This window comes from Thermobia domestica, chromosome 7 (genome assembly GCF_964235325.1).
Source record: "Thermobia domestica chromosome 7, izTheDome1.hap1.1, whole genome shotgun sequence".
Taxonomy (NCBI): Eukaryota; Metazoa; Arthropoda; class Insecta; order Zygentoma; family Lepismatidae; genus Thermobia; species Thermobia domestica.
In genome coordinates, this window is record NC_137460.1 from 17,104,575 (window position 1) to 17,248,753 (window position 144,179).

Sequence of the window (144,179 nt, forward strand, 5' to 3'; positions counted from 1 at the left end):
TTCTTTTTTTTTCCTGTTGTTCTTCGAGAGGAAATGAAACATGATAATTATCGCGCAATGAAACATCAGCTATCTTAGCGATGAATTCCGGTGTACTAAACTGCAAGACTTATTCTTTCGAATTGGCTTTAATCAGCGTCTTATAATTCACTATTAGCTCAGCTGACTGTTCTTGTAATAAAAACTCACATAGCGCATCAACGGATGGAAAAGATTTGTTGCATGTAAGCTTAAAATACTGAGGCAATAACCCTTCAATAAGGAAATTAATTTGTTTTTGAACAGGCATGGCTTTATCACAACTAAGTATGAGATCCAGCTTCTCATAAATATAAGTCATAATAGGTTCCCCTTCTCTTTGATCTCTAGAACGAATGGTGTGTTCCGTAACCTTCTTAACTACAAAACCACCAAATAATGTAATCATTAGTCTCTTTATGTCTACATACACAAGCTCACAAATTTGTCTGTCCTAGTTAAAGCTAGAAACCACGCTAAGGCTCCGTCCCGTAATAAATATGGAAGCAAATGACGCTTCTTTACTGCATTGAACTCATAAATGACACAGTAAGATTCGAAATACTCAAAAAAACGAATAACGTCTTCCCCATACTTACCGTGAAAAAATGTGGGGCGCACAATAGAATCTAAAAACGTAAGTCGAGCTTGTGCCATAATATTAGAATTCACCACGTTCTCTAAATATCTCTAAATAGAATAACTAAAAATGCACATAAAACAAAATAACACAACAAATTGAGAGGGTGGAGGGAGGGTGGTAAAACAAATAGAATTTCATCAAATTCTAACGGAATTTCATCAAATTCTAACGGTGGGCGGCAAACATACTAATGCAAAATAAATCTTAATTATGTTCAGCTAAATGGGAAAAATCGAGGGTCACAAATGTGTGTGCATAAACACAAGTTAAAACCACATCTCTGCCATGTGCAGTCGCCCCTTGTCGGTCTGAGAGCTCATATAATATAGTCATAAATGACATGATAGGGGATGACAGAACCGACAAGTTGCGCCCAGGATTTGCAAATATACAACTTAACAAAACGTGAGGTACGGGATCCAACCTGGGTTGCATTTAAATAAAATCCAATACGTACAAAAGAAACAGACTGTGATGTTAAAGGGGGTGAAAAGGGGCAAGAAGGGAGTAACTTTCAGGATAGGTTAATCTACTTGCACTTACTTGCAGGTCTGATCGTTGTCCTCTCGACGATTCCTCCAACGGGCCGAAGTCCGTTCATCCCTCTGTTTGGCTGGCTGGTCGTTCAAGTAACCAAGGTTAAGAGTCAGCGAAACCCGGACTGAGAAACTAACTTTACGAAAACCGCAACTTAAGTTAAACTTAAAAATTCTTCTCAAAAAGCAATACATCGTCGTAGATGGCTATCTGGCGTTAGCCGAAACAAAGGTGCTTTATAAGACAGAGCAAGGCTTTCAATCGTAAATTACAAAATGAAGCTCGCGATTTACATTCTAACTCGTCCCTCGCTTCATGTCGACTGTCCCTTCCGAAAGTCTCTCAATTGATTTTGTATGGCCTTCTTTCCGGGTTCATGTCCTGGGTTATTCACTCTGATTTGCGTCTCGATGAATAAAGTGCATGCTTGTAAATTAAACGAGGTAAGGTGATGATAGGAGTGCAGACGGGTAAGCAATCTGTTATTTTATTAATTGAGAAACTACAAACGTAAGAAGTAACTGACAGACAGCAAAGACAAATGAACTTAGAGAAAAAAGTCGAAAGGTGATATAACTTAAAATGAAATGTTATTCTTTTCACTGTAGTGCTCTTTTAAAATAAAATGTCGCATTGTTAAAAATGAGATACTTTGCAATGTGTCCAAATACCCAGATCTTCACAATACGACTACAACAGCGTTAGAGCACACACTCGCGAAGAAACATCTCAAAACAACGCTTTCACAAACTAACTCTATGGTCAGTTTCTCTGTAGCATAGGCATGACAATTGGAATTGGAGGACTACTTGGCGACGTTCCCGCTGCGGTTACTACTAAACCAGGCTTTAGTCTGGCGAATCCCAACCCATTCCGCACATCGGGAGTCAAAGTCTACAATGTCCACTAGGTTTGGTCCCAAAAGGGGCGGGACAAATGTGTCGCGAATCTTGTTAGAACATATGGGATCTTTTACCTTCATTTATTAACATTTGTGATGTCAAACGTGTCTTTCCACATATCTTTTTCCACACTTTTGACATCCATAAACCTTTTCAAATGTGTCCATTAACAAGTGCGTCGCCGTTTGTGGTATTCGATTAAATCCCTTCCCACACTGTTGGCAGGTCGGAAGTATTTCACTTGCATGCGTTAAGATGTGTTTTGCCAAATTTGATTTTCGGTTAAATCCCTTTCCACACTCTTGACACGTGTATGGCTTTTCACCTGTATGTATTGACAAATGTTTAACCAAAACTGACCTATAATTGAATCCCTTTCCACACTCTTGGCAAATATGTAACCTTTCATCTCTATGAATTGACAAATGTCTGAATAAATCTGATCTCTGGTAAAAACCCTTTCCGCACTCTTGGCATATGTGAGTTCTTTCACCTGTATGTATTAAAACGTGTCTTGACAAAAGTGACTTTTGACTAAATTCCTTGTTACAAAAATGGCATATGTGACGTTTTTCACCTCTGTGTATTAATATATGTCTTGCTAAACTGTACCTTTGCCTAAATACCTTGTTACATAAATCACACTTATGAGGTTTTGCCCTAATATGTACCAACATGTGTGATGTCAATTTTAACCTATTATTGAATACCTTTCCACAGTCTTTACACGTGTGAATTTTCTCAGCTTTATGTATTAATATATGTTTTGCCAAAACTGATCTTTGACAAAATCCCTTGTTACATAAATGGCACACGTGAGGTTTTTCACCTGTATGTACTAACATGTGTCTTACCAAATTCGACCTTTTATTAAATCCTTTTCCACACTTTTCGCACATGTGAGAACTTTCACCTTTATGTAGTAACATATGTGTTTTCAAATGTCCCTTTTGTTTAAATCGCTGTCCACACTCTTGGCATGAGTGAAGTTTCTCATTTCTTTCTTTTAGCATATCTCTTTCCAAATTTGTGGGAGTAAGTTTTTTGTAAATCTCATTGGAAATATGAGATTTCTCCTCTGAATGAGAAGTTATTTCCTTTCGTGTATTAAAAACATTTGCTTTTATGGCAACAGTATTCTTATGAATCCTGTAAAAATTAAATAAATAAATAAATAAATAATAAATAAAAAGCTTACCAAAATTGAGATAAATAATATCAAACACAAACCAAAACTATACATTTCTATGTAATCTGCAGCAAAAATAGGAAGATAATTGTCTTCCACTGTATTTCATACTGTATATTACTTCTCATGAGTTTCCAGGGCTTCATATATCATATTTCGCCACAAATGGAACAGACAACTATAGAGGAATATCCACCGTCATCTCTATTCTCAAAAGAAGAGGCTGTTCCTTTTTTTTATTACCTCAGATTACATCTACATTTCTGTATATGGTATGAGTCTTAAGTACGTACAAAGGTTCCTATGCTACAATATGAAGCGAACATCACTCTTTTAAATGAAAATGGAAATAAAAAGTCACTGAAGTCTTTCACGTATAATACCGTTAATTTTAGTGCCAGGAAATTTACTACTTGCGAGATGTTGCAATTACCACTACCAGAAACAGCTAATATAATGGCGAAGGAAAAAGGAAGGTTATAAGAATTCTAAGATTTTACACAAAATGCATAATTTCAAGCAGTATATTGATCTCCACGAACCTTAAAATCCTTGGGATGTTTTAAGATATTAAATTTTTATCAAAGTAAACATCTTTAAGTTTATTGTAATATAACTACGTGCTTAGATAAGATACGTATCTAAGCACTATTCCGAAAGAAAACCATTTGAGAAACAACGAATTTTATATTACTTGCAACATTTAACCTATTCATCAAAAATACCTGATATTACCATTCTACGATTCGATGCTAACGTAATGAGAATATGCATTGTCACGTTCCTTTCCTTTCGCTAAATACCGTCAGAGGCTTGTAGACTATTCAATGTTATCATGGTGTAATATCCTTAGTTCCCAAGAAGCAAAAATAAGTGTGATATTCTACATTCCCCTTGACCTGATGTAATACCATTCCAAAAAAAAAGAATAAATAAATAAATAAATAAATAAATAAAAAAAATTAAAAAACGAAATTCTCTACTGTGTTTGCAAAACTTGTGTTCCTGCATATGTCAAACAACTTTCTTCGAGTGCCATTTGCATCGTGGAAAACTTCAGTTTTCTGTTTATTATTTTGAGTTAAAACCGCATTTCAAGAGAAATATTATACTCTGTATTAAAAAAAACACAAAACGAAACAAACATGTTATAAATTATAAGACAGCAGAATTATTTGAATAAATTTTCGAATCAGCTGAGTGCATACCGTCAGCTGGGTTTTTCATATTGTTACTTTTATTGAAATCGGCATCATGAGGAGAGGAGGAGTATTCAAAGTGTACGTCAAAAATTAGCATCTCACGACTCTCTTCATAGAGAGAAAAATTAGCATAAATTTAGCAGTTAAAATAGTATCTTGTGCACCAATAATGGCCGTGTGTTTCGCAGGCTAGAAACAGATAAAGAAATTATTGTGCAAACATTTAGGAAAGTATGAATGAAGACCAAGAGGATTATATATTTGCAACCGCCCAACTGACCTCCAGCTGAGGTTTGGTTGTAGTTTACACTGTGAAATTTAGCAGCAAATATTGAACACTGATGCAAATAGAATATATATTTAACCATTAAAACTTAGTACACATACGGTAATGTTTGAAACTCATTCATCTTTTAATTAACTAAAGCCGAAGGTTCATAGTTTCAGATATAATACTATTCTAGTACATATCACCCTGGATTCCTGTTACCCACTTTCATACGCTCATAATGTGTATCTTCTTTTGACGAATATATAGTTTTTTTAAAACCAATTTTACGGTCCCATGCGTATTACCGATGCAACCCACCTACCTTAGGCACCCTGACTTTATTATTTGTGTAATACATAATCTCTCTCTCTTGTAAAAATCAAGAATACATATAGCGACGAAAGTTTTATGTTCGTTTAGCTCAGACTAAATTCCTTACTCAAAATTTTGTTTTCAAAAATTAATAGTCCTTCATTCCTTCGTGTTAGTAACAAACTACATAATACGAAAGCCAGTCAGCTCATTTGAAGGTTACATAGTGGGGGAGTGAATTCATCATTTTGTCAATGTGGTTTGCTAGTTAATAGTTTCTTTGATTAGATATTATATGAAGTTGTTAACAGACAAATTCTCCTTCCTACTCGATTGCAATGTAAAGAGTTATAGAGTACAATTGTTTCTGCGTTTTAGGTCTATTTCAATATTTACAGTTATTTTCATGATTACAACAACAAGTATTACTTTCATAAGTTGTTATACATAAAAAGTAACTTTCTTCTATAAAACATTATTCGTACAAACGCCTTAGAATTTTACAAACTTGTAAACTTTCGTGCCATACACAGGAATAAAAGTTTATTTAATTGGAAACAAGGATCAGACGCATGTGGACTTGCTTTCTGATTCCAACATGATATTCTCTGAAACACGTAAAATGCTCTAAACCTCAGCTATGAAGTAGAGAGTTCTATTTCAGAAAGATATTTCCAAACTTGATGTTTATTTTTCATAAGATCTTATTTATTTATAATGTCTTTTTGCAATTCAGGACCATTGACGTTGCGACAATCAACAGAAAGTTAACGAAGAATTACGGGAACCAGTTTCTTCATTAGCAATGACAATGTTCACACAAAAGCCCGCAACACGAAGTGCCCTTTGGGAACAATATTCCGAAGGAAAAGGCTGCAACTGTAAAGAGTATATTGAATAGTACTCCGTAGCATTAATTTCCCTTACGCTAACTTCAACAAATCAAAATTAATAAATGCCACGAAAATATTTCAGTAAAAGTTCAACTTTTCAATTAAAAAAGGTGGGAACTTCACTTCTGAAACGAGCTTTTTATATACCTTAGAATTGTGTTGACAATATTGAAGCTGTTTCGCCTTAAAGGAGAAAATGTTATCTCCTGTCTCTGTCCAGGCTGTTCTTCACTCCAAAATACGGTGGCGGCAAACATAAGGGTGTTTTTAAAACATTAAGGTATTATACCAGAATATGACATAAGCATACCTTTCATGTCACACTGGCTTTTCCGTTCAGTTGTCTCGTTTTGCAAACCAAAATAAAAGAAAAATCAGAAGAGCATAATGTGCGACGGACTATAGTACTATGTGAAAAGACAAGGGCCCTACATTATTATGCACTTTTCAAGACACACTGTACCACACACACACACACACAAGTTTCTTAGTTAGGGAGTTTTCAAAAAGGATTTTTCGAATTTTCAATGCATCGTAACTCTCAAAGGAGGCATTTTTCGGCTCATGTTTATTAGAACTTTTTTCTCTCATTTTGTATAAAGAATCTTCTCCCAAAGTTTGTCGGTGGAGTTACCTACCACTCTGTATATGTATATATAGTGTCTCAAAAGTCCTCTCACATACGGTAGCATTCTCATCATCAGAGTTACAACAAAGTATAAGAGGAAAAGCCATCTAAAAATATGGTATTTTCGATCTAAACTAAGAGATTTCTTTATGCGGATGAGCCGTTTTGGATATACACTCTTCATGGGCCCAATCTTAAATGAAAATGCAACGTTGCAATTTATCTGGATAAAAACCTAAAGTGAATGGGGGCATGTTCGAAATGGGGCTGATTAGAGACACGTTACTGTAAAAAACAGTCATTTCGTTCACTTATGTTGTTGGTCCTGGTAAATGGCAACGTTGCATTTTCATTTAACATTGGAAGCATAAAGAGTGTATAACCCAAACCGCTCGGCAGATTTAAAAATATCCTTCACTTAGATTGAAAACATCATATTTGGAGACGGTTTCCTCTCTTACATTTTGCTGTAATTCTGAAAGTAACACGTATCCAATGTCCAATGTATGTTACACCCTATACATACTCAACCGAAATATTATAGTATGTTAAAATATAAAATAGACTGAAACTTGGTGCAACTCCTTTTACAAGAATTAACACGTGCTCCCAATACTCGTAATCCCTAATTCAATGCCTGGTGAAGTACAGACTTAAAAAGAAGTTAGCAATACCGCAAGTTACATTACGATATTATGTTTGCTGTTTTATATTTACGGAGTTGTTTACCCTCGCGACGATTAAAAGGGGAGGTCTGGATAGGATATTCTATACTATCCAAAAAGCTATGAAATTTTCCTCGGTGCAGGTGTCGGAATTCTACGTCTATTATCAGTATTTTCTCAGTACTGTTTCAGTCCCACCGTATATAAATGGTAGTATAATCTATGGGTTCGTACTACTGTTGACGAGTGTGTCTGTAAATACGTGCGCGCGTGGTGCGCAAGTCATGTGTTCAGTAGGAATAGCAGTTTCTCAAGAAACCTTCACAATTGTATAGGCCAGTAGCGGAAGTTCCAATATGTAGTTCGGAGCGCACGAAAAGAGTAGGGCATATTGTTCAAAACCTTGTTGTGGCATAAAAAGAAATAAATTAAATCAGAAGACAACGGCTATATTGCTTTGATAGACAATATATAAAGCGGAAGTTACCATGAAAGTTCTCGCATAATAACTATATAAAACTGAAGTATCCAGCAATAAGTACATAATCGAGATAAACAATAAAAGCTTTGCTTTATCGATCAAAAACAAAGTTTCAACTAATTACTTGCTGGCATGAAATTCCCAACCTGCACAGTCAATGTGATTAGCTTTATGTACTTAGAGGCCGAAATTGTTGTTGATCATTACAGGAACGAACAACGAAAAATAATTCGAGGCATATCTGAAAAAGATGCACCCCTTTACCTTAAATTTTACCAAAATTTAAGTCACAGCATGTATGGACTAACAAAAGTACGAGAAGTGGCATTGTCTACAGTCAAAAAGAGCCACAAAGACAGAGAAATTAGAGTGTGAAATTAGAAAAGGAGTCAAACATTGTTTAGTACAATTCGTCCGCACATAAAATATAAGAAAATGTATATTTTGTTTTTAGAAAAAGTAGATCGAACAGTGCCAATTAAGACATAAGGTAAAAATTACAGAAAAAAAAATCCGTGGGCATATTTCAAGTGTTTTGCTCCGAAAATTTGGAACTGCATAAAAAAATATATGAGGAATCTACTCCGTTCAAATCTACGAATATATATCATTTGCAATTCGGTGTACAGGCAACACATAATAAATAACAGTATATTTGATGCGCACGTATAATTAAAAAGTTTTTTTTTTTTTTTTTGGTGTAGCCAGAAATGGTGAACTAACATGTGAATTGTAAGTTCACCCACAACCAATTACAGCAAGGAAAATTATTAATTAGGAAACTATTAGACAATTATAGGTACAGGAACTTAAGTTCATAAACTAGCATCAGTAATTTATAAGGGAATTCTTAAAACGAAAGGAAAATTAATATATATAAATCTATCCAAAATACATATGCTAGTTATTGTATACAGCTACGACGAACACTTTTACAACGTAAATAGCAATTGTCCTCTCTAACAAAGTTATGTTTGTGGTATCTGAACACAAGAAACAAAATATTACCTTACAACTTGTAGCAGTCATTTTTCAACCTTTGTTTTTTTTTTTCAACATCACTTATTTAACCGAATCAAAGAGGTCGCAAAGCACTATAAATTGATTTTCTTTATTTCTCTGTGGATAGTATAAGGCTTGAATTTGTGACTAATGACGGGAAAGAAATGTGAGAATGTCACTAAAAAATATCGAAAACCAGATCACCTGAAAGCAGTGTTAGAACTGAATAGACTGATTCGAAATATATTTCCACATAACTAACATTATCATCATGCACAAAAACACAGCTTGGCATGATACTTGAAGGCTGAAAGTAAAATTGGGAAGAAGACCGGGATCGATTCCCGGTGGGAGGATATCCGATTCGGATACCAAGTTAGGCTGCAGTTCTAGGTCCCTCATAGCCTCGCTGCTTCACCGGACGCTAAACTCTAACCCGAATTTAATTCTTGTTAGGCCCACTGATACAAACTTAACAATCAGAACAGCTTGTTACAGCTAAGCACATATATTGGTATATTATATGATTAAGCTTTAATTCATTGCTCTGATAGAGAAAAGGGTGCACTAGATGCGGCATCGTCGCATTTTTCCACATATGTATACATACTTAAATCAGAAAATAATTGTTCAAGGATCTGATCAACATGAAAGAAATAACATGTGGATGCTATTATGTTACCGAATTCCAATAGATTTTCAAAAGTGTTTGAGCAACATTATCACATTTGTTTTGTCCATATATCTGAAATATGAACATCTGGAAAGCATTTTTGATCTTCTAGGAAAAGAATGAAGATTAAAATGCTTCTGAAATATAGTGTTCGTTAGTAAAAGTTTAAAATGAGGAACTTTCTCCTTTCGTCTGAAGGGGAATTATTCACAGCAAAAGCGTGGAATTCAGGCGGATAGGAAAAAAGGAAACTGCAATAGGAGATAAACTTACAAGGCCCACTTATTAGCCTGTATTCCAAGATACACTCACACTTTAGATTTATTGCTGGCAGTATGCAAATTACTGTTAAACTACTATGCACTTCAGCGTTTATTTGGTTCGTATATCTGTGAGCTAAATTCTGAATAACATAAGAAGAAAGTCCGTGTCTTATACAGAGACGCTTCCAATTATTTTGTCTCACGTGTTACTGAAGAGATAAATAACAAATTTCCGCATCCAATGCCACAAACTCAGTCATATATAATATATTATAATCTTCCGAAGAATTTGGGAGTCCCACATGGTTATCTTAAAATAAGACGAAGAGTTTTTCCTTCGTTTGTTAGCTTACTGCTGAATAATTAAAAAATTTTATACTTATTACGGGAGAAATTTCGGGCTACCTCCAGGTCTAAAACTATCGCCGAAAGAAAAGTATTTTTTCTAGTGACATGTAAAGAAATTACTCTCATTATAAGTGTGTACAATATGTACGTGGTAACGAGCCAAGACAAGTACCATCACAAATACTAATGTAAATAATGCTTCTCCTCCTTCTACTACTACTTTAATACTTTTATTATTACTATTACTAATAATAATATAGAGAAGTTGAGTAAGAAAAATATGTAGCACAGGGCTGAAATCAATGAAAAGAGAGCTAATTTACTGGAGGAAGATGCATATAGTGCTAATTAAAAATTCTTTTTTGTTAGAATTAATATCCACATATTTAAACACTTCAAAACACGTAATATTTAATAATAAATGTATTACATAAACTGAGATGCAGTGAGAAAAGATTAGACCTCGAGTACAGAAATATTTATTGGGTTTCTGCGTAATATGCCAGTGTAGTATACAAAATAGCAAAAGAAAAGAAACTTTTCAATTCTAAACAGCTCCTGCCACGAATATTATAAAAAGTAATCAACCATATACCACACATTCTAAAGGTTGCAATATTAGCCAGTATCCTTCGTACGAAGGCCAAATAAATTAGACAAATCTTGCAAATATCTTTTCTTCATTAACTATAGATGAAAAATGAAGACAAGCAAGTAGTAAGAAGAATACAACTGATTAATGATAAATATAAAATATTGGGAGATACAAGAAAAGCTGAAGATCGAGAAACAGGAATAATAACACTTCCAGGTAAATTCTAAGTAAAAAGTATTTTAAAGAGCAATAGCACCAAGACCTGTCAAAAGACAGAATACTTAAAAGCTATAAGCATAACTAACCGTATGCGTTCCAGAAGTGAAGTTTACTATGAATTCTTAGCAATAATTACACATCAATGCTGGAACGAACTATGATAATATTGAGTTAAATTTACATGTTTTACACGTTCCATTCACTACCAATAAACCCATCGAGTTGAAGTCTATAAAATGTAAATAACCAACTTCTTTTCACATTAACTTAATCCACATTTGAATCCGAAATATCGGCTGAAAATTAACAATAGATATTAATCATCACGCCTGGAAAGTGTAAGACTAACAATGTATTACTCTTGAACACTTCAATATTTTAACAGCAGGCAGACACAAAAGAAATACTACAAAATTTTCAAACATATTTCATATTTAAGATTAAAGAACAAACAAAAAATTGTAGGTCTGTTTGCAATAGAAATTAGGTAACGAATATTTAAACGAACCCCTATACGAATACAAAAATTTAATTAACAAAATTATTTATTTGAATCCGTGCGCAATATACCTAAAAATCCGTGTAACACTGGATTTGAGTCTTTCATATAGATAAGTTTCATTATAAATAGGTATGCTTATATGCCATGAAGGCCTCTGGATTATGTAGGGTATGCGTGTATCAGACTTAGTGGGTCAATAAAAAATTTAGCCATGTCACGCTTACCACTTCCTACCACAAATAATAAACCCAATATCAACTTCAACTTCAACCCTCTATGAATTACTTTGAACTAACAGTCTTCATAACCACTGTGGTTCAACGTTCTCTTCTCTCCTGTACGCCTAAGCAATGCTTGCTGAAAAACAACACACACACACACACACACACACACACACACACACATATATATATATATATATATATATATATCTTAACATTTCTTACGTGTGTTTCATTTAGTTAAATGTAATATTAGATTGGCTTCGATTTTACGTGGTGAACGGAAGAATACACAAAGAACGCTATTGTTTTGTTTTTGATTACAGTGCGAGTCCCAATGGTTAATAACTAAAACGTTCCCTTCCTCCACAATAACATTAGACCAAACTCTTATGATATAAGAGGAGTTCAATATTGGTTATAGCTAGTAATGGGTAAATCCCGGGAAGATATTTTTCGGGAATATTCCCTGAGAAAATTGCCAAAAATGGGAATACTCCGGGAATGTATGTACAAACACAAAGAAAAGTGAATTCTATTATCGTATTACGATTTCAAAGGTAAATTCGTTTCTTACCACAGTATATTGTTACAGCTATGTCCAGAGGATTCTTCAAAACTTATGTTCTGAACGGTGTTATGTTGTTTTATTAATATTTTATTATATTTGGAGAGTACGCATAAATGAAAATTTACTTACAATAAGTTGTATACAAGTAAATATGTGAAAAAAATGGTATAGTAAGTCCATGTACTTTTACACCGCTAAACAGTTTAAATTAAATGTAAGTGGATTTTCTAAAGTTGATTCTGCTATTGGTATTATAAACATTAAACTTTTAAACGTTATAAACAAATTATTTTGTGTAACTGTCAGAAGATACATGTCTCACCATGTCTTAGAGAACACATTTGCGTATACATATTTTTGTTCACAATATTTGCAATATACTGACCTAGTTTTATAATTTGGCACGCAACAATGCCACACACGACCTTTTTTCCTACCTGTTTCTCAAAATTTCACGCGTTAATTCACATGTAAGAGAAGTCCGAGGACCTTTTCAGAAATTCGAGTCAGAGACACGAGACAGACCAACATCTGTTACTAACGGTGGTTTTGGATGCACTAATAGTACTTCATCTCTATATCTACATAATTTCTACAAACTGGCTCCTTCTCATCGTTTGTAAAGTGTTTTCCTACTTTCTAGTGCAAATAGAAATGGAACTTAAAATATCGTATTATTAGTTATATGAAGTACTTTCAAAGAATTTTATCTTTTCAATCTCCAAATTATTCAAAACCCAAAAGTAAATAATAATAAATAAAAATAAACTTAGACACATGGTTCCTATAATTTGAAGATAAAGTAAAGAAATGGAAATAAATTCCTTCCCGGAATTTATATGCCAGGGAAAAAGCCCGGGAATATTCCCATGTTTTATTTTCTTTCCCACCGGGAATATTCCCTCTGCCCATCACTAGTTGTAGCTAGCCTAAAAGGAAAGAGATGAAACTGCCTGCACCAAAGTTTTAGTAATCCCAAAAGGAGGAAGTCTTTTCCTACTCATGTCAGGCATCGTAGTTGGAAGATTTAGATAATTTCGCTCTTCTTGGTTCTCTTTTTTATCTTCTAGCTTCTATCGACACTAAATTGTTTTGTTTCTCAAGCTATGCATAAATTTCTGGTACTCTTGCCAGTTGTACCTTTTGTCACGAGAAATATCTGCACATTATCCCCATATACCTCCTATGATTTTGGTTGCACAGAACTGACACTCTTCCCATGCAATAGAATACAAACATACATTACTTATCGAATTGCCCAATCAACTTCTAGTAAATAAATGTAAGAGACTCTGAGGAAAATATATTCAACAAATATTCCTTAAAATAAAACTCATTTCCCTACTTTATTGAAGATCTTAAATTATAGTTATTTAATTGTTTCCTGGCAATAACTCAAAGAATATAATAAACGATTATTTAATAAAGGGACTACAGTACTCATTATATTAATAGAGTGTTTGTCTTTGCACTGAACAAATATAAAGCACTGTTAGTAACCTTTTTCAGTAAACGATAATGTAACAAATAATCATTAAACAAGAAGCACAGAACCCTAAAGTTATAATTTTATGATACTTCGTTACAGACCAAGCGTTGCTGTCTTGACTTAAGTAAAACGAAGCATCGTACAAATGTACGAATTCGTTTGGAGAAATTAAGCAGCAGAATAGTTGAATAAATGGTTCAGTAATTTCTTCTCATTTTAATGGTATCGGATCCTACCGATTCTAATAGAATTTTAAACCTCTTAGATTTTACTTTCTTGAGCACACTGCTTGTCAACGCATATTTGTAACATGGGACCACAATAATGCAGTCAGCATATAAGACATGATGAGGATTAGATTCATGGCAATGGAGGAATTAGGAAAGATGAAGGCACAGTAGAAACCCAAGAAACCCAGGCAAACGGAGTTCCTACACCATAAAGCCAATTTGTCAAAATCTGTGAGAGAACCTAGCCCCCTGTACCAAAGATAATACTCTACCAGTAAGCAATTGTAACCTCCTAACATGGTCAGTGTTAAAAACACAGAGCAGAGGAAGGCGTTATGTAAGAGGAAATATTATTTTGGTGGCTAATTTCATATAAAAATGCAACAAATTCCCTTTTATCTGAAGGCATTGTACGCCATACAAGGATATATCATTGTTCAAGATGTGATCCCTGATATGTACAATTTTCGCGATTTTGAGTTTTGGCACAAACCTTACGAGGAAACAATAACCCTGATTGTAGCAACCATCGTACGTCAAGAAACCGATTGCTGAGGAACAATCGATTATATTGTTGGCTCGCATGTTGATTGTGTCAATTTCTGGTAATACCTCGTATAGCTGCGATTTCCAAGTATCATTTGAGTCGTGAGGAGAGCGGCAGTATCAGAGTTTTGGAAGGATAATACAGTTTTTAGAAGCTCTGAAATATTAATTGTAAATAAATATAATGAAGAGATCTTCGTCTCTCGAAAATTTAAAAAACTTGGACACACGAGGTATCACAAACCAATATATGATGAAAACCCATCATCATAAGGTATTAACTTCTGAGACACGAATCTTTATAAGTGAAGTAAATTAATTATACATTGAAATGAACTGTATACAAAAGTTCAACATCTGGTTGGTCTAGTAGGAGCCATACATCAAAATAAGAACCCACACACGAAGTGAAATGGTTCCTTTCAAGAAAAAACAATGAAATGAAATCTGTAAGTTTAACGTCCCACGGATATGACGGTTAGGATAAAGGAGACGGTGATGATGAGATATGAGTGAAATGGTGGAATGAAGAAAGTGGGAGGGAACGGAAGAACTCCGAGAAAACCCGAGTCCGGTGTTTGTCCATCACAAAGTTCACACGCCGCGAGTTAGGATCGAACCAGGGACTCCATGCACCGGAGATGAACTCCCTACCACTGAGCAACCGCGCCACTGTACACAGAATAGTGTCAGTATTCAATCTTAACGTTTAAAGCTTGATGCAAATAAGAGATTTATATCAAATAAAAGCTATGTTTGGATAATTATTTCACTGCCGAATTTTCTAATTTCGTACAAAGCAAAGCATTAAGTTACGTTTCTTTATGGATTAAAATATTTATAATTTCACTAACTCAGATTAAGTTGAACGAAAGAATTATACATTTAACTAAGTAGTGCAAGTGTTGAGAAGACATTTATATATACATAACTCTGATAAACTAAACTCACTAAAAGTACCTGAGCGCCTGAGGATGGTGATCTGCTTCTTGACCATCGTTCCTTTTAACGTCCTCTTCCTCATCGTTCTGATCTCCAACAGTGATAAATAGATGACTATTTGACTGCTCCGTGTTGAACCTAAAATCTGAGTACTTTGGCTTGATGTGATTCTCTTCAGCTGTTGTTAAGCACTTGACGAAACATATTCCTTTCGAAGTAAGTTTCCAATCTAATATTGTTTCATCTTCATTACTTTCTGAAGCGAGATTTTCTGCTTCCATTGCACTTTCACGTTTCTTACATTCCAAAGGTATTGCAAGAGGATCTTTATCATCATTAGTGTTATTAGCACATAGTATGTAATTACATTCCTCAAATGGCTCATTCTCTGTTTTTACTTCAACTTTAATAGGAACGTTTTCTGTTTTCGTTTCAATTTTATTACTAGCGAAATTCAAATAATGAAAAGACATTTCGCAAGCAGAAAATGTCTTCGTTGGAGATTTGAAACACTCAAAATCTGAAACAATCGGAAACAAATCTGAGAACAATAAGAAAAGTGTAATTCGTTTTATCAAAATTTATATACATGGCGGGAAAAACAAAGGTAAAGTTCATTTCAGGTGAAATTAAGTTAGTAGATAGAATTGTTTGGGATCATACTAGATTTAAAACACTGAAACTAGTATTTCAGAATACCAGACATTTTCCTACAACTCGATTCAAGATATCTATATACATAACTACCGAAAATACAAAACTATACCAAAATATCGAAATTCTGCCCCAGATCTGTTTTATCTTCTTTTCTCTTTTGTTAAAAAACCTAGTATATTTTATCTTTTATTTTACATGCAAGTATATTATAGGGCAATATTATGATTCATGCACATTATTTTGTTTTTGCTATTCATAGGTAAATTTTATCGCACGTTGGTTCGTGTCTTTTTTTCCCATTTTCTTTATAAAAAAGGTACGAATTCTCAATGCACGATCAGTATTGCATAAGGACAGAAATCGCCAACACTAGCATTTTCTCTTTTACATTACTTGCTTATATTTCTTTAAAAAAAATGTTATACAAATTTTCTACTTAAAATGGATAACATTTTCAAAAACTACTGTAATATCTCAAAGTCAGATTTACTTGTTCTCTCCAGCCTTCCGAAATTGCTCAAATATATTACTGCTAGGAAGTACTAATTAAACCTCTTTTGTTTTCTTTGTTGTATATTTTAATATATAGCCCTTGCTCTCGCTCGGTATTTTTCCTTTTTTAGTACTTGTCACTGGATATTGTTTTCTAGTAATTTATGGTATTTGTTGGTTGTATTGTTGTATAGCATCCATTTAAGTACCAATTTTACATGAAACATGGATATACTGGTTAATGTTGGATCCTATAAATTTAAGATTTTACAAGAAGTGAATGGATCTTTTGCACACAAGGCGCTCAAGCGAACCACAAAGCATCTAAAGAGCTTTCATGTAGGAAGTAAAGGGGCTTATACTCAATTAATCTTTTTACAGTAGTGGACATACCTAGGTTAAATCAACGACAAAACAAACATATTACGAGCGTAGGTATAGACCTATTTTACTGAACTGAAGCATTTCATGCAACGATATCCGCTCTCAAAGTATTGTTGTTGCGCGATGTAATGATGTTTGTCGATATTTAAAACACCGAGATCACTAAACCTATCGGCATATATGCCAATAAAATATCCATTTATTTTTAAAATTATCAAATCTTGCAAGCATTACTTCATACTATTACACACGTATATACTGTTCAGTCAAAGTATGAGGCACCGAACGAGATGAAACCTTTCTGAGCCGAAGATGATCATGAAGATTTTAGTTACTGCTGGCGATCCAATGCTCACTGTAGATTCAATGTCCTTGAAAGTTCTTCGAGGATTTTCTCGAATCATTTGTTCCACAGCGGCAATGTTTTCATCTGACACAGCTGTTGCCGGACGTCCAGCTCTCTCTTCATCTTTAAGCAATGTCCGACCTCTTCTGAATTCACCAAACAACCGAAAAGTTGTAGCACGGGAAGGAGCAAGGTCCGCAAATGCCCCCTGCAAACGGCCAAGTCTTTGTGTCTCGTTCAAATTACTTTTGAAATCGTAAAGGATCATTGCCCGAAAATGTTCCCTTTCGTTCTAGGTATGTCCACTACTGTAAAAAGATTAATTGAGTATAAGCCCCTTTACTTCCTATATAAAAGTTCTTTAGATGCTTTGTGGTTCGCTTGAGCGCCTTCTGCGCAAAAGATCCGTTCATTTCTTGTAAAATCTTAAGTTTATAGGATCCAACATTAAGCAGTATATCCACCTTTCATGTAACATTCCAGACAGCCGAATACTGCTCACATCAACAAACAAGTAAAGGCGATACGGCCACACTGATAAGCGAGACGAGTTGAAACTTGCTTCGCTTCTTCGCCCTGGTTACCACTACCGAACACAATTGTTGGAATTCAAATACTGTGCCACAACAATGCGTATCTCAAAACTCTCGTAGTGACCCTCGTATTATTTTACTTACGTTGTAGAAGTATTGGTTAGTTAAACGTAATTTCTGGTACTCTATATAGTACTTGCTAGATAAATTCTTCTCAAAACCGTCAAAGAAGTTTATTTCCCTATCACATTGAATGCAAACTCCCGGGGCTACGAAATCCGGAAAGACGATCCCTTCCGAAAGGACGTAGTCACGGTTACCAGTGTTTCCCCAATATTTCTTTCAATCTCAGGGAGAAACATTCTGAATTCATCATTGCTACAGGTAATTACTCGAATGACATATTAACGCAGTGAGTACTATTTACGTATACACACCAAGCGGCCGAAATTAAGAAGACATTGCTCACGTATAAAAACATTTTTCAAATAAAAATGTATTATGATTTCTTTCACACTTGTACAGAGTTATCAATCTTGGATTATACTTAGATTTCACAGACTGTAATTTAGTTACTAGCTGATGCGGAAATTCGCGTTACTATTCTGTGGGTATATCAGATAGAAATTGATTGTTTTCTTACGGGAAAAATGTCACGCAAATATGTCTCCTGATGTCTTACCCATATATTTGGAATAGGAATTAGGCGAGAGTGCCAGAAGTCTCATTCACACGTATTTCACACATTTTAATGAATTCGATCAGCATTAGTATACTGTAAAACCGAAGTACACGCAGCAAACTATTCCTTTTGAATGTATGAAAATTATTTGCGAGCGAGTAATTGTACAAAGGAGGGAACCCACGTGAAAAACTTTCAAGGGTATGCAATTACTAGGCTGATCTCAGCAAAACAAATCTTACATAAAACTTCATTACAAAATTTGAACTATTGCAGAGACATGTTTCCATTTCCTTTTTTTCATATAGGAGAAAGTTAACATTATAAATCGATACAGTGTAGTGGAGTGAAAATAATAATGTCTTATTTTAAAAAATACAGTAATATTGGTGAAATATAGAACACGTCTTCGGATTTGCATATGTGTCTCGTAACCTTTCATTTTTTGTGAATTTTATGCAATACGTAATGCATTTTCTAATATAGCTACATTCTATTAATACGTTATATGATAAACCAAAACAAAGAGGAAACCTCAAACTTTCCAGTGATGTATGACACACGATTTTTGCATTCCTAGGTTTCGAGATAAAATTGCTTTAATATAGGAAAAAGTTTCCCTTCAGACAAAGGGACCTAATTGTTTTCAATCTAACCTAACCTAATATTAACAGAAATTAACGAACTTGTAAATTTTATTTCGTTCCTACAAAAAGGCTAGCCTCCACAAACTACACGTAAGTCTAGGAAAATGGCAGTGCATTCTTGGGAGTGCATTTCTCCTGTTTCCACTGTTATTGCTTATGAGCATATGCAGAGTGGCTTATTTCCGTTATCCTACAGATTCAGATCCGAGCTGTCGCACGGTTCTATTAGATTCGAACTTCCTGGCTAGCATTCCTGCTGTTTGGTGGCGACGTATGAAGGAATAAATGCTGCTGAAATATTACTCAATGGATGGAGTAGACGCAATTTTTTTCTCATTTTTGTATAACCCTTCTATAGTCTCATTCTCCCGATATTTACGCCAGAACTAGTTTTATTGCAATTTTGGTCAAGTTTTCTGTCAATGGCGAATTCCCATCCACCGACCTATGAAATACACCATTTGCTGTAATGATGTCTCTGTTGAATGTAATTGTTTCTTGAAAATAAATAGTGTATGTCTGTGCTTTTTTAACAAATTTATCAAGTGAATAAGTCATAACAAATATATTTTCTGTGTGTTAAAAATACTTTACTTAACAGAAAAATCCTTAAATTCCAATGGAACTAAATTTAAGAAATTATATATCCGTCCGCCATCCTTTATTCAAAGCAAGGAAGACGCTACGTGGTGAGTCATTCATTTGTGGTGGAGGATTACAAATGACAGCTTGATGTTACATGAACTAAAGAAATTTCATATGTAGTATCATAACGAACAATCGATCGTTTGCATGTACACGTTATGCATTCAGCACAAGTTCCTTTCTGTTTTCCTTTGTACTTTATTACTATCTACTATGTATTTATTACTATCTATTGGAATCTAGAATCTCTGCCAACTCGTTTAATGACTCCAGAACTGTATACCTTGCTTTTGTCTAAACTGTGATAATGGTAGAAGATAACGAAGGCCTGCGGGGCATCTAACCACTTCCACTCGCTGTCGCTTCCTCAGATACGTTTTGTGGAGTAGAGAAGACTGGAGATTTTATATTCGCAAAATTGGTGTGAATTAAAAGCTATTGTTATTATTTATTCGTGCAGTTTTACTGTACGGATCTATAGTATAAGTAACGGATAATTTTGGATCTGGGGCCCAAAATCAGGTTAAATAAACACCATGTTTACAGGAGAAATGAGTTGATGTTACGCAAGTAGTCAAAACCATAAAAAAAAAAAAAAAAAAAAACAGAAAATACAAATTTCACGCAAAGAATTCTGACCCCTCCAAAGCTAAAAATCCTAACCTAAGCAAGCCCAAACTATCCTAATATAAACCATCAAAATCACCAAAAAATATAGCAAGAAAGTATGCATTTTAAGCAGAAAATTCTACTCCCCCGATTCCAAAGATATGCCGAAGTAGTAGAAGTAAAAGTAGCAGTAGTATGAACGGGTTAAAAGCCCCGCAGGGTTTCGTTTGATTCTGTTATCGACGTAAAATTGACAGATTAAAAGATTTCTCGGTTAGATTGCAGTTTATGCTGAACAAGTTATTTTGTCACTGAAAGTGGCATTGGAGGAAGAGAACCTGCCACCGGAACAGATACGAAATCGGTGTTTTTCTTTCGCCTGATGAGTATGTTGTTTTGGTGTTTTAGCGGTTGATAGCACTGATGTCTTCTGTGTTGTGGTTGGCTGGCTGTGTTGAAGTCGCTGATTGGTTGTTATGTATACCTGACTGTGTAAAGCCAAAGTTGTGTATCCTTTAAACAACCCTCGTATTTACAAGATAAATTCTTAGAATTAGCGTTTAGCCAGTGGAAAATCGCAGAAGAGCGAAACTATGGAATTTTTCTATTCAGAAGGTGACCCTCTTCCCAAGACATTTCAGCACCTCTCGTCGAACCGCATTTGGCAAGGTATTCGCTCGTTCCCTCACTGACACCTACACAGTTCGCTATCCAAAGTATTAATATGTTCAATTATCAGTTTATTAATTGATATTTAATGAACTATCCAGTGTATGCGTATTGGTCATTCAACTAACAGAAATGTAATTTTTTTAAGGGTGTTTAATTGCAAAAATATTTAATAATAATGTGTAGTTTCAGAGCAACTATATCCTATTGCCATTCATATTAATTCGCTCTCTGTGTCTGCAGAAAAGCATTGAGGCAAAAGAGGCAGCAGTGCATCGGAAGGACTTAAATCGAACAGATAGATATTTAAACTTATTACCAATTGTACGCAAAAATGAAAAGGTAGTGTCTATATTTACGAAGTGGCAATAAAAGCTGTGTAACTAATTATGTGAAATTATCATGAATATTTAATATTCCTTCTGGGAGAAATATCTTTAAAACCAGGCAGAACCAGGTTAGTCTGCGTATGAACAAGTCATAAGCTACCCGAAGTGTGAAAACAACAGCACAGAGAAGAAATTTGAAACTCCTCACCATGGAACGATAAATGGATTGTTTCTACATTCTCGCATCATTAATATTAATTCCGTTTTTATTTACGCAACGCGAATATTGGCCTACGTGTTAATATATCAATTTCGCAAGTGGATAGAGTGTAAAACCTTAATGATGTTTGTGAAAGTAAAATATCAACAATAAATCGATATCTTTTGTGTCATTTTATTTTTTTCTTTTTGTTCTATCAAGATTATTCTTATCATTCCTATGATTTATGTTCATAAGGTCATTAATAAGCATCATAAATCCTCTATTGCTTATTTATTATGAAGATGTATTCGTAACCTGCTCTTGATAAAAACATATTTCAGATAAGGTTTGAATATGCTTGTGTGATGTCCATGTTTATTCATTTATTATGTATACCAGGCGGTACGGTACAACTTTGTACTCGTTTTAGGACAACCTCCACGTGTTTGAGTTATTTGTGTTTAAATGTAATATATCCTCCCTTGCAGATACTGGAAATATGGTTATCATCCGAACCCAGGCTAATAGAAACGAAAGGGTAACAAAATTTAACCTTCCGTGTTAATTGTATCGTGTGGCTCGTCAGTGGCGGCGGGTACACACAGAAAAACCTTTTTTTTTCTAACGTTAGCTTTATAGTAGTGGTTTGATAATTTATTGTGGTTTGGATGTTTTTATGGTACTTGACCGGGGATTTGGGGGGCGGTAGTCCCCATTTAAATCTCAAAATTCATAGTCACTGTTTCACCTGAATTGACTTCTCGGAAAAATTCAGCGTCAATTCTCAAGGATATTGCCCTTGTACGTAGCAATTGAAGAGTAAATTTTTGGTGGGTGTGGTAGATCATTTGGTTAGCAATGGTAATGTATTATCATTGTCAGGATATATATTAGTTTGCTGGTGTGAAGTTAGGTTACGATTGCTTATTAGGTGGTCTGCGAAACTTTTTTCAAAATTTTCTTTTAGATTGCTTTGATTTACGGGATTATTTTTGGGAACTGATCTCTGAGCTGTTGCGAGGAATCGGTTCAGGTGAGTCGGTTTCAATGAATGTTCGGCATAAATGCCACTCTTACCGATTTCCCAATATTTTTCCGTGTATTTTACAATCTGTGGATCCGTATAGTTAAACTGCACCTTATTATTATAGGACCTAGAATTATCACACAAATGTTGAAAGAATTTATCATTTAACAACTACTTCTGGTGGATCCCGTGAAATTCATGTATGCTAAGTAAGATAGTGCCATGTAACCCAGCGACAAATATCCTAGAGAACAATGAGAAGGACCGTTAGGAGTAGGAGATTTTTCATTAATCACTAACCTGATTTTTAAATATATATATAAATTAATTTAGCATAATTTTTCTTCTCCAAAAACACTAACAGTTACGGAAACGTACACCTTACACATACATTCATTCTATAAGCAACAAAAGTAAAGTTGTTTTGTGTATACCGGTACGTAATGTTTTATGTTTTGAGTATCCTCTCACGACGGGGATTTTTGAAATTAAAAATAAATTGTCCATGTAATAATGGTTTCTGTAACGAGGTGTTATTAACGTAAAGCTCTTCTTCTTCTTCTTCTGCGGAACAGTGCTGCCAGACTCCCAGCTCGGAATTATTCCAAAACCTGTTCGAAATTATGCTAGATTCGGCCAAATTATGCTAGATCCTCATAATTACTAATTCAAGAGTTTTAAAAGAGAAAAAACGAAGTTGAGATACGGTAACGTAACTTAAAATACGCCGAGCGCAAGAATGCGTGGATAGAACTCAGTACTTCACGCACCAAAGCTTTAATTAAACTAAACTAGTGCAGTAATTGCCAGGCTCAATGGCGTATATATCGTATAAATGAATCCAAAGTATTTGCTTACATATTTTGAAAGAAAATTACCTCACAACAAAAGTGCAGTTGAGAATTGTCTGCTGGGGAAGGGGGAAGACTTTTGGTCGGTCTCGGACCTTTCGTTTCAGGAAGATGGTCATGAAGTCAGAAATGAAGATGGTGAAGTCGTCAAAAAGTTCGGGGGAGAATGGCCCCCATAGCTCCGCCCATGCCCCGTAGTTAAAGGAATAGAAAACTCTGGGTGGAGCCACAAAAAAAGCCCAAAGCCGTTTCTAACTACTTCAGAAAATAAGACTGCTTGTATGGTTTACCGACTGTATGAATCAATGGAAGAAGATAAATTTCTCCGGGTCCTTTTCTTCCCACGACCAACTTCTTTCTCATCTCCAGGTTTTACGGCTTTTTGATAAACTTGCTGAAATTATGCTCGATTTGGTCAGGATGCTAAAAGCAAGATGCTAGATGCTACAGACACGCAAACTATGCTAGATCTAGCATCATTATGCTATATCTGGCAACGCTGCTGCGGAAGTTTATTACTTCAGTGAAGATTTCTCTCCCGACATTTATAGACAATGTTTTGAAAAGAAACACATGAAATGTGATGAATCTTTAAAGATACGAATAATCGTAGATCGTTGTAAATAAATATAATAGTCATTAAGAACTGCTGGAAATAAGGCAGTGGCGCAGGGAAGCGGGGGGCCCGGAGGAGCCGGCCCCCCCGCAAAGAGGTCTTACAATGTACTTTGGTACTTTGATGTTTGTTTTTTTATATATTTTTGTTTATATATTTTTTGTTTGTAATTTTTCTATATGTACCTATAACAGCACTTGCCCCCCCCCAAACACACATCCTGGCTACGCTACTGAGATAAGGTGAAATTAAGCAATCTACATTAAATGGACCAGAACCGTGAAATTTATGAAGAATGAGAAAATGAGATGATTGATGAAGCCAGTATCGAGACCACAGTTACAAAGTGGAGGAGTGCGTTTTAGGAGAATATATACAGAAGCGTTGGGGAGTATACAAAATGTGATGTCTGTTACGGAGAAGAAAATGGAGATAGGAGTGAGAGAGAGTATGATGAATGAACCAACATGCAGAACACATATGGTGTTTTTATTTTCTTTCCACGACTTACTACACTACATTATCAACGCTGAACAAGGATGATTTCAGTACCAACATGCCTTTGTAAATGAGGCATTATAAGCAGTCCAGCGTTGATAATGTAGTGTAGTAAGTCGTGGAAAAACGTCAATAGGCGAGACTGAAGGGTCAATGGGAGTGCCGTGCAAATTTTCGAAACGGGCTGAGGCATTAGCTAGGGAATTCCCGAGGATGCCTACATGACCTTTGGAGGAGATTAAGCAAATAGAATAGTTGAGGGAACTGTGACGGTATAGAAGAAGATGACTTTCATAAAGAATCCAGGAGGATTTCGAATCGGGAGAAGATTGTAGGAGAGATTTAGAATCAATGGCGGTACAGATAGATACTGATACTGAAGAAAATGAAGAAGAGTCGCAAATAAGGCATAATTTCAGTTAGAAAAGTAGTGAGATAATGGGGCAGTTTAAAGCTGAAACATTGCTGAAGAGAGGGATCGTAAAAGGTTGATCTCAAATGCAAGCCCTCGCCAGAATCGTCACAGTACAAAAGCACAGTGTACTGTGGAAGACGAGGAATGGAAGTGAAGAAACAATGTTGCTAAGAGACGGGAGTGGAAAGGTGGGTTGGAGGGTATTGGGGAAAAATGGTAGAAAAAGATTGAAAAAAAACAGGAGTCATGGAAGTTGCAAGGGAGAGTATACATGCGCTGGATATGTAACAGATGTGGTGTAAGATCTAGGTAGCTGTTGTACATGAAAGCGAGAGATGCGAGACATGGAGAACATTTGCAGCCTGTATGAAAATGTCGGAGCAGAGTGAGTTTAGGGAAGATAGAGGATCGGGTAAATTGGAAACGTTGAAGACAGAATTTATATTAGAGGTGTTTCAACTGAATTGCTAAGGGTGAAACTCGGGTTTCAGAATAAAGCGCAGTAGTGCCAGTGGTGAAAGGCAGGCTAAGAGTACGGCAGAGAGTAGTATATTGAAGGGATTGGAATTTTTGAAAGACCCTCGAAGCAGAAGGAAAAAGAATAAACACCATACGTCAAACTAGGTAAGATAACCTGTTTATATAACCGAAGAAGGACACAGAAATCTCTAGACAATTAGAGGTGGAAATAGAGCAGATTAAACGTAAGAAGGATGATGTTTTTTCATGTAGAAGTTGATATTGGGAGATCCAAAGTAAAGAAAAGTCTAAAACGATTCCAAGGTATTTAAGAGAGGAACGGCGAGGAAGGGTAATACCGGTGAATGTAAGGAAGTGTAGAGCGGGAGTGCGTTTGCGGGTAAAAACGAGAAAGGAAGTTTTATTCCAGTTTATTCTTAAGCCATGTTTGGAACAACAGGTGGAGAATATGGTGAGAGCTGAAATGAGTTGGGGTATAGCAAGTTGAGGGGAGGTAGAAGTAATGTAGAAGGCTAAATCATCACAATAGGAAAGAACCCGTACAGTGTTACTGGTTTGGCAAAGAATATGAGCCAGAAAGAGGTTGAACAAAAAAAGAGATAATGCAGCACCTTGAGAAAGACCTTGGGAAGTGGTGCGACCTTCAAAAAGTTGTGAACCGAGGCGATACAAGCTACGTTGGACCAGAAGGTTGTATATAATACAGAGATATTTCGAAGGGATGCCTTGTTGCCAAAGTATATCTATGAGGTCATAAAAGGAACAGAGTCATAAGCCTGAGAAAGGTCAATCAATACGGAAAAAAATGTGTACGGGCAAAATCAAGCCAAATATCAGAGATAAGAACGGAAAGGCCTTCGGAAACACTGGACCCAAGTCGAAAAACGTATTGTTGTTTGTAAAATGGAGGTGGTGTTTATAGAACCAAAGGAGACGTTGTTTCAGATGTTCGAAGACCTTTGAGAGACATGAGGAGAGGGCAAAAGGGCGATATTGCTAAGCAATACCAGGTTCTTTTGTAGGTTTGAGGATAGGAATAATAAGGTAGTCTTTTCACAGAGGGGAAATTTGTTCAGAAGACCATACAGTGTTATATAAGGTGAGTAAGGATTGCTGGTACTGTAGAGGAAGGTGTTGTAGGTGACTTAATTGTATGTTGTCTTTGCCAGATGAAGAGTTGGGTAGTCGGGATAAGATAACAGTGAGTTCAGACATGGTGAAGGGAAGATGGATAGGGGTGGAAGGTTCTGGGGAATAAAGAGGAGAAAGCCAGAGAGGAGGAAAGAGATACGTGAATGGGGATAATTCGGAGTGGAATTGATGGAGCCAGGGAGAGGAAATAGACTCACCAGAGGGAGGACATGTCTTGTTACGAAAAGACCGGAAAATTTTCCAAATGGAGGATAATGAGGAAACAGCGTAGGTTTGAACAAAATTGTCGACAAACATTACGACGGGTTTGTTGGAGAATATGGGTCGTGGTGCGTTCGGTTTGTTGATATACCACGAAATTGGAATACGAGAGTGGCGAGGTATGTTTTGAGAGCTTGATGCCTTCGGAAAATCCAGTGCTGTCATTCCCTAGTTAACCATTTAGGATAATGAGAATGAAGGAACGAATTGAGTGAGAGGGATAAGGGTGGGAGTGTGTCACTGCATGGGAAAGGGAAGAACATAAAGCAGCGTGAAAGAGGAAAAGGATCGCGAGACGAGGGAGGAGAGAAAAATGGTCAAATCAGGAAGAATAAATAAACCAATCGAGGTTAGTAGAATATGGGGGACCTGTAGGGATAAGGGAAAACGGGAGGAGAAATACCGTTATGCAAAATGATGGGGAAGTGATCACTGTCTTATGGGTCGGAAGAAACAGTCCATGTAAGATGGCTAGAGTAAGCAGGGAAACAAAATGTAAGATTAGGAGCGGTAAGAAGTTCGTGGGGACGGAGAAGACGTGTAGGAGTGCCAGTATGGGGTAATTCTACTATTACGGGGCCAGCATACTATTATGGGGTAATTCTCCCGGGGCACAAACAGTATTTAAGTGGCATAACAGAGCGATAAGAACGATAACAGGAATTCCAGAGAGAGAATCATGTAGACATTTTTTCAAAGATTTTGAAATAATGACCACATGTGTACATATTATCGTGCCTTATGTATATCAAAGAAAACTCTACATATTACGTTACTCGAAGTAGTGTTCACTCACACGATACAAGGCGCAAAAATGAAATAAATATTCCCCATGAGCGGCTGTGCAAAACTCAAAATAGTTATAAATATATAGGGATGAAATTGTATAATCTATTGCCACTTAGAGTGAGAGAAATGGAGATTAAAAATTTTAAATGTTTTTGTAAAAAGTGGCTCCTAAAAAAGTGTATATATAGTATTTCGGAATTTGAGGATTAGAATAGAAAAGTAGTACTAGATAAAATCGAAAATATTGTATTGATTAATTAAAATTGTAAATATTACATGTAGGCGAACTTAAATTTTGACGTTGTCTATTACATCATGTTGTTTAACGTCAATAAGTTATTCTTATTCTCATGGGCGGCGATTAGGGGGTTAAAGGGGGGCAGTTGCCCCCCCCACTTTTTTGAAATTACCCATTAATGTATATACGTAGTTTCATTTGGAAATATAAAGTTTTGTACGTATTATTGGTTCATAGAATAAAAATGGTGCCATAAAATATTTGTCGTTCCATGAGTACGTATTGGTTGTCTTCCCGTGGAATTAAGAAAGCTACAGGAATTGCGTTTGAACTGACACTAAAAATGGCCCAAAAATTAACCTATTGGAGCGCCACAATTCGAGGGTACTTTAGTTTCTTCTTGCAAGGGCTCGATATGTTAGTCAGCCGCTCGGGAACTAATTGAGATAACATCTCGCAAGAAAAGAAGTCCTTCACAAGTTATTCTTTAATTGCACAAAAATCAACAGTTCCTAAAATGTATTTTGTTCTTTCTACTAATAAGGAATATTTAGATTTGATTTTTTTCAATTTAACATCTTGTCAGCAGCGAAGTTATATGAGACGTGGACTTAATGATCTACGTGGGACCCGAATCACGTGAGCTGTCCCCGGGAAATCGAGCCCGGGTCTCCCACGTCAAAGGCGTGTACGCTAACCGCTTAGCCACGAAGGAGCTCAGTAAGCAATATTAATTTTGCAGTGTAATATAGGATTTAGGGGTGTACATATACAGTTTTGTATATACAATTAAATTTATTAAATTTAGCATAATTCTAGGTTTTAGGATTATTTTGTATAATTGAAATGTGGAGTGACTAAGTATTGCTGAGTTTTGATATATTCCAAGAAAGTGAAAATTGTACTTAATGGCAGCGAACATGTTTCGTGAAGCTGCAAAAGTATTTCTTTAAATATCGTAGCATATGCTTGTAGTATTCACTGTCATTCTAAGAGTAATAACACATATAATAGCATGCGTGAAATTGAAAATATAAGTTGTTCATTAATTCCCAGTTTCAATATAACTTTTGCAAAACTAGCCTCATTATCCATTACTATGATTGTTTGATTAATATTATTCTTTCTATTTATTTTTTTGCAAATTTGTTATTAAATATGCCCCTAATCTGATCACACAATTTTCCAGACAGATATTCATGAGCAAGGAATCAAATCTCTTCTTACACCTTCGTTGTTTAATTACAAAGGACTAATGTCTACTTGCTTTTCTCTTGTCAATTTACTTAATAAAATATGAAATACGATATACGGTATTTTAACTGAAAAAGATAGTATCCTATTAGTTATACAACCTTTCGTCAAACAAAGTGTTACAAGCAACCAGGATAACCAACATTGATATCAGACATTCAGATCATGTCTTGCCCGCCCACTTTTAACGTCCAACCGCCGCCACTGCTTATTCTTATATTAGTATACATCAGTATAATATTACTGCGCAAAATTAGTACCCTGGAACTGTTAAGTGTTGCAAACTGCACACTACTCATTAATGACTAAAACAATGCGGACGCTTGAATATAAAGTCTTCCCGAAGAGTAAGGTCAAAATTACACTGAAGTTGCAACACCCGTAAATGAAGTAATGTCACGTAGTATTAAGTCTACTTTGCACACACAACTTTATTATTAAAAAGTGATTTAATTAAGACATGAAACACAGCTGAGCAAGCGCCAGCGAACAGGATTTTAGAAGCTCCGCATGGCTCCTTTTTTTCCACGCTGACCCCCATGATAACTGTTGATAAACAGCAGTACTTTGTTACATTTGTGGGGAGGAAAGTTGAAATTTTTCTGAAGTTTTGTAAGATTTTTGCAAGAAACCTTTGTTTCGATAATATATGGCATTCATTGCAGAAGTAACTACATTAATTTACTTACCTAGTGTTGCCCTTTGTCTTTCACAGTAGTCCATGCTCTCTGTTTATTACCAAATTTTGCTTTATCATGACTGTTGGGGCAGTCTTGAACAAAAATTAAGGGGAACATTTGAACATTGTTCTACCTCTACTTTTCTGAAATGTAAAGGTACCAGCAATATCTTTGTGTTCCAGACAATGAGAACAAATGTCCAGTACCAGCTGCTGATATTGTGTGTAGACTTCCTAATGCTTCAACAACTTCTGAAGGGACGAAGCGTACTGCAAAAATTCTGACATTTAATGTTGATTAGGGATGCGCACGCATCGAGTAATGTCCAGATTTAAGCCTGTCTTTACTCGTCTCGAAAAAAGGTCTCGATTCAAAAATATGCTTTTGTCAATCTCTTTCTCGACTCGGCTCGAATTCGAGACGAGACGTCTCGAAGTCGGGTCGAGACAAAATATACGAGTTAAAATATACGCACATGTCAGCCAGAATATTATGACTACCTACCTGATTGTCAGTATGTCAACCTTTGGCATGGATAGCAACGGCGACCCGTCTTGGCATGGACGCAACGATTCTTGGTAGGTCCCTGGAGAGAGTTGGCACCACATATGCACACACAGGTCACCTAGTTACCCTAAATTCCGGGGAGGGGCGGTGCGCTCTGACGTCAAGTACATTTACATCCTAGATGTGTTCGATTGGATTCAGATCCGGTGAGTTGGGAAGCCAGCACATCAATTCGAACTAGACTCTCTTTTTCTCGAACCACTAAATCACACTCTTGGCCTTGTTACATTGTGCATTATATTGCTGAAAAATGTCACTACCGTTGGGGAACATGGTCGTCATTAAGGGGTGTACGTAGTCTGAAAGCAGTGTACGATACGCATCGGCCGTCATGGTGCCTTACTCGAGCTCTACTAGAAACATTGATGTTAATTTCAATCTATTCAAGAGCAAATTAAGCCGCCGCAAGATTCTCTCCGTTCCGCAGTACAGATGTCAAGGACCTGTTCCCTTGGTACACGACGGATTCGCACCCTCCCATTTCGTTCAGACAATTTATGAAGTTCACTTTATCGCAATAGTTTTATACAAACTATATAACCAAATATTATTACTATTGTATTTGAAGTACAATGAAATATCACGACATTAATTATTAGTTTTTAATTAACTGAATTGAGGAGAAAATTAAATCTTAATCTCGAAAGATTAACTATTAAGTTTATGCGGTTTTTACCTTTCTAAAGTAATAAATGCTGGAATTCGTTTCCAGGCTATTTCTAAGTGAATGCTTTCTCAAAATAACATTAAAAATTATAGAAAGATTTTCAAAACATTCGAGTCGAGTCGAGAGTTTTAGAAGCAGTCTTAACTTGACTTGTGTCTCGACCCAGAAAATTTGAGTCCAGAAATATTTATCTCTACTCGTCTTGAATTTTACAAAGTGTGTCTCGACTCATGCGTTCCCCTATTGCAGATTTTCAGAATTTTAGGGTTGGATAAATTTACTGTCCAATACCCGCTTAGTAGTAAAAAAATGTAATTTTAAAAAAACTGCTAGTAGCTATATGCCTTTAATTAAGCTTATCCAAGCATGATGAGCAAAATTAAAGGGTGAACTATAATCATATTTTCACAGATAGTCTATGATGATCATATATATATAGATATATATATATATATTTTAAAATTTTCTTCAGAGCACAGCTATGCATATAGATATTTTGTCCACATATCATGTTGATTATTTTGTCTAACGTATAAAGTACAGCATATATGTATTAGTTTTTATTACTATTATTATTATTTCCTTCCCGTGTACAATTGGTCAATACTGGTGACTTAAACCGTTAATGTTGCTTTATTTTTTAGTTTTGATGTTCATAAACGAATTCACACTGAAAATAAAGATTTTAGTAAAATAATGGTGTGTTCAAAACTTACCCACGTAAGTTCAATCTACCCCATGCTTGTTTCACTCTACACCTCCAGGGGGGGCATTTGAACGATACCCCTTACGCCATTGCATACAATGAAAAGTTCAAACAAAGTCAACAATTTTGTGGCAAATGAACTGTATATTTAGCATGGGGTAGAGGAAAGGAAATTTACTGAGCGTTTGGAAGCAAAAACAAATATCCGAAAACAGATGTTCAAATGTACCCCTTCACCCCTACATTGAAATATTTTAATTTCCCGACCTATTGTGAAGCTACATGCGACTTGCTATGTCACACAAAAAACTCATTTCGTACTATGCAGATTTACTTTTGGCGCACTACTCGAAATAATTATCAAAATTAGAATTATGTCACTAATTTTCTCCTTATTGTTTCCTAAATGATTCGCGCTGGGAGACATATCTTACAGATGGCGTCTGCGAGGGTATTGCAAGCAAGTGGGTTTTGGCACAATGATATAAATTGCAATAGGGCTTGTCATGTTTTCATACTAGTAGAGCTCCGCCTGTAAAGATAAATTAAACCTTCTGTAATGTGTAGAAATACACCGCCAATGGAAAAGAGTAATATTTCATATGCACTCATTGATCCGTAATAAAGCACTTGTAATAAAGCATTCGTAAGATTTCACTCTGTGTTATTTTGTATTTAAAGCTATCACTTCCAGAAATTTGTTCTTTATAATTATGTCTTTTCATGCATAGTATCGAATTTTAACTTTAAAATATGGTGCGACAAAAGTAAACCAAAACTTTCCGTATAATAATCCTTATGCATTTTTACATGTAGGCCTAACATTTAATTTCTACGTACATGAAGTAGAAACTCTACGACACCTAATAATTTTACAGTGTTCTTATAATAGCAGTCACTCATTTCAATCTTGGAATTACAACTTTTTTGTGGCTACCTATTCTACTTCTGCGCGCTATTAAGCCACTGAGACATGATTTATTTATTTAAAAATGATTGGTACTAGTAAAAATTAGTTCTTACCTTACAGTTATTATTTGGAAAATAAGCCATCTTCTAAAAAAAAAACGTTATTTTTTTCCTTATCTGTAAATAGAAAACATACACCAGAATTCTTCATTACGACAAATACGAAACATTTGTTTCAATAACTTTGAAATACAGGCAACAATGGTATTAGTTTAATCCTATAATAAAAGCATTATGTCATTCTATTTTGCTGGATCCGTAACCAACAGCACACACAGACACAATCGAACCATGTGGTTTCCTAGTCAATATGACGCCACTCAATGTTTGCGATTTACTAGGTTTGTGATCAAATGGAACTGGTGTTGCTTGAATCCTTATACAGCAATTACATACATGCACTAGTACGCCAGCTAATTCTGTTTGTGCATTCTGTGTTTTCAACTTCTTTCATAGTGCAATTAATGAGAGTAAGGCAATGTAAAAAAAACTTTCTCAACATGAAAAAATATAGCTTTTGATGAAAATTTCTAAAAAAAAATGTACTTTTGTTTCCTTTTAAATTATACTACTCCAATATTTTTTACAGAATAACCTAGGTATATGACGAATATTTGCAAAGATCAATCAATCTTTTGAGCAATTATTGTTCGGATATATATATAAATATGGTTTCAAGCTAAATAGAAGTGATACAATATATTTTCCAACTAACCAGCAACACATAATACGAACCAGCAAGCCATTTGGTTTTTCTTGTATGCTACAGAAAAGCAAAAAACGGACAAATTAGGAAAAAATTTTCAGAAAAATGGAAGACGAAGAATGTTACGGAAGACAGAAAATTTTCCTGATACTGGGAAACTGTTTTTCCGGAAACGGTAGAGATTGACATAGTTTCTAAGATATTCGGAATTCGGAAAGTTTTCCCCGAAAGCGGAAATAAACTTAGGACTTTTTCAAAACTCGGAAAACCAAAATGGAAATACGGTAAATTTTCGGGAAAAGATTTTTCGCATTTTTTAATAAATGCGAAAAGTTTTCGAAAAATTGGAAAACGGATAATTTTCTGGAAAATCGAGAACCAGAAAAGCCATCAATAATCAGAAAATTTCTCGGGAAACGGAAAATCAGAAAACAATTCTTTCCGAAACCGAAAAAGTTAGAAAATGACCATTCATAAACTACGTATATAACTTTGATAATTATTTTTCAATTATATCATTCCATTTCCTCTTACTTATATACAACACAGATCTTTTTTACTAGTAGTATACGTATAGAATGAATATCTGTAAAAGGCAATTGATACATTTAGCAAATATATATTTTAAAAATATAGTTTGTAGTATCCAATAAAGATTACGAAATTCCAGAATATTATAATGGAGGTCATTTTCCAGCCAACAAACATTTGCTGGAAACCATCAAGAAACATGTGGATATTTTACAAAGCTTTAATCAGCATCAGTAATTGGTCCAGTATTTTGAGCAAGAAAACCAGACGCTTTCACTACAATCAGCACGTTATAGCAAACATTTTTTCAGGTTGCAGAAAAAAATTCAACCTTAGTACGGACATGCTACAGCCCAGTTCCTCCTGTTGCGCTCCTGTGCTGCCTCGGTTAGAAGTTTTTCTATTGTTTACTACACATCCAGAACATACTGATTTGTGTTTTTCCGTTTGCTCGTGTTTCAAGCATTTCTCTAATGTTATATATTTCCTCATAGTGACAAAGTAACGAAAATATTATAATAAAGCATTGATTTACTTACATGATAGAGATTGGAACAGAGAACACCGAAAGGCACCACTTTTGCGCAGTAAAACAATATGGATATAAACGTAGTTAGTAATGGATACAGGAAACAAGAAACAATATTGAACTGTTAGTGAGATATATTAATATAACCATAAATAATATAATTTACTGTAATGACATTTAAAACATCTTTATGTTATAGTACTCATAGACCTATATCACCGATGACTACCTGCAGAATCTTAACATAAGACTTTTTGAATTATATATTTCCTTGTCCCTAGCATGTGTGTCATTGGCGGTATATTACTTCCTAGTTACCGATATTCTATGGATAGCTTTATTACATTTTGGAGTAGTATATTATTGAACTTTGATTAAGTTTACTATGCCCGCTCAAGCTAGCATGCTCACTCACAAGTCAAAAATTACACTCTTTAATTGTATCAAAATGGATTTAAACTTCCGTAACTGTTGCTAACCCGTTTCTACCCCTATCCAACTCTAATATAGCCTATTAATACGACCCACTCGGGAGAGTAATACTCCCGGAAGTACGTTTTTTCGCGCGCTACTCTAGCCAGCTGTTTTACGCGCTATCCTAGTCAGTTGTTTTAAGTTGGTCACAAAATCTGTATCATTTAGTACAAGGGGAACAAATCGAGCCTTATATCATGGAGTACAAGGGCAACAAAACGAGCCCCGCGGGGCTTCTAACCCGTTCCTACTACTACTACTACTTATCTGCACAAAAGTCAGTACATCACATTTTTGAGTATTATTTTCGTATTATTTTAATTTAAAAAGTGTTATAAAATGTAAAAAAAAATGTTAAAAATATTCCTCGGGCCGGGTTTGAACTTACGCTAAGAGAGGTTTTTGTTACTAGCATATAGCGCTAGCTCACTCGGTCACGAGGACCGACAACAACAATCGTCTAAATTCTGCTATTTGAATGCAATGTGGCAAGACATAGATAACGCTAACCAATCAGAACTGTTTTCCGTTCCTACTTCCGGGAGCATTACTCTCCTGAGCTATTAATGCTGCCGTAATTATCGATGGGCAGCTACAACATGTATTTTAAAGTTTACCCTTGAACTTTTATTACTTTAGTTACCATTCATTCACCACCACTTGGGTGCAGATTGAAAATCCTCCGTCAAATGAAAAAAACAGTAAACCTTATTTTTTACTCTTCTTGCTCTGCGTGATTCCTAAGACGTTCTATACTGCTATAATCCTGTTGTATGCCGAAATGACTGCGTACTGAGTGATAATATGAGTTCAAACTGATGTACTCTGAAGGGAACAATTACGTGAAATCAGCAAGGATCTAGAACCCAGGTCCCCTTCTCATTAAGCTGTAATAAAGACAGAAAGTAACGTGGCCTGCGGGGCTCTAACGCGCCTACAATCGTTAAGGCTCGCTCCTCAATACTTCATAAATTAAATATAAAATTTTGGTGCAGAACGGAACCAACCTCGCTAATAATCTATATAGAGGGACCTGTATTCTAGAACCTCCTCCGCAGCCCAAGCAGCACACCGACGTCGAAAAGACGTGGTTTTTTGGTGTAAAACACCGTAAAATACACCGAACCTGACATGATTCACACGTCTTTTCCCACGTGGAAATGTTCGGGAATATTACGTGATTTTTATGACGTCTTTTACACGTCATAGAATATGACGTGATTTCTACGACGTCTTTTACACGTCGGGGGGGGGGAGTTCTCGAAATGAGGCAGCGAGAAGCAAAGGGGTGTAAGTGACATTTGCAATAAAATATGGATGTCTCAAAAATGGATTCTGCACAGCTGTATACAAACTGAATGGTGAAGCTCGTCGCAGTCCAATTGAATGTCTACCCGTGAATGCTCTACGCCGAACTTTATTATGCAGTTTGTATATTTTGCTGTGCAGAATCCATTTTAGACACATACATACTCTATTGAAAATGTCACTTACAACCCCTTTGCTTCTCGCTGTCTCGAATGTGATGGAAGTCGGACAGGATTGTTCAGTTCCAAATGTGAAAATCATTAGAAATTGATGTGCATCCGCAGTTTTGACATTAGGTATCTCAATCCATGTAGTACCTCGTTTATTCGCACACTTTTCAGGCTATTTCTCACCCCCTAATCAACTGATTTGCACCAAGGTTAGGGGTTAGGCTACTACGGCTACCTAGTTTTGCCCCCGTAAATTTAAAATAAATCGGTTGAATAGTGGTTGAAACAAATAACCTGGAAACTGTGTCGGATAATCGAGATCCTACTATACATGGATTGAGATTCCTAATGTCAACACTGGATACACATTAATTTATGATGATTTGGACATATGGAACTAAATAATAATAATAATAATAATAATAATAATAATAATAATAATAATAATAATAATAATAATAATAATAATAATAATAATAATATCTACTCTAAAACACACACAGTTTTCCACACATTTCTAAAAAACATGATAAAAAGGAAAAATATATTTTTTCTTTCTTCTTCACTGCTTTTTTTGACAGTGCTCAACTTGTCTCTGGTCGCAACACTTTTCTTAGGTAAAAAAAAAAGACTCGACGAATAAACACTGGACAACGATTATTGTGAGTAAAAACAATAATGAAAATAAATTTATCCTTGCGGCTGCTGCTTGATTTTTCAGCATCACCATACATACAATTGTGTTCTAATGTGCATAATAATTTACAAGCTCCTATATCAGATAAGTAAGACAACTTCATTATTGTAATAAATAACTGATCAAGATAGACTCTAGGAACCCTAAGATCTTGCCACAGCAAAATTCATCAACACCCTCTCTCAAAAGCACACACTGGGGAACGTCAAAATATTGTGGTCTATTTGATTGGTCTGTACCAAGATTTTGGAGAATTCGCTTCTCCAAAGGTTCGTATTATCTATGGATTGGTGATTTGCAAATCCAATTGACCACGTCTAGTCTTGTTGATTTCTATTTTTTTAGTATTTGGATAGTAGCATATTGAGGAGTATATATTCGCATCTTAATGTGTGGTATATTTACCTACACATTAAGAAGCGAATATACAATAGCTGTCAAAAAATAATTATATACGTAGTGCTACAGGAAAGAAACTGCAGCTCTTGCTCCACGAAAGGTTAAATTTAAAGCCATATATTAAAGAGAAAACCAAGAAAGACGCGTTGAAAAAAAAATAGAAAAAACTCGAATGTAAGACTCACCCTTGTCGAAAAAAAGCCATATATGACTTTTAGAATGAGAAAAGACGAAACATGGCAAAAACAAAGAATAAAATGGAAAAATAAAGAATCATTGTACTTACAGTACTAAGAAGAATCCACTCATTTCGGCACTGGAATTTATTCATGTGAATTCACTGGTACCTTTTTCTTAATGAAATTACCGTACAACACATGCTTTCATAAATTTTATAGCTATCCATTGTTACCCTAGTATGCACACACGAACAAGAAAACACAAACACCCACATCTACACACTCACACTCACAAACACACAAGTACAATGGGTTTTATTGACAGTGCAAAATTTAGGACTAAACTTTTATAACTCCAATTTAAGACACCTTTAGTTTGGAGGTGAAAAATCGAAAAATAAAGTACATCTTAAAATTAATTAATCTCCCAGGGATGAAAGCGAAAACAACCATTAATTTGAATTATATATTTATTAGCTATATGTACAATGTGCACATTTTTGTCGTCTAAAATATTATTCATACTATTTGTAATGCAACAAGAAACACTGACTGTCCATATTATTTGTAATAGAAACAAGAAATATGTAGACAATGCATATCTCTCGGTTATAATCTAAAACTTACAGAGATTATTTAATAATATAAAATAAAAAGAATTAATTTTTCCTATTGATTTCGTAAGAAGGAAAACACATTTCATAGTTATTAAAAGTACAGAAATGAAGCATCATATCAAAAAACCCTCACGTGCTTAAGTTTTTCCGCGGTAGTTAAATTTCATCTCCTGCTCTTTGGAAATCAAGCATCGGAGAAAGGTCACTTTTTCTCCCAATGATGACAGATAGGAACACTGAAACCGAAAAATAAAAATAAAATTCATGAACAATCATAGTGCAATTTTTCAGGTGGGGAAAAAAGGAAAAAAATAATTACGATACGTCATGTGTAACTACAATCAATACGCAATAAAACGATTGGTTACTTACTCGCTCGCATGAAGTCACTCATTCTCAATAATCCACTTTTAACGGCCTTCCATACAGCGAAATTAAACTACCATTAATTAAAGTTATTCTGTAAAACCTTAACTTTTGATTTTATTGCAGGTATTAACTCTGATTGTTCAGGAGGATCAAAGAAGTTGGAGGATTTAAGACTTTATACATACACGTACATGAGAAATAATTCTGAAACGCTCATAGAAGGCTAGATTACGTATGTGCTCACAATATTCAATGCCACTCCAAGATCAACTTTAGGATGTGAGCTAAAAGTGACGATCAAGTATATCGATACGATATCAACTGATGCAAAAAAAAATCTTTGAGTTTTATGTCCCACGGTTATGTCGCCTAGGCTAAAGGAGACGGTGATGATGAAGAATGAATGAAATGGTGGGCTGAATAAAGTAGGAGGAAACGGGAGAACCCGGAGGAAACCCACGAACACGCTGTTTGTCCACTACAAAGTTTTTTTAATTAATGAAGATATATTTTCAGAAATTTTGAGAAGTTTGCAACACTGACAGTTATTGCACACCAACGAAACACCACCAACAGATGTCCTTGATATTTATCTCAATTATGGTCAACAATGATACAAATCGGTGCAATACAAGCCGAGAAAAAATATAACTTATGTTACTTTCTTACCTCTTTGTACAAAAGTACTTAAGGTGACATACACTTTCACGGTTCTAGTCACCTTCTTTTATCCCATAGGACCAAGAGTTATATATCATTGGAAATCTTAAGAAACGTAAATTCGAACGAGGTAACACATACTAATCAAGCCCAATTTGTGGAAGAAGCGCAAAACCAAAAATTTCGGGGCAAAACGTGGTTTTCGCATAAATTCTTTAAAACTTGAAACACTGACAATTATCGTATGTTAACAAAACTCAGCCACTGTTTTCACTATCGTCATTATTAATTTACTTTTAAAATGGCCAACGTTTTTCCCAATGAAGTAAGCTTTTATGATACATAGTTTTACAGCACTTAAATATAGCACAAAAATCATTTTGTTGACAGCATTAGAAAGTAGCAGAAATTGGTAGCCCCCTATTCATAGGAAAACCGTAATTCACACACTAAAAATAACTCTCAACTACAATAGTCATTTGAATGTATTTTTTTTAGAAATGTCTTGTTTAAACTCGATTGCAATTTTCCTCCTAGTATTCTTCAAATTAACTTAATATTTACATTACACGTTAGTATGCAGTTCAAGAACATTTTTGCAACTAGTTCATTCGGACTTATTTTATTAGAAATCAATGAGGTTATCATTATCTCGTTCGTCTCTATGGTCTTCATCATTTGGTTTTGCATTCATACATCCAATTCCTCGACGCTGACATAAATTAGAGCACATAATTCCTGCTTTCCGACAACTGTATATATTTTCACAGCCCTTTTTACAGTTACAGGATATTACACGGAGCGTGTTCCTTGGTCATTTTTGCTTTTGCGAGAATACCTCCTAATGTTGTCCATCCATATTTAATCGCTCGCAAATCATTTCTACGGTACATTTGAACCTGATGATATGGTGTTTCGGAGCATCACTGGTGGGTGGCAATTTTGCCAATTGTATTTCGTTCTGAATGGGGAGCAACTTACTGCAAGGATGTATGAATAATACTGGAATTCATCCAGTGAGGTTACTATTGCTGGAGGATCGTAGTGTGTTAGTAGAAATGATGTACCAGCTTCATAGATTGTACACTAGCATTATCATTGTTCAAAACTTCAAGTGATCGGCATAAATCTTCCCGTTTTTGAAGTAATCGCAATTGCTTTTTTCCTTCCCTGTCGATACAAATCACATGATGTGTCGCATCCAGTTAAAGCATGGTAACTGAGCAAAACAGTTATTATATTTGTCTGTGTATCTTACAACTTCTTAGTGCTAAATTGTTTACTCACGTCTTGTACACGTCCAAGTTTTCGAAATGTGATGTCGTACTGATTATTACCTTGTTCTATCAAAATGATTAAAATGTCAACATCCTCGCCAATTACCACGACGTGCCTACATGGATTTAACACTAGAAGCACGGAAATTTTGAACCCCCTGGAAGCACGAAGCAGTCAAATTGACTGCTTTCTGTTTCTGACTAATATATAGAGTAATGGTGACACAGGATGAACATGTTAAATGACATTCGTAATGAGACACATTCACACGTAAGTCTTGGAAGTATATTATTTATTTTATTTTTTATTTATAAGCATTAAGTGCATTAATATGATATATTAAAGATATTTATGAATGAAATATGTTTGATATCAGTATTTTTATAATAATGAAAACAATAATCAAAGATTACTCTTAACTCTTACATATTAAATGTTTAATGTAAAATAATATCTCCTATGGTATCTTTCTAAATATCTTCTTAGGAGAAGATCATTACAAAGTCACGTGCACTTGGCGCAGATAACTCGCTTTCAGATCTCTGCAGTACACATTCCACAAACATACTTTCGACATTTGAAGCATATCTCAACTGCTTTGCCGTTTTATACAATTGTACTTGACATTGTCACGTGTGTGTGGAAGAAACTTCATCGTCTGTGATAGCTACTCTGTAATTGTCATCAGCGACATTGACCATCAACTCCTAGGCCAAACGTTGGAGATATTGTCCCTGCTGATTTTCTTTCCGGTAGCTTCTCTGTATATCATCTAGGAATTAAAACATGCCAAATCAACCATGTTGATGAAAACGTAAATTAGCCACCGTCTACATGAACATCTCACAGTGTGTTTCTTCTCTATTTGATCCACGAAGACTACACCAAACTGTGTGTGATTGTAACATGTTATAGTTCGGGACTTCCCTTGGTGTCACAGAAATTGACACTGACTTATTGTTGGAACTCAACACAGAAACGCTTTTGTTCCGCTTACATTTGTAGACAGTTAATGTACTACCACTCTGATCGCAGTAAACATCATAGTATTATTAGGTTTTTGTTTTCTTTGAGGGGGAAGCATGTAGTGGTGGTGCTTCAGGAAACTGTCTTCAGTTTTGCTTTATTGTCGCAATCAAACTAGTAGAGCAGAACTTTTAGCCCTAAGGGATTCAGCAAGTTTCCTTGTGAAGAAGTTATCACATGTCACATTTATTCTTTATGTTAGTAAAAGGATTTGTCAAATTAGGCACTACAAATTCACCTTACTATATTATAAATCATTGCCTAGAAATGGAAAGCCATTGATGTCGGCAAGTAACCAGATCTTGATGCCAAATTTCTCAGATTTATTTGGCATATATTGCAGAACTCGACATCTGACTTTCGTAGAAGAGAGTTGCTTGTCAACAGTCACTTTGTCATGTGGTTTGTAACATTTTACGTAGTTCTCAAGGAAGGAATTCCACAGTTCGGATGCGGTTGCGAATTTGTCCGTTTGAAGTCTTGGAGATCTTTTCACCTTTTCATCAAATCTCAAGTACCGTCTTATTTCACCAAACCCATCTCTATTCATTATGTTCCTATAAATTGGTGACCCGGTTGTTCTCTCCAAGACCATAATGGGTTTTGCTGACGCACCAGTAGCACTTCGGTAAATAAAAAGGCCCAAATAATATTGTAGTTCTGAAAGAGCTAATGTAAATGTTGTTGACTTCAGTTGCCTATTTGCTTCAGGAATGTTGCACTTTAGGATATGATTCATCATTGAATTATCAAATAGTAAACGAAAAGCACTGCTACATTCTTCCTCAGACACTCGTCGCTTAGCAAAATCTGTCAGTCCTGGAACTTCGTGAAGAATATTCTGCTTAGATATACGGCAAACGTCACCTTGCCAAAATCCAATTTTGTTCACATTGTTCCATCTGGAGCAATAAACTCTTACCACTACTGCCGTTGTCTTCCCATCACTGTCTTCCACTTCTTCATCACTTGAATATACAATGTTCTCTTTAGGTTGAGAATTACTTCAGTTTTCATCTTGTTCACTCGAACCCTGCAAATTACCATTATTTTCTTCAGACTCATCTTCTGAGAGATCATGTACAAATTGAAAAACTTCTTTTATTTATTTATTTATTTCATAAGGACAACACAACAGGCTTAATGCCCAGTTATAGTGTCGTATACAGAATTATTTAAAATACACTATTATACATACACAAATATACGTTATCTAGTTATACATAAGTTATTGCATGATAATTCTTTTGAACTTGTTCTCTGACATACTAAACACATCTATTACATGAAGTCGAATCATTTCATTATAAGAAGCACACATTCTCCACAGAGGATACTTATGTAATATTTTTGTTCTTGCTTTTCTACAATAGAATGTCCCAGCGCTTGCTGTTCTAGTCTTACCTGTTGGGACACGTAATAATACTTCTGAAACTATTTCTGGACAATCAATTTTACCATTTAATAATTTATGTAAGAACAACAAATCAAAAACACATCTCCTTTTTTCTGTTTGAAAATTAAAACTCCTTACCAAGTCTTCATAGGAGACATACTTTGGATAGAAACCGGTTTTCTTGTATGTAAGCATTTTTAAGAATTTAAATTGTATATTTTCTATTGCATCAGTGTATTTAATGACATTTGGTGTCCAAACAGTACAACAGTATTCTAATTTTGACCTCACATATGAAAAATATAACCTTATAAATGTTGATTGTTTGCAGAAATCCTGTCCTATCCTATAAATTAAACCTAGGTTTCTATATGCACTACTCGTTATCGCGTCAATGTGTTGAGTAAAGGTTAATTTGCTATCAAATATAACTCCCAGATCTTTGATAGTATTTGGGGTAGACAAGGAAATGCCATTTATTGTATACGTAAAGTTAATTTGATTTTCTTTCCTCGTGAAAGATACAGATTTGCATTTGGAAACATTCAGGACTAATTTATTCTTATCACACCACATTTGAATACTGTCTAGATCTTGTTGAAGTTTCACGCAGTCATCAATTGAACTTACTTTGGAGTACAATTTGAGATCGTCGGCAAAAAGAAGAATTTGAGAAGTTTTAATACATAGAGGAATATCATTAATAACAAGAAGAAACAACAGAGGACCTAGATTAGATCCTTGAGGGACTCCTGATAGAGTATTAAATTTTTCAGTAACAAATCCTTTGTATGAAACATATTGTTTTCGGTTATGCAAATATGATACAAGATACTCCATTGCTTGTTTCGAAAAGTTCAGAGATGCTACTTTCAGTAGCAAGACATCATGATCAACGACGTCAAATGCCTTGCTAAAATCAGCATAAACGACATCTACTTGACCGCCTCTATCTAATTCTGATACTATAAAATTTGTTAAAATTGATAAGTTTGTCGAAGTAGACCTATTACGTAAGAAGCCGTGTTGATAAGTTGAAAGAACAGGTTCTACATGATTTAAAATTCGCGCATATAATATACTTTCAAGAATCTTTGCAAAGGGCGATAGAATAGCAATTGGCCTGAAATTTTCTATTTCTCTCTTTTTTCCAGATTTTGGTAATGGACAGACTAAACTTTCTTTCCATTTATCTGGGAAAGTATTTGTTCTAATAGAAATGTTAAATATAGTGCGAAGTGGATATTTAAATATATCACTGCAACCTTTCACAACATAAGGGGAAATGTTATCAGGACCACAAGATGCTTTTGGTTTCAACGCTCGTATAGCATTTTCTATTTCTTCGAGTTTTATTTCATCTAATTGAAAGTTGTCTAATATATTACATTCGGTTCGATTAGCGAGAAAAGAGTCAACGTCGTATGTGGCGGGTACATTGTTGTACACTGAATGGAAATAATGTGCAAATGCCTGTGCTATTTTACTGACATGTTGGATATCATGACCATTGTATGTAAGGGAGTTTGACGACAAATGCTGTGTTTTGCTTTTAATAAAGCTCCAGATCTGGTTTGGGTCTTTCTCGATAGAGCATTCTGAGTTTAAAATAAAAGTTTTGTAGGCTAATGTTATGTCAGATTTTATTTCTTTACGCAGTCTCTCAAATTGATCGCGATGATAAAGTATATTTGTTGATCCATTTTTCCACTTGTTATGGTGGTATGTCTTGGATTTTATTTTCTTAATTATATTATAAGTAAACCAACATGGATAACTTCTGCTGATATGTCTTTTAAGTAGAACACATATAGAAAATATGTTGTTAATCATTTGATAAAAGTTTGTTAATGCTATATTTACATCATCCGATTGCGAAAGGCAATCCCAGTTTACTTTAGAGAGTTCTATGTAGACCTTTTGGAAATCTGCTTTTCTAAAATTAAAACCAGGTTCCTTAATTTCTTTCTTAGGTTTCTGCAGGTGTTGAAATGGGAAAGAGATAAGTAAAGCTGGGTGATGCCTGTCTTCATTAGTAACAAGGGAACACTCTTTTATTACGGAAACGTCATTAAGATTTGAGAGTACTAAGTCTAAGGTTCGGCCATTATTATTTTGAATGTCATTATGGGAAATTAAGTCATACATGGACATGAAGTTATTTAAGTCTTTACATTTATTTGTTGAAAGTAGGAGGTCAAAATTAGAACACGTTATTTGACTTATATTAAAGTCCCCTATGCAAAGAACGGTGCTTCCTATTGGAACATTACTCTCAATAAATTCATAAAAAAATTCATATGTCGTTACAGTTGAATCCGGAGGAAGGTATACTGCACAAATAAACACCTTTAGTGAGTGACTGGAGAGTTTGACAATTACACATTCAAAATTTAGATCACAAGAGTTTATATAGGAGACATTGTAATTTTGATGTACTGCTATTATTACACCCCCTCCCTTACAATTTTTTGATAGTTCAAGGTTCCTGTCTTGACGAAAAACTTGGTATCTTTTATCAGAAAATTCTCCATCAGTATGATATTCTGTTAAAAATCTTTCGGTGATTGTGATTACATCATAATTATTTGATAAGACATTTGTATAGAATTCTAGGGCTTTGGATCGTAAGCCAAAAGTATTTTGATAAAACACTGAAAACAATTTACAAGTATGGTTTTGAAGCATATTTTCGGATACACAGCTATTATCTACAGAGCATGACAATGAATGAGCCTCGGGGCTTGGTAATACATTAAAAGTTGAAGGTGAAATTCTGCTTTTAACACACTTGGTATTTACTAATTTTGGTGTACTTACTAATTGATGCATTTTCTAAGGGCAAAATTCTCATCGGTTGCAGGTCGATTTCCGCTTCACTGACTCAGGGCTGGGTAGTTGGTTTTTTAACAATGGGGATGGAACAGAGGGAGGGTTAACATTCTTCAGAGTACTAAAACTTTCACTTTGAACTGCCTTTGGTGACAGGGGTTCAGAGGCTGTAAGCTGGAATGTGGAGTCTCTTGTTCTGCTTGGATGCTGTCTGTTTCTATTTTCGAGTGCACTTAAGGCAGTGGCGTAGGGAAGGGGGGGCCCGGAGGGGCCGGGCCCCCCCCAAAGTGGTCCGACAATGTACTTTGGTACTTTGATGTTTGTAATTTTTTATATATAATAATGTTTATATATCTTTTGTTTGTAATTTTTCTATATGTACCTATAACAGCACTTGGGCCCCCCCAAACACACATCCTGGCTACGCTACTGACTTAAAGTGAATTTTTCCCCATCAATATACAGATAACGAAACTGCAGATAAGCATAACTACCGCGTTGCCTTGCCTCTTTCATGAAAATTTGTAAATTTTTGCGTTCATTTCTCACTTTGTTAGAATAATCCTGTTCAATGTAAATGTTACTACCACGAAGTTTGCGTCTGCTTTTAAGAACATCTTCTTTGGTTTTGTCTCTTAAAAACTTACACACGATAGGTCGATTTTTATTCGCAGTTATCTTTCCTAGTCTTTGATGTCTCATCGTAAAATGGCACATCTACACAAGTAGGTAAGGGGGGAAAACATGAAGAAAATGGTAATTGAAGTAATTAGTTTTTGTAATTACTCTAATAGCGCAATGATTTTTTGTAATTGAAGTCATGAACGAGTACGATGTATGTAATTGAAGTCATGAACGAGTATGGTGTATGTAATTGAAGTCATGAACGAGTATGGTGCATGTAATTGAAGTCATGAACGAGTACGGTGTATGTAATTGAAGTCATGAAGGAGTATGGTGTATGTAATTGAAGTTATAAGAGTAGGGGGTGTTAATGATAATACGAATTAATTTTTATGTGATTTACATATGTAATTGTTACTTACGTATGACATAATGTTCCGCGTAATGAGATGAATCCCTAATTACGATTTACATATACATAATGTACGGCACAATGAAAGTAATTTGTTGTATCAATTAAAATTATTGAATGCATGCATAAATAAATAAAATATTTACTTACCGCTGACGTTCTTTGACGACGCACGCCGATGACACACGAACCGTACCGAGAACACCCGACCTTATTCGAATAGCATTACGATCCCGGAGTTCTTTTTCTAAACGCGGCCGATTATACCTACCTTAGTTCCGATCTCTTAATTATTTCTAGAATGAACTAGATTTTCTCCGAACAAGTTACAATTATTTATTGTTACAATAACATTTTTAAATATTATAATTATTTAGGAATAAATACTTGATTTAAATATTATTTAAGTACGTGGAATTATAAATATTGGAAATTATACAATTACAATATAAAAATATTTGATACAAATTCTTTTACGGTACAGCGTTGACATCTCTTGTAACTTTTAGCTTTCATTTGCTGAAAGAAAATCAAAGGCAAACCGGCTATGCATCTTTCTTTGTGTGTTAATACTTCTGAAGATAGATTTCTCTTTGCATATAAGTAGGTGGCGACATCAGGTAACAGGGTTTTGTACTACAAATGGCAGGAGAGAGGGAGAGACAGGATATATGACTTACTTGGAATGAAGCATTAGCGATGGGTTTCGGCATGATTGAAGCGGAACGTTTATTGTTATTGGAAAATTTGGAACTCACCCTTCGAAGTATGTGGAACTTATTTATTTTTAAATTGTCATTTACCTCTAGTTGAAATACAGCATGTTGAAATATTATTTTTGATGCTTACGTCTACTTTGTTGTACAAAAGAGCTATAAAATATTTTTGAAAAAAGGACGATTGACGAGTTATAAATGTAGACACTATTTTATTAATAGCCACAACCGTTGTAATAAAAAATGCTTTAATTTCTTGCGCTATTTTTCCGCGCCACTATGTGGCTGTCTCCTATAGATGATATTATCTGAAGTGTAGGTACATTGACTGATATTATCTAAAAAGAACCACTTTACGGTGACTCTTTAGGTATTTTATAATTTACTTATGTGAATGGATTTATATCTGCAAGACGCCTCTAACTGTGTACCAATAGACGAATTGAAAGAAATGGCCACTAAACGGTTACTTTGATGGAATGCTAGTTAAGGAAAGAAAACTGCTATGTATACTGGCGTCGTTATTTACTGAGTTATTGCTAAGTAATCAGTAAACGGTTTCCACAATTTTCTCTTTTATGTGCAACCTCATTTCAATATTTTGAAATAACATGTTGGATAGAAAAGAAATAAATAAATTGGCTAACTGTTCGCTTAACCCAAAAACTAGGACAAGGCAGGAGACTGACCCCTCATTTATTATAGCTGATGAAAATGCATGAGGAAATCAGATTTTATCTATCTTTTCTTTTTAAAATAAGCATAACGGTAGAAGGATGAAAGATATTTGTAAGTAGTGATAGATAGGAGAAGTGGGGGTGGGGGGAATGTACTTCCGCATTGAAGGAACTGAGGGGCTTTATAAATACACGACCGAGCAAAGCCGATTTATCATTTGCCTATTACTGCGCTTGGTTTTAGAGAAGTTTTATTGTGTGGTTGTATTAGAATTTGTTGGTGTACTAGTTTGGCTGTTTGATTCCCGTGGCTAGCCGTATTGACAACGAAGACTGTTTCAGCGCTTATGCAGAATAAAGGTAAGAAAACTAACTAATTTTATACATAGGAACTATACAATTAAATATTGCAAAGATAGATTAATTCATGAAATTGATATTTCGTTTTAAACTTTGTTTTATTGAAAGAGATTTGTTTCATAATGGTGATTGTAGTTAAGTTTGAGTTTATACTTCCGTTTAGCAGTGAATTTTTTTTAACGAAACGAACAAACTTTGACGGGCCCTTGATGAGTGTAAGCAATGGAACCCCCGATTGAATACTGCTTTGTAGGAATAAAAGAATTAAATGCCGAAGGTACGTATGCTAAAAGCTTAGCAAGAAAGAAGCTCTATTATTATTATTATTATTATTATTATTATTATTATTATTATTATTATTATTATTATTATTATTATTATTGAGTTGGAATTTTGCGCATATTGAGTTTGATTTCAAACTTTGTTTTCCGTTTTGGAGATTTTGTATCTCATTATTATGCAGTACAGAACTCGAATCAAAGTTGTAGGAAATTGTTATTTGTTGAAGTGATTTTATTGGAGTTTAGTAGTGTAAATGCGTATTTTATCACGTTGGTGTTTAAGGTTTTCTAACTAGGAATCAATTTGAGATTATATATAAAGAAAATCCTTCGTTTTGCGAAAAAGAATGAACTGCAAGAACATTAACTACGACTTATTTGGTTGTTTTCCAGCGCCCTTTATCAACATTACGTTTTGTTTTCCTTATTTTGTAATACAACCATCAAATTGTGACGTCAGTTCTATTGAATTCTAAAATTTTGTGAGTAACCAATGGGATATTTTAATGGTACCAGTAAAAAATAAAGAGTGTCCAGCTAGGGACAAGTTATGAGATGAAATTGCGTAATAATTTGCATTAACATCTAGAATGTTATGGATTGACTTTTAGTTGTGTTATGTATAATAAATAACGTCGACGTTTTAGATTGAAGCTTACTAGTTTTAATTTTTTAGATGCTTCACGCCGCATAATGAGAGGAGTTTATGCTTATTGACTGTACTGCTATTTATTATATTAGCCTTGTAATTCAAAATACCTAATTGAGTTTTGTTTTCCCACTTAGATCTTTTCTGGATTATGACTTACCGAAAATATACTCTTTTAATTTTACGGTTATTGAGTAAAATTACGTTTAAAGGCCAAGATAATGCATAGAATTTATTCAACACTCTAGCTATGTGAGGCACAGCTTAGTGTTGTTTGCCCACTGGTGAGTTTCCCACAACTAAGGCGTGTACGTTAACTGCTTAGTAAGGAACAACTTTTACAACAGCTAGGCTATAGGAGACATGGACCTATATTTTATTATATTCGTGAACTACAGGAAGTAACATGGGGGACCTCCACCGTGCTAAAGCCGTGTATGCTACCCCGAGGAAGTTTAATACTTTATAGATGTTATCTCTTTTGGACGCATGTAAAATTAAATTTTATGGGGAGGAGCTTAAATGAAAGTAGAAATTGCGTAGAGCGAAATAGCAGTTTTAATTTATTGGATGTCATAGAAAATTTAGTGTGAAGCAAAGCGAATAGATTCATAACTATTGAAATAGTGTAATACAGTTAATATTGATACTTAAGGACATTGGATAGAGTGCATGAACTAAGTTAATTAGTTTTTTAAGTGGGGGTCGACCTCCATTCTCTGAAACATAAGTTTCAAAGTTATGGCTATTTGAGACATGACCCTCCAATGATGTGTTTATATGAGGCATATATTATTGAATTAGTAGCGCCGCTTTGTTTGGTTTGAGATCCTAAAGGCTGGTAGTAATTTTAAAGCGGACGGCACGCGTGGAGATTTTAAAGTTGTGGAGATTGATAGAACAAATTTAAAGACTCCTCTAACTTTGTTTACTTCACCATATTGTTTTAACATTTTCCCGAAAAAAACTCACAGTTATAATGATCTGAGGAGTAATTTTGACTTTTGCAATTATAGTTGCTAAGTTATGAGGAAGACGGTGGTTATTTTGCTCCTTTAAAATAGATAGAACCCCGAAAATCTATGGATATGCAGCAGACATTGTTATGATGCCATAGCTTGTTTTAGAAGTAAGCACTCTTCCACTGACCCCCGCAATTAAAGAAATATAATAAATATTTTATATGAGGACAAATTGATCAATACTGAGACTATATAAAAGGAGGAGTTGTACTGATTTGCTATTTAGACTAATCACATTGTATTTTTGTTTGTAGATTACATTTTTGTTAAGAAATAGTGATGATTACAGGGTCCGTAGACACAATTTTAGATATATATATATACTTACAACGAATTATAGTACATACATTTTAGATAGTAAGCTTTGTAATGTACTCTTGAATTTTGTTTGTTAGCGTACTATTTGACTTTATTGAAACTAGTATTCTCTGAAACTAAATTTGATTTATACCCGATTGAGTTTCAATATTATTGGAAACGTAATTTTATTAAAGACTTATCAAATTAGCCATTAGTTCCGTATTTGTGTAATATAAGTTGAACCGTATACATAAATTGTGTTTACAGTAATACTGTACAGTATTGTTTACAGTAATATTTGAATATTAGCGTACACGATTTGTTTTATATCTATTTCCGTTTGATAATACAAATGAGAAATCTTTTAGGCGGACAAAAAATTTTAAATGAAATTTGTTAATTAACAATTATAGTCTTTAGCTTCCTTAAAATATTTGACGCTAACGAAAAAATGTTATAGCACTCTTCAATACTTGCAAGGTTGATTAGTGGGATGTTCAGGACAATACTCAGAAATACATATAGAATTGGAATTAAGATTTTAGATTTTCTAAGCTTCCTTGGATAATTACTTATTTGAGGAGGGGAAAACGTGCTGAGACTTGTATATTTTGACATTTAAAATGCTTAACGTACAGCAGGTTAACCTATACAGGGAAGAAATACATATAGTTTAGTGAACGATATCAAATATATTTAATAGAAAAGTGCCTAAAATGTTATGTAGACTAAATAAACACGTATGTAAGACCGGGTTGCATACAACCAGGGATAAGAGATTGAGTCTGATACTATTGTATTTCAACTTATTCTTTGAAATTTACTATTATAATGAGATGACATATTTTAGTTTAGCGTCCCGCAATTCGTAGAATACCCACCAATTTTTTTCAAATGTAAGCCAAAGGGGTGGGGGGTCTCACCACAATTTATATAAGATTTAAACTGTTATGAAAATACTAGACCGGACATGGAAATCTCAACGTTTTAGCGCCCCTAAGATTGGAACAGAGGGAATTTTGTATGCACTTGTTAAAGAATCAGTATCTTTCAGTTTACGGTGATCATGAGAAATGAATCTTTTATATAGATTTGCTTTACAAAGAAAGCTGTTGAAAAATATATAGAAAGTGGGAGGAAACTCCGGGAAACTCCGATTACGCTGTTTCTGTACCACAATTTATACAAAACACTTGTTTTTTTGTCATGAGAACGCTAAATGATTTGTTGAACCAAGAATTCCTAGTACCGCCTCCGCAATTTTACTATTGAGTATGGCATGCATTCAAGTTAAATGGACGCAATTTTAACTATAAGTAGGATACGCATTTAATTAGAAGATTTCAATATAAGCAAAGGCGGAAGAACTGCACGCTGTTAATATTCGTGAAAGTAAGGGTGGGCCCTATTAATAGTCAATATGAATAATAGAAGTAGAAACACTTGTTTCAGTTTAATGTGAATACAATTGTTCAAGACACTGACACATGTAAAACTAAGAGAAAAAACTGGTTCAATATTTGTACGTCATCCAACTTATATTTGCAGATTTTATTGAGAACAGTATTAGGGCCAATTTATTGATATTGTCAGAAAATATAGCTGTTTATATTAGAGTGATATATTGTAGATTCATTTTCAAGCTTAGCAATAATAATTATTAAATTTAGGCATCCCTATTTTTTCTTATAAATAGTCACTAATTTAGTTTAATGTAGAATGCTTACCCTGAAACCTTACATTAGATAAATGCTTACCCAATGAGAGTCTCGTATATGGAACCTTATTGTATATGTAACAGAAAGTATCTAATTTAAAGTAAATCTGTATTAGTTGAGTCCGCTACATATGTATTTACCTTATGTTCTTAAGTAATTAAGTTCTGAATTATAGATACTTTATATATGTAAAACACATAATTGTTGAAACTGCATGAACTCCTATTATTACTAGTATTATCGCTACTCCCGGTACTACTATTACTACCACTACTACTACTATTAGTACTCCCGCTACCGCTACTACTACTACCGACTACTAGTATTACCACTGTTACCGCCACAAGTGTTACTAGTATTCTACCAGTACTACCATTGCTACTACTACTACTACCACTACTACTAGTACTACTACTATTGCTACTCCCACTACTACTATTACTACCACTACTACTACTACTATTAGTACTACCGCTAACGCTACTACTACTATCGACTACTAGTATTACCACTGCCACCATCACTACTGCTACTAATACTCTATCAGTACTACCACTGCTACTACTACTACTACTACTAGAACCTCTACTACTACTACTCCCGGTACTACTATTACTACCACTACTACTACTATTAGTACTCCCGCTACCGCTACTACTACTACCGACTACTAGTATTACCACTGTTACCGCCACAAGTGTTACTAGTATTCTACCAGTACTACCATTGCTACTACTACTACTACCACTACTACTAGTACTACTACTATTGCTACTCCCACTACTACTATTACTACCACTACTACTACTACTATTAGTACTACCGCTAACGCTACTACTACTATCGACTACTAGTATTACCACTGCCACCATCACTACTGCTACTAATACTCTATCAGTACTACCACTGCTACTACTACTACTACTACTAGAACCTCTACTACTACTACTACTACTAGTATTACCAATGTCACCACCACTACTGCTACTAGTACTCTATCAGTACTACCAGTGCTGCTACTACTATTACTACTATCACTTCTACTAGTATTATAGACTACTAGTATTACCACTGTTACCGCCACTAGTATTCTACTAGTACTACCACTGCTACTAATACTACCACTACTACTAGTACTACTACCACTACTTCCACTAATACTACTACTATTACTACTACTACTACTGCTACTAATACTCTATCAGTACTACCGCTGCTACTACTACTACTGCTACTACTACTACTATTACTACTGGTAGTACTATCACTACTACTACTACTACTACTACTACTACTACTACTACTATTGGTTGCACCTGAACTATCGAGTATCTGCTACTACTTGTTGCTTTGCGGTTATTTCTTTTGTTCCGTTTGTAATCTAACCTTCTTTCTTCTACTACCATGTAAACTTTTGCATGTATGCCTCCTTTTTTCTTTCTTTGCCTGTATGCCCTTTTTTCTAATCAAAGTTTCCTTTCTTTGTGTTTCTCTCTATTTTTACCTATTTTGTTTTATGTGGAATGCTATTAGATTTCTATTTCAGCTTTTGTTCTATCTGCACCCATTTATTTCTATTTTACTCTTTCCTTGATCGGCTTTCTAAATTCCCCCTTTCTTTCGTTGGTTTATCTCTATTGAATATCTCTCTTTTTCTCATGTATGTCTCTTTCTATAGAATAATATGATGAAGTAGGTAAACTAAGTAAAGTTCCTTTAACAAGCCATCTCTTACAGATTAGTATCTTCTCTTGCTTGAGTTTGACGACTTTCTATGTAACCTGTCCTAACCTAAGCTATTCCAACTTATTGTATGCTACCCTAATTTTGATAGCCTTCCAATTAAATTTTACATAAATTACGTCCTGATCCGTTTTTTTGGGTGTTTTTCCAACTATGCTTTAGCTAACATATTCTTGTTTCTCTTTGATTAACAATATATAGGTTTATCTAATTTGTAACTTATTTTCTTAATTTAACAACACCCACCTTTACTTGTTATGTAATATATCTGTCCTTCATTGACTCCATGGTATGAATCGCTAATATTTTCTTTCTGTTTGTTGTACTACATGATTTCCTCTTTTACTTTGGTGCCACTTCTATTCCTGCTGTTATTGTATTTTCTAATGTGAACTAAATTTAATTTATTGTATTTGTGCTTTGCCTCAATTGTAAATTGGCAATGACTTACAATACTTAATAAACGCCAATATGATATTATGATCATGATTTGAATAATTTGTTTTGAATTAATTTATACTTTTAAGATCTTGTCCGCAGGTAAGCTTTAACTAAGTCTATGGCCTATGGAACCTGGAGTTTCAATGCCGCGTTCACAGAAGCCCTCCACTGACTTCTATCCTTAGCTAACTGCATCAATTTCTACTTTGTATTCCAATCTCTGCGAGACACATCTTAATATTCTCCTTCCAGTTGCGCCTAGGTCTTCCTAATGGTTGTTTTCCGACTGGTCTTCCAGTCAAGAGTTTGAAAGCGTTTCTACTTTCTTCCATTCTAGCTACATGATTTGCCCACCTAAGACTCCTAGACTTAACGATCCTAACAATGTTGGGTAAACCATATAAATTATGTAGTTCCTCGTTATGAAGTTTCCACCATTTTCCATTTCCGTTCCTCTTAGGACCGAATATTCGTCTCAGGATCTTGTTTTCAAATACTTTTAGTTTATGTTGTTCCCTCAGAGTAAGTGACCATGTTTTGCAGCCATACAGAACAAGAGCTAAGCTTTAAATGTTTTCTAAACTAATTGACTTAAGCTCATGTCCTGCTTTTACTTGCTAACTAATTACTTCGTTAGTTCTTAATTAATGCTAAATCAGTATGGCGCTTTCAATTATTGCATACTCAAGTTTATGTTCCTATCCTGAACTAAGCTTAAGCTATTTGAAAAGTTTTTTTGCCCCTTGTTTGTTATTATATGTCTGTTACCAATTCTATTATTAGATCCCTCTTAGAATTTCCAATTGTGCGCCTCTTTGTAGATGTTTTTTTATTTTAACACTGGTGTATGTGTTCCTTATTGAGCTGACATTATATATTTCTTAAACTGATTGACAATTATTCTATTTTGTTTAGAATACTTATTGTTTGGCTTTTGTTGCTATTTGATATTATTAGCACTACTAGTGATATTTCTCAAGATGATTGTCTGCTATTCTATTGTGTAGTATACTTGATGCTTGGTTTCTTTTGCTATTTGGTACTAGCACTACTAGTAGAATTTCTTAACTTGCTTGAGTACTATTCTATTGAGTACTATTCTATTTAGTATTTTTTTGCTTGGCTTCTGTTGCTATTTGCTATTATTAGCACTACTACTTGTATTTTTCAAGATGTTTGTCTGTTATTTTATTATATCTTCTTTAACCTAACCCAAGCTATTTGACATTAGATATCATATGTCTTTTATCTTTCTGTATATAGCAGAAGCTTCTTGTTTGTGTATAATCCAAATTTGTTATGTTTTGTCATTTGTGTTTATGCATGTTTTTTCTATGATTGGTTCTTCTTATACCTGCCTTTGTTTTTTCTTTGTATTGTTTTTTGTACTCTGTTTTCGTAGACGTTTTTTTTATAAATGTTTCCTTTAGGTTTCTCATTACAATACTCGTAACTTATCAAAACTGCATTGACGTCTCCTGTATACCTTTTCTTGAACAAAAAAAACCACCTATTGATTTTTTCCTGGTATCTTATAGTACTGATATTTGAAAGTATCGCAAATATTATGAAAAAAACTACTTCATTTTAAACAGAACCAAATGATTTATACATATTTTAGAAATATATATCTTTAGTTGTTCTACGCAATCATAATTTTCGGAATATCTTTAGTATGCTCACACCAAGTGTTCGAGTAATTTATTAGGAGAGGATAAATAAATAAGGAGTTTCCAAGGAAACGAATTATTTGTAGGATCACAATCCAAATTTGTTCAGTGCTTCTTTTGGAAGCGAATCATAAAAAAATGATTAGGAAAATAAATTACAAGTGTTACTTAGTAATGTTTCTTTGTTTCAGGGCAACTAATTGGAGAAAACCTTCAATGCAAACTAAAAGTTGCAGCTACTAAATAGAAGTTACAGCAGAATTCAGAATTCCAAAGTATCAAAGTTTACAGAAGTAAAGCAAGTATCATTGATGACTTACTTAATACTTTGTGCTTAAGAACTTTTTTTTACATGAATGATTTTTTTGTAACAACAAAGTTTGTAGCATGCAGATTACTTTTTGAAAGAATCATTTTGCATCAGTTATTTCTTTGAAAGCGTGCATTATTTTGTAACAATTTGTAGCTTGCAGATTACTTTGAAAGAATTATTTTGCATCACTTATTTTTGAGAACATGCATTTGTTTTGCACAACATAAAGTTTGTAACATGTTTTCGTTTACAACATACATTTTTTGTTAACAACTGATAATTTTTTTCTTGCATACATTTTTCTTTGACTTTATTTTTCTGTTCACAATATACATGTAAGTTTTTTTCCCAATGCAGTTTTGTTAACACCGCTTAAAAAATTTTGTAGCATGCAACATAATTAAATTTTTGCAAATTAATCTCTACAATTTAGTAATATACATTTTAAATTTTTTATACTGAAATATAATTTCATGTAAAGTAATATTGTCTTTCTTTATTATTACAGCATTCAAGTGTTTTATTCTTAACTGTGAATTTACCACACTCATATTTTATTCGCCATCTAAGAACATTTATTAAAGGATTTCCTGTCTTCCCAGCGGCGGTAAGTGATCATATATACATTTTTGTTAAACTTTAAAACTTGTTAATAAATAGAAATAAAAATATTTGTTACTTACATAAATGAATTAATAAAAACAATATTTTAATCTAATGAAAAATCAAATATAAAGAGTATATAAGAAGATTAATTCCACAAAAAATAACATAATTATGAAGAATTAAATATTACAATTAACAGACTTTCTTGAACGCGTGCAGAAAAAATTTTTTCGAAACATTTTTTATTTTTCAAAGTTACACTTTTTGTTTACAAATTGCATTTTTAATTTTAAAATTGCATCTTTGTTTTCCAACTTGTATTTTTAATTTTGAAAATTGTATTTTCATTTTCTTAAATTGAATTTTAATTTTGAAACTTACATCTTCGTTTTGAAACTTGTACTTTTTAATTTTCTATAATGTAAATACATTCTTATACATACAACAATTTCAGAGTATCGCCACAAGTAAATTAGAAATATGAAAAGTTTTACTAATACAAGACATTCTTAATTTTATCAGTTAGAATATAAATGGCTATTGAAGTAGAAGATACAAATATTATTAAGTTACTTAATGAAAACTAACATTAAAAGTGAATAATATTTTTAGTAATAAACAAATCATGCGTTACAAAATACATTAAAACAGAATTTAAAAATTGTATTATAAAAAAACTACATTATCACAGAAATATTTAATGTGTGTGTTACTTTTGTTTACTTATACATTTTATGCTACTTTACAATTTTAATTCGTATGCTTCCTATGAACTGAAACTCTGATCAATCTTTGATTGTGAATATATTTAAAAATTCTTGAAAAACTCTGACCAACATCGTTGGGATCCAATAAATATTTCGTTTGCCACACAATTTCTGGTTATTTATTTTTTCGTGTTGTTTATTATAACACTTGTTGTTAAATGTTTCGAAACTTGTTAAAAGTTGTGAACTGCTAAATAATTTGTTTAAATTAACTGTGTTCTTTTCCTAACCATTCTTCTTTTTTCTTATTTGGTTTCAAGTTCGTTTATTCTCTGCTATTTTATACTATTGCTATTCTATTAATTTCTTTGTTGCTGTGTTATACTTTTTTCGTTCCTATTTTGCCTTTACTTCAATTTGTAACAATTAACTATCCAGATGATATCTTTTGCTATTCTTTGTTGAATAAAACTGTATTAACTAAATATTTTTAAAATCTGCTATTTCTATGCTATCATTTGTTTAATAATTGGCTTAATTAAATATGGTTTTGCTAACCTATGTGGATTAATTATCTATATTCTTTAAATCTCTGCTATTTTCTATATTGTTTGTCTGATAAAGTTCTGATGCTTTGGGTCATAAACTGTTCTAAACCTTTTTTCTAACCTTTTATTTTTTCTTTGATATGTTTTGTTTAATATGTTATTTTTTATTAAATTGTGTTTCTGTTTATTACTACTTTGTTCTTTTTACTGTCAATGGTATTTTGAAATGATAGTCATTTTTATTCATTGGAATGTTCACATCAGATATGTTCATTTTTTCAAATATGAAAATAATACAATCGGTGAAAATTAAATATTCGGAAGCATTTGGTTATGTTCGGGAAACTTCAAGAATGTTGTAAAAATTAAATACCACAATTTAATATAGTTTAAATAATACATGTTTGTAAATAGTATTATCAGTAATTATTTAGAAAATATTTTCGTTGATACATGATTTAATCCGACAGGGTACGAGACTTTGAACTAAGTGTATTTGGGTACAAGATTACAAACTAAATGCATTTGGGTACGAGATTACATTTCCGAAAGTATAAATACGGAAAGCAAGCCGCGGCGCATCAGTATAGAAGACTTTTTTGTTTGTACGTTGTGTTCTGCAATTGCAAAACAGATAAATATAAGAGGATTTTGTCATTTAGTTTTATCGGAAACTGTGAGTGGATTTGCCGGTTCTGTAAACTGAACAACCCGGAACCAAAAAGGTCCACGCATGCCGGATGCGAACGGGCGTGTCCACGGGTTGCGGATAGTGGAAAGGCCCTCAGATATGGGGGTTAGCTGCGAAATAAGCAGGAATGACCTGACGAATAAGCAGTCGCGGACAATACGGCTAAGGGAGAAAACCCTGACAGAAAATCCTGGTCCTCCAGGTTGGGGGTTGAGCGTAAGGCTAACAACTTTACCTCGTAAAAAGAATATTGTTGCGGATACCCTAACCCAGCCTCGGAATTGGAATGGAAATTTGGAATCGGAACGGCAGAGGAAGAGGAAAAGGACAATGAGAAGGAAAAAGGATATAATACTAGCCACATGGAACATTAGAACCTTAAACAAACCCGGAAAACTAAAAGTAATAAGAGAAGAGCTGGATAAATACAGAGTGAACATAACTGCATTACAGGAAGTACGATGGCAAGAAAATGGAATAATTAGAACCGGGAATCATATACTGATGTACAGTGGAGGAAACACGAACACCAAAGGCACAGGGTTTTTGTTACAAAAGACGCTTCAACCACAAGTCATTAAATTCTCACCAATCAACGACAGAATGTGCAGTCTAAGAATAAGAGGAAAATTTTTCAATACCACAATATTCAGTGTGTACGCGCCAACAGAAGAAGCAAGTATGGACGAAAAAGAAGAATTCTATACGAAATTAGAAGAAGAAATAAGCAAAGTTCAAAGGCATGATATTAAAATAATACTAGGAGACCTAAATGCGCAAGTAGGTAAAGAAGAGATTTACAGAAGCACGGTAGGAAAGGAAAGTCTACATGAAAACAGCAATGATAATGGACAGAGATTAATAGATTTTGCCAGTGAGAAGAACATGATCGTAAAAAGCACTTCGCAACCTAGGAAAGATATACATAAAGAAACATGGACTTCTCCGGATGGAAACACAAAGAGCCAAATAGACCACATCATAATAGATAAACGACATGCATCAGACATAATGAAAGTAAGCAGCTGTAGAGGAGCAGATGGGGATACGGATCACTTCCTAGTTAGGGCTACATATAGACAAAAAATAGATACAATGAAAAACATAAAAGGAGAAAGGCAGGAAAGACACAACATACAAGGAATGAAAGATAAAGGATTGCTGGATAAATATAAGAGAAAGTTAGAGGAACAGTTAGATATAGAAAGGGAAAAGTGGAAAGAAAGTAGCTTGGATATAAAATGGAACATGCTGAAATGCAGCATCAACAACGTAGCTGAAGAAACCTTAGGAAAGAAGAAACAGGAGAAGAGAGCGGAATGGTTTGATGAAGAATGTGAAGCAGCGATTAAAGTAAGAAACGAAGCCAGAAATAGAATGATACAGAGACGGACAAGACAAACAGTTAACGAATACACGAAGAAAAGAACAATAGCAAGCAAACTATGTAGAAGGAAGAAGAGAGAATATGAGAAGAAAAGGATAGAAGAGTTAGAGAGAATGAACGAGAGAAAGGAAATCAGAAACTTTTATGCAAAAACAAGGGAAATAAAGAAAGGATTCCAGCCAAGAGCAGTGTTCTACAAAGATAAGCGAGGTAACCTAATAGGAGACAAAAAGAAGGCATTAGACAGGTGGAAAGAATACTTCGGCGAACTGTTAAATGGAGAAAGGGAAGAACTGAAAGAAAAGGGAGAAATAAGTAAAGAAAAATCGCCTCAGGAAAACTTAGAAGAAGCCATACCCCCTTCACTGGAAGAGGTACAAAAGGAAATACTAAGGTTAAAAAATAACAAAGCGCCGGGAGAAGATGGAATAGAAGCAGAACTACTGAAGGGAGGTGGGGAAGTTGTCGCAAGAACATTGCATGAGATAATAACGGAGGTGTGGGAAAAAGAGAAAATGCCTGAGGGGTGGTATATGGGGATAATACACCCCATACATAAGAAAGGAGATAAGGCAGACTGTGGAAACTATAGAGGAATAACGTTATTAAATGTAGCATATAAAGTATTTAGCAAGATACTAGCGACAAGACTAGAACACTGGGGTGAAAACATAATAGGAGATTATCAGGCAGGATTCAGAAACCAACGATCAACAACTGATCAAATATTCACATTACGTCAAATACTAGAGAAATTCTACGAGTATGACAAGCCATTGTACCAGATGTATGTAGACTTTAAGCAAGCATATGACAGTCTGTACAGAAATAAGATATTCGAAATAATGGAAGAATTTGGAATTCCAAAGAAACTAGTCAGTCTAACCAAAATGACCTTAAAATCTACAAAATGTAAAGTAAGAATAGAACAAGACTTGACTGAAGAATTTGAAGTTAAGAGGGGATTAAGACAAGGCGATGTAATTTCAACAATACTTTTTAACATAGCGCTGGAAAAAGTAATACGACAGCTCCCTATTAACCCAGGAGGAACCATTTTAAATAGAACGGCTCAAATTCTAGCATATGCAGACGATATAGCAATACTAGCACGGAACACACACACACTAGAAGAGAATTACAAAGTAATGAAAAATAAAGCAAGGGAAATAGGTCTAGAAATAAATGTAAACAAAACAAAATATATGAAACTCGAGGATTCCAAAAGGACCAATCAGGAAGGAGATTTAAATATGGATGACCATACAATAGAACGAACAAGAAAATTTAGGTACCTGGGCACGACAATCACCGAAGACAATAAAACAGCAGAGGAGATACAGGAAAGAATAAGAAACGGAAATAAGTGCTATTATGCATTACAGAATGTATTCAAATCTAGAAACGTCAGCAGAAAAACAAAGTTAAGCCTGTACAATACCATATTAAAACCAATAGTTATGTATGGTTCGGAAAGTTGGGTAATAAATACGAGAGAGGAGGAATGGCTAGCGAGATGGGAAAGAAAAGTCCTGAGAAAAATATATGGACCAATAAGGGAGAATAACGCATGGCGCATAAGAACGAATTTAGAATTGCAGGAACTATACGACCAACCAAATATAATAGCACGAATCAAACAAGGAAGACTAAGATGGGCAGGACATGTACAGCGCATGCAGGAAAGTAGAACTGCTAAGAAAGTGTTTGTAGGGAAACCAGACGGTCGAAAGAGAAGAGGCAGGCCCAGGAAAAGATGGATAGACGACATAAAAGAGGATGTAAAGAAATTAGGAATTAGAGGCTGGAGAAGAAAGGCAGAGAATCGAGAAGAATGGAGGAGAGTGGTTAGGGAGGCCAAGGCCCTTCAAGGGCTGTAGCGCCGACCAGTAAGTAAGTAAGTAAGTATACTGAACAACTTACGGAGTTATAGTTATCAGGATCTGTTAATAAACATTTAATTATATTTTCAATAAACAGTGTTAGTATAGGATTTCTATTTTTAAAAGTATCGGGAATTTTCGCCAATCTTCGGCAAACTTCGGAAAATTTCGTTCATTTTCGGAAAACTTCGTGTGAAATTTACAATATTTTCGTGTATATAAGACAGGTAAAACTGAGCGGTCAGTCAGTAGTGAAGAATTATTGAAAAAGTGAAGACGTTTCTGGTTTATACTGCGTGGTGCAATTAGCCTGAAGAGAATTTTATTACGGCAAACTGTAAACTGGTGATAGCTGAAACTAGTTAAGGATTTACCGATAACTTAGAAATATATCTTCGGTAAAACTAAAAAAAGTTACGAGAAGATTTACTATTATAGTTAACGGAAAATATTAGTGCAATTACCGATAAGCTTTTTAAGTGTATTGTCGGAAAAGTAAAAAAAAAGTTACGGGAAGATTTATTATTATAGTTAACGGCAAATATTAGTGCAATCACCGATAAGGTTTTTTAAGTGTATTGTCGGTAAACTAAAAAAAAGTTACGGGAAGATTTATTATTATAGTTAACGGCAAATATTAGTGCAATTACCGATAAGCTTTTTTAAGTGTATTGTCGGTAAACTTAAAACTGAATTTTTGATTTACTATTATCATTGTGCGTTCAGCGAAAAATACTGTGAATTTAACTTAAACATATATTGATAAAATATACAGTGATATAATATTTAATTACAGATGGCTTCTACAAGTGCAAAAGAGCTAACTCAATTGTTAATCATGGCAGAACGCTTCGGATATGAAGCACCCGAAGTTGTTTACTACACATGGAAAAGAATATTAGAAAAATTTCATAACAATGGGGTGCGTGTACGTAGTCCTGAGTATGTACGTTTTTTGCAAGCGCTATTTAGGCATTATGGGGCTGTCCAGGAAATTATTTTTGCAACCTGTGAATCTGCTGCTGATATTTCTGAATTATATGAGTGCGGATTGTTTCGTGAGGATAGTATAAAAAATCAGGCTTGTGAAAAGTTCAACCAGCTGATATTGGCAGGCAAAACCGATGGTTTACTTGTTCATGCCGCTGCTGAGCTATTAGGTAACCCTGTAATCTTACCAGGACCAAGTTCTGCAAGTTCTGGGGAACCTATGAACTTAACTGTATTTGGTTCTGTGAGTTTTCAGGATGTACCTAAGACAATGGATGGTATGGGTGCGCCACAATTTAAAATAGTAAAAAGTACATCCCGAACATATGCTTACTTTGGGTTAAAGGGGACAGAGCTATCCTTTAAGTATATGAGTTCAAATGGAATTGAAGATCCAGAATAATATATACGAAATCTGTTTGATTTTGTAATGACCCATACATTAAAGGATGTTGACAAGAACACCTTTGTAGGAATAACTATCGAGAGCATTGCCTCGAAGTTAAATAAACCAATTTATTTGTCATGGCGCAAAAAATCCGAATTTAACCCTGAGATCCTCTTTTCCATAATGGAAAATACCCTCAACAGTAATGAGGAGTTCCTAATTGGAGGTGACGTTACGTTTAAGGTACATACTGTGCATCTCCGAAAGGGAAGAGGTAAAAGACGTGAACGAAACAATAAAAAAATATCTTCCATTGGCTGACTTCTTGGAAGATAAATTACTTCCTATGGAAAAGGATGTCTACTGCCTCCCAAAGAGTGTAATTATGGGGATGGCAAGGGCCAATAAAAAATACGAACAGGTATATCAATTGAAAAAGAACCCAAAACGATTGTTGAAAGAGTCAAGGAAATTAGCTATAAAATTAGGAATAAATGCTGCAGATCAAAATGGGTGTACTTTGAACGACGTGAAAAAATACAAATCCACCTCGCACCCAAGTACTAAATCATTGTATACGAAAGAAATCAAATCACACCCGAATTTTATGTGATATATCCGGGAACTAAAGGTGGTAAGCAAATTTATATGAAAACGCGCATTATCAGTTAATAACCAGTGTCCGTAAACTTTTGGGGACAGAGGGCTTTTATGATCATTGCTTGCAGGGATACAATAAGTCGCGTATTTTTCATAAGTGTGAGTTTAAGTGTACGTATTGTGAAAAGTACCAGGAGTTATCGTCCTCTGCTATGCAACGAAAATACGATGATTGCCATAGATTGTTTCCGACAAGTAAATGTTTTGATAATCACAAAGATGCGACCGAACGAGCCAAGAGTGTATGTGATATGGTTAGGGTGTGCGATGAATGTGGTGTTATGTTTGACTTGAGACGTCGTTGTAATTCTGTACATAAATGCGGGGAACGTTTGTGTAAATCATGCTATAAGCATGTTGAACGTGACCACGTATGTTATGTTCAGATCCAACAACTTACCCGGGTAGAAAAGTATTTGTACATAGTCTTTGATGTAGAGACCATGCTTCTAGATACGAATAACGAGGACGAACAGCAACATGTAGTAAATCTTGTTTGCGCGCAAATGATTTGCTATAAATGTAAGGGTAGCAGTTTAGACATACCATGCTATGAATGTGGAAATGAAAATGGAAAACGCGAGTTTTCTTTTAAGAACATCGATGAGGTTATTAACTTTGTGTTAATATCTCGTCCGAAGTTTGAACGTGCAATTGTACTGAGCCATAACGGACCACGCTATCATATACATTTCTGTCTTAAAAATCTCATTGAAACCCACCAACTTACACCATCAATGACAATGACGGGGCACAAAATTACCGAGTTGCGGGTCGGTAATCATTTAATTTTCCGTGATACATTTCTTTACATGGGAGTGAAATTATCAAAACTCCCAAAATCATTAGGTCTTTCTAGTAATTTACGAAATTGAGATTTCCCATACTTGTTCAATACACCAAACAATCAAAACTATGTAGGCAAAATTCCGGACATTAAGTATTTTAATCCTGAAAATCGTGCTCCGAAAGAACAACAATTAATCGCCTAGCACCAAGAACGTGCTGCAGGTGGCGAGCAGTATGACCTGCAAAAGGAGATGTTCGAGTATTGCCGCAATGATGTGAGAATTTTAGCAGAAGCGGTTATCAAATTTTCGGATATGGTAGAGGAGAAAACAGGCGGAATCCAGTGTTTCATTTCATCCGGAACCATAGCCAGTCTTGCTATGCTTACATACTGCCCTTTGTATTTACCCAAGGAGTCAATTGCAATTATTCCACCTCTTGGATTTGATTACAGTGACCGGCAAAGTGTAAAAGCCTTGCAATGGTTGTGGTATATGAAAGAAACAAGTGGTGCTGAAATTCAACATTCAGGAAATGGAGGCGAAAGACGATTTGGAAAATACAAGCTGGATGGGTATGAGCCATCTAGTAATACTGTTTATGAATTTCATGGGTGTTTGACCTGTTATCCTGATACGCGATACGAACAGCTTGACGCATCCTCACCCCATCGTACAACCATGCAGCAAAAGTACGAAGCGACCGTTATTAAATCCCAATATTTAAAAGAACATAATCTCAACGTTGTTGAGAAATGGGAATGTGAGTGGGATGACCAGGTGAAATCCGAAAAGTCCATTCAAGAGTTTATTAAAACTCGGTGTAATGATCTTGTTAATCATTTGGATCCCAAGCACGGATTTAATGGCGGCCGAACTGAATGCTTTAATGGCTTGTATGAGTGTACTGATGAGAAGTACATTCAGTATCTAGATGTTACTAGCCTCTACCCCTGGGTATTGGCTCGTAAACCGTTGCCAGTGGGTGCTCCGAAAATTCATAGGTGGCAGGACTTTCCAGAAGTGGAAAGTATTCATGGTATAGTTAAATGTACCGTTTTGCCTCCAAGTGAATTATTCTTTCCAATCCTGCCATATGTTGCACAAGGTCGATTACTTTTCGGTTTATGTCGCACATGTATGAAGGAAGAAAGTGTTACCGAGTGTTTGCATTGTGAAAATGATCGTGCCATTACTGGCACATTCTGCACCCCAGAATTGCATAGAGCACTTCAAAACGGATATAAGATACTCAAAATGAAGGAAGTTTGGAAATTTAACCTGGTTGGTGGCGAGGAAGAAAAATCGGATATTCTGTTTAAAAACTATGTGAATTATTTCCTTCAATGGAAGCAGGAGGCTTCAGGATTTCCTGCATCATATCAAAGCGAAGGAGACAAACAAAAATACATTGAGGAGTATCATGCCCACGAAGGCATACAATTAAATTACAATAATATTAGAACGAACCCAGTCTGAGGTATATTGCTAAAATATTCCTCAACTCGCTTTATGGAAAATGGGGACAACGAACCGATCTTCCACAATCAAAAGTCGTTGACACTCCGGAAAGACTTTTGACGTACCCGCTGTCACCGCAATACGAAGTACAAACAATAACACCCATTGGTCAACGTCATCTCCTAATCACTTACAAAGACATTGAAAGCGAAAATAAGCCATGGAAGTTTTCAAATATCGTGTTTGCTTCGTTCATCACGCCATGGGCAAGACTTCGTCTTCATGACCTATTGACTGCTGCAGGAACAGACCATATTCTTTATTGTGACACAGACAGCATTATATTTGTGCAGCGACGAGATAGAAAATCCAATCTTACAATCGGATCCTACCTGGGAGAACTAACTAATGAAGATCCGGAAGGGTGGGAAATCGATATGTATTGGATTAGAGGCTAAAAATTATGCGTATAGAATGAAAGAAATTGGGACGGGAAAATTTGATTATGTATATAAAATTAGAGGAATCAGTTTAGACAGTAGAACGCGAAAGGAAATTAATTTTGATCATTTTTACAAATTAGTTCAAAACAAAATTGAGAAAAAGAGTTAAAGTTCCCAGGGAAAATTGTACGTAAGGCCGGGTTTTCTATTGTCTCTAAAACACAGGTAAAGATTCCATACGGTTATCGAAGGCAAAGTCTTGATCTGTGAGGAGTGTGTGAATGAAAACAAGAGTGAATGTGTTGTAAATATGTAAATATGTAAATAGTATTGTAAATAATGTATATACATTAATTGTATGAATGGTAGGAAATGACTATGGCAATTCCGTAAAACATTGCTATACTGTCTCGGATATAGCATATAATTATTCACATCACTGAATATCTTTCTTGCATTTGCAAGTTCCCAATATTATATTATCCTCATACCTCGTAGTGCTTTGCGTTAAATACCATCGTACACGCATAAACGTGCAATGTAAATTTTAAATTGTAAATGTATAAATATTTTTTGTAAATATTGTAAATATGTAAATATTTCAAGTGTAATAAATATGTAAATATTGTAAATATGTAAATATTATATATATATGTGAATATTCTTTTTAATGATATAAATATTTCAAGTGTAGTAAATATGTAAATATTGTGTATATGTGAATATTCTTTTTCATATTATAATTATGTAAATATACAAATAAAAAACAACAATTATTAAAATACACAATTGTAAATATATGACTATATAAATGAAAAAAATATTTATTTTTTATTTAAATAATGTATTTAAACAAAGAACAAATCAATAAAAATATCAAATTTCAATAATATGTTTTATTCCTATACCTATATTCATCCAATATCAATAAGTATGTGTATTCTATATAAAATAAAGGAAAAATACATATATGGCGTCATATCAAGTATCATACAATTAAATTTATTTACATGGTTTAATAATGCTTTATGTGACGCTCTTACATTTTAAAAAATGAGTATTATGCATATATAATCATTAAACATAAAATAAGTATGTGTATTCAATATAAGATAAAGGAAGAATACATATACAATTATTTACGAACATTAATAATACTTAATACGATATGTTTATATATTTTCCTACAATAAGTATTCTAAAATCGTAAGACCACTTCGTGGCCGGTCGCTGGGGTTCGTGTGTCATCTTCATGCGTCGCCAAAGAACGTCAGCGGTAAGTTAATATTTTATTTATTTATGCATGCATTCAATAATTTTAATTGATACAACAAATTACTTTCATTGTGCGGTACATTATGTATATGTAAATCGTAATTAGGGATTCATCTCATTACGCGGAACATTATGTCATACGTAAGTAACAATAACATATGTAAACCACGTAAATCACTGATGCTCGGGCCCCGGCTTCGTCTTGCCCTGACTGTTAGATAGCATTCGTATTTTCCAGAGGCCACCTAGCACAACTTGGTTTGCGTTTTTTGCACTATAGCTTTTATGCTATATATCCGGCCCCCGTATTTGTACGCAAATCGTAAAAGAATTGTAGTTTATCATCAATTGCTTTTGATGGTTCTCTTGAGGAATTTTTTTTATGCTACGTGAATAATTTCCATGTCGGTCAACGTAAATCATTTAGGAAACAGTGATAAATTATAATTTTTCAACAATTATTTCGAGTGGTACACCTAAAGTTAACCTGTACGGTCAGACGATACCTCATCAGTTGTGTTTTTACATGTTTTGTTTTCACTTCTCACCTGATGTCGCTTAAATCAAAATCTTACGAATTTTCTTTCCGAAATAGAGCGTGCTCTAAAGAAGAGAAATCTCATAGGATCGTTCAGAATACAGGAAATGACATGAGATCTGATGCCATACACGTTGAGATTTTGACTCTAGGAAGAATCGTAAGAGATTTCCTAGGATCTATCCTATAGTGTATAGCCGCCTAACTCACCAGAATGTCTACATGCTGCTACAATGTCACATGCTTTAGAGTACAAAGGTGGATCCAACGTGACTAAACACGCTTTTTTGCTTATTTCTTGCACATTCTTTGCTGGCAAACATAAGCGCCGAGTATACAGCATCCGTGCTTATTGGCTGAAGATTGATGAAAGGTTGAATTACTACTTAATGTTCTTGGTACTTACTTTTGTTGCTTGTCATCAGCTGCATAAATCCATTCCGATTCGCGCAAGTTGGTGTCTTCAACCACTTGAGAATTATCCATGTTACAATGTTTAGAAGGTGGATTTCAGTTTGGATATTCAGAACACGAAAGTATCTTATACCTCCAATGATTAAATCCGAAAGGCCATTCATTACCTTTGTGTGTGTACGTTTAAAGTGGTATATTCCATTCATGCTTTGACAGTGTACGTTTTTTGTGCCCAGGTATTGCTCAATGATATGCGAGCGACTGAATATGAATGGACAACATTAGGGGGTATCTTCGTACCAGCAAGAATGACCAAGGAACACGCTCCGTGTAATATCCTGTAACTGTAAAAAGGGCTATGAAAATATATACCGTTGTCGGAAAGCAGGAATTGTGTGCTCTAATTTATATCAGTGTCGAGAAATTGGATGTATGAATTCAAAACCAAATGATGAAGTTCATAGAAAGGAACTAGATAATGATAACCTCATTGATTTCTAATAAAATAAGTCCGAATGAACTAGTTGCAAAAATATTCTTGAAGTGCATACTAACGTGTAATGTAAATATTAAGTTAATTTGAAGAATACTAGGAGGAAAATTGCATTCGAGTTTAAACAAGACATTTAAAAAAAAATTACATTCAAATGACTATTGTAGTTGAGAGTTATTATTAGTGTGTGAATTACGATTTTCCTATAAATAGGAGGCTACCAATTTCTGCTACTTTCTAATGCTGTCAACAAAATGCTTTTTGTGCTATATCTAAGTGCTGTAAAACTATGCATCATAAAAGCTTACTTCATTGGGAAAAACGTTGGCCATTTTAAAAGTAAATTAATAATGATGATAGTGATACAGGGCGGCTGAGTTTTATTAACATACGATAATTGCCAGTGTTTCAAGTTTTAAAGAATTTTTGCGAAAATCACGTTTTGCCCCGAAATTTAGGGTTTTGCGCTCCTTCCACAAATTGGGTTTGATTAGTATTGAGGTAAGAAAGTAACATAAGTTATTTTTTCTCGGCTTGTATTGCACCGATTTGTATCATTGTTGACTATGATTGAGATAAATATTAAGGACATCTGTTGGTGATGTTTCGTTGGTGTGCAATAACTGTCAGTGTTGCAAACTTCTCATAATTTCTGAGATATATCTTTTTTAATTAAAAAAGCTGTTTTCTTCTTCCTCTTCTTCTAGAAATTTAGCACGATCGGTGTATATGTTATTTACTTAGATTTTCTGTCTTTCAAGCTTATTGACCATATATGATTCATGGCCTTGTGATAATTAGAACGGTGGCTAGAAGAATAAACATAAAGGGTGACGATTTCCATAAATTCCTTGCCGTCGTCTAAAGATGGCTGACATTTTTGAAAATTGCGGGACACGCTACAGTTGGATTTTAGGGGACTTTTAGTATGCTATTTCTAACATATCCCCCTACTTCCATACCAATTTTCAGCTTGTTAATAATTAGTTCCTTTCTCAATACTATCTTTACTGGACTAGCCGTTACGTTGAGTGCATCGTTGTTTTGATGCTATGAGGGGAAGAGGGTGGTATAGGATTTCCACTAACACTACACAACACTACATAGGTGTAACTACACTACACTTATATTTTATTTTACATTTACACGTACATACATGCCCTTCCTTTTTTCTGAACTTCTTCCTTATTTTGACCATTTCTAACTTTGACCTTTTTACCGATTATGTCCTTTCTTCCCTATTGTGTCCTGTATTTTATTCACTTTTTTCGTGAATCACAAATCCACTCATGTGAGGTACACATAAGACCATATTATCGTCTTAGCACACACGAGTGGCGAGCTGGTACACTTACCTATTTGATCGATAATGGTCTACGGAAAGACAAGACAATAATTTTATTTTTGTTGCTTATCGGATTTATGTCTGAGATTCTTATTTCGTTAATTGTTAATTTTGCTTTTTTTGAGACGAATTTATGCGACGTGACTTTATATATATTTATAAATAAGGTTAGTGTTTCACGCAAAGTTTGCTTACTCGTAACGGTCCTTCTCATTGTTTTCTAGATATTTTTTTGCTTTCCCACATGGCAATATCCTACGTAGTGATGGGCAGTGGGAATATTCCCGGTGGGAAGGAATTAAAAATGGGAATATTCCCGGGTTTTTTCCCTGGCCTATAAATTCCCGGGAAGGAATTTATTTCCATTTCTCTACTTTATCTTCCAAATTATAAGAACCATATGACTAGTTACTTTATTTTAATATATTATGATTTACTTCTAGGTTTTAAAGAATTTGGAGGTTAAAAAATTTAAAATTATTTGACGGTACTTTATATAACTAATAATATGAGTTTTTAAATTCTATTTCCATTTGCATTAAAAATTACGGTAATTGTTTAGTATTACGAGGCAAAACTAGCAAAAAGTAGGAAGAAATGAATTGACAGTGATGTTCAAGTAGGGCCTAGTCAAGAAAGTATCGAACACAATATTTTTTAGAGTTGTAGGGGATTTTTCCAAAAGGAAAAGGTAAGTAGAAGTGATCTATGTGAGAAAAGAAAGTGAATTGTTGGTAAGGAAGATAGAAAACAACGTGCCATACGGGGCTCTAACCCGCCTTCATTCGCTAACGCGCGCTCTGCAATGGTGTCTGAATTGAATCTTGGTAACGTAATTTAACGTATGAAACCATAAAACAACCGCGCAATCGGAATAGAATATTGCAAAAAAGTACGTGCGAAAGCTGAGTCCCAAGGAACAGCCAAAATTAGCAAAGTACTAATTTACAAATGATGAAAAGGGACCGTTGTGTAAAGTAATTTAGAATTATGTAGAAATAGAGATGAAGTACTAGTAATAAACCCTGAACCACCATTAATAGACGTCGGTCTGTCACCTCTCTGACTCGAATTTCTGAAAAGGTATTCGGACCTCTTTTACATGCGAATTAACGTATGGAATTTCGAGAAATAGGTAGAATGAAAGGTCGTGTATGGAAATGTTACGTGCTAAAATATAAAGATAAGTAAGTATCTTGAAAATTGTATGAACATAAATCTGTATGCGCAAATGTTGATAAATTGGTGAGACATGTATCTTCGAGCATTTACCCAATCTAATTGGTTTATAACATTTATAGATTTAACGTGTTTATAATATCAGTAATAAAGTCAAGTTGAGCAAATCCACTTACATATAAATTTACACTGTTTAGTGGTTTAAAAGTATTAATATTTTCACACATAATTTATTGATAGAACATATTGTAAATAAATATACATTTATGCGTACTCTCTAATTATAATAAAGTGTTAATAAAGTAGAATAGTACCGTTCAGAATATGCATTTTAAAGAATCCTCTGTGGACAACAGTAATAATATGCTGTGATATGAAAATTAATTCATCTTTGAGATCATAATATAGTAATAGAATGCAATTTTCTACCTTATTTTATATAAATTCCCATTTTGGGAATCTTCCCGGGAATATTCCCGAAAAATATCTTCCCGGGAATTTACCCATCACTAATCCTACGTAACAAAGTTGTTAAATAATAAATTCTTTCATGATCAGCGTGATAATATTCGGTTTCTTACAATTAAAACCACAAACGAACTTGTGCCAAGTGAAAGAAAAGTGTTTTTGAAAACATAGAGAGTGGTTGACTTCACGCCGTCCGTGGTGACTATATTTGCCATTGTGTATTTTTAGGAAGTGGGTGCACGCCACAGAATTTTTTTAGAAGTGGGGTACAACGTCCCTCGTTCTTTTCCTGACAAAGTGTGCCATGCAACGTGTCCGTGGTTAGTATCCGTTTCCTTTGAAGTACCAAAATGCGGCAGAGTTAAAGATACCATGTACCGAAGGGAACTTGTTCATAGTTGTAAGCATTAATGATGGGTACATTCCCTGGAATATATTTTTTCGGAAAATTTCCGGGAAGATTCCCAAAAAGGGAATATACCGGGAATTTGTATGTAAACGACAGAATATTTAATTACTATACTGATTTAAAAATCATATTCTATTTTTTAATTATAGTATATTTATTACTGTCTCCAGAGGATTCTTTAAAATGTATATTCTGAACGGTATTATTTATTTTATTATATTTAGAGAGTACATACAAATGTATATTTACTTACAATGTATTTTATGGGAAAAATATGTTGAAAAACATTTGGTGTAGGAAGTCCACATACTTTTAAACGCGAAACAGTTTATATTTATATGCAAGTGGATAAGTTGACGGGAATAATTTAGTTTCCGGGGTGGGGTATAATCAGCAACGAAACACATACAATGTATATATCAATCGTTTCAGCTTAACAAAACAAATTGATCGATACCAAATTTAACTACTTCCGGTTTACTGAGCCTAATTTAGTTTCCGGAGGTGGGGTATAATCAGCAACGAAACATACAATCTATATAACAATCGATTCAGCTTGACTAAACAAGTCGATCGATACCAAATTTAACTACTTCCGGTTTACTGAGCCTAATTTAGTTTCCGGGGGTGGGGTATAATCAGCAACGAAACATATTCAATTTATATATCAATCGATTCAGCTTGACTATCAAATCGAACGATACCAATCTAACTACTTCCGGCTAACCTGTTCTCGTTTACTAAGCCTAATTTATTTTCCGGGGTCGAGTTATGGAAATGTCAAAATTCAAAGAATTCTTTCTATAAAGTAGATACTTTCAAATATCTACCATAGCACAAGATGTGCTAAGCATCTGCCATTTAGGTGTCTCAACTACTTTTTAGGTACCCGACACTTGGTACATATGGTATTCATGTGTTAAGAATGTACTTCAGCTAGCTAAAATTTTAGGTTCTTGTTATACCTAACTGATATTTGCGACTATGTACCACAAATGCAGCATTTAGATACCTGGCTCAGTTTAGCACTGTGATAATCATTTGTTTTTATATTGTCACTTGGAACATATATCTTTCATTCGCATTTCTTTTTGGTATTTACTTTAGGTGCATACTTTTTCAGATACTTATGACATAATTAGTATCTGCAGCGACACACGAATGGCAGTCAGCACTTTGCATTTGCTCATGTGCACTAACATGTAACATTTCTCGTGGTTTTTGCTCCACTTTCTGTTCTAGTACACAATCGCTTAGAAAAAAGCATTTGGGAGATAAATGTAGAAGAAAAAAATGACATAACTGATTAATAAAAATTGAGATTAATCTATCATACATATGGGAACAGTTAATTATTTACGTAGTTAGGGATAAAGAATTGTATTTTTTTTTTTTTTAGATGTCAACTGTCGCCGATCATTTGAAAGTGAATATGGAAGAATCATGAAATAAAGTAAAGAGAAGCGCGTCATTTTGTTACAAAATTATATGGCGAGCGGATTTTATTTGATCCCAAACGGTTATCATCGAATATACAGGGATACAACAGCACTTTGATTAGCCAAATTAAAAAGACCTCAAGGATTTATCCCTCTACAAGCAACATTGTCTCCATCGACTTCGTGGTCATGTCGGAAGAGAACGCGCCTAGTAATCAAATGGTTGGTGGTTCACTCCCACCCTGAGTCACATTTTTTTTTTTACTTGGTTAAAGTGTTTTTTAGACTCATCTTAATGTAAACATATTACGCATATAGGCGATTTAACATGTTTTGGCTGAATAATTATGTGGTTCATTGATGCTTGCGGCATGGGGAACCTACTTGGAACATACTAGGTAAGTTTCCCAGGTACATATGAGGCATGTGCCTAGGAGCGGACATACCGTAGACTGTAACTATCATTTGCCATCCATGTGGTTTCTCTCTCACAGGTACATAAGGCACATACTGGGCACATTTCCATGTACCTAAGAGAACATGATAGGCATATGCCTGTTATAAAATTGTGCTGTTAGGGTAGGATCAATATTAACAGACCAAAACGATATCTACGAAGAAATAAGATCTAGACTGAAAGCAGGGAATTTGTGTTATTATTCAGATCAGAATCTTTTATCTTCAAGAATTATGTTGTAGATTTTGAAGCTTAACATCTACAAAACGATAATCATCCAGGTTGTACTGTATGGTTTTGAAATTGGTCGCTTACTCTGAGAGAAGAACACAGACTGAGAGTATTGGAGAATAAAATCCCTAGGTGATTATTCGGTCCCAAGAACGACAGGAATGGGAAATGACGGAAATTTCATAACGAGGAACTGCATAACTTATATTGTTTACCAAACATTGTTAAGGTTATAAAATATAGGTAGTTCAAGTGGGCAGGTCATGTAGCCAGAATGGAAGAAAGTAGGATTGGTTTGAAAGTTTTAACTGGAAATCCAATTGGAGAAAGACCAATAGGAAAATCCTAGGTGAAGATAGGAGGACAATATTAAGACGGATCTCTCAAAATTGGAGTATAAAGTAGAAACTGGATCCTCTTGCCTAAGGAGAGGAGTGAATGGAGAGTTTTTGTGAATGCATCATTCAACCTTCAGCCTCTATAGTCCATAGAGTTTGTTAGTTAGCAGGTATTTTTGCTTCAGAACAAAAAAGAAACATGGAAAAGCATTACATGAACAGAGAACATTAAGAATTTCGGTGTTTTTATTTCGGATATGTAGTTACATCTCCGTGAAGTTAGCCCTTGCTTTCAAATTTCTATTCGATACCAAAATGTTTTGTTATTGATTGTTTAAAAAAATCGTTTTTTTCCCAAAAAAAATAAATAATTAAATAAAGAGATATTTATAAAATAAAGTTGAGGGGGAAGGATAACTTTGCACTACCCTTTACTTTCAAATATAGATTCGAAATCGAAGCCAATCACTTGTGTTTCGTTTGATATTGATTGTTTTGAAGAAAAAAATTCAAAAAAGCAAAAAAAAAAAAAAAAAAAAAAAGTAAGGGTTACAAAATACAGTTGGGAAACCAACTTCACACAGACGCTTCTTACTTTCAAATTTTATTCGAAAACGAAGTCAAGAGTTTGTCTTTCGTTTGTTATTGATTGTTTTGAAGTAAAAATCGTTTGCTTCGAAAAACGTAATGAGATATTTATACAATAATCGAGGGAGTTCCGAGCCAATTTCACACTGGCCTCTCCAATACTTTCAAATTTTGCTTTAAAAGTAAAGCCAGTCATTTGTTTTCTGTTTCGTATTAATTGATTTGAAGGAAAAAATAACTTATTTCAAAAATAGTAAGAAGATATTTACAAAATAAATTGAGATGTGGCCAAATTTAGCCAGGTCCATATACATACAAATTTCGATTGATAACCAAAATCAACTGTTTGATGTTCGATTGTTGATTATTTTGAAGAAAAACAGTTTTCGGAAAACAAAAAGTGTTTACAAAAGAAATGGGTGATGAAACTTCACACTGTAAAAAATCGTTGTGTTATTTCAACGACATGCCTATGGGTTAACACGATTGTGTTAAAATATAACACAAACAAGTGGTTAAAACAACTCGCTCTCCATATGGAGTTGTGTGTCAAATTCCGGTAGTTGAAATGACACACATCCGCGTGATGTGTTTTCAATTTTTTACGTAATGTTCCTGAAAAAACAAAAACCCTAACAGCACAAGATGTGCTAGACATGTGCCATTTAGGTGTTCTAAATTCATCTCCCACATTTGATGAATTTATTGTTTCTTCTTCTAAGCGATTGTGTACTAGAAGCAACGAACGCATCAACTTTATTAGATGGCAACTGGCGCGGATCATTTGAAAGTGAATATGGAAGAACTATAAAATAAAGTAAATAGACAGTCATCATTTTGTAAATAGACAGTCATCATGGCGAGCAGATTTTATCTTATCCCGAACGGTTATCGTCGAATATACGCGGCTTAATGGAGCAATCTGATTAGCCAAATTCAAAAGACCTCAACAATTTATCCCTCTACAAGCGATGTTTTCTTCATCGCCGCCGTGGCCAAGTCGGAAGAGCATGCGGCTAGTAATTGAAAGGTAGGTGGTTCGTGCTCGCCCCCCGCTCCGCCAATAGAGTACATTTTTTTACTGGTTTGAAGTGTGTTATTTAGACTCAGCATAATGTAAACACATTACGCATGTAGGCGATTTAACATATTTTGTGTTAGTAATTTTGTGGTTCATTAACGCTTACAGCACAAAACCGGTTGTGTATTAAAGACGTAACACACCCCCTGTATTAAACATTAACACTGCGGCATATGTGTTGAACTAACACCGTATATTGGTAGTCACGCTGGAACCACTGCCTTGAGTTAAAATTCAGTAGAATTAACACAACCATTTTTACTGTGCACACTGCTAACACCGTCATATTTCGAATCAAAGCAAAAGCTAATTATTTGTTATTGGTTATTTTGAAGAGTTATTTTTTGTTTGTTTGTTTGGAAAAACGCAGAGACTTATCTGTTGTTGATTGTTTTAAAGATAAAAATCCCTTTTTCAAAACACAAAAAATACGTTTGAAGATATATTTGGTAGTCAACTTCACACTGATCTTCACACTACTTTTTCTGCTTTTAGATTTCGGTTATTGTTTAGCATTTGTCCCCAAAACATTTGTTTCTTTGAAGGCACACGACTTTCTTAGTTAAGTTTACGAGATTTATATTTATTTAAGAGCATTTCTGACAAAAAGTAAAAATGAGATAAAACACAAAAAGGAAAGGGCTAAAGAAATAAAACTAACCGGAAGAAGTTAAAATATGTATCGATCAATTTACTTGGTCAAGCTGAGTCAATTGATATACAGATTCTTCGTTGCTGATTATACCCCATCCCCGAAAACTGAATTAGACTCAGTAAACCGGAGGTGGTTAACCGGAGGTAGTTAAAATTGGTATCGAACGATTTGTTTTGTCAAGCTGAATGGATTGATATATAGATTGTATATGTTTCGTTGCTGATTATACCCCACCCCCGGAAACTACATTAGGCTCAGTAAATCAAAAGTAGTTAACCGGAAGTAGATAAATTTGGTTACGATCGATTTGTTTTGTCAAGCTGAATCGATTGATATATATATTTGTATGTTTCGTTGCTTATTATACCCCACCCACGGAAACCAAATTAGGCTGAGTAAACCGGAAGTAGTTAAGTTTGGTATCGATCGATTTCTTTTGTCAAGCTGAATCGATTGATATATAGATTGTATATGTTTCGTTGCTGATTATACCCCACTCCCGGAAACTAAATTAGGCTCAGTAAACCGGAAGTGGTTAACCGGAAGTAGTGAAATTTGGTATCGATCGATTTTGTGATTCGGTGTCTATTGATAGTACTTCATGTGTACCTCCACAGAATTTCTATATTATTTTACTGAATTGTTACTTTCCATTTAAAAATTAGTGTTTTCCTACTTTATAGTACAAATGGAAATGGAAATTTAAAAATCATATTATTATTTATTTTAAAAAGTACAGTCAACAAATTTCAATATATTAACCTCCAAATTATTTAAAACCTAGTAGTAAATGATTATAAATGAAAATAAAGTAATTAATCGTATAGTTCTTATAATCTAGAAATGAAAATAAATTTCTTCCCAGGAATTTATATGCCAGGGGGAAAAACTCCAGAATAATCCGAATTTTAATTTTCCTTCCCACCGGGAATATTCCCACTGCCCATCACTAGTAAGCATTCGAAAACCAAAAGAAAACTATTAGTTTACCGACAAGTTTAAATAGCATTGTTTAAAATTTTTCGGTAAGTCCTTTGTTCGAATCTTGTTAATATCCCACTAAACCCTGTGAAGTCAGGAATTTAAGATTTATGTTAATTCAAAACGTAGGCCCTATTGCTCTACCAAAAGGTATGTTTTAGTGCATCGCGCAGCGAGTTACACACATAAAACATATTATTAATCTAGCAGATAAATAAGCATTACAAACTATAATTGATTTATAACTCCCCTGACATACACATACACAATCAAATCAATGGCACATGGAATTTAATCATACTGAATTTCCTTATATTTGATTTTAAAATAAACCAAAAATCTATTTATTTACAGTTTCATCAGCACCAAAGAAGCATTACACTACTTCAAATATTTATTAATTATTGTAATTCAGGTTTTGGCTCTGGTATATGTTATGATCGCTAGAACCGGTGGAAAAATGTGCGTACAGTATTAAGATAATTTGTAGTGTGATGAGAATTCCTCGGCAGTTAACACTGTGCTGTTCGTAAATGATAATTATTCTGTTTTATAAAAACTGTGTTTATTGGGAGTTTCGCTTTAGCTTACGATGCACTTTATAACACTAAGAAATGTTGAAGACAAGTAGAATCCAAAGCTTTACATCATTAAGTAGTAGATTAAATTTACCTTTACATATTTAACTACTTTGTGGATTATTATTTTTATGTTTTATTTAAATTTTAGAAATGATTGTTTTTTCGTTAAGGCGACACTTGACAAATTTTTCTTTACTTCTTTTAACAAGATGTCATTTCGAATCCTTGGCGGTAAATGAAATTCACGTTACGTCTTCCTTGCTTTGAATAAAGAATGGCTGATGTATCCATTGTTTCAGTTAAAATTAGGTTCGTTGGATTTTAAACAATATTCTGGTTAAAATAGTTAGCTTTCACATATATAAAATATAATTATTATCCTGTATTCACGTGAATCATTTTTAATACCCCATTTAATGAAGCACATATGGTTTTCCTAAAAGAAGCACATTAAATGCAGGCTTCATTACATCAGTTCGCGTATTTCATAGGTTGGTGATTGGGAATTGCTGTTGATGCAAAATTTTACCGAACTTGGATTATAAGAAGTGTTGACTGAATTTTTGGATGACTGACACTACCAAAAGATAGAACAGCAAAAATGCTATATAGCTGAGCCAGGCACTCTGACTCTAATGAAACCTGACTATAGCTGGGGTGTGCGTTTGTATGAGAAAAATCAGCCATGCTGCATTTCCTCAGAAGCGATAATAATGAATACGTGAGACAAAGGTATTCCCAAGAATGATGGCATTTTTTCGTAGACTGATATTTAGTTGATGGAGGACAACCTTTTGTGGAATGGAAAGGAAAATTTACAAGTTTGATAATTTATATTACTTTAGGTTAGATTAGATTCCAAACATCATTTTCGCCATTGGCTAAACACGTATTTTTTTTCCCGTAGCATTTACTAACTAAATACAGACTTTGAAGTCTAGGTATAATCCAAAATTGCTAATTCTTGTACAAGTATGAACGAAAACATGAAAAGCATTTTGATTGTTGAGACTTTTTTTTACTTGATGAAAATCTCCGTATGTTTTGCTACTTCATATATATATACGGGATTAGCACTCAGGGTGTTAATATGGTATTTGTGTCATTAACTCAGCAATGAAGAATTCACAATGTTTCTCCCTGAGATTGAAAAAACGCACGGAGAGGTAATAGTACCAAAGTTTGGAATTATTCAAACAATATTTTTAAACAGAAAAAATACTGTAATTATGTTTATATGTAAGGTAGAAGAACTTACTGTTCCAATCGTAAAAGTAACTATTAAAGTGAATATATCTTTACTTTAGCAAAATAAATTTATTTTAAAAATTAATTTAGTAAAAAGTGATTATAGTTCTGTCAACATTTGTTTTACATTAATTTTTAAATGAAATGAAATTTTTTGTTTGTACGTGTGCTGAGAGACCTCTTCGCTTTTGTATTTGCTGATGTTGATTTTGAGCTTTTAAATATCGGAAAACAACTCTACATCGTAAATAAAAAAATACCATTAAAGCAGACATCGTTTTATGAAATGTTTCAGTTTAGAAAATATATATCATACACCTACGCCTGTAATATGTTTGTTCTCTCGTTAATTTATAGTAGATATGCGCTAACCTTAAAAGAAAAAAAATATTATGCCCATTCTTATCATGTGTAAGAGGTCTGATCATGCTTTTTTGGTTTGCTTCAGCGGGCTGTGTGCGGAAGATCCGTTCATTTCCGGTAAGATCTCATATTGATAGGTTCAACGTTAACCAGTAAATCCATGTTTCGTGTAACATTTGTAGTAAAATGGATCCTATACACTAATACAACCAAGAAACACTATAAGCTACTAGAAATAAATATCCAGTTCAATTAAATAGTGGAAAACCGAAAATACCAAGGAAGGGCAACACATGTAAATTAAAACACACAAAAAGGAGGACAAAATAAACTTAAATCGAAATTGATGTATCTGACATATATGTATTCGACAATGAGAAATGTTGCAGAGAACAAGTTAATAGAGTAATTTATGAAAATATCTCTTTTTAAGTTGAGAATTTGTATAACATTTTTATTATTTTAGAAATGAGAGCTGATAATTCAAGAGATGAAATTTTAGTTTTGGCGTGGTCTGTTTTTATTAAATACTGATCATACGTTGACAAATCGTAACTTTATTTAAAAGGCTAATTTAAAAAAGAGCACAAATCGTCCTGTGATAAAATGTACGTATGTATAACCAATAAAAATATAATAATGTGCATGAAGTAAATTTTAGATCCTTAATATACATGTATGAAATGTAGAAGAAAATTATACTCGGTTTTCCTTTAACAAGGGAGAAAAAAAATATTTGTCCGTATTTCTGTATTTCGATATGTTTCTGTATTTTCTGTTTTTGGGTATATTGATATATTTGGTAAGAGTTGTAGGAAAATTTCTGATATTTTCAAACACTGGTTTCAGATCCCTTACATCCGCAGTCTCATCTCAAACCATTCTACCAACTAAATTAGTTTCATCTGAAAAGCAGCTTACCGTTGTTTTGTCCCGGCACGTTCATAAATTTGGTTGAAACTACTAATATTTTTCTTATTCCTTTCAGATTTGTTTTGTTTTCCTGTACAACTGAGTGCTGAAGGTTTTAAATGCCCAACTTGAACTGTCACTCTGCAAGCGAAATGTCTTTTCAGGATTTGAACTTTGCTTGTAATAAACTTGAAACCAAAACAGAAAATGTTCCAATTAAAGTTGAAATAAAAACAGAGAACGAGCCATTTGTGGAATGTAATTATATGCTGTGTGCTAGTAACAGTGAGGATCATAAAGAACCCCTTGCAATTGGTTTGAAATGTGAGGAACAAGAAAGTGCAACCGAAAGAGAAAATATAGCTTCAGAAGGTAATCAGGATGAAACAATATCAGATTGGAAACTAACTTCGAAAGCAATATGTTTGGTGAAGCGTTTAGCAACAGCTGAAATACCTGTGAATGTCAAACGTTTTCAAAGGAAGATCAAACCAAAATTCTCCTACTTTACACACAACACAGAACAGTCAAGCAGTGAGATCCTGGCCACTGTTGAAGGTGAAAACGATTACGAAGAGGACGTTGGAGAAAATGACAATGGAGAGGCAGATAACAATTCTCAGACCCTAGGGTACGTTCAATACGTTTATTTCATCAGAGCTACATCTATATAAATATTTCTTTTGAACACTTGCAGTACTTAGTTTATTATTATTATTATTATTATTATTATTATTATTATTATTATCGTTTTACTTAAAATTAGTTAATGGAATTGCAACCATTTGAAAACATAAGAGCAAGCAACCTACTGCTTAGCTTTGTACGAGATGAGACAATTCGGCAGTGAAATAAGTATCCAAGCGTCAGGGTTAATTGCTATAAACCTCCTCACTTACACTCTTCTGAGTAATGTTAAAAGCGATTCTTCTTATAAAAAGTGCTCGTAATGGCTATGCTATGGCTTTCTGGATTATCGTTGTCCTAATTTCATCTTTCTATATATTGTAGCTTCTGAGACTAAATGCCTCCACGTACAGCAGCGCACTATAGTTATATTCTATAATGTCTGTTAAAACTTCTTTCACGACTTATAATTCAACTCAACTAGCCTATATCTGATATGAAGAAAGTGCCAATCTTTTTTGGCCATTGATTTATATCAGATCCTGGTGCGTCGGAGTGGATCACGGTGGATCGTGGATTAGAGTGGATCACCCTCAATCAAGTTGGGTTCAGTGTAAGTCAAAGTGGATTTGTGGGTTAGAATAAATCAAGGTAGGTTGCGGGTCAGAGCGGCTCAAGATGGGACGGTTGTTGTGTGTGGGTCACGTTTTCCTTAGCTCATTTCATTTGTAGACCCGTCAATATATTACGGTGCGGGTTCGGTACTAAATAATTACCCCGAAAATTGCAGTAGGATTAAACTGGCGCAAATCCCGGGGAATGATGGGAACATACAATGATCTTGGAACTAAAGAGACTGTCATGCCCATAATCCGATTTCAAATATGTTATTTTGGGGGGGGGGGGAATGTGATGCTCCCCCACAAAGGAAAATTAGATGAAATTGATATGCCCCCAGAATAAGCCTCAAATCTACCTCGTTCCTAATTTTGAAGACAACTCTACTTCCCTGATTCTCCACAGCATTGTTCTCAACATCATAAATATTTTGAACATCGCTTAGAAAAAGATTATGGGCGGAACGGCCGGGCTTCGAGTATTATTTCACGTGGTTCGAACCTAATATATCCCAATTTATCTGCGTACTAAGTCATCATCTGCATCACTTCCATTACTGTCATCATAAAAGTCCGCCTATGTGTCACTAAACAAGAGTGTATATGAGTTTCTGTAGCGCACGAACTCAATAGTTGCAGTCCTGGTCTGTGTAACGCACCATCCTTCTGGATCTGGGAAGAAGAAGAATGGATGGTTACATGAAGGAAAATTGTACATTGAGCGATGTATTGTCTATAGACTCCTATTGTTAATCAATTTCAGTATTTAAAAACGATCTTTTTCTTTTTGTAAAAAGTATTCATTTTAGAAAAATTGGAAAAAAAAGTATGTAAAAAAGTTTGATAGGAATAATGTAAGGAGGAATTGACTGAGAAACTATATGCTATGACAACTTGAGGGGAAAAAAAGGTTTTGCGCGTAGCTTGTTCGGTGGGCGTGGCTTGTCCCGTCAACTCTACCTGGCTCGGTGACTCAGGGACCCGTTATCTTGTTCCCTACTTTAGCCCAGAGAGGATGGAGTTGTTTGGTGGTTGCGTGTTCTTGGCTTGCTTTGTGTTAAGTAGGACTTGTTTGTGAGTGAATATACGTGGGCAAGTCTGAGTTCCGTGCCGGAAAAGCTTTTGCTACTATTTGTTCTATGCGAGTTAAGCGAAGTTAAATATCACGATGTGTGGAATAAGTTCACAGTTAGTGAAAGAAGTTGGCAAAGAAATAGCCTATTTTTGTGCTTGTTCAAGTTACAGAGTCAGAGAGAGAAAGTGTTCATGCAAAGTGAACCCTCAATTCGCTCTATTCAGTTCTTATTAGTGAGTGAATTTAGTGTGCAGTTTGATCCTGTTTCATTACTTCTTAACCTCTCTGAAATATTTCTTTTTTTAAAAAAAGAAGGAAATTTATTAAGGAGAGAGAATTTTTGTAGTGAAGGACATTTCTTAGTAGAGTCCGTAGTGATTGCTATTTTGGTTACCTTTTTATTCTGGCAATCCTAAAGATTTGTCCTGGAATTTCTTCTCTGTAACAACGTGATAGCATAATTTCTGGCACAGAGCAAAGAATTGCATACGTGACTAGTCAACAGTTAGTCAAAGAGGCCAAATACCAAACGAGAGGAAAGAAGAAAATAGGTAAACCATTGAGTTTTCCAATACTTGGTGAGTTAATACTATTATATTTACCTATAGTAATTGTGTTTGTGAAAAGTGTGGATTGTGAGGTCGTTAGTAGTTTGTTTCCAACTGGTTTAAAACTCGCGAACCTTTGCCTTCCAACAGTAGTTATATTTCCTCCCAGAAATTGTGGCGATTATTCTTTCTACTTTGACCTTAATCGTTGAAGCAAGATATAAACCACCTGCGGATCCGATATTTCGTTTAAATTAAGTATTTCTTTTTCAGCTGTTAGCCATATGTCAGAAGGAGAGCGTATTTAGATATTATTTTCTCGAAAGAAAAATATAAATTTTTTCTCGAAAGTTGTCATAAGCTTGAAAGTTAAGATTTTGATTCAGACATAAATTTGACTGCTATTATTTGGATGAATTAACTAATTAAGATCTAAAACTATTGTAAGATTTATGTTTAGAAATATTTTTCAGGTTTGAAGAAATTTATCAATGAGTAGTTAATGGTCGTAAAAGTCGTCGGGAGATTATTAACTGTTAAAGTCAAGTTTTGAAGAGAATTAGTAATTATTGATTGTAGACACTGTTTGAAATATAATTGAAATTAAATTTAAAGAAGATAAGAATCAACTACTAAAGTTTTAATTGAAATTTTCTGAGATTTAATCAACTTAATCAACAGATAATTATTATTAGAATAGTTGTATATTGCACATTTCAAACGAGTGTATATAAGCTATTCAAACGTTTTAGTTCATATACACCTCCTTACATTGGCAATCAAGTTGTTATATTTAAAATTGAAACACAGTTGTACATGTTCATTAAGTTTGCGTTTCGTGTGTTTCCTTTTCCAAAATAGAAATATTGGATCTGCAATTCCAGCTAACACTAGCAAAGTTGATTACGCGAAACTGCTCGATTCTCCTCTCCCAAGCCCTCTCTGCCAGGCTTTGTGATCTGAGTTCATATTGACAGTTTGTTTTATTTTTATTTTTTTTGTAAACTCTCCATGTGGATTCGATTAGGCGAGGCTAGGTGGAAGGGGGCGTTACAATTTCAGTAGGGAACAAGATCTTCAGTTTAAAATCTCATATCTAGATCCTTAAGAGAGTAAGTTTATGTTTGTGTTATTATTAGGATATCTTATACATTTTCATTCCACTAAGAGTTACAAAGTAAAAAGAATAGGAAATATTATTGTAGTAGAATATCATAAATTATATTTTGGTAATTTATCTTTGCCATTAGTATTCTTGTAAAAACTTAGTTGAATTTTCAGATTCCTCCAACGTTTTCATTCCACTTGAATTTAATATTGAATTTAAAGAATAAGATTGTGAATGTGTTGGAGTATTGACTGCTTTAAATTAAATTTGTTAGTAGATTTTCACATTTTTAAGCTGTTAGTTGATACTTTCCTCCAACATTCTCATTCTACAAAAAAGTTTATAATATTGTTAGGAATTTGATAAATGTAATGATTATTAAGTATATTTATTTGGAATTGAATTTTGGAAGAAATTTGTCCTATTAAAGAGAGATAGTCTTTTCCTCCTACATTTTAATTCCACTAAAATAATTTTTTTGAATTTTTGGTAAAATTAATGAATATTTATAAATTATTTGATGATTATTGAGAAAGACTTTCAAATTTGTGTAGATAAATTTCAAATTTCTCATTTTCCTCCAACATTATCATTCTACTTAGAGTTGATAATTGTATCTAACCTAGATAATTTGAATGAAATTGAATTCTAAATTGTTTATAAATATAAATTTTGAATTTTTGAGGATTATTTTTCCAAATATTGATAAAAATATATCGCCACTCCGTTTTGTGTTGTTTGAATTTGAGGATCATTATTTGGTCGAATGATATTGTAGTTTATGAATAATTTCAGATCTCTTCCAAGTTTTTTGGTATCAATTTCTAGTTTGTGTTCCTGGTAGTATTAGTAATTTAGTATCTGTATATGACTATTTATAAGTATTGTTTATATATTGTGCTGTTTTGCTTTGTTTATTTTTATACTATGGATAACATTCAAAGCGAACGTGATTATATCAGCATTGACATGCCAGACTCAGAATTTGTTACTATTGATGCAACTGGGCATCCGAGTTTAAATTCTAATTTCGGCTCTTTGAGTATGAGTTTAACGCCGCTGATGCATACTAATTCAGGTGTTAGGTTCTTTCCTACTCCAGATAGGAATAATTTGAATTTTTCAGTTAATAGTTCAGCCGGGACTTACGGTGTTAGTAGGATAGCTAATCCTCCTAGCTTGAATATTTCTAGACCAGAACATAGGATTACATTTAATGAACCGCCTATTAGAAGAGAGATGGGGTCCTCTCATCCTGATTTAAATTCTTCCAATGAAAATAGATATCGAAACAGATACCTAGAGTTGGGTAATTATTATAATAGAGTTTCGAATATTCTCAGTTCGACTCCTAGAGTGGGAATAAATAATTTACATGCTGGTAATTCTAACTTTGGTCCAAGTATGAGAAACCTAGACGGTAGAAATATTGATAGGGGAGTACAATCTCATGTAAATTTAGATGATCATCATTCAGATGCTAATTATGAACATAAATTAATGTTGAAGTATACCCATTCTAGATCTTTAAATTATTTGGAGAATAGATTTATGAATCTTAAAAACGTGAATGGTAGTGACAGCTTGCAAATTTTAGAATTATTGTTCAAAATTGAAGAAATACTAATGGAGAGCAGCTATTCATTTAACATGATACTATCAGTTTTAATTCCAAAATGTAATGGGGTTATTTTAAGAATTGTTACTTCGGCATTGAATGATCATTTAGATTGGAATGTGTTTAAGAATAACTTATTATGTAGATTTATTACTCCTACAACTGTTCATTCATTAGTGAGTGACAGAATTTATAGAAAGCAGAAGTTATCGGAACTCATGAATGAATTTGTGAAATCAGTAACTATATCAATGAATGTATTAGGATTAAACATGGAAGAATGTGAATTAGTTAGAATAATATTAATGGGAATGAACCCAAACCAAAGGAATAGGATGCTAGGAAATTATTTTCCTAATAGCCGTTTAGAACTATTAGACATAGCCGAAAGATTTATAATGAGTACTCGAGAACAAATTGAGTATAATAGAGCGATGGGAGTCAAAAGTAAAAATCAAATGGTTCTTTCTAATAATAAGTTCAAAGTCAGTGACAATAATCAGAAATATAAGAATTTTTCAAATAATTATGTAAAATCGAATCGAATGAATGAAAATTCCGAGGTTTCGATACCTTCAGAATTCTCGAAATTTAATAACAATAGAGATCGTTCAAAAGTTATGTGAAAGACAATAAACCGGAAAATTCCTTCGGAGATGGACGGATTAGTAGCGACTTTCGTTATTGGCAAGATTAATAATATATTAACTAGTGTCTGTGTAGACGGAGGTTCCAGTTTTAATCTTGTTACTAGATCGTTAGTTCGTCGCAGTGGTGCCGAACAACATATACGTACTGTGGAAGAAAAAACGGTGAATGCCCCTTCGGGTTTACATTTCTCCACGGGAGAAGAGATTACGTTGAATGTTAACTTATCCGGATATTTCCAAGTGGTGAATTTTCGAGTTGTGGAACAGTTACCATGTGAGTGTTTGTTAGGAATGCCTTTCCTTAGATCTACATCTCCTGTATTGGACTATGAGAAGCATATTTTAGTTTTGAACGGAGGAAGAAAGAGAATCCGTTTAACATTTCAGAAGAACGTGTTTAAAGGTGGATTCAGATCTGTAGATCCTCAAGAACAGCGACAATTTATAAGAAGACCAGCAAGAAAGAAAGTAATAAATCAGACTTCACCGAGTGTTTCTTCGATTTTTATTAGATCGGATTACAATTCTTCGGGATATTGTGATAGGGGAATTCAATGTGAACTTGAACTGAATAACTTAAAAGATCGATTACTTACGATTGAAGTTCCTAATTCATCACAATTAATTGAGATGAAGAATTGTATTGAGTGCGATTTGTTGAGGGTTTCCAACACCAAGGGAACTCCAGCAAATGCAGTTAGTGATACATCAAGATCTCCTAGTGTGAATGGTGAAGGATTGGAACTAGGAAGATTTTTAACCACTCATACAGAGGAAACACCTGGTAGAACAACATGTGTCGACATGGCTATGATCTCGACTGATGTTAATGGTAGAGATTTAGTTCAAACTCAGCCAGATGATGAAGAGCAGATAGCCATGGAGAAAAACAAGGAAGTTGATGGAAGAAGTGAAGAAATGGATCAATCTTCGGGTTGTTTGAAAAAGAAGATTCCTTCTAAGAAGTCAAGAAAGAGGAGGATTAAGAAGAAGAGTGCAGATCTGGTGAATAGGGACGAGAGTCAGGAATCCAAGGTTAATGAATCCTGTATTGAAGTTCCTTCTGCTTCGAAGGTACGGACAGGACATCATCGCAGTTCATCTGAAGCATCAGATGTGGATATTGAACAGGCAGAAAACTTCCATAAACTTGTCAATAGAAATAAAAAATATATCAATAAAGATTCTCACCAGGGAGAAACCAAATGTAAACGATCTCCTCAGGTGAAAAACCCATCGATCACACAGGGGGAAAAATCAGATGATGAAAACTGGAAGTATCGCAATCAGGATGTTAATTCATTCATAGATTCGATTAATAAAGATTATGCAGATGTTATCACTGAACGAGTTGGATGCATCAAAGATTTCACCGGTCATATTTATTTATTAGAAGACAAACCATTTAAACAAAATCCTTTTCCAATCCCTAGAGGAAAGGAAAAGATTTTTGACGAACAGATTCGAGAGTTGGTTGAACAGGGTATCTTAGAGGAAGTAGACCATTCCAACTACGCTAGCAGTTGCTTCCTTGTTAAGAATAAAAATAATACATTTAGAATTGTCGGAAATTACGTTAAGGCTAATTCATTAATAGTTAATGATCCTTTTCCTGCTCCAAACTTGGAGGAATGTCTGACAGGGTTGTCGGGGAAGATGCTGTATTCACGCATTGACTTACGGCGTGCGTACAATCAAATTAAACTAGACGATAACTCAAGAGACATTACTACAATAGTGACTCCAAAGGGATTATATCGTTATACACGAGTGCCAGTTGGAATTAAAACTGGGAGTAACCTATTAACTCGTGTAATGAAAAAACTGTTAGGAGACTTGGAAAAAGAGGGTGTAAAAACGTATTTCGACGATGTATTGATATTTTCAGATACTGTAGAGGAACATAAGGAAACAATTATAAAGGTTTTCGATATATTTAGAAAATATAATGTAACGGTCTCACCTGATAAGTGTTTGTTTTTCTATAATAAGATTAATTACCTAGGTTATGTAGTATCAGGGGACCAAATGGAGATTGATCCGAAACGGGTATCTGCAATCCAAAATATTCCTCCACCAAGGAATCGTAGAGGTCTGATGAAAATTCTCGGGTTGTTTAATTATTATTCTAAGTTCGCGCCCGAAATGCAAGAACTCATGGGACCTTTAAGTGAACTCAAGTCTGTCAATAGAAAATTTGAATGGAATCTAGAACATCAAAAGATTCTTGACAGCTTGAAGAAATTGTTGGTGGAGAATGTTGTGTTAAAAACTCCTGACCTCAATAAACGTTTTATAGTAAACGTGGATGGCTCAGGGAAGAGTATCGCTGGGTGTTTGCAGCAGGAGAACAGCAAGGGGGAGTACCAACCCGTTGCGTTCTTCAGTAAGAAACTGTCGGAAGCTGACAAACATCGCAGCATTTATGAAATCGAGTTCATTAGCTTGGTAAAAACGATTGCTCGGTTCCGGCATTACTTGGTAAAGGAATTCGACGTACTAACGGACAATAAGGCTTTGACTTGGATTCTCAGCAATTCAAAGAGACTTATGAAATACGGACCATTAGTAGAAACCCTTTGTCAATTTGATTTTCAGATAAAGCACGTTAGGTCTTCCGAGAATTTAGTAGCAGACACATTGACAAGGGTTTACGATCCCTTTGAATTCCGCATTATTGATGGGCCTATGGGATTAGCTGCCTTTAATGAGAATCTAAGGTTAGCGCATATGTGGAGACTTCCTTTGATAAAAGAACCGATCGATGAGCTGCAGAGAGAAGACTCTGAATTAAGAGGTATTATTCTGAAGATCGAAAAGGGTGAGTCAGTTTCAGGCTATATCCTGAATAAGAGAATATTAATGAAAAAGACGAACTCGGTAAACAACCCTTACAAGATAGTTATTCCCAAGAATCTAAGACAGGTGCTAATCGAATATTATCATAATGATAAACTGGTTGGTGGCCATTCTGGCATTTATAGGACTTTGAAGAAGCTATATAAGAGATTCACTTGGGAAAATATGAAGCAAGAAGTAACGGAGTTTGTTCGATGTTGCCATCGATGTCAGTTGACAAAGGAGGAAAATAAAAAGAAAATGGGACACCTAATCTCTGAATACAGTAAGAGAATAGGATCACATTGGATGATTGACATCATTGGAATTTTACCCACCTCTAAAGGCTTTAAGTATATACTCATTGGAGTTGATAACGCTAGTAGGTTTGTGGTGTTGGAGAAGCTAAGAACTTTAACTTCAGCATCAATTACCGAAAAGCTAATGTATATGTTTAGTAGGTTGGGATTTCCGGAAGCAATATCTACTGACAATGCTTCAGTTTTTGTATCTGAGCATTTCAGAAAGTTTATGTTTGGACTTGGCGTAAATCATATTAAGCTTAGTCCATATTATCCTGAAGGGAACATTTCTGAGCGATTTATCAAGACCTTGAAGGGGTCAATTCGAGCTTATTTTGCAGATAAGCAAAACCAGTGGTCTAATCTTATTCCCGATTTGCAATACACATTGAATATTAGTGAGCATTCTGGCTTGAAGATGTCTCCGATCGAGATATTTTATGGACGTCCTACCAACACACCTTTAGAGAACCGATGGAACATCTCAGAGTCTGATATTGGGGGTAAATCAACCCAAGAGCTCTGGCTAAATGCCATGCAGAATATGGAGAAATCGTGGAATAAAAGAAAGAAATTAATGGCTCAGAGGATAAGGGAAGTATCCTTTGGATTAGGAGATAAGGTTCTTATTCGATCCCATGTAAAGTCATCTCTTAAAGATAAAATAGCAAAGTCTCTTAGTGACAAATGGCTCGGTCCATTTGTAGTCCGTCGTTTCCTGACCCCAAGTACAGTATTAGTATCGGATGAAGACAATAATTTAAATTCCTTCCGTAGAAGTCATGTCTCGGAACTAAAAGTATATAGAGAACCTAGAGTTTTGAATTAATGATAGAAATGGAAGAGAAATGAAATTAATTCATTAGTGATAAGGAATATTGTATATTAACAACTATTAGTCATATATTTTTATTATTGTTAATTGATCTTGTATATTTGTATATAGTTTTGTTATTGCTAATTTATTAATTTATTTGCATTTAGTTACCATGGCCATGGAATTAGAAACATTTTTGATAATACTAAATGCACCTAGAGATCTCTAAACTTTGTAAATAGATTGTAAATAGTAATTTGTTGATTTAATTATTAAATGAATGATTTGCATTTAAAGAATTGTATATAGGTATTTAATTTATTATATTTGTAAATATTTTGTTGGACTAATAGTTTGTTTTTCTATTTTGTAGATTTCCTGCAAAAAAATATAGCTTTGTATATTTTTTTTATTCTAAGGCGTGGCGGATGTAACGCACCATCCTTCTGGATCTGGGAAGAAGAAGAATGGATGGTTACATGAAGGAAAATTGTACATTGAGCGATGTATTGTCTATAGACTCCTATTGTTAATCAATTTCAGTATTTAAAAACGATCTTTTTCTTTTTGTAAAAAGTATTCATTTTAGAAAAATTGGAAAAAAAAGTATGTAAAAAAGTTTGATAGGAATAATGTAAGGAGGAATTGACTGAGAAACTATATGCTATGACAACTTGAGGGGAAAAAAAGGTTTTGCGCGTAGCTTGTTCGGTGGGCGTGGCTTGTCCCGTCAACTCTACCTGGCTCGGTGACTCAGGGACCCGTTATCTTGTTCCCTACTTTAGCCCAGAGAGAATGGAGTTGTTTGGTGGTTGCGTGTTCTTGGCTTGCTTTGTGTTAAGTAGGACTTGTTTGTGAGTGAATATACGTGGGCAAGTCTGAGTTCCGTGCCGGAAAAGCTTTTGCTACTATTTGTTCTATGCGAGTTAAGCGAAGTTAAATATCACGATGTGTGGAATAAGTTCACAGTTAGTGAAAGAAGTTGGCAAAGAAATAGCCTATTTTTGTGCTTGTTCAAGTTACAGAGTCAGAGAGAGAAAGTGTGCATGCAAAGTGAACCCTCAATTCGCTCTATTCAGTTCTTATTAGTGAGTGAATTTAGTGTGCAGTTTGATCCTGTTTCATTACTTCTTAACCTCTCTGAAATATTTCTTTTTTTAAAAAAAGAAGGAAATTTATTAAGGAGAGAGAATTTTTGTAGTGAAGGACATTTCTTAGTAGAGTCCGTAGTGATTGCTATTTTGGTTACCTTTTTATTCTGGCAATCCTAAAGATTTGTCCTGGAATTTCTTCTCTGTAACAACGTGATAGCATAATTTCTGGCACAGAGCAAAGAATTGCGTACGTGACTAGTCAACAGTTAGTCAAAGAGGCCAAATACCAAACGAGAGGAAAGAAGAAAATAGGTAAACCATTGAGTTTTCCAATACTTGGTGAGTTAATACTATTATATTTACCTATAGTAATTGTGTTTGTGAAAAGTGTGGATTGTGAGGTCGTTAGTAGTTTGTTTCCAACTGGTTTAAAACTCGCGAACCTTTGCCTTCCAACAGTAGTTATATTTCCTCCCAGAAATTGTGGCGATTATTCTTTCTACTTTGACCTTAATCGTTGAAACAAGATATAAACCACCTGCGGATCCGATATTTCGTTTAAATTAAGTATTTCTTTTTCAGCTGTTAGCCATATGTCAGAAGGAGAGCGTATTTAGATATTATTTTCTCGAAAGAAAAATATAAATTTTTTCTCGAAAGTTGTCATAAGCTTAAAAGTTAAGATTTTGATTCAGACATAAATTTGACTGCTATTATTTGGATGAATTAACTAATTAAGATCTAAAACTATTGTAAGATTTATGTTTAGAAATATTTTTCAGGTTTGAAGAAATTTATCAATGAGTAGTTAATGGTCGTAAAAGTCGTCGGGAGATTATTAACTGTTAAAGTCAAGTTTTGAAGAGAATTAGTAATTATTGATTGTAGATACTGTTTGAAATATAATTGAAATTAAATTTAAAGAAGATAAGAATCAACTACTAAAGTTTTAATTGAAATTTTCTGAGATTTAATCAACTTAATCAACAGATAATTATTATTAGAATAGTTGTATATTGCACATTTCAAACGAGTGTATATAAGCTATTCAAACGTTTTAGTTCATATACACCTCCTTACATTGGCAATCAAGTTGTTATATTTAAAATTGAAACACAGTTGTACATGTTCATTAAGTTTGCGTTTAGTGTGTTTCCTTTTCCAAAATAGAAATATTGGATCTGCAATTCCAGCTAACACTAGCAAAGTTGATTACGCGAAACTGCTCGATTCTCCTCTCCCAAGCCCTCTCTGCCAGGCTTTGTGATCTGAGTTCATATTGACAGTTTGTTTTATTTTTATTTTTTTTTGTAAACTCTCCATGTGGATTCGATTAGGCGAGGCTAGGTGGAAGGGGGCGTTACATCTGTAACTTACAAAAGTATAGAAATTACTGTAATTTATAGCCTTGGAAATACGAATCAAGCATTTAAATTTATTTAAATATAATTTGTCCTACTTTGTGGTGGACAAACACCGTGTGCGTGGGATTTCTCGGAGTGCTCCCTTTTCCTTCCACTTTCTTCATTACACCATTTCACTCATCACTCACCATCACCGTCTCCTTTAGAATAACCTGCATATCTGTAGGACGTAAAATTCAAGTATTTCATTTCATTTTTTTTCATAATTTGTCTATATTCATTTTTGGTTAAGAATACTCTCAATGGCTCAGCAATGATTCTGATGAATTGAAGAAGATACTTTTGTAGACAGACGAATGGACAGTATCGACGTTTTTGACCGTACATTTTGAAAATATCTAAGTTAGCATTTTTTCCCCTGACATAAACCTTATAGTCAAATTAGGCAAAAATAAATTTTATATTTTTAACTACCGCCTTTAAATCTATAATATCAGCTTAATTTAAGTCTTCAAGAATGTTCTGTAGAAACGAAGTTCTAGAATAATGGAAATTACCGTAATTTATCCTTTTGCTTCCCCTTCTCCCGTAAAGTCACTTTATCGTCACACTGCCGAAATTTGAGAATTGTATTAAGCGCTTTTCATTCTGAAAAATCACCTTAGTTTTAGTTTCAATATAATCTCCAAAAAATTGCTCTTTAGTCACGCTACTGAAAAATATAGATAAGTCAGATTCGTGATCATCGCCTTTGAAACTATAAGATCTAGTCGGTTTCATCCTCGCACCAAAGCGTTTGTAGACAGTGGTTCCCTAAAACAATGAAAATTATTTTAATTAATCACTTTGCCCCCTTAAATTTTGACATTCTAATCACGGCACTGAGAAACAAAAGTTAAATTCGTAATTAGCGCCTTTCAATCTATAAGAACAGCATTGTTTCAATCTCTCCAAATGTTTAGTAGGCAGATCTCCAAAACAATGGAAATTACAACAATTTACAACTTTCTCCCTTCGAAAAGAGTTTTCTACCACACCACTGAAAAATAGAGGCGATATTCGTAACCAACGACTCTGAATCTATAATATCAGCTTAATTTCGTTTATCCCCAAAAGTTATTTGTAGATAGGAGAGCTTTAAAACCCTGTAAACTATAATGTATTTTCGCTTTGATTCCACAAAAGCGACTTTCTTGTGATGCCACTGAAAAACAAGATTCATATTTGTAACCAGAGCGCTGGAAAATGCAATATAAATTCCATTTCCGTTGGTGGAAATGTGTTTTGTGGATTATCGTATTGTATCATTTCTCCCACTCAAAAATGACTCTTTACACACTACTGAAAAAAAGGCGAGATTCGTGATTACCACTTTCAAAATTCCCCCAAGATATTTTGTTGACACCCGCTCAAACGGAACAGCTCCTCCATTTACAAGGACTGTTAATAAAATGTATCTTTATTTTTCTGCGCAGTACCCTGTTGCAAACATAACATTTTCTATTACAAAAACTTAATTTCAATCTTCTGGTAATTAAAATGAAACTCGTCTTCCGTAGAAAACCAGCACATGAACATACTGTATAGCACAAGACACAAAAGCATAAAAGACAGCAAACTTTACAGGCTTAGAGTTAGCATGATTGGCAAACCTACCTTTCTATTTACAGCTTGAAATCAAACTAAACTATTCAGGAAAATAGTCTTGTAACACTAGAGACCGCCACGCAGCTATCTAAGAGGTATCTGTGGTCAGTATACCGCTATTTCCTGTGAATTATTTGGCTTTCTAAATAGACATGTGTCTCAAGAATGCCCAAAGAGCCCAAACTACTCACTTATAGTCTGTCAATCTCTCAGAGATACTAGCCTAACCTAAAATTTTCCTCTACACCCACCTGGGAATTTACCCGGGTCGTTCGATTAGAACTCTGTCTCTCAGCGCATTCAACTTCATGTCCAATACTTATTTATAGTCCAAAGACATTACTGGGCAACCTTTCTGAGAGTTCGTGCCAGTCTAGCAAATCTCTGATACAAAAGTTTCCCACCCGTGGAAGCGATTTTTTTTTTTACTTTGATATTTCTTTCGAACCAATTTTTGCATTAATTTTGTATCAAGATCTACTAAGTAGATTTCATATTAACACTACCGAGGCAAGAAAAATATTAATATATGCTACTAATTTCAAAATATTTGTGTTGTAGCGGAGCTGTTGTGTTTGATAATGGATAGTTGTTAATTTCCATTGAAATTACGCTAAAATAAATAGCATTACCTTTTGTTGAATTTTGTTTGTTTCGTGTTTTGAACAGACAAAGCAATTTTCAGTTAACTATATTTTTTTTCCTTTTTTACAATTATATGTATTTATGGATGTATAATGTACGTGTATTTCTTGTTTGATATTCAGTACTAACGATTTCGTAATTTGTTTGTAAATTCAACCATATAGAAATATAGGTACAGCATATTTGTCACATCTACTCAGAACAACCAGGTCATGAAACTCTGCTTTTCTCTTCTGAGTTAAAATTTTAGACTGATATATTCTCAAAAGTTATAAATAATTTTAACAATAACCTGTTTGGCGTGAAATAATTTGCATGCGTATGAATGGTTGTTTATCCCTGTCCTAGGAAAATAAAAACTAAAATTTTAGATGGACGAAGTATGCTTGGGATCTTTGTGACTAACTCTCAAATGGATCACATTATCGCTGCGAAATCCGAGGACCTAGGGTCCTGAAATATGAGTCGGTATTAACAGTTTACATTATATCTGACTTAGTCTCTGATAAATTAAACCTTTTGGGATAGAGGAAGGGGAGAATAAGAAGGAATACCAACAAAACACCAAAAAAGAAAACAAAAGAAACAAAAATATTTGTACCTCTTCTATTTTTGATTGCTCTCTGTCAATTTGCATAACTAAAATAGTTGACATGAAATATTACAAATGCAAAGGTTGATACCCCTGTGCATTAAATGGTTTCATAATGATAATGGAGTAAAATTTGTAAGACCGTATATTTCGGATTTCATAATCATATAACATCAACGGAATCCACTGTACTTATAAAATGAAAAATGAATTTTCTTTCTGGTAATTTTGAAAATAGAAACCGATTATTCTGACAGTATGTGACGTTGACAATATTCGTACTTAGAAATCAATATATTCTACGTTTTCTAGTAGGTGCCATAATCCTGCGAATTGTAATGAATGCAACAATGGTAATTGTCTCTAAATATATAAATATATATATATATATATATATATATATATATATATATAGATAGATAGATAGATAGATAGATATATTTACACGTATATTCGTAGTCATGGTCATGGTGGTACTAATAGTATCGATACTGGTCTTCCTTAAGTGGACCACCTTCTCTTACTTTCTACTGCGCAATGCGTTTTCGTTTTTCTGTTACTACTGCTTACACCGCTTTTTCATTCGCAACAAGCATCTCATTGTTGTTCCCATTACGTGATTTAGGAGACCGCAGAGGCTCAGGAGTACAGCGTTGATTTCTTGTGTTTGGTTTGATATCAACTCAACACAAATGAGATTGTGGTAGAAAAACACTGTATGCGCGCGTTTTTCTGGTTTCTCCCGTTCCTTCCCACTTTCCTCATTCCTTCATTTCAAGTCTAATCCTGGGATGTAAAACCAGAAGATTTCATTTCATTTCCATTACGCCACCCACGCAACTCAGTGCAGTGTTGTCTCTTTAGCTTCCTATACTAGCGGAGTTTGCATCGTTCCTGTATGTTCTGTTGCCTACCTGCACTGAGATGTATCTCCCTCTATTTGGCACACTAGCGGCGTATGCACAAAAAAGAAAAACATATTTTTTTTATTTCGTTTCATCTGTCTTTCTTCTTCGAGCTACTCCGTTCGTTCCTTTTGATGGCACATTGAAGCAATGTTGTACACGTGATTGGTCCATTTCCAGATGTTTTTGCTTTCTTCGCGTGCATGCATTCTACCTAATTGTCTTGCATCGACTACGGGTAGAATTTCGTTAATTTAATCTCCTCCAAGTTCTCACTATATTCCGCATTATGTGACTCCATTTCTATGCTTATTTGACCCTTTGATTGAGCTTGTAAGCAGATATAAAGTACGTGTCGCTTCTTTTTCATTGATCTCTGTGTCCTACTTTCTCTCAATCGGCGTTTTTCACCAGTTTACTTTGTCCTGTTACAAAAGGGTAGCCAGAAAGTTTGTCCCGTGAACATTGTAGTGTAATAACTCGGAAATGAAACGTGTAATATGAATGTGAATTAGACAGCAAGAAAGTCTGATCATTATTCATATTTGTCCCAGGAATTAGAATACTTTCTCTAAGTAACGGAACATATGATCAATAGACAAATATCGTAATTTAATAGAAAAATGATTAAATACTTTGTTAGCCTGAAAAATTTTGTTAGTCAAGAGTTATGCCACGAGACCTGTAATTTTAGAAGTTGCCCATGTTAAAGATATTTACGTTTACGGCTGAATAACATTACGTGATATCTGCATAGAAACCTAGTTTTCGGAAAAATTCATGTATTCTACTAAATAGGCATCACTAAATTACATCAGACGACGTTTGCTGGATATCTGTACACTAATGTCCAAAATTATTGTCGCATGCCTATAAATGTGTTGATGCAGGAATATAATTTGATAACGAATTTGACCGGTATTCCTTATAACGTTAGTATGTGTATCATCGACAAAGATATATGTGGCAAATTTCATGTCATAAGAGCAGTAAATAATAACAATAAGACAAACCTTTCTTATCGAGTTAGCAACATTTTGTTCTAGTCGTTCTAATTTTCGTAGTTATACTTCTTTTCGTATGAAATTTACCACAAATATACATTTCCCGATTATACACATAGTATCAGTATTAAAAGTACACTGCAAAATCCTTATCAAATTATGTTTTTACAAAAGTACAGTTATTGATATGTGACAATAATATTGGACGTGAGTGTACGTTGCATGTTAATTTTCTATCGTCCAGGAATTTCGTTAGTAATGATACTACACAAATGTCCATTTTATACCATAAAACGTAGATCTTTTGACAATGGTTTTCAGTAAAGACTTTATATAAAATTTCATCACCATGACATGACCCATTGTCGATATACCGAATTATTGTTGTACAATTTAAGCCCGTACTATCACTCATAGGATACTCATTATTAGATAGTAACAGGAAAAAACGAAAAAATGCCGTTTGATTGGTGGGTCTACGTGCACTATAAAATTCAGCTTTGAGCTATTTCCCCGTCTTCTGAGCCAAGGACAGAAAAGCTGGATGTTAAGTTTACGTATTGAGAAATAATATACTCTTTGTAATTCATCCCTCTCTAGATAACGTATTTTCCAAAACCTGGATCTAGGGAATTTTTGTTTCATTTTTACGGGTAAGGTTATGTGATAAGTTTATGTTTGTCACTAACGAAAGACTCTTAAAATGAAAATAGTGACATACATTTCTGATCCTCCTCATGTTCTTCTGATATCAATTTCATTTTAAGTATAATGAGAAAAACTCATTTAAACCTAATCACTTATTGTGTTATAGAACATTTCTCAGACAGCAGACCTACCTTAATTTCATAATGTAATGTGTAACACTTACTTTTATCTCTTTAATATACAGCGTGGAGCGAGGGTGTGTAAAGTTAGTTATTAAAAAATCATATTTTGTAACAGATATGTCTTTGAATTCTAGTGAAATGTCTCACACGTGTCAAGAGTGTGGAAAAGGATCTACTCATAGCTGGAATGGGGGTGCAGACATATTACCAAATGTAGATGTTAAACTTCACAAATCCCGAGAGTCTGTAAAGGAAGTCATTGAGCAGTCAAATCTGGGAAAAAACATGTTATTTCATACAGGAGAAAACACTCACAAATGCTCACACTGTAGTAAAGTTTTTACCCAGAATTCTAAGATGACAAAGCACATGTTAATAGATACAGGTGAAGAATCTCAGAAATGCACACAGTGTGGAAAAGGTTTTACAGAAACGTCCTCTTTGCAAACGCACATGTTAATGCATACTGCTGATAAAGCTCTCTGCTGCGAAGAGTGTGGTAAGAGATTTAGTTATAGGTCACATTTGACGAATCACTTGTTAACACATACAGGTGAGAAACCTCACAAATGCCGTGAGTGCGTTGAGGGTTTCAGTCAGATATCAAATCTTGCAAGACATAAATTACTACATACAGGTGAAAAACCCTTCAAATGCCATGAATGTGGAAAGAAATTTAGTTCTAAGTCACATTTGACGAATCACATGTTAACACATACAGGTGAGAAGGCTCACAAATGCAATGAGTGCGGTAGGGGTTTCAGTCGGAAGTCAAATCTTGCAAGACACATATTAGTACATTCATGTGAGAAACCTCATAAATGCCATGACTGTGGTCGGATATTCAGGCATATTTCACATTTGTCAAGACACATGTTTTTTTATAGAGATGTAAAATCTCACACGTACAGAGCGTGAAGCACGAGATTTAGTCTTCGGTGAAATTTAACGAAACACATGTTAATGCAAATAGGTGAAAAATATCACAAGTGCCACGGTTGTGGAAATCGATTTCATCAAACGTAACGTTTAACAACACACATCAGGGTGTAAAAAAAACTTATCGAGAGTGTAAAGATCGATTTCATTATTGGTTAAATTTAAAAACACATGTTAATAAACACTGTTACAAGCCTTCGAAAGTATAAAAACATATATTGAATAATGAAATTTGTGGACTAATAACTCAAAATTGCATACGAAGCACTTCACGTGTGGGTGTCGTGTGCAGACTAAATTACTTAAATCTCGCATTTAACTAGACTAATGATATGAAGATGAAACTCTTACATGTAAGGTATATACAACTGCTTACATATGAAACATTCACTACGCGTAAAGTACAAGAGATAATTTGGTCGAAATTTGGATATTGGCAAACAGTAAGTGGCGCTTGCACATGCAGGCAAAAGAAAAAATAAAACAATAGGTTACAATAGCATTGGAAATTATTTGTTATAAGATCAAGTCTTTGTAAAACATGTTGGATCAAAACCATATTACTGACTTTCTCAGAATATATTTTTTTTAGCAGTTGTAAGTATTGCTCAATCACATTAGGGGTAGAATTAAAAATTTCTGTTTCCAGTAACCAAATGAGAAACTTGATCCCAATTTTATTTCGCAGTGTTGTAATTGAATTGGAAAATCAATTTTCTGTCCCATTTGATTTGCGAGCAATCCGGTCCGTAGTAATAGGTATTCAAGCTTGTGTGTAGAACTCTTTTTTAACAATGTTCTGGGTACGCTCTTATTGTCAGATACTATACTTATAGCATAGTGCAGAGAACACATGATATCGCATAAAATTCCATAGGTTACAGCACTTATAGCAATTACATATCTAGAACACTATAAATGTAAAAGTAAAACAGTTTTTTCTTACGTTTTTCAAAACTACTCAGCAGGTGGAATTTAGTCTGTTTTATAGTCGTATGTGATCTGCAGTTCCTCACTTTAGACCTTGTAGACATTTGGTAGTATTACCATAATTGTAAACAGAAGAAAACTGATTTCTTTCTATTTAACTGTGATATTCCGACAGTGAAAATCCGTATCCTAAACAATCCCTTCTGATATGCACTCACTCTTTGTAACCTTAAAATAACCATTTTTACACCAGTCCCTTAAACTAACTTGTTCTTTTCTACCGCATTCTAATTCGTTGATATAATGTAATAGTTTAACATTGTGTTGTAGGGTCATCTCTAAACATGGCAAAGTCTGTCGGTTTTAAATGCAGCAACCATATTGGTGGCGAGTGATGGGCAATAAGGTATAAAATCGTGTACTATCGGGTGTTTTGTCTTAAAGTGTGGCCCAACAGCAGTATGACATCATACTTCTAAGATGACCGCTAACGTCGTTATCGATGTCTTTCTAACGCATTCTTGGATAGTAAATAATATGTTAATACATTATTTACAATTTTAATAAAAAGTTGGCAAAATGGAGCCTTATTGAAAGATATGCAATGAAGTACTGACAATGAAAATGGTGTTAGGTATAAAATGACAACAAATCATTATGCGGATAAATACGTTAAACAAATTTTCCGATAATCTGTCTTCGACTTGTAGTGGACTACTTCTTTATTACCGTTAGTAAAAGATACGCATCATAATTGAACAACAGTGAAAATCAGTAAGTGCGTTTATTTATTAAAAAAAAAGACAGTAAAACACTTCAGATACATAAACTTTATTATTACACAATTGTTTAAAAAATAATCTAATAATAGAAATTCGACATATCAGTCACAAACATCGAGTCTAAACACTTAAACGAAATATAGGTTTAGACTCGTTAACTTAAACAGTAGAATTACTTTATGAACTACTTTTTGTATAGTTTTGTTTAATATCAATGTTTCCTTGTTTCATATTTCTCTTATGACGCTGAAATGTTTTTTTTTTCGTAAATAAAGGGTTATCCAAAAACCCCATCCCTAATTGTATTTGATAATCGATGCTTTACTGTATATAATTGAGAGACCTACTGTATATAGTTATAATCAGCGGTATTTCACATCATTCTCACCCAGTATCAATAACAAACATACAATTTGGGAATATGCACATCAACCATAGTAATAGTGACGAAATTAACTATCAAATAATATAGCAACAAAAATTTACTATCACGTAATATAGCAACAAAAATTTCCTAACGAAAAAAAATTAGAATTAAATTAAAATATGGTTATAAATACTACAGCAGCAAATATAAATGGAAGTATACATTTAACAAATACCAAGTCACTGTACATTAGTGTGTGTCTTTATAAGAGTTTCTTAGAATATAAAATGCAGAAATGACAATGAAAAAATAAAAAAGGCTACATAGAAGACGCAGAAATACCGCTGCACCTTTGATGAAACAATTATTTGAAATGTAAAATAAAATCTAAAATGTAAACATTCTGCAGCTGGCGCTTTTAAGGTAAGATTTGACCATGTCTATCATATTCTACACTTATTTGCCTACAGTTACTGCAAAAAGTATTAATACTTAGAAATTAATTATACATAAATCTAAAATCTCCACACCCAAGAATTTTTTAATGAATATGACGATAGTAATTTATTTTTTGTTCCATTTTGTAGGTGTATGAATACTTTTTGCACTAACTGATTATGGTTTGATGTAATTATCTTTAAACAATGAGCAGGAAAGAACGAAACACATTCAACCACCCTACTATGGAGACAAAAGACCCTCGAGCAATCCAACATTATTTCTATATGTTATTTTTACAAGTGGAAGTAGCAATGCCACAAAAATATAAGAGGTTTCGTTAAAACGTACGAAATATAGTATTTAATAGAAAAAGACGCAAATATATAGCAAAATAGAAAATATAGGAGCATTAGAAAGCCTGCGAAAATTAAATACAATATACAATACACAAATAATGGCAGTAGAAATCAAGTATCCATCTCCCAGTTTAACGCACACTCCTTTTTAGCCCTGTTCCCAAAGAATTACAACTCGCTCTAAGCTTATGCGGTTCGGATCCCAATATTAAATTTTAGGTTCACATCTCATACAGCTAAGACTGTACACAGTGTTGAGTAAAAGCCATTTTAATTTCGTTCTGTAAGAGGTTTCTACTTTGTTCCAGAAGTTTCGACGAGCCAAAGAGTGTGCACTCAACTGTATAATGAATAGTTGACTTGCAGTCAAATTATGCAAAGCTATGAAGAGGGAGATCACTACCGCTTATGCGTTTCCACATTTTCCTGACCATTTCTTCTCGCTTCTTTACATGAGAATTCATAAATGGAAGAGCAAAATGGGCACTGTACTTAAGAGAAACCAACATATCACTTGAGGAAACTTTCAATGCTGACATTGGTTAAGTTCTAGGAAGATGTGTGATTAAGAAAAATGGCACTACCGTTGGGAAACATGGTCATAATGAAGGGGTGTACGTAGTCTGAAAGCAGTGTACGATACGCATCGACCATCATGGTGCCTTACTCGAGATCCACTAGACACATTGATGCTAATTTGAATGTTTTCAAGAGCAAGTTAAGCCGCCGCAAGCTTCTCTACGACCTGCAGTACAGGTGTCAAGGACCGTTCCCTTGGAGCACGATGGATTTGCACTCTCCCATTTCGTTCAGAAAATTTATGAAGTTCACTTTATCACAATACTTTTATACAAACTAAATAACCAATTATTATTATTATTATTGTATTTGAAGTACAATCAAATATCACGACATTAATTATTAGTTTTTAATTAACTGAATTGAGCTGAAAATTATATCTTAATCTCGAAAGATTAACTATTAAATTTATGCGTTCTGTACCTTCCTAAAGTAATAAATGTGGCATTCGTTTCAAGGCTATTTCTAAGTGAATACTTTCCTCAAAATAACATTAAAAATTATAGAAAGATTTTCGAGACATTCGAGTCGAGTCGAGATTTTTACGAGCAGTCTTGACTTGACTCGTGTCTCGACCCCGAAAATTTGAGTCCAGAAATATTTATCTCGACTCGTCTTGAATTTTACAAAGTGTGTCTCGACTCATGCGTTCCCCTATTGCAGATTTTCAGAATTTTAGGGTTGGATAAATTTCCTGTCCAATACCCGCTTAGTAGTAAAAAATGTAATTTTAAAAAACTGCTAGTAGCAATATGCCTTTAATTAAGCTTATCCAGGTACGGTGAGCAAAATTAAAGGTTGAACCATAATCATGTTTTCACAGATAGTCTACGATGATCATATATATATTTAAATTTTTTTTTTTAGAGCACGCCTATGCCTATAGATATGTTGTCAACATATCATGTTTTATTATTTTGACGAACGTATAAAGTACAGAATATATGTATTAGCTCTTATTACTATTATTATTATTTCCTTCCCGTGTACGATTGGTTAATACTTGTGACTTAAACCGTTGAAGTTGCTTTATTTCTTAGCTTTGATGTTCATGAACGAACTCACCCTGAAAATAAAGATTATTGTAGTAAAATAATGGTTTGTTCAAAACTTACCTACGTAGTTCAAATCTACCCCATGCTTGTTTCAATCTACCCGTCCAGGGGGTCTATTTGAACGTCCCCCCTTCGCCATTGCATACAATGACAAGTGCACACAAAGTCCCCCATTTTATGGCAAATGTAGTGTATATTTAGCATGGGCTTCAGTTCTATAAGGAAATTTACTGAGCGTTTGGATGCAAAGACGAATATCCGATAACAGATGTACATATGCAAACCCTATCCCCTACATTGATATATTTTAATTTCCCGAACTATTGTAAAGCTGCATGCGACTTCTTATGTCACACAAAAATCTCACTTGGTACTATGCAGGATTACTTTTGGCGCACTACACGAAATAATTGTCAAAAATTAAAATAATGTCGCTAATTAACTCCTTATTGTTTCCTACATGATTCGCGCTGGGAGACATTAAAGTCTTAGAAGGCATACTTGAAATTCAAAGGGGCCGTCACTGTTGGAAAATTTGAATTTTCTTACGATTTGTGTATAAATACGTCCTTCGGATCCATGCATAGGAGTGTGTTTAGCAGAGGGGTTCAAGAAGCAGATAAAAACACAAAATGTACAAGAGAAATGGATGATGCAAGTACTAAGACGTAATATAACGTAACTAAATCTAACCTAGCTAAGCTAAGCTAACCCGAACTAACTTAAACTAACCTAATATTAGTAGAAATAAGTGAAATCCCATGATTTTTTTTTTTAGGAAAATTATGCTCGACCCCGACACTAACATAATATAAAAACCTTACCCAACCTAACGTAAACAGAAACTATTAAAATTGTAAGATATTTTTCTAGAAACAAAAGGACCCGTTCTACTAATCATAGGCCTATTCATAAAACACAAAGAGCAAAAAACACAAAACAACCTGTACTAAGTAGCTACCAAAAAGCACGAATGCTATCTAACCAAGTCAACACAGGGCGAAGCTGGGGAGCCCATGCGTTACAGAGGAGGTGCGTCCGAATAGAGCAGACGCATGAGGCGCGTTAGCGAGGGTAGTGCCAGCAAGTGGGTTTTGGCACAATGATATAAATTGCTATAGCACTTGTCATGGTTTCATACTAGTAGCGCTCCACCTGTAAAGATAAACCCTCTGTATTGTGTAGAAATACACCGCCAGTGGAAAATAGTAATATTTCATATGCACTCATTGATCCGTAGTAAAGCACTTGTAATAAAGCATTCGTAACATTTCACTCTAGTATCACTACGATGTACACATAAAATACAGGTGTGTTATTTTGTATTTAAAGCTGTCACTTCCAGAAAATCATTCTTTATAATTATGTCTTTTCATGCATAGTATCGAATTTTAACTTTAAAATATGGTGCCACAAAAGCAAACCAAAACCTTCCGTATAATAATCCTTATGCATTCTTACATGTAGGCCTAACATTTAATTTCTACTTACATGACGTTGAAATTCTACGATATCTAATAAGTTTACAGTTCTCTTATAATTGCAGTCACTCATTTTAATCTTGGAATTACCACTTTTTTGTGACTACCTATCCTACTTCTGCACCCTATTAACCCTCTGAGACATGATTTAGTTAAAAATGACATGTAGGCCTACTAGTAAAAATTACTTCTTAACTTACAGTTATTATTTGGAAAATAATCCATTTTTAAAAAATAAACGTTCATTTTTCTTCCTTATCCATAAATGGAAAATATACACCAGAACTCAGGGCCTAAAATTCAACGAAATCACAGCTCCACACTGGTAAAAATTTTATATAGTATAGAAAAGCTAGTTTAGTCAGCATTTGTTTAGATACATAATCAGTGTTCTGTCCAGTAGTTCATGTTTTCCTGCGACCAAAAAATATTATTATTATTATTATTATTATTATTATTATTATTATTATTATTATTATTATTATTATTATTGTAATAGTTAAGAACAGCTACTCCTCATCTCCCGTGCACGAGGATACATCTTACTGTTGCACTACCTAAACACCCTAAGTACAAGGGCAAGAACTCAGTCTATTACCTACTTTTTAACATCCTAGATAGTCAATGAATAATTCCTGAAAGTATGGCGTTTCTCGTCCTTCGCTAAATGGGAAGTACGGCTTCTTAACTATAACCTTAATTGTATTGCATTAAACCATAAAATACAGGAAACAAACCGGTAAGGAAAATAGTCACACTGAAAGAAAAAAGTCACTTTTTCTTACATAAGAATTTCACTGTCATTTTTCCGTGATCATCACGCTGTCTCAGTCTGTTTTCTGCCGAGGCAAATACACCGTTATACCAGGACTGTTCCTTTGATTTTCTACCAACTTCATAACGCCTTTTCTTTCTGGCCAGCCATTTCATAACAGCATGGGTTGGGCTAAAATCTTCCAACAGACCCATATTTATATTAACGTGAAGGTAATATTTCATAGTAGTGGGAGCTAAAGACAGTCTATCTGTTTTAAATATGTTGTAGTCACTTACAAGTCTTTCAACATCGGAAGAAGATAGTTTCGAAGCAACAACTCGGGCTAGGCTTGTTGACAGAGTATGAAATGACTGATTTCCACAGATTTTCATAAGAAGGCTTTTAGCGCCCAGACCTTTCAACATACTGCACGATGATGCCTCTCTATATTGCATTGCGAACTGCAGAAGATTTGTATCAAGACAAATAACTTTGTGGCATTCTCTTTTAGAGCATCATTAATTACATACTCCTGCAAAACACGCAAAGGCTCAAAGCAACAATAGTGTCTTCATACAGCAATTGCTGACTAACAAAGTTAATTATGGAATCCAGGACTTCGTAACGTACTACAGTAAAATCTCTTTTCTCACTGACATATTTGTTATGGGATTTATTGCGACGTGTGTTACGATGAAGTTGAATACCATGTAATGAGTACTGTATTTCTCCGTTGACGTTCTCTTGCAAACGTTCGTTTAAAAATGTTTTTTCCCACCCGTCTAACACAGGTTTCTCTTTCATACTCTCCAACTGTGCTACAGTTCTATTTTTATTTGTTATTATGTCCAAAAGAAACATTTCATCACTCTCAAATTTCTGCTGGCAGTTCTTGAAAACATATAGAGCGCCTGTCACAAGACACAGAAGATGAAGGCGATCTACTTCTATCCATTTATGAAGATGACCATTGGCTTCATTACATACATGGCTTTCCGTTTACAAGTAAAGGCAGCTTGGATACCAATTTTTTAGGAGAGTAGTGAGCATACTGAATAAACATTTTGTCCACCTAGCGTCAAAATATTCTGGGTAGTGCAAAACTTCTAAATTATTTTCTGAAGCTACCATCGTTAAAACTTTCGTTCGCTCCCCTGAAGAGTGATGGAAAGCACACAGTTCAGATGCTGCTTGTATGAGAGATGAAACTTCTTCGATATTCTTGGTGACATTTTTCCATTCTAAATTAATGAAATGGGCATCACACCAAAGTTTCAACAGAGGCAACGTTTCACCTAAAGCAACTCTTTCATCAGTTAACAATTTCCACATTCCTTTGTGTTCTCCTGTATTCATGTTTTCACTATCAGTTACTATCGAAGTCGCTCTGGGAAACATTACTCATTCTACTGATTTTCGTAACGCTGTGCTTCGGCTAAACTTTTGGCGTTTATTGATGTATGTTATCTCTGGTAGTATTTCTATAATGGGTTGTAAGGATCGTGTAATTTCTATCTACAAAACAACACATTTCATTATATCGGAAAAGTGTAATGTCCTATTGAAACAACAGATAAACGTGTAGTTAGTTGCATATTTTAAAACTATATGAATGCAACCGAAAACGTTTGAAAACTAAATACAGTTAAAAAGTTCCTTCACCTCAAAATTGGCAATGGTTTTCCTTGCCATAGGAGACACCTATACGTATTAACTCTGGCTTAATGTCATATACTGGCAGTTATGTGGAATTGAGTAATCCCCCATTGCATAATGAATGTATTGAATCAGTTAAGACTTAGTTTGACACACTAAACGCGTTTAAATGCATAATCTGAGAAAAGTAATGTAGTCACATTAATACCACTCCACACTTTAAGAATTATAGTTCCACACTCCTTTCCTACAGTTCCACAAAGTGTGGAGTACTCCACTCAATTTTAGGCCGTGCCAGAACTCTTCATTACGACAAATACGAAATATTTGTTTCTATAACTTTGAAATACAAGCAACAATGGTATCAGTTTAATCCGATAATAAAAGCATTATGTCAATCTATTTGGCTGGATCCGTAACCAACAGCACAAACAGACACAATCGAACCATGTGGTTTCCTAGTCAATATGACGCCACTCAATGTTTGCGGGGTGCCGCGGTGGCTCAGTGGTAGAGCGTTCACCTCTGGTACTAGGGGTCTCGAGTTCGATCCCAGCCCCCGCCAAATGAACTTTGTGGTCTACAAACACCGTGGGTTTTCTCGGGGTTCTCGCGTTTCCTCCCACTTTGTTCATTCCCCATTTCATTCATTTCTCATCTTAACCGTCTCCTTCAGCCTAACCGGCATACAGTGCGACGTAAAACTCAAATATTTCATGTCATTTTTGAATGTTTGCGATATAGTGCGGTGGGTTTGTAATCAAATGGAAGTGGTTTTGCTTGAATCCTTACATGACAATTCCATACATGCATCAGTTCGACAGTTAATTCTATATGTGCATTTTGTGTTTTCAACTTGTTTCGTGGTGCTATGTAAAGAGAGTAAGAATGTAAAATACTTTGGAATGTAAAAAATACTTTCTCAACATGAAAAAAATATAGCTTTTGATGAAAATTTCTTTAAAACTGTACTTTTGTTTCCTTTTAAATTATACTGCACCAATATTTTTACAGAATAACCTATGTATATGACGAATATTTGCAAAAATCAATCAATCTATTTAGCAATAATTGTTCGGATATAAATAAATATTGTTTCCAGCAAAATAGAAGTGATATCAAATATTTTCCAGCTAACCAGCAAGCTATTTTGGTTTTTCTTGTATGCTACGGAAAAGCGAAAAGCGGACAATTTTGAAAAAGTTTTCGGAAAAATGGAGGACGGAGAATGTTACGGAAAACAATTTTTTTCTGATACTGGAAAACTGTTTCCGGAAACGGTAGAGATGGACACAGTTTCCTAGATAATTGGAATTCGGAAAGTTCTTTTTCCCGAAAGCGGAAATAAACTTTGGAATTTTTCGAAAATCGGAAAAACAAAAAAGAGGAATACGGTAAATTTTCGGGAAAAGATTTTTCGCATTTCTGAACAAAATACGAAAAATTTTCGGAAAATTGGAAAACATATAATTTTTTGGAAAATCTAGAAATAGGAAAGCCATCAATAATCGGAAAATTTCTCGGGAAACGGAAAATCTGAAAAAAATTCTTTCCAAAACCGAAAAAGTTAGAAAATGACCATTCATAAAATACGTATATAACTTTGATCATTATTTTTCAAATATATCATTCCAATTCCTCTTACTTATATACAACATAGACTTTTTTACTAGGAGTATACTTAAAAATGAATATCTGTAGAAGCCAATTGATACATTTAGCATATATTGATTTTAAACATATAGTTTGTAGTATCCAATAAAGATTACGAAATTCCAGAATATTATAATGGAGGTCATTTTCTAGCCAAAAACAACATATCCTGGAAACCAGCAAGAAACATGTGGATATTTTAAAAAGCTTTAATCAGCATCAGTTACTTGTCCAGTATTTTGAGCAAGAAAACCAGACGCTTTCACTACAATCAGCACGTTATAGCGAAAATTTTTTGCAGGTTCCAGGAAAAATTTCAACCTGGGTACGGAAATGCTACCGTCCAGTCCGTCGTGTTGCCTTCCTGCGCTGAAGTATTCGTATTGTTTACTACGCATCTAGAACATACTAATTTTTGTTCTTCCTTCTGCTCGTGTTTTAAGCATTTTTCTAAAGTTTTATCTTTCCCCATAGTGAGAAAGAAAGAAAATATTATAATGAAACATTGGTTTACTTACATGATAGAGATTGCAACACAGAACACCGAAAGGCACTACTTTTGTGCAGTAAAACAATATGGATATATACGTAGTTAGTAATGGATACAGAAAACAAGAAACTAAAAACCATTTGCGAAATAATATTACAACTTAAAACAGGTGAACTGTTAATGAGATATATTAACATGACCATAAATAATATAATTTACTGTAATGACATTTAAAACAGCTTTATGTTCCTCCGGTATAGCAGGCATAGACCTATATCACCGATGGCTAACCGCTGAATCCTAGCATAAGACTTTTTGAATTATATTTTTCCTTGTCCTTAACATGTGTGTCATTGCCGGCATATTCTTCCTAGTTACCGATATTCTATGGACCTTTATTACATATTGGAGTACATGATTGAACTTTGATTAACGTTACAGTGCCCGCTCCAGCTAGTATACTCACTCACAAATCAGAAATTACATTCTATTAACTGTATGAAAATGGATTAAAACTTCCGTAACTGTAAGCTAACCCGTTTCTACCCCTACCCTACTCTACTATACCCTTTTAATGCTGCCGTAGTTATCGATTGGCAGCTAGAGCATGTATTTTAAAGTTTACCCTGGAACTTTTATTACTTTAGTTACCATCCATTAATCACCATTTGGGTGCAGATTAAAAATAGTCCATCAAATGAAAAAAAAAAAAAAAACAGCAAACCTTATTTTTTACTCTTCTTTCTCTGTATGATTCCTAAGACATTCTGTACTGCTATAATCCTGCTGTATGCCGAAATGACTGCGTACTGAGTGATAGTTTGAGTTCAAACTGATGTACTCTGGAAACAATTACGTGAAATCGGAAGGCTCTAGAACCCCGGTCTCTTCATTAAGCTGTAATAAAGACAGAAAGTAACGTGCCCTGTGGGGCTCTAACGCGCCTACTATCGTTAAGGCTCGCTTGTCAATACCTTGTAAATTAAATATAAAATTTTGGTGCAGAACGGAACCAACCTCACTATTAATCTATATAGAGTGACCTGTATTCTAGAACATCTGCAGGTGATGTACTAACTGCTATCCATATATACGCATCTTATTTATTTATTTATTTAACAATCACCAGATACAGTTCACAGGCCATTTTACACTGGATATCCAACAACAACAATGACAATGGAAAGGATTTGGGAAGGTATCGGCCAGGGCCTGTTTAGTAGGTCCTATCCCGGCATTTGCCTGGTAGGACTGAGGGAAACCCTGGAAAACCTCAGTCAGGATGGTCGGTAGCGGGATTCGAACCCACGACCTCCCGAATGCGAAGCGAACGCTCTACCACTTGAGCTACTCGCTACTTATCACAAAATTCACTCGTATTGTCTTATAATACGAAGTTGCAGGTTAACTTTAAGAGAACTTCCCCTTTCGGGTATAGATACGCATCAAGACGTATGCCAATAAAACAAGAAATTTATTATGGCTGGAGCAGAGCAGGGGTCGCGTCAGTGACGGAGTATGTACATATATGAGGATAGTGCGAAAAATCACTTGATATCGTATGAAATCACATAGGCTAAGCATATGTAATGATATCACACTTGGAACTCTATATTTATACTTATGAAATATCGGTTTCCAAAACATTGCAGAATTACACCGCCAGCGCCAATTAGTATGTGATATAGTAGACCATCATCTGTAATCATTAATATTAACCGTAGAGTAGCCATAAAGAAAGCGTTTTCACATATATAAACAAGAAATATTGGTTTCTTACATTATGCAATCATTTTAACCGTAAATTTACAATTTTTATGACGGACTATTCTTAATTAGAGTGTTCCATCAGTAACATTAATTACTGATGTACAATCTGAAATGTATGAACTCATTCATTATTTGCATTACTGACTATATAAGGTTTCCCATATTATTCATGCTTTACAGTTCTTTCCCTATCATTTCGATTACTACTCTAACTTGTGTCTAATTAACTTTTAATTCACTTGCATTTTCTGTAGAGCTCCCTCGTAGCTAAGCGGTTAGCGTACGCGCCTTTGGCGGGGGAGACCCGGGTTCGATTTCGATTTCCGGCGGGAGCTCATGTGGTTCGGATTCCACGTTAATCAGTAGGTCTACGTCTCATATAGCCTCGCTGCTGAAAGGGACGCTAAACTAAAATCAACTCAACTGAATTTTCTGTAATTGTAAAGTTATAAGTTATTTCTGCTTACTTGGTATCCTCCTTGCAAAGATTCTTACTTCACAGCAGCAGACATTGTTGTTGCATTGCACAAGCTGAACAGTGGCTAAACTAGGATACCCTCTGCTCTAGATTAATTAGTCACAAGTGATTAACTTCGACACTACTACGTCGTAATCAGGGACTCTGAATAAACTTTAATAAACATCCTTTAGTCAAATCCGTAGTATGGTTTTAAAGAGATGTCAAAATGACTCTGCATAAGGCCCTCAGTGTCAATGATAATTTGAAACTAGTGAAACAATGTCTTACTGACTTAGCTGTCCACTGTTTTCTACGTGTAAATCTCACATTAAAACAAAAAAAAAATCTTCAGAACTTGGAGTCACATGGTAGTCTTAATATGGTTATGATTACATTTTCCAATCTTGTTTCTCAGTATCAAAAGTTCATTAATATGTGTATTTATCAACACGAAAGATAGAAATATTTTTGAAGAAAGGATAATTCTATACCATTTATAAATAAGTTTGTTCGTGTTCATCAAATTCTTTGCAACGTTGTTCAAGTATAATCTGAAGCAAAAACCTATGCAGATACAACTACTTTATTTTGCAAATACTTATTTACATATTAGTTTAACAAATAATAAAATTACTTTCTCTACGTGTCAGTTAATCAGAAACCGAAAACGGTTCACGTTAAAAGTAATTTACTAAAATATACCTGTAGTTATTCAAAATCACCTTCCGATAATTACACATACGTTCCGAAACGAAGAAAAGATTTGCATTGAAGAGAAGACAAAATCATTTTATGAATATTACAAATTCAAAGCATATAAAAACGAAATTACGGATGTTCAAGAATTCTCTCAACACTATACTTCACAACTACACTTAGAATAACGAAAACAGTTGCATCTAAAATGTGATGTATAGTGTCTGAATTTTTTAATTTTGTATTTGGTGGATCACGTGACGTATAGTAAGGTTATTTTATCCTTTAATCCTAAAAAAAATAATGTAGTATAAAATACCATTGGAAGTGGTATTTTTTTTAAAAAAAGTTTCAAACAATCCTAAGTGCAACAGATATTTTATTCGAATTCTATATTATATAATATTATCCATATCTTTGTTATTCTAGAAAATTATATAGGGTGCGGCACGTAAAACCGGCCCGTAAAGTGAACACATAAAATGAAATGTAATGTATTGAATATGATTAACTACAACACATAAATGAAATGTAATGTATTGAATATGACTACTCACCTTCACAGCAGCCTTCACAGCAGGTGCTGAAAGTGTCCTCCGCCCACTTCAACACACATGTGAGCACGATTGAGGAGATTCATATATAACCTTGTCAGTTCTTGTGTTGTAATGCTATTGGTGACATCCTGGATCCTGCTCTTGAGTTCTTCAATTGTGTGTGGATTTGTTTCGTATAATCTTCCCTTTAACAGTCCCCATAAGTAAAAGACACACGTGGACATGTCTGGTGACCGAGGAGGCCACAAGCCTTTGCTGATTGTCCTCTCTGGTGTAAACATCACATGCACAAGGGACAATGATGCAGCTGATGTGTGGCATGTTGCACCGTCCTGCTGAAAGTAACATAACTGGTGCTCCTCTTCGGTCAAGTGTGTATAAAACTCCTCCAGGATTCCCATATACACGTCACTGTTCACTGTCATCTCAAAGAATATGGGCCCAATAACGCGTGTGGCGGAAATGGTACACCAAACACCAATCTTCACATCATGGAAGGGTACCTGGTGGATTGCGTGTGGATTTTCTGTGAACCAATACCGGTTGCTTTGGGAATTTACGTACCCAGACAGGTGGAACCACGCCTCGTCACTCATGATTAGCATTAGTGGATCCAAGAAACCACTGGCAACATTGCTCAACAGCCATGAACAGAAATGCACCCTCTTCCGCAGATCAGGCTCCTTCAGTTCTTGCACAACACTTATCCGGTACGGTTTTAACTTCAGTCCCCTTAAAACACGTCTGCAACTTCTCTCACTCGCATGAACCTGTTGTCTCAATCGCCTGGTTGACTTTCGAGGACTTCTTGTCATTATCTCCTCCACCTGCATCTTTAATTCAGGTGTGCAGACAGATGGTCGTCTGTTCCTGGGAGCATTTTGAAACGATCCTGTACGCCGCCATTTTTCAATCAATTCCTGAATGGTGCTTTTTGCTGGCACAGAACGTCCTGGAAATTTCTCCCGAAACAAATTCTTTGTTTTCACAAAAGATCCAGTGAGAATGAACCCTTCAACAATGGCAACACGCTCGGGTATCCAATACGGCATTATCATACACTGACACTCACCCGGCTTAACACAACGAGGCCTTTTTCTCAACTGGTTTGGACAAGTTTCACTGGCTACGGCTGCACGTGACTGCTGCAGGTCACGTAAGTCGACCCGACCTCGACACGCCATCTCTTGGTAGGAAGGTAGATTATTTAAGTGTTGCCAAAAACACAATATACCAGAATATTACGACGGGCCGGTTTTACGTGCCGCACCCTGTACTTCATATAATAGTATCTGTAATTGCATTTGCAACAACCTCAAAATATCGTCATACCAATCATCAATTATTTATATGTGATATTTAGTTATGTTTGCACATATTCATTACCATTTTCAGCTTCAAAACAGCTAGTGTCACATTTATAAAACACTTTGTGCTAATCTGTATCATTCCAACATTTCTACCCTCTTTACAAAATTAAGCTTATATCTTGCCCATCTTCCTACATAAAAATAAATTCAATCTAAGAATATGCTTTTTTTACGTATATACCCACCTATCAGGCGGTTTCTTATTTCTCATAGATCTTCGAAGAGTTTGCAATACTACATTATCATGGGTTAATAATTGCTGAACTAAGGGTGAAGAGTATTGTCTCCATGGAGCCTGAGGTATCTGAGAACCATTCACTTTGGGCTGATCTCTTCTACAATTCTCTTTGAATGCTTTGTTAAATGTATTTCCATCTTCTGGAACTCGGTCACAAAAATCCAATTTAACTTGATGCGCATGGTACATACGGGTGATCCCATCCACTACTACTTTGTACGTATTTCTATCGACTTTATTTAATAACGTCCCTTTTGTGAACTTAGGAATTGACCCTCTGTGATTTTTGACCCACACAGATTTTCCAAGTAAATTATCCGTCTCCCATAGTCTGTGGTCGTGTTTCTTTCGAGGAATACAAAACCATGTACGAGAAAATAAAATGTGAGAATTGTTTCTGCCGGCGACTTATTTGACCATTTTCCATTGGTATGTAAGAATAAGTAATTGATTTGTCTAATCCATGATTGAAACATATTTCAATTCACTGTATAGTTGGCTTGTACAAATTTTAGTTTCAATAGTTTTTAATTGATTGCACGGGCATTTCAGCCGTTCCGCTACTTTGAGGGTGATACGGCGGTGTGTGCATTAACTCGATATTTCGTTGATCACAAAAATTCTTAAAATCAATCGATGTAAATGGTGGTCCATTATCTGTTACCAACGTCTCGGGAAAACCCATTATTTGAAATACTTCCTCTAATTTTTCCATCGTCTCCCTAAAATTAGTACTATTCACTACCCACACCTTAATCCACTTGGAAAAGACATCCGTTAAGAGTAGCACAACAAACCCAAAAATTGAAAAATGATTGAGATGTACTCTCTGCCATGGTTTCTTCGTTGATGGACAACTACTGTATTGTCGTTGTACAGGAACATTGGTCATAGCCTGAAAAAACTTACCTTTCTGTACAAAATTGTGTATATCGGATAAGAAATCTGGCCACCAAACTTGCCTTTTAGCCATATTTATCATCTTATCTACTCCCAAATGCTGAGCGTGCAACCTAGTTAGATAAATGGATCTTAATTTACCCGGTACAATAACCTTTCCTTGCCAATATAATAAATTATTTTGTACTTCCAACTCATATCGATGTTTAGAAAACAATTTATGTTCTTTATCATCTGAAGAAAGTGGTAGTCTTTTTGGCCAACCTTTTTTTGTCCAATTTAATATGTTTGCATCCATATATCTTGCTGCATCTCCTGTTCAATTTCCTGTTCAGTTAGAATAAACGTTTGTAGCTGACTCATATAATTTTGCGTTTCCTCTTCATCTTGTGTTGCTGCATTCATAGGAAATCTTGATAGAAAATCCGCCACTCTTACTTCCTTGTGATATACAATTTCAAAACTATAATTGGTTAATAACAAATACCATCTTAATAAACGGAACATGATTGTCGATGGAGGTGCTTTCACTCCAAAAATCCATCTAATGGGTTGTGAGTCAGTTAGAATTTTGAACGATCGTCCGTAGAGATATTTATGGAATTTCTTCACCACAAATACCACAGCTAAAGCTTCCCTCTCAAATTGTGAATAATTTCTTTCAGCTTTTGAAAGCGTGGCCGATGCACATTCCACCGTCCTTAAGTTTTTATTGTAACTATTAAATAATACGGCTCCCACCCCATAGGGAGAGGCGTCGTCATAATAAGAATATCCGCCGTTTCATCAAATGGGTGAAGAACCGGCGCCTGTGTTAAAATTTCTTTAATGTTATCAAACTCCTGTTGATGTATCTTATCCCATTTCCATCGTACACCTTTATGCAACAAATGGTTTAGATTGGAAATTTTCAAGGACAATGCTGGCAAATGTCTATGATAAAAATTAACCATTCCCAGAAAGGATTGTAACTCTTGAACACATTTGGGTGGGGGTGCAGTTATTACAAGTTCTAATTTTGCCTTCGCGGGCATAATATTATCGCCCGCTAAATCATATCCTAAGTACGTTATTTCTTTACTAAAAAAAGACACTCTCATCTTGTCTAACTTTCACATTGTAGGCCATAAATTTTTCCAATACCTTTACTGTTCTCTCGTAACATTTCTCCAAAGACTGCTCCCATATTAAAATGTCATCTAGATAAGTTGCAATTCCAGGGCAGCCGTACAGAATCTGATCCATAAACCTTTGAAAAATTTGTGGAGAACAATTTAAACCAAAAGGCAACCTAGACTGTTGATAAAACCCCCAAGGTGTATTAATGACTAAATATTTAGACGACATTTCATCCACCTCCAACTGTAAATACGCATTACTCAGGTCCAACCCCACGAAATATTTAGTTCCCCCAAGTTTATTAAGAATGTCACTTATTTTAGGGATAGGATACGCACATTTTTCTGTATAATGATTTAGAGTCCGTTTAAAGTCAAAGCATAGCCTTATATCACCGTTTTTCTTACGAACCACTATCATGGGCGTAGCCCAGTTGGAAAACTCTACCTTCCTCCATACATTCAACATACACAATTTATCTACTTTTTTCTTCACTTCATCTAATAGAGCGTACGGAATATCGTATGCTTTTCTAAATATAGGAATGTGATCCACTTTCATCGGAATCGTCACTTTATATCCCTTAACCGGTTGATCAATATTCTCCAAAAAAAAGCGCCGCAAACTAGGTTAATAGTTTATTTAATAGGTTAATAGCGAGCATCTTTAGTATCAGGCACCATCGAAGCCACCATTTGTAAGTTCCTAAAATTCTCTATATTTTGCTGCCTCCACATGGGAGTTAAAACGTCCAACCAATTTCTACCTAGTATGGGACTGCTCATATCCTTCTCAATGACCACCAGAGGCAAATTATGAATCTTACTATGGTAATCCAGTTTTACATTCACATAACCTACCGTAGTTATGAACGACGAATCTGCATTTCTCAGTGAATTCTCAAACTTCATCATTTGGTTTCCTGGAAACCATTTTTTTTTTTGTTGTTTCTAACTCATGGCCGATACCACAGCCCCTGTATCCAATATAAACTGCACCTTTCTATTATCGCAACATAATGAGATAGTCAAAGGTTTCGACATATTCGGCTTACTATATGCCCTCCTACCGACTGCGCCAAAATTGTTAGTTCAAGCCGATATATCAACAACTTTTATTTGGAGCGCGTCAACTTATTCACACACTAAACTGCACAAACACATTACATTCTTATATCGGGTATAGTTCATTTATTCTTAATCTGTACTGGAACCAAATATTCACAATATTCTTATTAATAAGATTCGTAACACACATATTCATACTTCATATAATATTATTTGTAATTGTATTTGCAACAACCTCAAAATATCGTCATATCAACCATCAATTATTTATATATGATATTTAGTTTTGTTTGCACATATTCATTACCATTTTCAGCTTCAAAACAGCTAGTGTCACATTTATAAAACACTTTGTGCTAATCTGTATTATTCCAACAATTTTGAACTAAACTGTTTTAACTTTCCAAACATTCAAATACAATTGACCTAATTTCACAGCTGTTCGACTGGTTGACGCTCAGCGGTGGTAGCTGGGTTTCAACAAAGGGTCTGATTTCATATGTTTCCTGACATTGATTGCCTACCGTAACTACATTGGTATATTTTGGTTCTAATTGCGAAGATGATTTTAATTCCACACATTTTTCAAAATCTACATGTTCAAAACTAAACGACTAGCCGCATATCTATTCGATGGTGTTCTTTGTTTGGGGTCGCGTATCTATTCAATACTGCTGACCTACATAACAGCTGTTTGGCTGCCCTTTTTTTAGCCTAACCGGCATAACCATGCGACGTAAAACTCAAATATTTCATTTCATTATTTCTATTTTAAACGGAGACAGAATAGCTGCTGCTAATCCTTGGACCAGAACTAGCAGGGAAATATATCTCACGGTCAGAGTTATTTGAAAATAATACACGAATTACTTATTTTGCCTCGTAAGTTACCTATCCCAATACATTTTCAAAGTTTGAAGTCGTTATGCTTCATTGACAAGTATGAGATGCAAAATAAAATCATTACAATCGTAATCAGAAATTTTTATAGAAATGAAAAATATAAAGTTTCTTTTTTTCGAGAGAATCTTTGTTAGTTTTTTCTTAAAAAAATGAAACTTCCGTCATGTAATTTTCTGTCACTTAAGTTAAGCCTGTCTCAGACGGGACTGAAGTAACGCTAAGATTCACGATCTAAAACTCACGACCTTACTTAACGTTCGTGTGAGAGGTAACTTGCCCTTAGGTCAGATTGAAATTTTCTGCTGTCTTTATTTGGATCCTGACTTGGAAGAAATAGAAGCAGTTTCTATTTTCTTCTGGACTTCCATACAACTGCCAATCAGAAAAGAGTAGCACCTGACGACATTCAACTTTATTTCTCGCTGTAATTTCAAAACAATGATGCCTGGACAAGAGAAATATTAATAATATAAATAGAATCATATGAAAAATATGAATTTTTAGATAATGTGAAACACGATTTATATTATTTTAAAAAACTGCAAGAACAAAGATCTTAGAGAAGGTATGCAGTGAAGTAAGTAGTGTCTGCCCGAACAGAACAGGTGTGAACAAATATAATTAAATCTTTCAAAAGAATAAAAATAGCTTATTTAAATATGTTGTGCAACTTGTATACCAAAAAATGTAACATGTTTTTAAAAAGCATGCAGGTTTACTTTTGGCGCATCACTCGAAATAATTGTTCAAAAATTAGAATTCATTTACTAATTTCCTTCTTATTGTTTTCTAAATGATTTGTGCTGGGCGACATGAAAATATCCACAATGCATAGTTAAAATTCAAGGGGGTATCATAAGCAATTGTTGAAAAATTATAATTCTTTTACTATTTGCCTATAAATACAGCGTCCGGATGCATACATTAAAACTACAACCCAAAAACACAAAACAACCTGCGCTAGGTCGCCACTAAATAGCACGAATGCTATCTAACCGAAGCTGGGGGGCCCGAGTGTTAGCGAGGGGGTGCATCAGTGAAGGTGGATATCCGCATAAGCGAGGGTAGTGGAAACGAATGGGTTTAGGCAGTGATACGAGTTTCAATAGCATTTGTCATGGTATCATACTAGTAGCGTTTCACTTGTAAACAAAATACAACTTCTGTACACTTGTGCAAAAGTTCACCGCCGGTGGAAAATATTTTTTATACAGGCATCTTTCATATGAACTCACTTAGTTTATCCATCGTAAAGCATCTGTAATAATTTTACACTAGTAATTCTACACATATAAACATAAAATTCAGGTGTGTACGCGAAAAGTAAACCAGCACCAGAAACAGAAACAATGAGAGATAATTGTCATCAATGTTGTGTGTCCGTCGTGCAATTTAAGGGAACAGTTCTACAATGCTGGTACAATACAGAAAGTTCGGGTGTAGTGCATGAAAGGAGCTCCCGGCGCGGTGTAAGTTTACTTTATGAGTTATGTGCGCATTCTTTGTGAGTAGTGAGCTGAGCGGACACACTCAGTACCTATACTAGAGAATTGCTCTTTCTTTATTTTAGCTTTCTGCGTCTGATAACTCTCCTCATTTACATATGTGGACAAGTCATTTGATTTTCAGTTCTACAATTTGGTGGATACAAGGATCTAAAGACCTTTTTTCAGCTGATACAGACTCCTTCTTGTTCGTATCTCGCTGCCGAATTTACGGAGTTACTAATTTCAATAGCGTGTGGAATTCTGAATACTCCAATCTGTAGATTTTTTTATTTTATTTTATTTATTTTATTTTATTTATATTTTATTTATTTATTTATTTATTTATTTATTTATTTATTTATTTATTTTGTAGGAACGAGAATCTTCTGTATGTAGTTCATTATTCAGCATTGAAAATACGGATCTTTACTCTCTGGTTCTATGAACTTCCAACACATAGCACGATTCAAAATACAACGCGACATGGTTAGTTTTGTTCTGTGAATGTTTCATGCTTCAGTGGAATCAGTGGCGCCGATGGTCGTTATGTGTTTTTGATCTTGTGCAAGAAAACATTTACATAAATGCGTAAGTAGGTTTAATATGTGTCACGTAAGTTACCAATATTTCAGAACTGATTATGTTATTTAAAAAGTAGGGGAAGGTCGGATAGTATCGGACAGTGTATAGTTCACTATTTTCGGAACAGGATGGCGACACTCTTTAGCCACGTGTTAGTAGTTCTTTGTGAGGGAAGCGTGGGGCCAACATCCTGAGATAGTACGTTGAAAGCTGTACATGTGGTGCGGCGATTTGTATTTTTTGTGCTGTTTGTGGCTGCACGTATTTAACTTTGTCGGCTAATTACAGAAATAAAGGCAAGTGAAATATGAATTTAAGTAGTTTTACATTTTTGTTGTAGTTTCGTATCCTGATTGTCAATGTATCATTGGCTTCATTGCAAGACAAATTATTTCAACACTCTTTATTATCATCCATGTTGATCGGGTAGTATCAGACAGGGTGTTGGCGGGCAATATCGGACAGCAATATTCGAAGTTGCGATGCGAAGTACTTTACTCTCATGTTTTTCAAGTAAAAATGGACAAAAAGAGAGGTAAATGGTCAGAGGAAAATATGGAAAGTGCAATTGATAAAGTGATAAGTGGTGGGATGAGTACCGTACAAGAGAAGCAAGTAAACAGTTTTCTGTCCCGAAAAGCACTTTAGGTGACAGGGTAAGATTTCTTTCTTTGAGAAAAGAAATTCAAGTAAAACCGCCAATGTGTAAATTTCAAAACACTTTTACGGATGAACAGGATGAGTTACTGTATAATCTTGTCAAAGATCTGGACAGCCAGCTGATGCCCCTCAACAAGAAAGAATTTTTGAAACTAGCATTTCAGTTCGACAAAATAAGCAAACTGTAACAGTTGCGAAAGGAGCAAAGGGACAGAATCAGAAATCAGCAAGGAAGTCTCTGAACTTAGACGGTGAAAAAAATACTAATTGCATAATTTGTGGGAAAGACTTTGATGAGGACTGGATACAGTGTAGTTCGTGCAAAGGTTGGGCACATGAAGACTGTGTAAGTCCTGAAGGAGATGCATTTTATTATAAATGTGATATTTGCAATTCAACATAACAATCTGTAGCTAGCAAGGTATGTAACAAGACATGTAAGGAATGTAAGAAGGTAACAACCGATCTGTCCGATATAACCCGCCAATTTTTCATATCTTGAAAAATTAGACTTTTACATTTTTTTCCAGTTTCTCAAAATTTTATAGTAAAAGTGAAATATGGTTTATATAGTGTTATAAAGATATGTATAAGGATTGCATATATGAGTTTTTTATTTAATTTCTGATTATCATAAAGTTGTTACATCGCATGTTCCTTAAGTGTCCGATACTACCCGACCTTCCCCTATACTTAAGTAAATTTATATTCTGAAGCACTGACCCATCGCTTTTAAAGTATTAAAACAGATTGCATTCAAAGTTAGTAATCTGATAAGTTTTTTCCTTAAAATATACAAAATGTCGCATACTTTACTGTCACATAAGTTACCAAACGTCTCAGTGACTTACTTGCCATAGTAGCGTGCATATGTGACTTTTAAGAACGCTTCTCACATAGACCAGGAATTACTTCATAAATCAGGGTCATTCTATAGCACAATGATAGGGCCTATAAATAAAAATCTCCAAAGTGATTAATAATTTTCTCTCTTAATCTAGTGAAAAACGAACACCGATCAACGGGCTTGCATCTGCAATAAAATTCGTCGGATTGGCTTATTGTTTTCTTTTCTTAACATAAAAGATCAACTTTCTGAATTCTTTGGCTCAACTACTATTGTGCTGAAATTGTTAAATGCAATAGTGCGTTTGTTGCAAAAGTTCAATTAAGTCTTTTCTTTTTAAGTTTTAAATAAAATGTAGGTCACATTCTTAAACATGATTTTCTTCTAACAAAAGAAACACTGACCAAACTTAAAACCCACTTCATTTGAAATTATAATTTGTAATATATATATATATATATATATATATATATATATATATATATATATATATATATATATATATATATATATATATATATATATATATATGTCTCGAATTTCCAAAATTTAAAAACACCATGAATATCGACCAATATACAGCTTTTGTTGCCATAGTGAAATATTTTCCAGCATTAACTGCCAAAAGCGCTTATAGAGATGTTAGTTTCAAATACAAATTAACAAGTATCTCTGACACTTTCATTCAAGAGGCCAACCCTTTGGGAGCGTTCGACAATACGGCTACAGTTATGAACATCTTACGTGTTTTTTATTTCTGTCATAATACAAGTTTGTTCTTTCTATAATGTATTTTTACTTATAAGATCGATTCAAACGTTATCAAAACCAGTCGCGTATTTGGGAGCTTGATTTGTGATCATTTCAATTTGCGACAAGGATCATGAATCGGCCAAATTTGATTGCGAGTTTGATAAGATTTCTCAGCCGAGAATAATAATTCCAGTTTGCGACCAACCGGTAATTGTTCTTTAAATGCATCTGAAGAGCAGAAGTGATAAACGTTGCCAGATATTTTCCCCTAAAATATATGAAATGTTATGAGTTACGTAGGGGAAACAAGGATAAACGTCTCTTGGTTCAGATCCCTAAAATGTAACGTAACGTTGGTCAGGAAACTGAGTCAAAACAATATAACACACACACACAGATATATATATATATATATATATATATATATATATATATATATATACAGTAAAACCTGCCTTCAACGGACCCTTTATTAAACGGAAAACTGTCTTAAACGGAAATATTTCACAGTCCTATGAATTTTGGAGTACAAAACGTGTAAAAGTCCCTTCATTAAGCGGAAACTGTATTATGCGGACAACGGAAAGCAAAAGAAACCTTTAACGGAAAATTCTGAGTTCCGGACTACAGCGTTTAGAAAATGTTTAGACATTCTGTGAGAGGGTAAATATGTATACATTATATGTCTGCGATAAATTCTTCGTTCTTTTGTTAAATCTTTTTGGGCATTGTTGACCTTCCCCAACCACTACTCATATTCATCCCCACTATTTTTCTTTAATTCCCTCACCTTAATCAAGAATCATACGGAAAGTCGGAAAGGAGAAGACGAGGTGAAAGAAGAAGAGGAATACGGTGCCGAGTTCGAAGAAAAGTGTAGAAAAGAGACGTATCAAGATGCTCTCAGACGTTTAAAGGAACTACAACAATTTGCCTTACGAAAAAATGACTCTGATTTACTTAGTGCAATTTCTCAGGCTAAAGTGTGTGCGGAAAGTAGAGCAGCCAAGCAGCAATGTACACAGAAAACTGTTTGACTACTGGAAAAAATAAAGAAAGCATGTGCAAAGCATATTTTGTATTAAGTTTAAACATTTTTGTGTATTAATTCGTAGAAGAAAGAAATGCTGTAATTGAAAAAGGTACATTTTCTCAGTATGTCCATTATAAGCATCTATTTTTTTAAAAAAAGAAAAAGGAACGTCTACCTCCATTAAGCGGAAACCTGACTTAAACGGAAATTTTTGCGAGTCCCGCTCGATTCCGCTAAAGACAAGTTTCACTGTATATATATATATTAGTGTTCTGCACACGCGTCAAATGCAATGATTTGTTCTTTCATCTTCCCAGATATTTTAAAGTTCCAATTTTAAAATTATATTCATTTTGGAAAGTAAAATATTGATGATAATGCTTTTAGATTTGAGTTTCCTCTGACGTATCTCCCTTTATCACCGCGCAAGAATCAAGATTTAGGATCAAAAATTGTTGAAATAGGAAAATAGGGAAAGCGCACCCTGTTTGACAAGAAAGCTTGTTATAAAATACAAGGAAAAAGATGTGTAGATAGATAAGGTTTTCTCATTTCTGACAGCAGCCAGTCTTGCCTCCCGCAACCTTTTCTTCTTCCGGCCATATGATTAGGTTGTCAACTAACATAACTTCGAAGATATGCATTGTTCACATTACACTGGTCGAAATGAAAATTCTCCCACGAGGGTGAAAGGGTGTGCCGGATAGATTTCAAGAAGCTGATTACGAATATTTCATCGAGAAAGTTCCAGCATGTAAGGCTTTTTTTTTTTTTGGCGGGGTGCTGTTTCCATAATTGACAGAAAAAACGTATTTTTCGTATTTAATATGTGTTTTCCGTGATTGGAGTGCATAATTTTGAATTTTTATCTTAATCTAAGAACTGTTACTAGGCTATATCCCAGGAACACTCTTTTCTCTAGCTCACGACCCCCCGAAAACTACCTCTCCCCTTGGGTTGCAAAGATTTATTTTCGTTCCACACTGCATACACTAAAACCTAGGCGTTATTGACGGAGAAAGGTTTCGTAATCAATTTGCGATCATTCGTTGGCTCCCTTTTGTCTAGACGAGAGACAGATTGTTGAAAAAAAGGCACCAAGACATACATCACGTTGTCGCGTGAAACAAATATTTCAGTTTCTAGTTGATCTTCGTATTAGAAGGTTGTGTTACGCTGTGTCTGTGTATACAGTAGGTGAAAAATATTTCTGCGTGAAATATTGGCGTTTCTGTTAAAGTAACATGTAGAGAACGTGCAACAATTTAACAGATTCATTCTGCTACATATTGGGGAAGTGATTTTCAAGGGACAAAGTAGGCCATTGTCACCGTTCCTGAAGGCAGTCTACCATTTGTACTTCGGGTGTAAAATCGGCGACCAGGATCGCGTTTGGGCTCCGAAACAAAGTTGTAACTCGTGTGCGCGTACTCTCACAGGATGGTTGAAAGGTACACATAAATCGATGCCGTTCGTCGTACCTATGGTTTCGCGCGAGCCCCGTGATCATGTTTCAGACTATTACTTCTGCCAGACTAATATAAAAGGTTTTTCTAAAAACTTGAAGCATAGAATACAGTATCCTAACTTGGATTCCGCGAGGAGACCTCTGAAACATGATGTTTGTCTGCCTGTACCCGTACCACCAGACTCATATACCCTGTGCAGTGTTTCATCCGATGAAGAACCTGCTGCTTGTGAGGATGTTGCACATAATGAACCACATGTGATAAGTCAGGAAGAGCTGAATAATCTGATCAGAGATTTAAACCTTCCCAAGTCTAAGGCCCTGTTGCTTGCATCACGACTTCAACAATGGAATCTACTAAACCAAGACGTGAATATATTAATTTACAGGAAAAGAAAGGTGAGCCTAGTTCTTAATTTTACAAAGGATGGTGATTTGGTGTATTGCAGTGACATTCCATCGCTTATGGGACAACTGAAGTTGAACTACAACACTGAAGATTGGAGGCTATTCGTAGATTCCTCTAGGATAAGTCTCAAGGCAGTGTTACTACACAATGGCAATGAAAAGCCAACCATCCCTATTGCTCATGCTGTACATGAAGGTCTTCGTCAAGGCCCTGAACCGGGATGGTGAAGCACTTAATCATCTCAGAAAACTATTCCCAAGACTCAGCAAGGCCAAGGTGAAAGGTCTTTTTACGGAACCTCTCATCAGAGACGTATTTAAGGATACTACATTTTATTCTAAGCTTAATGAAGTGGAAAGTGAGGCTTGGGAGGCCTTTCGAGAAGTGTGCAGTAACTTTGTAGGGAATCATGAGTTACCTGATTACAAAGACATTGTGGGCAGGTTAATTACTTCATTTCGTAACATGGAATGTAATATGTCCCTAAAGTTACACTTCCTGCATTGCCAGCTGGACTTCTTCCGCTTGGGGGAGGTCTCTGACGAACACGAGTAAAGGTTCACCAGCAAATATCTACCATGGAGAGGCGCTACAGTGATAAATGGAGTGTAAATATGTTGGCAGGCTTTTGTTGGAATGTGACACGCGAGACACTCTGTAGTAATTACAAGAGGAGTAGGAAAATCAAGTGACACGTAAGTGTTAAACTTCAACTTTTTATGCAATTTTATCTGCATAATTTATATTGATATTTAAATTATAACGTGCAAATTATTATGGGTGGAGAATAGCATCTTTGGGCGGATATTGAAACACCCCCCTTCCTCCCTGAAAACGGGTACGTCCTGGAGAAAAACGGGTTACGGATTCGAACTCAGGAGCTCGAAACCTATAGGAATAATCTATTTTCGTTCGTGGGAGCGAAAAAAAGTTTCATTTTGCCACCAGTGTTATTAGATGAGCAATCTTATCTTATTTAGTAACTCCTTATCCTACCCTGCCAACTTTCATATTTATTTATTCCTTTAGAAGAGAAAGTGAAATATAACTCAAGAAAGCTGATTTGTGTAGTTGTTCTTCCAAAAAAATAATAAAAGAAACGTGAAAAGCTGCACTATTAGGGCTGCGTACTAAAAGTAACATGTAATTTAATTTTAATGTACAAAATTATATATATATATATATATATATATATATATATATATATTCTATCTAATCGTTATTATTTCTAATAGATTTTTACACATAATAATAGTAGTTTTACAATACAAATATCTGATTATACAAAATTGCGATATTGAAATTATGATTTACGAGTGTTAAACACAATAAAATCAAAGCGTTTCTTCTTATTTTCTGTTACAAAAATAATCTTCAGAAGAAACTCAACTTTTATGTTCTTATTTCATTACATAAGCAGGCCTCTATGTAAAGAAATAGCGGAGTTTTCTGTTTTTCAAATAATTGGCAAATTCTCAAAGGTTTCTTTTCGATTTCTTGTTACATTTTATGTATTAGAATGAGATATTTGTTCTCTACGAACTCGATGTACGTTCCCTGCACTTTACACACACACAAACAAACACAGAGAGAGAGAGAGAGAGAGAGAGAGACTATGTAAATTTTTACTTCCCAACTTGAAATATTAGAAAATTTTCTGGTTTCTGAAAGCTAATTGGAAAATTATAATTTGTAGCTGTCTAACTTTCCTCTACAGGAATTCAATTATTTTTAGATCAAGCTGCAGTTAAATATACTAGAAAATTTTCCACCTAACATCACTATACATAATATCCAAAATTGTCCGGCTTATGAAAAGTTTCTCTATTTGTTTCTAGAGAGCAATAAAACTTTCCGATTCACAAAAAGTTGTTTTACTCTTTGCTTCAAAATGATGAAAATTTTCCGACTCATAAAAAATTTGTCGATTTTTCCATAGTGAACAGACAATTTTTCAATTTATGAACAATTGTTTCACTTGTTCCTACATAGTACTGAAAATTGTCTGAGCCATGAAAATTTTCAGATTCTTTAAACGATCTTTCACTTTTTAACATTTCTATACATGAGTTCAATTAATTTTATAACATTGTTCTACAAAATTCAATTTCCCAAAAAAAAAAATTCCATGAAAGCAATTGTTCATTATAGTTTTCGAGCTGCTGAAAACGAATCTGAACTTAGTGTTGGTCTTGCAGCATCAGATTTTGAAATAATGTCAATTATATTAGATTTTGGTTAAAATTTTAAGGAAGTTGCAGAACTGCAGGTTTGAAGCCTCTGTGCTCCTTTTCTAACTATCCCAGAATAACAAATCATATCTCGTCGGAAAGCGTGTGGAACTAAAATTCCGACTGTAAACCTGTAGGACCCATCGCCCTCAATTTGTAGAAATAGAAGAAAAATATTGAAAAACAGGGAAAAACAGGTTTTTTGGAAGAAATTAAGAAACGTTTGTAACACTGACAGTCACGCTACGCAAACATAAGCTCGACAACTTATACCCTATACATATAGGTGTACTATATTAAAAAATCAGAGAGATAACTCAAACACAAGGTTAGTAAACGAGTGTGGGAATTTTCACGCAGACTCTCAGATGAGCTATATTATGGTGATGAACTATAATATGGTTGGGTCGCCCCCACCTTCAGTCGGGGCCCCCCTCCATTTTTGGGCTGTCTACTAGCCTCGGTGGCACTTACGTCAAGTAAATGCCATTGTTTAAGTATGGATCGAAGAATTTCATCCTGTAACTTGTTTAGTTTCAAATCTCGTACAAGGTCATTTAAATCACTTTGCGTTACAAAATGTGGATTGTTTCTCTCTTCAAATTCAAAATCTAATGCTGAGCTCTCCGATTCTGAGGAAGCTACGTTTGTTTTGTCCTCTTCCAGAGACCATGTTGCTGGAGGTACAGGAACCAGAACGTTGTCACTGTGTTTGACAGATCTTATTGCGGACAAAATATTGTCAGGATAATTAATTATTTTATCCTTCTCTTTCATGCCTTGAATGTTTACAGTACAGAAGTAGCAGTCATTTACATGGTTGGCTGGCTCATGCCATATCATCGGAACAGCAAATGGCATTTTATCTTGATGTTTGTTTTGCAACCACCACCGGAGACGCGAAGCACAGTTACTATTACCTGACCAAGATATTAGGGCGGTTTTCCACGGAGGGCGCTGGTTTTGTGTTTACTACATCATCTTCTGGTTAAGCGTGGTGGGACAGGAGAGCGGAGAGCTTCACTCTTGAGTGTATCCAACGATTTCTAAAAGTTGCAGTTTACATGTTATAAGTAGCCTAATCTGCTTCGCTTAATGAGGAACACCATAAAATATATAGTTGTTATTGAATGCAAGAATGGTTATTCTTGCAGTAATGCAGATGTATTGTGGATAATGGCATATGCATGGAAATTAACAATTTAAGAATAACATAGCAGGCAAGTGAGTTTCTACCATGTATTAAGCAGATTGTATAAAAATTGATTACGTTTTATTTGATTTCATTATAAGACAGGAGCAACCTGTGAAACGCAGGAACAACGATGCCAATGACTGAAAGATTAATTAAGGATTTATAGCTTAGAGACTTCCGCAATACTTTGTAACTGTATGTTTAAATCAAGTTAAGACTCGCAATGGTTGTGTTAGTTTTAAATGTATGTTTATCGGTTGAAGAATAAATTATTTTCTCCAGTAAGTACGCCAGAAATTTTTACTTGGGGGGTGTTCAAAATAAAAGGGGGGTGCTCTCTGAATAGTGATATACATTTTTAAACAAACTCAAAGAAAACATATTTTGTTGTGCAACTATTGCAATACTACTACTACTATAATACTACTACTACTACTACTACTACTACTACTACTAATAATAATAATAATAATAATAATAATAATAATAATAATATCAGCTCTTTGCACTGGTAGGTTTAATAAAAGGAAGTTCACACACATTTAATATTTTAACGCCTCCACAATTTGCCGTATTACGGTCCCGATGCACTTCCATGTATTTAGTTTTCTCTGCATTTACTTCTAAACCCATGTCCCTGCAAGCATTTAATAAGATCTCTGCATTTATTTCTACTGTTCTCCTATCATCCCCTATTAAATTTACATCATCAGCATATGCCATCACCTGATGAATGCCGTTCAACTGTAGGCCCTGGTTGCTATCTTTGATTTTCCTTATAGCGTATTCCAGCACAAAGTTAAATAATAATGGCGACAACGCATCTCCTTGTTTCAGGCCATTTTCGACGTGAAAGCTCGTGGACAAAAATTTTCCTACCCGGACTTTACTTTGGGATTCACTTAAGCATATCTTAATTAATCCAATTAGCTTTCTCGGTATTCCAAGTTCTGTAAGAACGTTGTACAATGTTTCTCTCCTAACCGAATCGTAAGCCTTTCTAAAATCAATAAATAGTTGATGTACCGGAGTATTGTATTCCCACTTTTTTTCGAGTATTTGGCGAATGGTAAATATTTGGTCAATAGTTGATCGATTTCGTCTAAATCCGCACTGATAATCTCCAATAATTTCATCTGCGTATGGGGTCAGTCTTGCTAATAGAATATTTGAAAGGATTTTATAGGATGTTGACAGAAGAGAAATGCCTCGATAATTATTACAGTCAGTTTTGTCGCCTTTCTTGTGAATTGGAACAATGATTGATTCTTTCCATTCTTGTGGCAATTCTTCCTTGTTCCAGATAAGGAGAATGAGTTTGTGTATCTTGTTCCACAATTTTTCGCCTCCAGCTAAAATTAACTCAGCCGGAATTTCATCCACACCCGGAGATTTGTGTTTCTTTAATTTCTTTATAGCGGCTTCTACTTCTATTCGATTGGGTTCTGGAATATACGGTTCTGCGGTGTGTATCTCCTTTTCTCCACGCGCATTAGTTTTTGGCTGCGTGTTCAGCAAATCGTCAAAGAAATCTTTCCATCTATTTAAGAGGCTATCCGTATCAGTGAGAACTGTTCCGTCAGCTTTCTTTAATATATAATCACGAGGTTGATAGCCTTTCTTAAATTCGTTAATCCCCTTATACATGTCCCGAATATTTTTATTTTTACTATTATCTTCAAGTTCCTTAATTTTAGCTTTCAAAAAATCGCGTTTCTTTGTTCTAAAAGTATTGGAAGTTTCCCGCCTGATATCTGCGAAATTTTGTGTAGTTATTTCATTCGGATTTTGTAGCCACCGCAATTTTGCCTGTTTTCTCTTCTCTGCTAGTTTAATGCATTCTTGGTCGAACCATGGTTTGTTTCTACGTATTTCCGCGTGTCCCAATTTTTCTACTGCTGAACTTTTAATGCTATCTCTAATTTCAATCCAAGTATCCTCAACACTAGTGCACTCCGAGTCTTCTAAAACCGAGAATCTATTCGAAACTTCAATCTGGTATTCCTTTCTTACATGGCTCTCTTCTAATTTCTTTAAATTAAATCTCTCCGTTTTCGGACATTGAATATTACCTTTATTGAACGATAATCTCTCCCGTATTATCGCTACTACCAGGTAGTGATCAGTGTCACAATCAGCCCCTCTAAACGACCGGACGTCAATTATGCTAGATTGCCTTCTTCTATCTATTAAAACGTGATCAATTTGATTATGTGTTCTTCCGTCTGGTGATGTCCAAGTGTATTTATGAACGTCGCGATGTGGGAATTTTGTACTCTTTACGATTAGGTTTCTGGATGTTGCAAAGTTCACGAGTATAACACCGTTGTCATTACTTTCCTTATGCAAACTTTCGTTCCCTATAATCGGTTTGAAGATATCCTCTCGTCCTACCTTCGCATTGAAATCCCCTAATAGAATCTTCATATGGTATCGCGGGAGTTGGTCAAATATCCGTTCCACTTCTTCGTAAAAACTATCTTTTATATCGTCACCCTTATCTTCAGTTGGAGCATGTACATTTAAAACAATAATATCACACCACCGTCCCTTGAGAGTAATAAAAGAAAGTCTGTCAGTAACAAATTCAACCCGTTTAATTGCTGGTAATATTCGTTTGTGAACGAAAAACCCTGTTCCTAACTGGTGATTTTTATTTCCTTCCCCGTAAAAGAACGTAAAATTTCCGGAATTCTCAGATCCATTTCCTTCCCATCTAACTTCCTGAACTCCTACTAGGTCCATCCTGTATTTCTCTAACTCACTCGTAACAGATTTTAACGCGCCTGCCCTATAAAGACTTCTAATATTCCATGTTCCAAATCTCATGTCCATTTTCTTTTGCCGAGGTCGTGCCAAGTTATCAGTCCTTGTCCGAGGCTTTTGTGAATGTTTCTGAACAAGTACCTTTTTTTACAGGATGAGGGTGTTAGCCTTACCCAAACCCCCAAGCTGGAGGACCACTCCGAGTCGTCTGTCCGCGACTGCTTATTCAGTATATTCGCAGCTAACCTCTATATCTAGAGGCCTTCTCCTCGATCCGCAACCTGAGGACGCGCCATGCCGTGGTGACAGGAACCCACTGTCGACTAAAAGCAGGGAATTCGTGTTACTATTCGGTTCAAAATCTCTTGTCGTCGCGAATTCTGTCGAAGAATTTGAAGCTTAAAATATATAAAACGATAATCATGCCTGTTGTTCTGTATGGTTGCGAAACATGGTCACCTACTCTGAGGGAAGAACATAGACTGAAAGTATTTGAGAACAAGATCCTGAGAAGAATATTCGGACCCAAGAGGAACGAGAATGGGGAATGGCGGAAACTTCATAACGAGGAACTACATAGTTTATACGGTTCACCCAACATTGTTAGGGTCGTCAAGTCTAGGAGGCTTAGGTGGGCAGGCCATGTAGCTAGAATGGAAGAAAGTAGAAACGCTTTCAAAGTCTTGACTGGAAGACCCATAGGAAAACGACCATTAGGAAGACCTAGGCGCAGATGGGAGGATAATATTAAGATGGATCTCGCAGAGATAGGAATACAAAGTAGAAACTGGATGCAGTTAGCTAAGGATAGAAGTCAGTGGAGAGCTTTTGTGAACGCGGCACTGAACCTCCGGGTTCGATAGGCCATAGAGTTAGTTAGTTAGTTAGTTAGTTCACACACATTTGAGCGTTTATTATTATTAAACTAAGTAATACAGTGAAATCTCTCAAAACGGACATCGGTGGAACACGATTATTTGTCCGTAAATGAGAGGTGTCCCTAAAAGGAAGGGTTCTCTCATAACACCACACCACATATATTTATGGCATGGAAGAATAAGAAAGTTTGTTCTCTTATGGAGGTGCCACCACTATTTTACCCAGTAATTACATATGAATTGGTTACATACGAATTATTGTAATCATTTTGCAAGATTCTGCCATTATTTTAATTTATTCATCCCCAGCAAGTTTTAGTGAGGGATTTTTTTTCCAAAATATTAATTGGGAAAAAATTTCCTCGTCCCACGCTGAAATCACATTCGTTTAGTAATTAATACTGTACATAGTTGGAATTCCATTATCTTAATGTTCTAACCTCGTTGTTAGCGTTAATGGTTGTAATATTATTTGATCTCTTAATATTTGCTCCTGCCTCTTCCTACCTACGTTATTGGCTCTGAATATCTTTCATAAGAAAAATATTCATTGATTTGTTTTCCAGAAATCCCGTTTTTCAATTTACAAATATTTTGTATCTTTCTGATTTGTCTTTCTTTCTTAATATAGCCTAATTTTAATAATCCGCTCAATGAATATACGTGAATAAAAATATACTTTAAAAAAAATTAAGTAGCGACAAATGCGCTCCTGTATAACACTAAACTCAGTCTAAAATATATATATATAATTCTTACTTCAATCGATTTCTTCATTTCTAAAAACTTTTTGACTAGACCCTTCTAACTTCTGTACGTTGATACACCACTTGTAGAGTAGCACTTATCAACTGAATCTGGTATAGGCTTATTATTATATTGTCACACTTTTCCTTATTGAGGAGGTAGGTGAATGACCGCTCAAGACGTTGACGATTTCAGTCATCTGCATCTGTCCATCAATCTCTTTTCTCGGAAACGACCACGGAGCCCAGTAGGGTAGGTATGAGCGTGTCTGTTTTGTCAATTGTTTTGATCGAAACACCGTCCGAAACAATGTAATGTGGTTATGGAAGCCGTACATGAGAACGAGGTCGCTTCGAATTTTGAAGTGAAATAAATAAGAATATTGCGTTCTTTCCTAAACGCTAAACCATTTTTAACTTGATGTAAAAAATAACCGATATGATACTGATTGATACAATTGGATTTGGGAGAGTATTCCTTTTCCATCCAGGGGTGTGTGTAAAGAAATTGGAGGGGTATTAGGGGTGTGTAGATTACTCCCTGATTTTCTCGAGTTTTAGTCAACGAAGAATTCCGATACGTTTCCACTGGAGAACTGTGGAAGTCCTCTCCGTTGGTCTATTGGCTCAGTGCATGTGCTTTTGTTGTACGTGGTTCTGAGTTGAAATTCCAGTGAGAGTTCAAAAATTAATTTTACAATCTTTCACTTTCATTAATCATCAGTCCCTTTTGGCATAAAGAGCATAATCATAGGACGTTAAACAAAGGAAATTTCATTTCATTTTTTCAGTGAATGTGAACCCTATGGGAGGAAAGGAGGTGAAGAAGAAATTTTTCCTTCATTTTTTTAAAAAAGAGCTATGGGATTGGATAGCTTGCCTTTTGGGATTGACTTGTAAAATCTGATTACAGTGCATCTTTCTTTTAGGAGTATTATCGTAATCCGGCCTTTTCGTAAATGCGAAATAAAATTATTGATAAAATATCAGCGTATGGGTAATGTAAGCATAAGTTACAGTATGAGAATTGCTTCAACTCATAATAAACTCAGAACTTTTATTTAGAGTACAGAAATTCCCCTTAAACTTCCTCTGAATTTCTTTCAGACTCTAGATCTCAGGTGACAAAGAATTAATTCTACTGTGTGTTTTCATAGACAATACAATTTTTAAAACTTGGGAGCCTAGTGTTATCTTTGTGTCTGTAATACATAATTATTTGTCAATTGACTTCAGAGGACTGAGTTTAGTCTGTAAGCACAAGCTGTATATAGTTCAAATATCGGGTGTACGGTCTTGTCTAACAAAACCTGTCCCTCTCCCTCCTCTATCTGAAAAGACCTATATTGTTGTTCAAATATGAAATTCAAAGACAAACGCAATGATCTTTAAACAGCTGCATTCTTATTTGAAGTCTAAATATTAAAATGTGCTACGTATTGTTGCAAGAGGTTGGGTGGCTTCTTATTTTGTTTAAGTTTATTATTATTATTATTATTATTATTATTATTATTATTATTATTATTATTATTATTATTATTATTATTATTATTGCTAATACTGAACTTAGGTATCTAACATTGGCATTCATCTTCTTCATGAATCGATGTAAGAAGCGGCCGCGTGATTTCTGACCAATTATTTCATTACCGGTATCTCTGAAAGATGAGGTAACACTAGAAGACAAACTTCGTTTATCAAACTTGATACTTTGAAAAACTTATGTAGGTTTTTTTTTTTTATTCAAATACATATCTATTCACTCTAATCAGTTTCAGAAGTAGCATTAATTTTATACTAACATAATGCCTGTAGGAGTTACCTTGGAAATGTATTTTGTATTTCGTTTTTAATATGTAATTCATTTTTTTCTGAATTTCACTAGAGTTCAATTAGGAAGCACAAGGAATCTTCAACTGTCAGGCACCCCACTTGAAACTTTAATCGCTCGCTTATCCCCTCCAATGTAACACTGGGTATATTTCTTTTAAATAAAGTTTTCAAAATATGGCAGAAATACTGGATTTTTTAAATTACCAAACCATGCTAAATAATGTCAGGTCAGACATCAGAGAGAGTTATCTTTATCTACCATATCAATCAAGGGCAGATTCGAGTCTTCTTCAGAGGTGGTTTGTGTGTGCCAGCAAAAGATTATGAGTTTCTCTCTGACTGGACTTTTGCAGCATATCCGAAAATGATATCAATGCAAAAGAATTTTGTTAGTCAAGACACTGCTTAGAAAATCGATCGGAGATCACATGGCCCAACTTGATCGCAATTACGAAGACGTCTCATCTCAAAATCACACAATAGAACTTGAATGAAAGCGCAGGGGCCTCAGTGGTTCAGTGTTACAGCGTTCAGCTCTGGCGGATGGAGTCCCGCGTTCAAACCCTGCTCCTGCAAAGTGAACTTTGTGGTGGACAAACACCGTGTGCGAGGGTTTCCTTGGGGTTCTCCAGTTTGCTTCTACTTTCATCATTCCACCATTTCATTCATTTCTCATAATCACCGTCTCCTTTAGCCTAGCCGGCATAACCGTGGGACGTAAAACTAAAAATGTTATTTCATTTCATTTCAATGAAAGCGCAGTTGCCAAAGGATAACTTTGATTCACAAGGATGAAATTCGAGGTTTCGTTAATAGAAGAAGTAGGAATTCCTTACATTCGAATGCTACAAAGTTCTTAGTGTGTCTGTACAACAGTGAGGTTAGTTTACTCGCAAGTTATTGCCAAATTAATATGGAGGGTGTGCACTTTTTTTTCAGTCAATTAAAATTTTCTAGAAATAACTTCTATAACTTTTGAAACTGTGTTTGTCTTAATTTGAACACATGCGTGAAGTGGTTTATTACGAACAAGAAAAAAAAAATAACTGTGATAGATTAATTACAAGTAATCCGGTTAGCAACACTGTTGTTTGTATTTTAAAAAATGAAATGAAATCTTTAAGTTTTACGTCCCACAGTTATGCCGGTTAGGCTAAAGGAGGCGGTGATCTTGAGAGATGAGTGAAATGGTGGAATGAAGAAAGTGGGAGGAAACGGGAGAACCCCGAGAAAACCCACGAGCACGATGTTTGTCTACCACAAAGTCCTGTTTGTATTTAGTTCCAAAACTAAAAAAATAGAGTGTTGCCAGACTTCAATAGGCCACTTTTGTCTCACAGATTGGAATATGGGGTGTAATTCAAGAAATTCTGACCATGTTTCTTTTCGCCATACAAAGGTGAAATTTTACAAAAGAATCGTTGACAATTTACATATAATGGTAACTTCATTTAGCAAAATTCTCTGAAGTTCTGTTCAGGTAATATCTGTGAGTATTTTACCTGAATGTATGAGGTGTTTGTTATTCAACTTATGTGTGAGTATTGCAAATGCAAGTGTTGCAAACTTTTCTCAGTTTCTCCAAATATAAAATTTCTCCGTTTTTAAAAAAATACTTCGATTCAAAAATGTACTGCGTCATTACTATCTGACCTAGAGTAATAGAGTCATGGTTCAAACGTAATTTTCTTCAGTATAACGATTTCTTTCTAACGGTACCACTTACATGTCCGTATCGTACACATGAACCAGAAAATCGGAAATTTTTCTGAAAAACTCACCCCCTCGGACCCGGCCCTCCTTTCACATAGGGATCTCAAAAAATTTGAGAAATACCCAATGCTGCACGCAATCCGTATGTAAAGTTTCATTCTGACATCTTGAAATTTAAAGGCTTGAAAATTTTCTGAAATTTGCTTTAAGAAAAATGTCACGCCCATCCGCCCCCACCTTGCGTCATCAAGTTGACCATCCAGTTCCCAAACGCATCTGGTGTGTTCTTTGGTCCATCCTTGACTTGACTAATAAAAAAAATACTTGTATAATACTAATAAAAAAACTTAAATACTTGTTATAGAACCTAAGTAAGCGATCAAATACGATACTACACCATGGTAACAAAAGTTACTATAAATTCTAAAAGAGTTAAGCTTTGGAAACAGAACGCCAGGGCTGCGCTTCGCACTGCCACCTGTACATATATTATTTCGGATAGGTGGGGATATACTCGTACTTATAGTATATATTTTTCTGATATTTTAGAAAACAATATCCTTCCTTTAACATTCTTCGATCTTAGTATGGAATGGGAAAGCCTGTTTCTTAGCCTGAACGTAATACCAATAATAATCACGACTTTTATAAGTTAAATTTGAAATTTGTCTATACGGCAATATGATTCACTGTATTTTTGCTTAAATAGCATAAAGTATGAAACGAAAATACATTTTCTGGCCCAAGGCTGCAAGAAACAACTAGATTTTCTGAAGGCTTGAAACTGCCGCTAATAATACATTTTGTAATTTATACTAGTTCAATTTGGAATTTGAAATTGTAACTTTGTATACCTTTGAGTCCCGTTTGTATAGTTTAAAGCCAAAAGGTCCCAGGTTGAATCCGTCATGTAATTTTTACTCTTTAAACTTAAACATAAAGAACCTTACTTAACAGCAACCTCATAGTCTGATTTTAATTTTGATTGTTGTGATGTATTATATCCAGAATTAATTTTCCCATTTTCTTAATTTCAGAAAAAATAAAATTGGAACGCACGAAGGAAGAATCTCATATGTCAGTGAATCATCGTATTGTAACATAATAGTTAAATATACTATTTCAATACATCTATTTTATGTAAATTAAAAGTGTTCTGTATATATTTACTCCTACTTCTAGAAGGTTAAAATTGACTTGTTTTTAAAAAGTATTTATTTTAGTAACAGTATTATGCGTTTATAATACCTTTTTATAATCTCAAGAATAAAACAGGTATACCAAACTCTTGAAAACCATTCTTACACGAAAAAAAATCATATTACAATCTCATTTAATATATTAAAAAGACAAATACTGTGGAGCAGTCTATCTACAAAAATTCCAAAATAAGAAGCACTGTTAAGAACTTCAAAATGTAATTAGAGGTAATCCAATAAAGTATATTGTTATTTTATTCGTTTCTTTCTATGTTACGCCTTTCTTATTCATTAATTTATATAATTTCAATAATTTGAAACATTCTCGGCCATTAATGGACGGCATGTTTTATTGAAGTTAATATTTCTCCTATGAGGTGTGATAAGGGGAAAAAAGTTTTTGGGATAGTGTTAAAAAGTTTTGGTCATCATTTGTTTAAATATGAGAAGTAAAGCGTAGCTGTCTTGTCTCTTCATACAAAGGAAAAGACAGAACTGATATTTTACAAATGAATTTGAAACTTTAGAGTGAATCGAGGGAGTATTTTACATCAAACTTAGAAATAGGGAAAGTGGGCAACGGGAAAACGAAGGTGTTTAGATAGGATTTTCAGTTTGTGATATCTTTCTATGCATCTACAAAGAGTGAGGAGGATGCAGGTTTGAAGCTTTTTAATCAACAAATTGTATTAACTGAAGCGTATGGGCAGAATACTATCCTTTGTTAATTACATTTTGTGTTCTTATTTTCGGGAGATAAGGAAGGATTAATTCACGTAAAATTGGAACTAGATTTGCTATTGATACCGAATCTTCAAATAGTTTGACCTTTCAGTAGATAAACATCGAAAACCAATTATTTCTGTGGTACACAGAACCATAATTTTGATTGGAAAGGTACGAAATCTTTAACATATTAAAAAATATGACCATAATAATGTCTTCTTGGTTTTTGTGTGTGCATAAAAACCTTTATAGTATAAATGTTGACGTGTATATTTGTTGGCTGTATTAAAAGTTGATGGAAGAATGCTTATTTAGATGTCACTTTGATATGGTAAAATTTAACCTTTGTTAGAAATAGATTGATTCTAGATAGTATGGTTTCCATAGCAGGATTTAATTGAATAATTCTTCTGTGACTATCCTTTAGAACATTCAGTGGAAGTCCACAATTGGTGTGTGTAGGAAAAAAGAATAGTCACAATTTGTATGTTCAGGTCCAATGATATCCACATATGGGCATCCTCCACGTCAATTGGAAGTCCATAATTATTTCATTTTACCTCCGAAAGTGGACAAAATATAGACGTTTTGGACTTTTAGGGGATGCATGGCAACTGTCCCAAAGTAACATTCTTGCGTATATCCAGTGGACAACGTATGGACCAAAAGTCCATGTCCTCTGAACGTCCATTGGGCGTCTGTAAGTCCATAATTAGTTCGTTTTGATACCAGAAATGGACATAATATGTACGTTCTGGACGTCCAGTGGACTCATGGCAACTGTGCCACGTGTACTGTCCCGTGTATATCCACTAGACGTTGTATGGACCAAAACCACAGTCCACTGGACATCCCGTAAATCCTTGTCCGAACGTTAAATGGATGTACATTAGACGTCGGTGTGCTGGGTGGGTCGTAGTGTATGATACTGGCTACGGTGTTCTCCAACAGTTAACTCATATTATGAAACCACTTCTTCACCGTTTCATGGTACACTACAGCTCTAGAACGTTTGATATTTTAACTCAGTCTAACTGCAAGAGCGTTGAAACATCTCTTGCTAAATTACTGTGCCCAATCTACCACAGGTAAATTGTTGGTAAATATCCTCTCTTCAAAACATTCTGTGCTGACACCCTTTAACAAGATACCTTCAGATGCATATCTGCAGATGTAAAAAGAAAACCTCAGTTCGCAGTTATAAAAACGTCATGCAGTAACACATTTTCCTCCTCTGCACTTAGAACAGTTTGGGCTGCCAAAGTTCTGGCGTGTTTCTTGTGCACTTTGTTGTCTATTGTCGAACGCAGCACTATGGTGCCAAGTTACAAAATTTCCATCTCTAGAGTCAAACAGTGCAATTTTGCTCGTGCATTTCCTACATATTACAGTGTAGTTCGGAAGTGGGTGTTTTTTTCTGACAGTTTTAGGTTCCACCCAAAACATTTTTGGTAAAAATTGCTTGGCATTGTCTGGAACATTGCTATCCATGTTTATTCGTATTCTGCTTGGTATCATTTATTTGCAGTGAAGTTGGAACAATCAACAATGTGTAATAACATTGAGAAAAGATTATTTTTTAGGAATTGGCTTCAGGAAAGGTGTTACACAAGTAACACCATGGAAAGTTTTAAATCGAAATTTACAGACCGCTTTGGTATTAATCCACCAAGAAAAGCAACAATGTTGGGTGGGAAAAACATGCATTTCCTACGGGCAGTGTGAAAGACCTTCCCGAATCGGTTGAGCGATAAAACTGAAGGAAACGTACCGAAAAGTGGAAGCATCATTAGAGCAGTTGGCTTCAAAATCAACACGTAAAAGGTCTTCGGAGGTTGGTATTCCTCGGACCACCATGATGAGGCACATGAAAGAAGATTCAAAATTGATGTTCTGCCTACCAATACAATGTGAATGAACTGAGTGACGCCGACATGGATGCGCGGTGAGACATGTAGAACTCTCATTAAGACGTTCCCTTCCAAACGGTCTTGTGGTGCAGTCCTCTTCACAGACGAGTGTGCTATCTACCGGATAATGCATTCTCGCAACGTTGTAATGTGGTGTAAGGAAAACCCCGGTTTTACAACTCGGATGGAGAGAAACCCACCACTGGTGATGGTATGAACTGGAATGTGTGCAACACACATTTTTTGGGCTTTTTTCTTCGAAGACAATGTCAGTGGACATTCTTACCTGGAGATGCTTAATGAATGGTTGGTGCCTCGACTGGAAGTAAATGGTAGCAAAGACACTGTTGTGATACAGCTGAATGGAGGACCAGCGTACTTCTCGATTCTCGTGCGCAATTACCTGAATCAGACATTTCCTGGTCGCTAAATTGGAAGAGGTTGTGCATCTTGAGCAGCTCCCTTTGCCTCGCCTCCAAGAAGTCCCCATCTGCGACACCACACAATGCTCTCTGGGGTTTCATAAAGCAACAAGTGAGAAACAC

General features: G+C 34.8%; 4 protein-coding genes across 7 annotated transcripts; 3 read left to right on the plus strand and 1 right to left on the minus strand.

The window, feature by feature from the left end:
• Positions 1-1,951: 1,951 nt before the first annotated feature.
• Positions 1,952-29,841, minus strand: LOC145689112 (uncharacterized). The gene is made up of 4 exons (XM_081763238.1): positions 29,808-29,841; positions 22,999-23,175; positions 15,361-15,862; positions 1,952-3,249 (listed from the first exon to the last, which is right to left on the minus strand). The coding sequence occupies exons 1-4, from the start codon at positions 29,839-29,841 to the stop codon at positions 2,199-2,201; spliced, it is 1,764 nt and encodes a 587-aa protein (XP_081619364.1). The 3' UTR covers positions 1,952-2,198.
• A 29,557-nt stretch (positions 29,842-59,398) lies between these two features.
• Positions 59,399-62,623, plus strand: LOC145689113 (uncharacterized). The gene has a single exon (XM_081763239.1). It carries the CDS (start codon positions 59,399-59,401, stop codon positions 62,621-62,623), a length of 3,225 nt encoding a protein of 1,074 aa, XP_081619365.1.
• A 3,081-nt stretch (positions 62,624-65,704) lies between these two features.
• LOC145689114 (uncharacterized) lies at positions 65,705-66,931 on the plus strand. Its single transcript, XM_081763240.1, has one exon. The coding sequence runs from the start codon at positions 65,705-65,707 to the stop codon at positions 66,929-66,931; it is 1,227 nt and encodes a 408-aa protein (XP_081619366.1).
• Positions 66,932-71,449: 4,518 nt separating this feature from the next.
• On the plus strand, positions 71,450-107,358 carry LOC145689875 (uncharacterized). 4 transcript variants are annotated; one of them, XM_081764168.1, is made up of 3 exons: positions 71,450-71,588; positions 82,428-82,982; positions 100,767-107,357. In XM_081764168.1, exons 2-3 carry the CDS (start codon positions 82,471-82,473, stop codon positions 101,548-101,550), a joined length of 1,296 nt encoding a protein of 431 aa, XP_081620294.1. In that variant the 5' UTR covers positions 71,450-71,588; positions 82,428-82,470; the 3' UTR covers positions 101,551-107,357. The 4 variants fall into 4 exon arrangements, with proteins under 4 accessions (XP_081620294.1, XP_081620297.1, XP_081620296.1 ...); XM_081764171.1 differs by lacking the exon at positions 71,450-71,588 and adding an exon at positions 71,665-72,608 and having other exon boundaries at positions 100,767-107,358; XM_081764170.1 differs by lacking the exon at positions 71,450-71,588 and adding an exon at positions 72,620-73,388 and having other exon boundaries at positions 100,767-107,358.
• The last annotated feature ends 36,821 nt before the right edge of the window (positions 107,359-144,179 follow it).

Excerpts from the sequence above, each read along its gene's own strand:
- LOC145689112 (XM_081763238.1), bottom strand. The coding sequence starts at position 29,841 with ATGGACTACTGTGAAAGACAAAGGGCAACACTAG. Across the intron at positions 23,176-29,807 it reads AAGACAAAGGGCAACACTAG|GTTTTGGAATAATTCCGAGC; the intron begins GTAAGTAAATTA and ends AATTTCGAACAG. Across the intron at positions 15,863-22,998 it reads ACATAAAACATTACGTACCG|ATTTTGAGTGTTTCAAATCT; the intron begins GTATACACAAAA and ends CGATTGTTTCAG.
- LOC145689113 (XM_081763239.1), top strand. The coding sequence starts at position 59,399 with ATGCCGGATGCGAACGGGCGTGTCCACGGGTTGCGGATAGTGGAAAGG.
- LOC145689114 (XM_081763240.1), top strand. The coding sequence starts at position 65,705 with ATGTTCGAGTATTGCCGCAATGATGTGAGAATTTTAGCAGAAGCGGTT.
- LOC145689875 (XM_081764168.1), top strand. The coding sequence starts at position 82,471 with ATGCCCAACTTGAACTGTCACTCTGCAAGCGAAATGTCTTTTCAGGAT. Across the intron at positions 82,983-100,766 it reads AACAATTCTCAGACCCTAGG|TGAAATGTCTCACACGTGTC; the intron begins GTACGTTCAATA and ends TTTGAATTCTAG.